This window comes from Dermochelys coriacea, chromosome 3 (assembly GCF_009764565.3).
Source record: "Dermochelys coriacea isolate rDerCor1 chromosome 3, rDerCor1.pri.v4, whole genome shotgun sequence".
In the NCBI taxonomy this organism is placed as follows: Eukaryota; Metazoa; Chordata; order Testudines; family Dermochelyidae; genus Dermochelys; species Dermochelys coriacea.
Window position 1 is genome coordinate 138,521,825 of NC_050070.1, and position 144,179 is coordinate 138,666,003.

The window sequence follows — 144,179 nt, forward strand, 5'->3', positions numbered from 1 at the left end:
TGGAAAATAACTTTCAGAACAATGATGAAGATGGGGACATGAGTGATGATTTGTTTGCTTTTCTGTGGACATCTCCTCTGAAACCACAAAAGTGTATTTACAAGATTTTGGGGAGCAGGGATAATCTCTACTTTTTTTTTCTTGTAGGATGTTGGAGGTGAGATCTGAATGTATGGGAGGAATAAAAAGGAAAAGTGTGTTTAAATATGTATAATGAGAGGATTCTGTGTCTATATAATGAACATAGTAAAACTAATTGGATTACACACTCGATGAGAATCATATCTTTGAAGTTATGCAAAACTTTGCAATACAATTTCTCACTAGTTTTGCACAGCTTATACATGCACAGAGTACTGGAATCATGATAATACTAGGATATTTGGTTTGTCAAGGCATTCAAATCCTTTCTGAGCAACTGCAAAAAAATAATGCAGTAATGCTAGTGAGAAGTTCAATACAATGTCCTGAATCATACAAAGCCTCAGGCAAATAACTAACTCTATTTTTCTCCTGACTTTAGAAATACAATGTTCAGCATTTCAGATTGTTTTTTTAAACTATTAATTTGGGGAGAGGGGGGAATTTTAACAATTCTGTAAAATAAAAATTAAAAGGTGTGGTATCATCTTAGTGCAAATTGGTATAGGTTTGATTAATTCACTCCAGAATTTAAAGAATGAATCCTGACTGTTCCAAACTTCATTTTCTCACATTTCACTGTCTCTTGTACCATTAACACTAGCTCTGATGTTTATATCAAACAACTCTGGCTGCTTTGATAGGCCTTTGAAATCACTTTGCGTCTGGTTGTTCAGGGGCCATAAGGATATCTAGAAAGAATGTAGAAACAAAAGTGAATGCACTGTGTTCTAAAGCAGGTATTTGAAATATGGACCTAAATCAGAAAGATGTGAAGGTTCATACTGTCTAATCATTTAGAATTCCATACATAAATTTCAAAAACTTCGCCTGTAGCGCAAAACACTTAAATTTTCAAATGCACATACAGTAAGTATAATGCAGTTCATTACACAGAAACCCTTCTTAGCTTCATTAAAATATGTGTTTCTTTTTCAGTGTGTGTAGGCTTCAGATCTTTTCCGGTATTGTAGCAGAAAGTCCTAGGAAATAGGATATGTTCATCCAAATCCAGGATTACAAATTTTTTTAAAAAAAGGAAGACAAACTAAGTACTGCAAGAAGATGATAGTCATTAAAATTAGGACTGTCAATTAATCGCAGTTAACTCATGCGATTAACTCAAAAAAAATCATGATTAATCACACTTATAACAATAGAATACCAATTGAAATTTATTAAATATTTTTAATATTTATTAAACTTTAGAGCCTACAAGTCCACTCAGTCCTTCTTCTTGTTCAGCCAATCGCTCAGACAAACAAGTTTTTTTACATTGACAGGAGATAATGCTGCCCGCTTCTTTTACAATGTCACCTGAAAGTGAGAACAGATGTTCGCTTGGCACTTTTGTAGCTGGCGTAGCAAAGTATTTAAATGCCAGATATGTTAAACATCCGTATGCCCCTTCATGCTTCGGCCACCATTCCAGAGGATATGCTTCCATGCTAATGATGCTCGTTAAAAAAATAATGCGTCAATTAAATTTGTGACTGTACTCCTTGGGGGGAGAATTGTATGTTTCCTGCTCTGTTTTACCCACATTATACATATATTTCATGTTATAGGAGTCTCAGATGATGTCCCAGCACATGTTTGTTTTAAGAACACTTTCACAGCAGATTTGACAAAACGCAACAAAGGTACCGATGTGAGATTTCTAAAAATAGCTACAGCACTCGACCCAAGGTTTAAGAATCTGAAGTGCCGTCCAAAATCTGAGAGGGACGAGGTGTGTTGAGGATGCTTTTAGAAGTCTTAAAAGAGCAGCACTCTGAAGCAGAACCCGAATCACCAAAAAAGAAAATCAACATTCTGCTGGTGGCATCTGACTCAGATGATGAAAACGAACATGCGTCAGCCCACACTGCTTTGGATCATTATCAAGTAGAATCCATCATCAGCATGGAAACATGTGCTCTGGAATTGTGGTTGAAGCATGAAGGGAGATATAAATCTTTAGCACCTCTGGCATGTAAATATCTTGCAATGCCAGCTACCTTTCAATGCCTGTTTTCACTTTCAGGTGACATTGTAAACAAGAAGCAGGCAGCATTATCTCCTGCAAATTGTAACCAACCTTGTTTGTCTGAGTGATTGGCTGACCAAGAAGTAGGACTGAGTGGACTTGTAGGCTCTAAAGTTTCACATTGTTTTGTTTTTGAATGCAGTGTTTTGTATATAATTCTACATTTGTAAGTTCAACGTTCATGATAAAGAGATTGCACTACAGTACTTGTATGAGGTGAATTGAATTTTTTTTTTGTTTTTACAGTGCAAATATTTGTAATCAAAAATAAATATAAAGTGAGCACTGTACACTTTGTGTTCTGTGTTGTAATTGAAATTAATATATTTGAAAATGTAGTAAACATCCAAAATATTTTAAATAAATTGTATTCTATTGTCGTTTAACAGCACGATTAATCATGATTAATTTTTTAATCGCTTGAGAGCCCTAATTAAAATCTTTTTATAATTTGAGAAGTCTGATGCTTCCACATGCAATATTGCTGTTAACTGTGTTATGGTTATTTTGCAATAAACAATACTATAGTAGATGTGCTTGAAGGTACTTAAAGAATTAGCATTACAGGTCTCCCTATATCAAAAAGTGCAATGCTAGAGTAGACTTTTCTTGGAAATTCACAAATCATCACTAATAATAAAGCCGATACCTCTCTTAATGCCTTGTAGAGCAGGCTGAAGCATAACTGTAGTGATCACAAAGGGCCACATTTTCACTCATCTTCTAAGGTGCACCTAATTTGTCCTAACACCTTGAATATCTTTACATGCCCCTCCTTTCAATTTTATGGGTATTATTTTTACTATTATGGAATTTCTGTTTCCTTCTCTAAGATAAATTCACTCTTCATTAACAAAAACATGGTGGATATCTGATCAACCTCTTACTTGAGTATATTGATAAATATCAGATGTGCTTCATTTGCAACTTCTTCTTAGTCCCATATCGACTATGGCTCTATTTCTTGGAAAACTTCTAACAAGGATTGAATGGTTGGAGTCTGATGACATTTGCATCTGGTTCCCATCCAGTCCTTCAAGTTGATGCTTTGGAAAGCAGCAGTATCTTCTGAACAGAGATTGAATTTATTCCCTTTTTTTGGAGGGCCATATTGTAAAGATGACTTTCTCGGTGACTAGCTGGCTTCCAAACATAATATCCTATTTATATCTCCTGGAATGTTTCTGGATTGCTGATCAGTTGTATTCATGTGATTTTTATGTGTATGTTTGACCATGGTGAAAGTGACAGGGGCTTGTGGCCTGATCTTCTTCACTCACACTAATCTGATACCACTTGTACCAGTGTAACACAATTGACTTCAATAAAGTTACTCCAAATGTTACATGATGTTAGGAGAGTCAGGTCTTTTGAGTGTGGGGATGAGAGAGATGGAAACAGCAAAACTTGCTAAATTGGGCAGGGTCTGATGTGGAATACCCTGGAGAAAAGAGGTAAATAGAATTCTGTAAGCTGGAGTTGGTGAAAGATAAACTGCTCAGGTGATCTTAATGCAGTTGAAACCTCCTTACCAGTAATGTGCTGAAGGAGGCTATGGGAAACTTGCAGGAGTGGAGCCCTTACTTAAAATCTGCCACCAACCTGAAGGGAGAATTGGGATAACTTTTCCATCCGTGATGGGCATTCACTTGTCCATACGTTGCTGAATTGTACTCATCAATGCTGACTTGCTGCTAAGGCCCAGAAGCACATTTATGTAGAATAAATTCATCACAGTTGTAATATAGCATCCAACAAACATGTATTCTTCAAGTGACCCAAATAGAATCTCATGCTTGATATATTTTTTCAAGAACAAACAAACATTTCCAGCATGTACACTTAACAGAAGATCGTCTAGTGGTGCTGCTGCCTCCCACTGTGGTTAAAGTTACAAGAAGGTATTATTGTTTAAACAAATTAATAGATTTCCCAATGCCTCCCCATCCCTTCAATCTGCTCTCCCCTCTTCCCCCCATAAACTTGCTTGCCACATGGGGCAAAACACATTCTTAAATAAGAATGTTTTTGTGACTGCCCCTTGGTAAAATACTGTTTGCACAGCAATGTGTTTTACATAATTGTGTGATCTGTGTAAGATTAATGGTTTACTGTAAGAATTCTTTTCAAACAAATGAGTGGACAGCAACAATGATCTGGCTTATGTAGCCATGCTAGGGTCTCCTAAAAGATGATACAGTGTTTTATGAACCTAGAGCTCCATAGATCCCTAGGAGGGATTCTGCCTCCTGAAAACAAGGGTTTTCCTGGGCCAGTGTGGCTCTACCCATGCTCTGTACTCATCACTGTACTTCAGGGGACATTTCATGAAAGAAAAGTAGCTTACATTCATAAAAGGAAATATTTAGGAGTGATGGGATGAAACTATGAAAGGGAAGGTCTGAGGCCAGATGACAGCCAATGCTGCTATGCCAGCTAAGAATATGGAGTGTGGCCTTTAAAAGTTTACCTAGCTCAGGAGATCTCAATGCATGTCACAAAGGTGGGAGGTCAGTATCATCCCCCTCCCTTTTTTTAAAGAGATGCGGAAACACAGACACAAAAGTGACTCTGCTAAGGTCACATAGCAGGCTAGCAGCAGAGTCAAGAATAGAAACCAGGTCACCCGAGTCTCAGTCCAGTGCTCTATTCACTAGGCCACACTACATTAGACTTTGTAATAGTCCCCTCCCCCCAAGAAATGCCAAAAGCCCCATTGCTTGGGCCATTTAAATGGACTGGAGAAGGCACTTGTGAATATACAAATACATTGGCATGGAGATGGCCATAATGACATGATGGTAGTTTCCATGTCTAGATAATTCCTGAGAGATCTGCAATTAGGCCACACCCATTTTTCCTGTGGTCAAGGTAAAGCTACAAAGTATTACATATGAATACAACATATTTCTTATAGAGGAAAAGCATGATTTACTGCTGCCTCAGGATATAGTAAGGTGCTACTGTCAGTGGACATTGAATTTCAAAGTATACTATCTCCAAATCAACAGTTTTGGGGTATTCGTGACATACACCTAGGTGCTCTGAAATGATTGACATATACTTGGACCTTTGCCCCTTCTCTATTTGTAGGCAAATATGAAGAAATGCAGTACTTTGTTTTATCCTAAATGCAGGACATGTGCAGTCTCAGCTGGGTTTTCTCAGCTAAGCCCCATATAGTTTTGCTGACCCAATGGCATGCAATGTTGCAATTACTTTGCCTACTTCTCCTACATTTTTTTGCATTTATGCCCCTTTCATGCTCCTGCTGCCTCCGCCCCCCCCCCCCAGCACACACTCTGCAAGAGAAGAACAACGTGGCCAGGTCAGGGTACAATAGAAACTTCTGCTTGGTGATGCAGGGCTTGTTGCCTATTTGAGTAAATGTTAATACAGGTATAATAGTATTGATGGCTGGAAATCACAAAGATATTTAAATATCTAACTTCTCCTGATTTCAATAGGAGTTAGACACCTAAATTTAAATATCCTAGGTGAATCCCGTCCAATGTGATCATTAAAAGGTCATCTGATTTATATTGACACTCAGGAAACTGAAAACAAAACACAGTAAGAAAAAAGCTGTTGGTATCCACGCTACCAAGATTGACTGCAGTTTTTCTGTATCACCTCCCCCTGCCCGCCATCCCACACTGGATTCACTTTAAAATAGATATGTAGACATATCTGTGCACATCCAACATCATACTACAAGAGTTGGAACTTGTAATTTACCGGAGCATATAGAAGTTGCTTTAGTAATTTTTATTAGAAGACAGCAATAGGTAGCCTAAATTGACAATGATCGTATAAAAATTGACACATTCACTAGGAGGTTCACTGCTGGAAACAGAATCAGGGTCCACAGATACCTCAGCAACTACTCACCAGCCTGCCCTGGGGATAGAGGAGAGGCAATAATAGCTCAAGTTAGCAGTCTTTTTTATATTGGATCCAAATGTCTTCCAGCAAAGTGATATGTTGTAATGAACTAAAAAAATGGAAATTAAAATGAAAAAAAATTATCCAAAAACATTCATCAATAGACATTCAGTTTAAGTAGGTTTCAAGGTGATTTCTTTTTACTGAGTTTTAGCAATTTGGATAAGTAAATATGCTTTGATTTATTCAATGTGCGTTACACGAGGCTTCTTTATAACTCTATTGGGAAGATTACTGGCTAGAATAATGCAATGGGAAATCCCACAAAAGGAATAGGAAATGCTAACACAAGGAAAGAAAGCCCTGGTAACCTTCCTTCCTTTAGAAAACATTTTTATTTTAAGTAAATGTTGTACTTGAACGTGCCAGAACATTGAATCTTCTGTTTAGTTAGAGAGATGTAAAAAAGTTGTGGTTTGGGTTTCATTCCTGATTACCGTGTTGTTGTTCACTGTTTCCTTAACTGGATCATCATTAGCTGAAAAACTGGGGAAGGATGGAGTGGGTTGTGTGTGTGTGTATCAAATGTGTCCCTTTTATGGTCAAAATCTCATCTAAATCTCTCTAAGAAATCAGTCCATTTTTCTATTAAAAAAAACCAGCAAAGGTTGAAAAGGTCAAAAAAAATCTCTTTCCATCCTTTTAAAATAAGATAGTGGCCAAGATTTACAAAATGAGGAGCGTAACATGAGAGTCCTAAATCAATATTTAGGCACTTAAATGAATTATCTGATTTTTTTTCCAGAAGTGCTTAACAGTTCACAATAGCTCTCATAAAGGTCCATAAGAACTGTGGGGTGCTCAGTACTCCTGAAAATAAGGCCACTTATAATACAATAGGTTTTTAAATCCATAGTTTTAACTTCAGGCTCTTATTTTTGGAAGATTTGGCCCATGTTTAGCAGATAGTATGAGTAAAGCTATACAAAAACAAAGCATGTGTCTTGATCTTCACTCTCTCTTTCCCCAGGAGGTTACAGAGTAACTAGCCCCTGAAGAGGTCAAACATCTAGCCTACCTCTGACAGTCTCTTCTAAAAAGAACAAGCCAACCCAGATCCAGGTGTGTGTAGTTAATTGCCTAGGTGGCTAGGCAGCAGTAAATCAACTAAGGAACACCTGGGCTTAATAAAGGATTCTGAGGGCTCAATCAGGAGGTTCTAGAAGGCAGGAAGCTCCTGAGCAGAACTCCTCAAGGGGCTGGCTGGGAAAAGAGGAAACCTAGGAAAGGTACTCTGGAGAGAGGCACCTCTGAAAGGAAAGAGCTAGGATTGCCAATCCCCTAGGGAGAACTGGCCTCACCAGAAGGACTTTACCAGACTCTGATACATGGTTGAGAGTGCAGAGAAACTACATGCCATTCTGGAGGAGAGCTGTAGGATTTTGATTTCTTCAGAAGCCTGGAGTCTTGAGAAGAATGCTTCTTCTGGAGGATGGTAAGAGGAGGAGGAGGAGATAAATGGATGTATGTGGGATAAACAGACTAAATTCACCCCTCAGGAAGGATACTGGTCAGCCTTGGGTTAAATAAGTTTGATTTTCTGAAGTGGCACTGTTCACTACATAAAAGCCTCGATGAATTCTCTGACAGACTATTAGGGGACACAGAGGCAGGGACATGCCCTCCATAACAAAGTCATGACAAAAGAAGGAAAACGTATTAAACTAAATATGAGTTGCAGCTAACTTCTTGTCTGTCTAGTTATTTCCTGATAACTGTAGTAATTAAAAATGTATCTTCTTTGAGTTCTGCCAGTTATTGGAGTTCTGGATTAGGAATAGGAAACTATTTCCTTATCTCTCCATTTTCTGTTTGTATTGAAAATTGGCCTAACAAATAAAATTATTCAACACTCAGGTTTATCCTGGGAATAGAAATAATAAGAGAATAAATCATTTCCCCTGATTGCTATTTTCAGTCTTAGTTGCCAGTCCACAGTTCAGAAATACAATATGACATCTCTTTAGATGTCACATTTTATTTTAAGTTCTGATTAAGGTTCTTCAAAGGGATTTGACTAAAACACATTAAAATGTTGTGAACGATAATTTCCATGTACAAATCACATTCTTATTGCTTCTTGAATTCTATTTCATGAGTCTTTCTAGCAATCAAGTTGTTAGAGCAAAAATGGCACCCTGTATTATCGACTTATTTAAGCACTTATTGCTGGAATGCTGCTTTATTGTCTGAATTCTCCTCAGCCTGGTAGTAACTATAAAAGTAATTAACACTGGAGGGATGTTCAAAAGCTTATGTGAAAAGTTGTGCTTGAAGCAGTGCTGGACTTGTCTGTACACATGGATGGAGGGGTTCACAGAACAGGGGCAGCCAGTATAAGGATGGATGGTGATTACCAGTACTGCCAATGCAAGTCCCCAGATGCAATAGAAAGTCCCACCTGCAGCTGTAGTCTAACAGGGTGTAATACCAGTGTTCTGCTGAACACTGACTGATATGTGTAGTCCTGTGATAATTCAGGTGGAATTCAGAGCTTTTTGGAGAGCCCTTCCCTTTTCTGTGCTGCCAGCCCCATATTTCCATAGGACAGGGTGTTGCAATGGTAAGACCAGAGGACTTTTTTTTTTTTTTTTTACCTTTTTGGTAAGTGATTTCCACCCCCACCCCCCTTTTCTGCATGTTTTTATGGGATGGAGAAATTTAGAGGTGATTCTCCATGTTCAGTGTTGGCATAAGTTGACTAGATATTGGAGCTGCATGTGCATAAAGAGAAGGGAACAGGTTGTTAGAGAACATGCATAAGTACAGCTGTATGTGGTGATATTAAGTTAGTTAGGTGCTATAGTAATGTGGTACATTTGCAGTTGACTAAATATTAATGTAGTAGTGTCTGTTCAGCTGCTCTCATAATGAAAATATCTTGATGACACCTATAGCTCCTCTCCCATTTACACTTCATTGTGCCTTTTTGCCTTGCTGTAGTGCTTGTGCTTTGCTCTGCCTTTCTTATGATAGCAAGAATATGATTTCCAGATGTCTGTATTCAGCATAGTTTGCTTCTAAAGCTATGTCTGTTTCATGCAATTCTTTTTCCCTGACAAGTTTAGTCCTTGTCACTTTGACTTCAATTAAAGAACTGTTTTCATGTCTAAAGCAAATGTGTGGTGGTAGAATAATAAAATGCAAGGTCCCTGGAAAGTGCTCTGCTGACGGATCTTGCTGCACATCAGCAGCAACAGGGCATCTGTGTCCTAGTGGAGAAGAGACATAGGTTCTCTTCCTGACTCCATTATTGACTCCCTGTGTAATATTGGGCAAGAGAATTAACTTCTGTTGTGTATCAGTTTGCCTCTCGTTAAATAGAGATAACGTGGGATGTGCTGGACAGCGGTGGAGGAAAAGCACTATATACACAGTATTGCTTTACAGAATGTTATTCTAGTTCCAAAGATATGACTGATTAGATTATTTCAGACCACCTAATGTGAAATAGCAATACAAGGCAGGTGTAGATGATTACAGCTTGAATTGGAGCTAACCTGCCAGAAAGCTGTATTTATTTATAGTCAAACTGGGACTTTTCCAGAAACTGCTAAAACTATGCTATGGGGAGCTTCAGGTCATGGCAGAGCAAATTCCAGACTGCCATTGGAGTGGCAGAGTATACTATGGTAAAGGGAGTACAGTCCATAACTCTAGTAAACCCTACATATCTCTGTGCTTTCCAGTAAATCAATCAAAGTCATGCTTCCATTGAGGAGAGTGTTAAATATGTCAAGCAGAGGAGCCAAATTCTCAAACTTCAGTGGTATGACACCACTCCGTACCAGGAGAGAGTTTGATCCAGGTTGCCTTTCAAAAGGCTTGCAGTGTTGTGAAAGTGGAAATACTGTTTGTCCAGCACCTTAGAACAATGAGGCCCTTGTCCATGACTAGGGCACCTAATGGTCTGTGGTAATAAAAATAACTAATAAATGCAAGCTAGCTCACTAACAAATAGTGTGCACCTAACCACACCAGATCAGGTACATGATGTACTGGACGTTACTGCCTTGTGTAGATAATTACAGTTCACCTCACTCTGTCTGTAAATTACTTTGCGATTGTTGACATTTCCACCTTCAGGAAGAGAGGCAAAAACTATTCAGGCTAGATAAACATCTTCTGGAAGAATTGACACCAATGAATCATTATTTGCAGTATTTTCAGTTTTTTCACGGTACTTAATGCTATCGTTGGTGACTTTTGTGTGAAGAAAACAGTTCCTGTCATTTGTTGGCTTAATATACAAGTGAGGCACACACAGTTGGGCTAAGCTGTTTAAAAGGGATTTGGGTGTTAAAGTTCCATAGGCTCCTTTGAAAATACCTGCCTCACTGAATACATGCAGATTTCTATGTAGGAAGAACTGTCTTACATATTTTTGACATGGACCGTTTTACTGCTTTAAGCCAGCTATGGTTTTATCACTTTGCAACAGACACTCTGACAGATCTTTTTTTTTTTTCTTCTTCTATAACAGAAGCTGTTCCCAAAGTTACAAAAATAAAAAAATAAAGCAGCCAGAACAGCATGACTCCTTAGACTAGGTGTCTCTAGTTGTCATTATGCAAACTGTGTGTGTGAACTCCCCCCTTCCCCTCCTGTGTGTTTGACAACATCCCTTACCACAGAGCAAAGCAGTGGCACTGAATGAGTTCATTGTTGAGATTTGCAGACTACATAGTACAAGGCACTATGTTTCTTTTTCCCCCAAAGTCAAGGGTTGGGTGGTTGTGTGTGTGTGTTTTTGTTTTGTTAAACCTTAAGGAGTAGCATCCCTAATGAGTGCTGCTTTCAAGAGTATAATGCCATTTACCTTAAAAGACTTATCTGAGATCCATTGTTGTGTGGGGCCCTATATAACAAAAATGGAAAACTTGAGAGCTGTGCTTGAATGAATGAATGAATAAATATAGATTCTCTGCTTCATAAGGCCAGTGTAACTCTAATGAAGTCACTGGAATTGTCAACATAAAACTGCTGTAAGAGTGGAGAACAGCACATTGAATCTTACCAAATGCCACTTAATTTTCATGTGGGGTTGATAGCTACAGGAGCAAAGGGGAGGTGCCGTGATCTCAAAGCACATGGACCGCATTGTAGGGGTCATTCTGGCATCCAAACCTGTAGGTATGGCTATTTTTTCCTATTTTATTTTATTTATTTTGCTGGGACTTCATGCTATGCCAAGTATATTTCAAGCTGTGTAACTTCTGCATGAGTCCCATGGCAGTTCTAGGGGAACTTGAGTTCTTTCTAGACAAATACTGTTTAATACAATTTAGGATCGGTTAAAAATTTTATTGCTGAAATCAGTTCTTTGCTTGTTCCTGCTTTACTTGCAATCATAAATGAACATACTTCTAACTGATCTTTACATCAAAGACACCTGAGATAAATTGAAAATATTGTATTCTAGGAAATGAATCCCTTGCCTGAATCTGCAACTGATTAAAATGGCACATCAACTTTTAGGGATATAGATATTTTAGAGGACTGATCTCAAACCACTGGTTTATGAAGGACTCTGGGATTACATAAAGGTCAGTCTACTTGCTGTCCTTTCCACATGAGGTGAGAAAATATTGCTGCAGGCTGCTGTCACTTACCTCTTACAAAAAGAACTTATCTACCTGGAAGATTATGCTGGAAAGACATTCTGCACTACAGAAAGTGTGAGATTTCCTAATTGGACAGTGATCAAAATATATAAATACATGGATGTTTGTCCTCCTCGTGTGTGTGTGTGTGTTCTATGTGATATGTTCTCATGTGTGGTGGAGGTGCTCTTTACACAACAAAATAATATGAAGAAACCACCTGGGCACAGTTGGCTCCCAAATAACCATGTTTCCTAAATAAACGCATGTGCAAGGCATATAACATAAGCACTGCTGCTCTAACTGGTTTAACAGAACACCAGAAACACAGAAAACAATGAGTACCACAAGCAGGCTCTCACCCTATTTAAGGGGATGCTACCCTATCCTTATTGTTACGAATTGGGTTAAACTTCCTTATGGCTTGAGTTAAAACTGTGAAATGGATAGGTGTGAATGTGTAATTGAAGTAAGATATTGGAAAAAGACCCTTTAATGGACCCCACCTAAAACAAGGCTTAACAGTGTGCCAGAAAGTTCCACTGGGTATTGTTCTGGGGTGGGGGGTATGAAAAGACAAGCTGGGGGAGGGGGGTTAGACAGGAGACTGAGGCCTGGCCTACACTACACTATTAGGTCAATGTAAGCTGCCTTGTGTCAACCTGGCTGTGGCAGTGTCTTTGCTCAGATCTAGCTCCTGCCAATGCAAGCACCTCTTTACTCTGATCTTTAGGAACACTACCTCCTCAGGCAGCATAGTTTTGGTTGATGTAATTAGGTTGAGAGTGTCAGTGTAAATGCTATAATGCTTAAGTTGACTGTTATGGGATGGCTCCTGTGGGCCACTAATGCCCCACATTGACAATACAATTGATATAAGAGCTCCTAGTGAGGCTGTGCACTGGCAGTGCAAAGAGTCGTGTGCAAGCACCATTATTAAATCACTTGTGTATGATGACTTAAATTAGGCCAACAAAATGTTAGTGTAGACATGGCCTGAAAGACTCAAGGAGAGCAAGAAAGTTGCACAAAATCCTGTAAGCATGATGTGGCATAGAAAATGCTTTTTGGGACTGATGCTGGCTAAAGAGGCTTGGGGCTATAAGCAAAGATAATACCACCAGTTTGTTTCCTCCTGAATTCAGAGAAGATGGACCTCTGTACAGGCTTTGTAAATAAGCAAGAGTATGTTCCTGCTGTTGCATTGAAGGAAATATCAGATTCTATTATCAACTTCACCCAACTGGAGCATACCCAGAGCCCTGAACTTTGACGAGCTGCTTGTGTCAAAAAGGAGCAACAATAGACATACGTTCTTCATCTTTTGACTCTAAACCTATAGTAGTTCCTATTAGGTGTTAACCTACATTCATTCACCTTGCAAAGGAAGCTGAGAGCTGTCTGAACAAAACAAGATTTAGAGATGACTACTGGTGTTAGTTACGGACTCAAAAGCGAGCATGATATAAAATCTCATTACTTGCTACAAACCTAATAAAACAGCTGTAACAAGCATTGCTCACTTGAACTCAATTTTGCTGGAGGAAAAAATTGCAATTGTTCAGTAGGACCTTTGGAAACTGTACCAGCCAATATACATTATTCTAATACTATAATTAATCATTTCATCAAATAATCAAAGATAGACTTTAATTCATAATTAAGTTCTTAAGAACAACTTTCAGTTAGGACATCTGAAAAAAATTAGCATTGAAAATGGACTTTAGAGATTTTTGAATTCTGCAACTGAAAACCAAAGAAATATAATGAACACATTTTTTCCATTTGTTCTTAAACCAATAGGGCAATAGAACATTTTTAACTGAGTTATGAAAAGCTGTTTAACTTGTGACACTGGCCACAATCCTGTCAAGACTCAGACATGTGAGTCATTCTGTGGAGTTCATTGGGATGACAGATGTAAGTATGCACAGACGTCTACAAACACATATGCAAACAAACATTCCAAATATTGTGCAGAATAATCTAGCATGCTATAAACCAGGCTACTCTTATAGAATTACTGCATGGAAGGAGAGCATGCAGATTATGTTAAATGTCTGTCAGTCACAATATTTTCTTTTAACAGTGCAAAGAAAGGAAGTCAATGCAGTGTGTAAAGTTAAGTATGTTCAAAACATTTGTAGAACGGGGATCTATGTTGAGGGATCTACTCAGACGGTGGCACAGGCTCTTCTACATATGCTCTCTCACGAGAAACATGGAATGTTATACAGCCTGCTGAGGTTTATCTGAAACGGAGGATGTATTTTCCTGATTCTCTTCTGGGCTGGACTAGGGCATTTCTTTAGATGAAGACTAAATGTTCTTCAGCAAAATGATCCCAAATTACCATAGAACTAGAATAGAAATATAACATGTATGGGCCTGAAGTTATGCGACAGTCATGTGAAGAACATTTTTCTTTCCCAGTTCAGTGGCCAAAAAGTAAAACTTAGATTTTTTTTTTCCTGATGAAACAAATGTCTACATTTCGTTCAACCTGAAAATAAATGCTTAGTTTAACATTTTCAATATTTTTTAAAATAAAAGTAAGTAACTTTCCAAAAATGAAGTCAAAATACCTAAATGAAACTTCTTGACATTTCCAAATTTTTATTTAACTAAAAATAATTCACTAATTTTGAGTTGATTTCAGTGAATTGTTTCAGTCAACCTGAATCTTCACTTTAGCTAAACGAGATTTGCAAAAAACCCTCTCCCAGCTCTAGAGTGCATGTAAACACACTTTGCTTCACTATGATTGTATTTTCTCTATTGTAGTATGCTTCAGTAAGACACCTTGATTCATTTGCACCTACCTATTTTTATGACAACTGTAAACAATCTGACAGTGGAGTTTGTTTTATTTCTGCTAATAAAACATATTACATAGGTGGGGAAACAGTGATTTGAGGTACCTTGGCAATGTACCAGATGGCGCTAGAGCATTCTTGTATGTGTGATTATATAATGAGAGATTTTGTTTGTTTTTTTTTCTAGAAAACTTTAAGCTCATAGGTGCAGGGACTGTCTTAGTATGTGTATGCAGTGCCTAATATAATAAGGTCCCAATCCTAGTTGAGGTCTTACCTCAACCACAGTATTGTCATAATAAGGGTTTCCTAGACACTAAACTCTCTAGCTGTTTTCTCAATTACAGTATACAAAGTGGCACCTTAGAGACTAACAAATTTATTAGAGCATAAGCTTTTGTGAATCCGATGAAGTGAGCTGTAGCTCACAAAAGCTTATGCTCAAATAAATTTGTTAGTCTCTAAGGTGCCACAAGTACTCATTTTTCTTTTTGCGAATACAGACTAACATGGCTGCTACTCTGAAACCTGAAAAGTATACAAAGTGTAACTTTGTGTTTCTGTCAACAGTCAAGTCTCCTTTCTATAATAATGGGGGTGGGGAGATGCCTGCTTCCTGTGTTCTGTCAGAAGTGTTTTTAAAAGGAAGAAAAGTTGTTGCTAAAACACAATCCAGATTGGTGGAGCTGTTCTAATACTGGCTATTCTGACAAACTTAATGTAGCTCTGGGTGCACAAAATATGTATTGTTCAATTTTGCTGATGACAAGAAATTCTTTCTTGGAAAAACTGGCAGCCTTCCTTGAAGCAGAGGATAAAGCAAGCAATCTAGTGGAGCAGAAGATTATAAAAAGCTACTGTTTTTTGCTAACTTTTGGATTTAACTTCAGTATTTCTTTCTCCTTAGCTTTCCTGCTTTAACTCTAACCATGGCTTAATAAGAACTGCAAAAATGCTTGTTTTTTAATTTGTTTTTAAATTTTAAAAACCAAATATGAAACACAAAGTTGCTAAGTAGATCTCTAGATTCTTGAGTCAAACTGCCAGATTTAAACTGCTCAGTACCCATTGTTGAGGCCTGACTTTACCTATTGTCAAAATGGGAGCAAATACTACTTAATCACCAAGGCTTTTTTTTTTTTTTTCAAAAAGGCTCAGCATATGATGAGATGTTTTGAAAAATGATCCACTTATTTAGGCACCTAAATGTAGATGAACTCAAACTTTATTCCCTGGTGACTATCTAAATGCCTACATAGGCAAAAGCAATATTGACCTTTTTTTTTTTTTTAAACACACACACACACACACACACACACACACACACACACACACACACACACACGAGACCAAACACAATGTCCTGTATGGTGCCCAACTTACTTTCTGGGAGGTCCCCAAATAGCTCGCGCCTCAGAACAAATCTGATCAAGTGAAGTGTGAGAGGTTATGACCTTATCTTAAAGAAGAAGAGCCTAACACTCAAATTTACTGGGTGAAATCCTGTCCCCATCTTAGACAATGGGAGTTCTACCAGTACATACTTTATAGACTGTGGATTTTGTTTGGTTTACATGTGAATCTCTTGCATGCCATTTTAAATGCCCATTCGAAATCATAGATGGGTGAGGTGGTTGGGATGGATTAAAATTAGTCCATCTAAACTTCAGCTGATTATTTTAGGTTTATAAAGAGAAGTTAATCAATTTGCTTTTACTTCTTGGGAACTGGGAATTATCAGAAACCTTGTTGGTGGTCCTTGGGAATTCAGCCCTAAGAACCCATGTCAGGTCATTCTCTGGAATTTTCTTTTTGAACGGACATCAGGACCCAATGTAGCAAGTGTCATTCCATTGTTTTAACACTTAGTTAATTGGTCCTGATTCAAGTTTTGGTCTGAGTGTGCTATACCTTTCTAGTTGATCCATCACTGATGCTAACAGTTGTAGCAGCAATAGTTTGTCTCAGTTTATCTACACCTGTATTTTAAATGTTTGTAACTGAAGCACCTTCTATCAATAGAAAAGTAATATACAAGTAAGAACATAATGGGAGATGGAGATCTTGGGGTTCTGTTGGTCAGGCAAAAATACTATTAAAAACTTAGAGCTGTTTGTTTCTCTAGTCCTGCCAACTGACTGAAATGATCTAGAGAGACAAACTAGAAAAATACAGCTTAGATTAACCTACTGTAAGGTTGAGTGCACAATTGGCTTTCATTTTCCAATCATACTGTGAGTAGATTGTGAACCATTGCTAACAAACTGGAAGGGTATATAAAGTGGGGTCCCACAGGGATCTATCCTGGGTTCAATTCTATTCAATTTCTGTGATTTGGATAATGGCAGAGTACTTCCACAGTTTGTTTACACTATAAGCTGGGAGGGGTTCCAATGCTTTGGAGGAACAGTTTGTCAAGATCACTTTGAATCTAATATTGAGAAATGGTCTGAAATAGGATGAAATTCAATAGGGACAAATGCAAAGTACTACACTAAGGAAGGAATATTCAATTGCACAAATACAAAATTGGAAAACTGCCTAGGAAGGAGTACTGGAGAAAACAATCTGGGGGTTATAGTGGATCACAACCTATATAAGAATCAGCAATAGAATACTGTTGCCAACCCCACTCCCCCATCACTCTGGGACTTATTGGCAAGAATGTCATAAGCAAGACGCGAGAAGTAATTTTTCCACTCTACTCAACATTGAAAAGGCCTCAACTGGAGTATTGTCCAATTCTGGACACCAGATATTTCCTAAAGTGTGGAGACAGTCCATAAGAGCACAAAAATGATTAAGGGTCTAGAAAATATGACCTCTGAGGGAAGATTGGGTGGCTTGGGGGAGGGCAGGGAAGTGGGTTTGTTTAGTCTGGAGAAGAGAAGATTGAAGGGGAGACATAAGTCTTCAAGTATGTAAAAAGTCGTCTCTATGATAGATTGTCCTTGGTGGATAAAGAGACCACTATAATAGGCTTAAATTGCAACAAGGAAGATTTAAGTTGCACATTAGGGGAAAACTTCCAGTGCTTAAGTACCCTGACAACTAGGAACATTGCCTAGGGAAGCTGTGGAATCTGTCACTACAGGTTTTTGAGATGAGGTTAGACAAACACCTGTCAGAGAAGGTCTAGATAATACTCCCCTGCACTGAGGTAGGAATGAGTTAGATAACCTATCAAGGTTCCTTCCAGCCCTGCATTTCTGATTCCTAGGCCTTCAGTTTAATAGTGCATTACTATTCCTGTGGAACTGGCTGTTCTCTATCATAAATTTTTAAATGGAACAGTGCAAAAATAACTGAGATGGAAAAATAGGTACCTCTATTGAATCACAAGTGGTCTCATTCAATGTCTCTTTACTAGTTTAGAACTACTTACCAATACTTTCTATCATAGAAACTTACTTTAGAAATGGGAAAGATCTAAAATTTTCCCTTTTCTTGCCAATACAGGATTACTCGCATCATCCACTATTATACATTTTACTAGAGCTTTCAATGGTCTTACTTTAAGTGTTCCAAGATGAGAGAGAGAGAGAGAGAGAGAGAGAGAGAGAGCGAGCCTTCCACCACCTCATCCTTTTCTCTCCCCACAGAAAAACTGTACATTTTAACAGCACTAGGGTAAAGGACACTTTCTCAGATATGTGGTGGTTTATGTTCCCTCTCACAACTCCACCCCAGCCCTCCTCCATGTGTGGTGTTGACATCTTAAATATAATTGTCCCTTCTGAGATATTAATAAATATTTATTTTTAATCCTTCCCCATGAATCAATCCCTCTGATCATTGCAGTGTTCTCTGAACTTCCGTTTTCCTTGCATCTTTCTGGTAACAAGTGACACATTCTAGGTGAGGCAGCAGCAGAGCTAGACAGAGAAGGGACTATTCTCTTCCCTACTTTGTACTAAGATGCCTCTACATATTATTATAGCTCAATTGCATTGACCTTTTTTAACTCCCTGTTCTAACATGATATTGTGTAGCTCTGTAATGCCATCTTAAACTGCTCATGATGTAAACAGATTCCTACGAGGCACCACTTAAATTAAATTAAAACTGGTGCTTGATTATCTTAGATTTCATCTCTGCCTATTTTTTGACTCAACCTCTCCAACTGTGTCCAGGGGGATTATTGTGGTGTGTGTTTTTTTTTTTTTTTTTTTTTTTTATTAAAAAGTCAATTCCTCTCAGATGTAAGGGCATCTCGGGTCTGTTTCCCATCAGTCCCCATTCACCTCACAGGATTTGACTTCCCTTTGCAAAAGGTACAAGATCATGTCACTAGGTTGCTACTGTGACAACTCTAATGTGCATTTGTTTCTTTTTGTGAACAACAAAAAATATAATGGGGGAGGGATGCTAAACACCCTGGCACTACTTACACGCCCCCCCATTGCCTTTTCTGAATCAGCCTAGAAGTACTATTGGCCTCATATGGGCAGGTAATTATCAACTGTTTACACATGGGATTGTGTGTTTGGCACGAACCAAGCCTAAAATGTGGGGCAGCACTCAGCTGCTCCTTCCCAGCAGAAGCTCTGGGGATGAAGGAAATGTGCCCTAGGGAGCCTCAGTTCCTCTCAACTTCCTTCTTGCTCCAGAAGGGGTGCAGTTCACTTCCCTCTCTCATGCTCAGATAGCTACAATGGTGGGTGAGTAAGAGGGAAACAGAGCTTCCAACTACTCACCCATTTTCTTGAAGCAGGGAGTACATGACAGGCAGTCACTGCTCTTCCCCTCACATCAAATGCTGCAATCTGAGTAACTGTCACTTAGCTGAGCAGAGGATGATGGATGGCCCAATGGTTAGGGTGAGCAGCCTTCAATTTCCTCCTCTGCCCTAGACTTCCTGAGTGACTTCGGAGAAGTAATTTTGTCTCTGCCTCGTTTTCCCACCTGTAAAATTAGGACAATGGCTCCTCCTATTGAGGATTAAAGATTGTGATGGGCTCAAATCCTACACCAATGGGGGCTATATGTAGACAGAGTAAGGGGACACCTTATTCCTTTGTATGGCCCACTAAGGACTAGGGTCTGGATCCGCAAAGTGACTTGAGTCTTGGGGTGCCTAGTAAAATCTCACTCCACCACAAAGTCTCATTTAGGAACATTAAGCTCCCTATAAAATAAATGGGGGGGGGAATTAGAATGTGATTCAGAAAGCCATGGGAGAGGTTTCTCATATCCCAGGAATGTGCTCTAACCACTAAGCCAAAAGTTAAGATCGTTGTCATCCTGCTCTTCTACAGACAGACTCTGAATGAGAGCTGATTTGGTAGGCAGTCCTTGAACACCTACTGAATCAGGCATGCAAACGCTTCTTTCCCTACCTGGTGGATTGCTCTAGGGCCTAGTTGTTTAGAAGGAGGCAGAAGAGCACATGCTCAAAAGCAAAAACTTCAGCATCTAGGGAACACTTACTGCAGAAACCCAAGTGAGTTTAGGTTATGCAGGGTTAGGAGACAGCCAAGCAGGAGTTTTGTAGATCACAGCAGAGCCAAAAACTGGAACTAGGTGCCTAAGTACCTTTGTGGATCTGGCTTTAGGCCTGTCATAAATATAAAGGGAATGGTAAACACCTTTTAAAATCCCTCCTGGCCAGAGGAAAACCCTTTTCACCAGTAAAGGGTTAAGAAGCTAGGATAACCTCATTGCACCTGACCAAAATGACCAATGAGGAGACAAGATACTTTCAAAGCAGGGGGGGGAGGGAGAAACAAGGGTTCTCTCTGACTGTGTGAGGCTTTTGCCAGGAACAGAACAGGAATGGAGTCTTAACTTAGTAAGTAAGCTAGCTAGATATGCATTAAATTTGGATTTGCTTAAATGGCTGATAAAATAAGCTGTGCTGAATGGAATGTAAATTTTTGTAACTTAAGGTGTTGCCTAGAGGGATTCTCTGTTTTGAATCTGATTACCCTGTAAGGTATTTACCATCCTCATTTTAGAGAGGTGATTCTTTTACTTCAATTTAAAATTCTTCTTTTAAGAACCTGATTGCTTTTTCATTGTTAAGATCCCAAGGGTTTGGTTCTGTGTTCACCTATGCAAATTGGCGAGGATTTTTATCTAGCCTTCCCCAGGTAAGGGGGTGTAAGGTTTGGGGAGGATTTTTGGAGGAAAGACGTTTCCAAGAGGGCTCTTTCCCTGATAGACGCTTGGTGGTGGCAGCAATAAAGTCCAAGGGCAAAAGGTAAAATAGCTTGTACTTCAGGGAAGTTTTAACTTAAGCTGGTAAAAATAAGCTTAGGGGGTTTTCATGCAGGTCCCCACATCTGTATCCTAGAGTTCAGAGGGGGGAAAGAACCTTGACAAGGTCCCTTGACCTCTGAAAGATTTAAAAAAAAAACTTTAATAAACAATATACCAACTGTTTCAAACAGTAGTAGGTCAAAGCATGCTATGGCCCTATCACACTGTAGGAGGGTCCACGCAGCCACTAAGTGTATGTCTACACTGCAGTTAAACACATGCAGTTGGCTTGCAGGGCTCAGATTATGGGGCTGTTTAATTGTAGTGCAGGTGCTCAGACTCCAGCTTGGGCTCTGGGACCCCTCCCCCACCATAGGGTCTTGGAGCCAGCCTTCGCCTGAACATCTATATCTACACCTCCATTAATAGCCCTGCTGCCTGAGCCCAAGTTAGCTGATATGGGCCAGGCCAGCTGTGGGAGTATAATTGCAGTGTAGACATAGCCTTAGGGTTTGGCATGCTAGCATACTGTAAATAGTGCATGTTAAGCCAGTGTGTGTAAGTATCTGTGTAGACAAGCCCACAGACAGATGAATTAGCCTGATTTCAAATGACTGTTTGGAGCCTCAACAAGATCATTCAATGCTATTTACTAGTTTCACAGCAGAAACATCTAGCTAGTCTCATGAATGTAAACAAAATCCTTGAAGGGATCAAATCTTTAACACTGATTTTACTAGTGCATTGGTACATGTTTAGATAATGTGTTTAATCTGAAACAATTTTGATTTGTATAAATGGAACTATAGGTTGGCCCTTCTAAGGGATTGCTTTTTTTCTTATCCTGGGGATGGGGGGGGGGGGGAAGGTAGACTAAGGGCTCATCTACATAAACATTTAATTTGGGTTAAACTGGGGTATGGCTCTACCAATGCTAGCCTGCTGAATGCTAACTGTATGGACTCTCACTAGGGTTGCCAACTCTGACTGAAGCTATTCCAGGAGATTCCCCTTCCCCCCCCATGATGTAATGTCATTTTCCTAAAATATCCTATTAAAATATTTTGGATTGCTTTCAATAGTCACCAGGGGATTGATTGCTGATTCCAGGAGACTCCAGGCCAGTCCTGGATGGTTGGCAACACTAGATCTCACAGGCAACCCACTAGTGTGTTTTGTGCCTACTCCATTTTGAAACATAGGTTTGACGCTAAGGAACTATTAGTGAGCATCACCGGGGTTCATGTGCACTTAGTATGTGTCAGGCTAATGTAGGGTAGATCCACAGCCCAGCTTGCTGCAAACTAAATGTATGTGTAGACAAGCCCACAGCTAGTTTAACTCGGTCATATTTCTGGTAACCCTTTCCTCAGGTGATGACAACAGGTAAACATAGTGTTCTGCATCCTTAGTCTTGGTTCTAGCCATGTTTCATGCAAGCTTTGTCTCTGTCATATACTAAGCAGCTCACCTCTTTGACTCCGGAAATGGCTAAATACTAAATGCCCCCACCCTGCAGCACAAAGACACAAGATTGAGAGCTGCTCTGACAGTGGAGAAGCAGGTGGCTATTGCAGTCTGGAAGCTGGCAATTTCAGACAGCTACCGATCAGTCGCTAACCAGTTTGGAATAGGGAAGTCAACCATTTGAATCGTATTGATGCAAGTTTGCAGGGCCATTAATTGCATCCTGTTCAGAAGAACCGTGACTCCAGGTAATGTGCATGACATTGTGGCTGGCTTTGCACAAATGGTTTTCCTAATTGTGGAGGGGCAATAGATGAGACACACATTCCAATTCTGGCACCAGCCCACCTACCCTCAGAGTATGTTAATTGGAAGGACTATTTCTCTATGGTTCTCCAGGCGTTTGTGGATCACGTTGGGCGTTTCATTGACATTAATGCAGGCTGGCCCAGAAAGGTGCATGACGCACGCATCTTTTGGAATGCTGGCCTGTTCAGGAAGCTGCAAGCTGGGACTTCTTTCCCCAGAGCAGAAGATCACTGTAGGGGAAGTTGAAATGTCCATTGTGATCCTTGGAGACCCTGCTTACCCTTTTATGCTGTGACTCATGAAACCCTACACAGGGAGCCTTGACAGCAGTAAGGAGTGGTTCAACAGGCTGAGCCAGTGCAGAATGACTCTGGAGTGTGCTTTTGGCTGTTTAAAGGGCCGCTGGCGCTCTCTGTATGGGAAGCTGGACCTGGCCAATGATGGCATCCACGCAGTTATATCTGCATTCTGTAATACATTTGTGAAGGGAAGGGTGAAAGATTCACTCAGGCATGGAACTCTGAGGCTCACCACTTGGAGGCTAAATTTGAACAGCCAGAGAGCAAGGCTATTGGAGGGGCCCAGTGAGGGCTGCAAGGATTAGGGATGCCTTGAGGGAGCAATCTGAGGCTGAAAGCCACCAGTAATGTCTGGTGCCCTGCATAGGAGCGAAGTGCAGTGGTTCCAATGTTGGTCAGAATCTGTGTTTGCTACATATGATATGCTGACTTACCTTAGCCCAGGAAAGCAACAGGCAGTGCATCTTTTATGTTGTGCAATAATAAAAAATGTTTTGGAAGCAAAATATCCATTTTAATGAAAAGAAAATTCATTATTTCAAAAGAAACCCAATTGTTTGGGAAACACAAAGGGCAAGGGGGTTGGGTGGGGAACAGTACAATCACAGGTTTGCCTGTTTCCTTATACTTGGACTTTCCATCTGGAGTGCTGTGCAATGAGTGCTATGCTTCTGGATGGCTGTACTGCATGGTGATGGGGGTAGAGTGCAGTGGGTAAGGTTTTCAGAGCTGGGTGGTGAAGCTGGATGTTGGAGGCAGCTGGTGGCGATAAGAACCCAGATGTTGGGGGAACTGGGTTGGAGGTGACATGGGGGCACAAGGGAAAAAATTTTTTGGGACAAGGGCTATGGGGGTGATGGGCGGGTGGGCGCAGTACTGCTCCACTTGCATGGCTACAAGCACCTGGATCAAATCTGCTTGGTGCTCCATGATGCTTATCAGCCACTCTGTGCTTTGGTGCTGGTGATCCACATTCTTCTGGCATACTCTCCCGCCACTCCTGTGCTTTTTGATTTTCATTAAGGGAGTGCTGCATGACTTCATGCAGCATGTCCTCTTTACTTCTACATGGCCTCTTCCTGGTTCTTTGCAGGCTCTCCATCAGTGATAACATGGACAGCAAAGATCTCAAGGTTGCATCTGTAAAGGCAAAATGCAGCACTTAACAGAGGCAGCATTGCTCACACCAGACAGAGCAATGATTTCCCCTGTACTTAAGGAGGGCAAGCACAATCTACACAGTTGGATAATTTCCCTGTCCCAAAGCAAGAGCACACAATCCCTAGGAGTCCCAAAATGGTGAGCAAGCACAGGGTCAAGGGGGACTGATTCTTCCATGGTTGTACTGTCCTCTGGGTTTCTCTGCCTTTGGGAGAGCCAACAGCTGCAGGGGGCCCTGAACACTGTCTCCATGTTTTCCACAGGAGTTTGTCCTGGAAGATATCTCACTGCTGAGGGTGACCTGGGAAGCCAGGGAGGGTCATCTACAATGCAGCCTCCACCCTGGCCCATATGCAGCTTGCCTGTGTGCAGCAATGGTACCCTCCATCCCTCACGGCACAGTAGCATGGACATGTTAGCCTGACTGGGACAAGGACCACAGTAGCGCTCTCACAAAACCTGTGCAGGTGCATTGCCCAAGTTCTGGATGAGACCTTTGAAGAGATCTCTAAGGCAGATTACCACGATGTGAGAGAGCACATAAACCCCCCAATTATGCCTCTAGGCATGCATGCAGGCCTAACCCTCCTCGCCCCAAGAGCCCCCACCGAATAACTTCCTTCCCAAAATAAAAACATCTTACTGGGAACCTCCTCTGATGTTTGTCCTTCCCTAAGCACTGGCCACAGCGACTGGTGACCTTCCTCCTGGCTGCATGCATCTAGGGATGCCCGGGTGTCTTGCTCCTCCTCAGCACCCTCACTTCCACTTTGCTGCTGTTGCTGCTGCTCCTCCTCCTGCCTTGTTGGACTGTGCTCTGAAGTGTCCATAGTTGTACTCAGAGTGGAGATGGGGTCACCCCCAAGTATCGCATCCAGGCCCAAGTATCGTGGCAGGTTGTGGGGGCAGCACCAGAGCGGCTGTTTGTCTTGCAAGCTTTGCGGTAGGCATTCCGCAGCTCCTTCACTTTAACCCTGCACTGCATCCCGGTCATGGCTCCTTTCCATCATGTTCCTTGATATCTGCCTGAAGGTATCATAATTCCTACAGCTGGAGCTCAGCTGGGACTAGACAGCTTCCTCCCCTGAAACACTGAGATCCAGCTCTCCCCCATTGCTCCATGCTGGGGAATCACCTGGCACATGAAGGCATGGTCACCTGGAAAGATTCACTGAGAGCACTCCATGCCACGCTGAGCAAACAGGAAGGGGATTTTTAAAATTCCTAGAGAATTTAAAGGTTGGTCATCACTTTGAACTCTCCTGCCCTGCCCTCAGGTGACCAGATGGCTAGAACAGGTCATGTGGGACACTTCTGGAGCTGATCAGAGCACATTAAAAGACCAGGGAGTCCACACTGGCAGCGCTCCAACGAGGCGCATCAAATATTATTCCACTCACCAAGGTGGAGTACCAGGAGCGCTCTAGCCACAGAGTCAGAGCGCTCTATGGGCTTTGACAGTGTGGACGCATCATGAGTTAGAGCACACTGGGCTGCTTTAATGCACTCTAACTCGCAAGTGTAGCCATGCCCTTAGTATCAGAGGTAGAAGGTGATGTTAGCTCCTTAGATACTGCCACTTACTTGCTTACAATGTTGTGAGGTCAATTTGATAAATTCTGTACTGTGGCTTTGCTAGCTATTTAAGCAACCCATGAGTCTGTGAGCTATCTCGTAATATGAAGAGTAAAACTGAGCACTGCTCAAATGAAAATGAATGTCATGAACAAAAATCAGAGGTCAAAGTTGGGGAATCAGATTTAATCATAGAGATACTGTAGCTATAATTGGATACACTCAGGAATAAACCAACTCATTAATCTACAAAAGCTGCATGTATCTTTCAAAAATGAAGAAACCTTTGGTACAAAGAATATAAAGTGTATGTGTGTGGTTTTTATGCAAGCGCAGAAGAGTTTTTTTTTTTTTAATTGTTATGCACTTGGACATTTGAGATGGATTTTTATTTTCTACCACACCACTTTGTTTTGTCAGACAGAGCATAGAAATTCCTGTTTTATCTTTGCAGTTAGTAATTCTTTAAACTTTTTTTTTAAGGTTTCTCTACATGGGGATACTCAGGAAAGTGATGTTGGGTTGTTTTTTTTTATTTTTATTTTTAATCTGAATTAACTAAAGGAGTGGATTTCAGGTGGATTAGTTTAAACTGCATTAAATGTCTGGGGGACACTCATTTAGAAATGAATTCAACTGAATTAAGGCCATTTTAATTCTGAGTGTCATCACAGATGTTTAATGCAGGTTATCCAATCCATCTTAAATAAACACCTTTTTAGTTAAATCAGACTGAAGTTTCCTGAGTGTCCCTTTGTAAATGCTATGTACCTTCAGAACTACAGGTCTGCAAAGATAATCTGAGCATTAAATTTTGTGACAGGAGCATCAGTAAGTCCTATCTACACTAATTTTTTTTATCCCTGTTGTACCCAGAGCCCGCAACTCAGGTCTTATCTGCATTATAGCCATAGCTTGATATTTTTTTTTAATTCCATATACTCTTCCATCACCTTGCTTCAACTTTGACTTGGTGTGACCAACTTTGTGAGGGGGGGGTAAACTAAGTTTCTCTCTGGCCCCCATTCAGTGTTAATCTGAGTGGCCAGGGAATGTCCTCCATAATGGAGGACTTGGTATATTCCTTTGGCCATTAGGAATTGGATGTATACCATTTCACTTTGCACAGGTCAGTAAATAGTAATCATACGGTGATGAAGTAAAATGATCATGTTGTCCAGATTTGAACTGGTGACCTACAGGTAAAACTTTCTATTTTTTTTTCTTCTCCATCCCCTGAGCTATTAAAGGCAGAGAACCAAAATGTCTGCCCCTTCTGGATCTTCCTCAGATGCCGAGACTAAGCATGCAAAGGATTCTGAGTAACAAATAGAAGCCAAATTTCAGTGCTCATGATCTATCCCTTTGTGTTTAGGTAGTATAGCAGACTGAGTAAGGTAGAAAGGGCAAGGAGCAGAGAAGAAATGGAAAAAGCAGCAATTTCCTAGCGGTGAGGAGAGGCAGAAACAATGTCAGGGTGTCTTTCCCCAACCAAGATAAGAAGGCAAGTATTTTGGACAACCCCTCATTTTATTCCCCTCTCCTCTCTTTCTCTCCCTCCCCCCAGCCCTCCAACTCCAGGTTTTTTTTCTTAAAATGAACACCTTGAAAAAACATTAAAAACAGCATTCAGTCCTTAAAACATTGCTACATAATATTTGCATTAATTAAGAATACAAAGCCAATGCTAGCTGCAGCACAAGGCTAAGAATCTGACAACCCTCCACTCCTGTTGATCTCAATGGGGGTCAAGGATGCAAAGCATCTTGCCTTATTTTAGCTATGCAGAATCCCAAATTGCAAAATATTTGTGTTTTTAACTATTTTAATGGTGGGACCTATATTCTGCACCCATTGACTTAGGTTGGAGCAGAGTTAGGCTAATGCAAAGCATTTGGGGAGAGGGGAATACCATGGGTTTTTTTTAATTTAACTTGATCAGCTATTTTAAAAAAAAACAACCAAGTGTGGGATACAATTTTTTTTCATTAAGAATAGTCTGGGTTAGATTCTGCCACCCTTACTCGTGCAGCATAAAGTACTATTTTAACAGTCCTATTGATTTTGAAAAGAGATGCGGTGGAGCCCTTAGTTATATGTGGGCAGACCCCAATCTGGATTACTCAAAGAGGAAGCTATTACTCAGCATGAATCCTAGAAAGAGATGGTTTAGGGCAGGGGTGGCCAACTTGAGCCTAAGGAAAGAGCCAGAATGTACCAATGTACATTGCCAAAGAGTCAGTAATATATCAGCAGCCCCCCATCAGTTTCCGCCACTCCCAGGGACTCCCAGCTACCGGCAGCCCTGCTGATCAGTGCTTCCCCCTCCTTCCCCACACCTCCTGATCAGCTGTTTTGTGGCATGCAGGAGGCTCTGGGTGGGAGGCGTGAGGGCACAGCAGGCTTGGGGAGTGGGTGGGGCCTGTGGCAGAGCCAGAGGTTGAGCATCTGGCACACTGGAAAGCTGGTGTCTGTAGCTCCAGCCCCAGAGTTGGTGCCTATACAAGGAACCATATATTAACTTCTGAAGAGCTACATGTGGCTCCGGAGCCACAGTTTGGCTACCCCTGGCTTAAGGAATGTTGAGAGGTCATGTGGTCCATCTATCTCCCCCCTGCTGAGACAGGACCAAATATTCCTAGACTTTCCCTGATGGGTGTCTGCCCCTCTGTTTTGTATCCTTCACCCCAGATATATAATTGATACATACTCTATTGTCACAATTTTTTTAAAAATAAAAACATGAAACTTGATTACAGTTGCTGTTCTTGAAGTTAGCTGGATAAGGCTGAGAAATGCCCAACTAGCTGCTTTTCTCTCTTCTCCCCCCCCCTTCTTTTGGATATTTGCCACATCTTCACTGTGACTTAATCTCTTCATGCAAAAGGAAGAAATGGTGTTCCTCCAAACTGCAGGTGACAATATACAGATGTCATCACTAAGCAGTTGAGCTGCTTAGGTTTTTAAAAGTATCTGATGCTGACCCAGAGTTAGACACACAGGCTAGCATACGCAATGAAATTTTACATGTGTGGTCACCCAGAAACAGCAAAGTGACAGTTCTGAAAGATATGTTGCATAGCATTCCATGTTTCTTAAACATTCTTGACAATGCAAAAAGCTGGTGCATAACTCCTTAAAGAAGTGCACAAATAGAAAACTTTCAAAAGTACTATTTTTATTAAAACTAGAGCTGGTTGAAATATTCAATGCAAATTCTGTTTACTGCAAATTCAGTGGGTTTTTTAATCTTCCTGTTTTTCATATGGTCTGAATACATTGAATTGGAAACTGTTGCTTGATTGAACACATTTTGAAATATGAATAGTTCATGAACTGCATCCATGTAGATGGACCATTGTGCCCTCACAGAATGGATGATTGATATTGCATTTCATTTTGGAAATTAATATTTGTGCATACCCTAATCATTTCTTTGTGGTCATTACTGTGCAGCTGCAGGTTGTGGGATGGGATGCAGTCTCTGCATGAGAATAGCCATTCACCAAATACTTGTGCAAATTAAAACGTCCAGGAAGATGTCTGGATTTTTTTTTAAAAAAAAAAAAGCAGCTTTGGGCAATGTTGGTTTTGCACCACAATCAAATTTAAAAAAAAAAAATGTAAATCTTCTACGAAGTGAAAGCTAGTCAGTGACTGCCACTGGTGACTATAATTTTTGTGGATAATGACCTTGCTATGCATTAGGCAGGGGGGACTTTAATCAAGCTTGGTGGAGAGTTGTGCTGCCCCTTTAAGGAAGGCTAGCAAACTGGTGAGTTACATACAATGCGGAGGCAGACCCATCCCAAGTTGGCATCAGGTCGCTGACCCATCTCTCTCTCCACCAGGTGACTAGAAGAGAGGGGGACTACATGTCCCCAGAGCTGAGCAGTGAAAGTCTTTTTTTTTTTTTTTTTTTTTTTTTTTTTCCCCCCCCCCTCAACAGACTGAGCAACAGCAACTCTCATAGCCACATAACAAAAAGAAAAGGAGTACCCGTGGCACCTTAGAGACTAACAAATTTATTAGAGCATAAGCTTTCGTGAGCTACAGCTCACTTCGTCGGATGCATTTGGTGGAAAAAGCAGAGGAGAGATTTACACACACACACACACACACACACACACACACACAGAGAGAACATGAAACAATGGGTTTATCATACACACTGTAAGGAGAGTGATCACTTAAGATGAGCCATCACCAGCAGCAGGGGGGGGGAAAGGAGGAAAACCTTTCATGGTTTCATTGTCACCATGAAAGGTTTTCCTCCTTCCCCCCCCTGCTGCTGGTGATGTCCTTTCCCCCCCCCCCCTGCTGCTGGTGATGGCTTATCTTAAGTGATCACTCTCCTTACAGTGTGTATGATAAACCCATTGTTTCATGTTCTCTGTGTGTGTGTGTATATAAATCTCTCCTCTGCTTTTTCCACCAAATGCATCTGATGAAGTGAGCTGTAGCTCACGAAAGCTTATGCTCTAACAAATTTGTTAGTCTCTAAGGTGCCACGGGTACTCCTTTTCTTTTTGTGAATACAGACTAACACGGCTGCTACTCTGAAACCAGCCACATAACAGGCTCGTGAGAAGTCTCTCACCTTTCCAGTCTGCAGTGGCAGAACCAGGTGTTTTGTAACAGAACAGGAGGGAATTCTGTACAACTGTATCTGCTGGGTGGTCCCATACATTTAGGAATAAAATTGAGGCCTAATTAAGCCACATCCAGCGTCCCCTGTCTGTCTTCTAGCATAGCCAGACTCTTACAGTGTCTGACTTCTTTTTTCAAGACATTAGTTTGCAAAGAGATTTACTCTGGCACTTGTTTAGAGTAATGATTCTGATTGACTACCCAGTTAACTCAGAATATAAAGCTAGGCAATGAATTGTAGTGAACCTCCCAAAACTCTCCAAGCATGGCCAATTTAGCAGCATAATAGAACATTATACTAGAGACTGAGCTGCACTTTTACCACCTTTTGAAGTTTCTGCTGGTGTTTTCCTTGGTTCACCAACTACTATCTTGGAATTGCTTCTGCATGTTCCCTGCTCCCCCTCCCCCATGGCCTACAAGCAATAACTTTTTATAGTATCTAATCCTGAAGACTGACACCCCATTGGCATAATATGTAGTTTGCAGTGCAGCCTTATGGTCTCTACACCATTGGCTTCTATGTACCTGCCGCAGATGCCAAGGGTTAGGAACTATGCTGACCAAATATCTAAAATTTTCAGTAGTCCTATATTACTAAAATGTTAAAGTGCAGTAGCTGTGTTAAACATTCAATTCAGGAACTAGGAATATTAATTTTGCATTCATGTCTTTAGCTTTGCCTCCAATAGTCTAATTACATGATCCAATTATTTCCCAAATAATGCAACATAATATACAGTATTTATCCTTCAAGCTGGATACACATGTAGAATCTTGCATGCCAAAAATGAGTCCATTAGAGTAATTTATATGAAAAGTGCTCAGTAAACTGCTTGCAGTCTGCTAAAGATAATAGGGGCAATTTCCAATGGGTTGTCATATGTCATTTTCTTCTGACTAGCCTTGTACATCTGCTAAATCTATTGCCAGACACACACTTATAAGGCAAATGCTGAAACTTAGCAGAATTCTCCACTCCTCCTGTGCCTTGAGATTTTGCACTTCAGGTGCAGTAACTCACTCAAGTCCATCAGGCTAACCTATAACAGTGGCTCTCTTAGGACAGAAAAAGTAGCCAAAATTGATCTGCCCTGTGAGTGACAACATCATTCAGAAATGGGGCAAGAATTAAAACAGCCAGATCTGAACTCACTAAGAACATGAATTTGTGCTTAAATGCTTTGCTGAATAAGGATCTAATTAACTTTTAAGCATCTGCTAAATAGTTTGAAAAACTGAATTCTCAGGAAGAAAGAACATAGAATGTTTTTGTTTCAGCTGAATGATGGCACACACATAAAAGGGAGGCACAGGATCTCTGCTTCTCAGAAGTAACAAAGGCCTCCTGGTGGCTTGGAGCCATTAAGAGCTATTTTTATTTTTAATAAAAAGAAAAGGAGTACTTGTGGCACCTTAGAGACTAACAAATTTATTAGAGCATAAGCTTCCGCATCCGATGAAGTGAGCTGTAGCTCACGAAAGCTTATGCTCTAATAAATTTGTTAGTCTCTAAGGTGCCACAAGTACTCCTTTTCTTCATGGGGAAATAGTTTTACTTTGTGTAATGACTCATCCATTCCCAGTCTCTATTCAAGCCTAAGTTAATTGTATCCAGTTTGCAAATTAATTCCAATTCAGCAGTCTCTCGTTGGAGTCTGTTTTTGAAGCTTTTTTGTTGAAGTATAGCCACTCTTAGGTCTGGGATCGAGTGACCAGAGAGATTGAAGTGCTCTCCAACTGGTTTTTGAATGTTATAATTCTTGACGTCTGATTTGTGTCCATTCATTCTTTTACGTAGAGACTGTCCAGTTTGGCCAATGTACATGGCAGAGGGGCATTGCTGGCACATGATGGCATATATCACATTGGTAGATGCGCAGGTGAACGAGCCTCTGATAGTGTGGCTGATGTGATTAGGCCCTATGATGGTGTCCCCTGAATAGATATGTGGACAGAGTTGGCAAAGGGCTTTGTTGCAAGGATAGGTTCCTGGGTTAGTGGTTCTGTTGTGTGGTGTGTGGTTGCTGGTGAGTATTTGCTTCAAATTGGGGGGCTGCCTGTAAGCAAGGACTGGTCTGTCTCCCAAGATCTGTGAGAGTGATGGCTCATCCTTCAGGATAGGTTGTAGATCCTTGATGCGTTGGAGAGGTTTTAGTTGGGGGCTGAAGGTGATGGCTAGTGGCATTCTGTTGTTTCCTTCGTTGGGCCTGTCCTGTAGTAGGTGACTTCTGGGTACTCTTCTGGCTCTGTCAATCTGTTTCTTCACTTCAGCAGGTGGGTATTGTAGTTGTAGGAATGCATGATAGAGATCTTGCAGGTGTTTGTCTCTGTCTGAGGGGTTGGAGCAAATGTGGTTATATCGTAGCGCTTGGCTGTAGACAATGGATCGAGTATTGTATGATCTGGATGAAAGCTAGAGGCATGTAGGTAGGAATAGCGGTCAGTAGGTTTCCGATATAGGGTGGTGTTTATGTGACCATCGCTTATTAGCACCGTAGTGTCCAGGAATTGGATCTCTTGTGTGGACTGGTCCAGGCTGAGGTTGATGGTGGGATGGAAATTGTTGAAATCATGGTGGAATTCCTCAAGAGCTTCTTTTCCATGGGTCCAGATGATGAAGATGTCATCCATGTAGCGCAAATAGAGTAGGGGCATTAGGGGACGAGAGCTGAGGAAGCGTTGTTCTAAGTCAGCCATAAAAATGGTGTCATACTGTGGGGCCATGTGGGTACCCATCGCGGTGCCACTGATTTGGAGGTATACATTGTCACCAAATGTGAAATAGTTATGGGTCAGGACAAAGTCACAAAGTTCTGCCACCAGGTTAGCCGTGACAGTATCGGGGATACTGTTCCTGACGGCTTGTAGTCCATCTTTGTGTGGAATGTTGGTGTAGAGGGCTTCTACATCCATAGTGGCTAGGATGGTGTTTTTAGGAAGATCACCAATGGATTGTAGTTTCCTCAGGAAGTCAGTGGTGTCTCGAAGATAGCTGGGAGTGCTGGTAACGAAGGGCCTGAGGAGGGAGTCTACATAGCCAGACAATCCTGCTGTCAGGGTACCAATGCCTGAGATGATGGGGCGTCCAGGATTTCCAGGTTTATGGATCTTGGGTATCAGATAGAATACCCCAGGTCGGGGCTCCAGGGGTGTGTGTGTGCGGATTTGTTCTTGTGCTTTTTCAGGGAGTTTCTTGAGCAAATGCTGTAGTTTCTTTTGGTAACTCTCAGTGGGATCAGAGGGTAATGGCTTGTAGAAAGTGGTGTTGGAGAGCTGCCTAGTAGCCTCTTGTTCATACTCCGACCTATTCATGATGACGACAGCACCTCCTTTGTCAGCCTTTTTGATTATGATGTCAGAGTTGTTTCTGAGGCTGTAGATGGCACTGTGTTCTGCATGGCTGAGGTTATGGGGTAAGCGATGCTGCTTTTTCACAATTTCAGCTCGTGCACGTCGGCGGAAGCAGTCTATGTAGAAATCCAGGCTGCTGTTTCGACCTTCAGGAGTCCACCCAGAATCCTTCCTTTTGTAGTGTTGGCAGGAAGGCCTCTGTGGGTTAATATGTTGGTCAGAGGTGTGTTGGAAATATTCCTTGAGTCTGAGACGTCGAAAATAGGATTCTAGGTCACCACAGAACTGTATCATGTTCGTGGGGGTGGAGGGGCAAAAGGAGAGGCCCCGAGATAGCCCAGCAGAAGAATCTGTCCTAAGAGTATAGTTGGCTAGATTAACGGTACCCGCATAGCCCCATAGTATGCCAACATTTTTATGGCTGACTTAGAACAACGCTTCCTCAACTCTCGTCCCCTAATGCCCCTACTCTATTTGCGCTACATTGATGACATCTTCATCATCTGGACCCATGGAAAAGAAGCTCTTGAGGAATTCCACCATCAACCTCAGCCTGGACCAGTCCACACAAGAGATCCACTTCCTGGACACTACGGTGCTAATAAGCGATGGTCACATAAACACCACCCTAGATCGGAAACCTACTGACCGCTATTCCTACCTACATGCCTCTAGCTTTCATCCAGATCATACCACTCGATCCATTGTCTACAGCCAAGCGCTACGATATAACCACATTTGCTCCAACCCCTCAGACAGAGACAAACACCTACAAGATCTCTATCATGCATTCCTACAACTACAATACCCACCTGCTGAAGTGAAGACACAGATTGACAGAGCCAGAAGAGTACCCAGAAGTCACCTACTACAGGACAGGCCCAACAAAGAAAACAACAGAATGCCACTAGCCATCACCTTCAGCCCCCAACTAAAACCTCTCCAACGCATCATCAAGGATCTACAACCTATCCTGAAGGACGAGCCATCACTCTCACAGATCTTGGGAGACAGGCCGGTCCTTGCTTACAGACAGCCCCCCAATCTGAAGCAAATACTCACCAGCAACCACACACCACACAACAGAACCACTAACCCAGGAACCTATCCTTGCAACAAAGCCCGTTGCCAACTCTGTCCACATATCTATTCAGGGGATACCATCATAGGACCTAATCACATCAGCCACACTATCAGAGGCTCGTTCACCTGCGCATCTACCAATGTGATATATGCCATCATGTGCCAGCAATGCCCCTCTGCCATATACATTGGCCAAACTGGACAGTCTCTACGTAAAAGAATGAATGGACACAAATCAGACGTCAAGAATTATAACATTCAAAAACCAGTTGGAGAACACTTCAATCTCTCTGGTCACTCGATCACAGACCTAAGAGTGGCTATACTTCAACAAAAAAGCTTCAAAACAGACTCCAACGAGAGACTGCTGAATTGGAATTAATTTGCAAACTGGATACAATTAACTTAGGCTTGAATAGAGACTGGGAATGGATGAGTCATTACACAAAGTAAAACTATTTCCCCATGGTATTTCTCCCTCCCACCCCACCCCCCACTGTTCCTCTGATATTCTTGTTAACTGCTGGAATTAGCCTACCTGCTTGTCACCATGGAAGGTTTTCCTCCTTTCCCCCCCCCCTGCTGTGGGTGATGGCTTATCTTAAGTGATCACTCTCCTTACAGTGTGTATGATAAACCCATTGTTTCATGTTCTCTGTGTGTGTGTATATAAATCTCTCCTCTGTTTTTTCCACCAAATGCATCCGATGAAGTGAGCTGTAGCTCAGGAAAGCTTATGCTCTAATAAATTTGTTAGTCTCTAAGGTGCCACAAGTACTCTTCTTTTTGCGAATACAGACTAACAGGGCTGCTACTCTGAAATCTGATCCCTCTCTTTCATTAGTTGTCCCCTTCAATCAGTTGGTCCCTGGGTCCAGTGGTCCCTCCTGCTAGGCTGGGGGAGGGCCTTTAGAAGTGGGCAGGCTTGTGCCCACCCACCTCCTGGGTTTTCCAATAAGACCCCGCTACATGAACTCAACAATGACCCATCCTCATGAGTTACTGTCTGTAACAAGAAAGTAAACAGGAAAAAAAAAATCTTCCCAAATTAAAGTTCAACACAGTCCTGTGATCTTGAGTACACTGGCCAATATTGCCAAAGATCATTCTCTCCTTCTGTCTTTCAAACAGCCACTCTTATCTGTGGAAAGGAGAGCTAAGCTTGAGTTATTTCTTTGTTAAAACTTATGGAGACAACTCTGAGTAAAAGCAAGAAGGATGTGTATGAAATTACATAATGAATAAATACTTCAAAGGGGGGGGGAAAACCCAAAAGTAGGTGAGTGATGGCTAATGCAGTTCCACACTCATGGGCTAACTCTTTCTTTGCCACCTCCTCTAGAGTGAAAAGAAAGGGTAAGGGTCTGGTATGGGATTAGAAGGCCTGGCTTCAACTATCTCATCCACCCCTTCACTTCCTATGTGACCTTGGGCAAGTCCTTTAACCTTCAATCCCCATCCATAAAATAGGGATAATAGTAATCTGCCTCATGGAGTGTTTTCAAGATAAATACATTAAAGATTGTGAGGCTCTTGGATACAGCGGTAATGAAGGTCATTAGTGCGACATCTCCCATTCTAAATGATCTGAATACCACTAGTGCATCTGACTCACTCTTTCCAAAAAAATAACTGTGTGTGTATTTGTTTTCAGTAAATACAAGTGAGGTTTTGTTTGTGTTAAGAATAATGGGCGTATCCTCAGCTAGTTTAAATAGGTGGCACTTCATTGCCATCAGTGGAGCTATGCTGGTTTATACCACTTTGATTAACATAACAGCCCAAAATTCATGGTAATTCATAAATATGACAAATCAATACTAAGCTCTTTGAAAATCATTTTCTCATTAGCTGCTGATACTCTATATTTATCTTTTTCTGCCAACTCAAGTAGGAAAGCTAGCAAGAAAAAAGTATAATTTTATTAAAAAAATGTGCAATCCTGTACATTAACTAAAAGGTAATCATCTTTTTTTGTACTTGTCCATGATTGTGTCCTATCTAAAATGGACTTGATCCACAACTGGCTTATACCTGGTGTAGTTGAGTGCAAAGTGGGTGTAAAATACTAACAAGTCAGACTGATAGTTTCTTATGCCCACTTTGCAGAGATGTAAATGACTACACAAGGTGCAAGCCAGCAGAGAATCAAGCCCAATATAATCATCAGAATCAAGTTTAAAAACTCTCTTTCCCCCATGTCTTCAGTACCCTTCCCAGCTCCACTACTGCTGAGATCTTCGGCTTGATTCTCCATTACTTCAGTGGAGAAACAGTAGCAGAAAACTGGACTAAAGTAGCAAATCAGGGTCTTTATCTCTTATCAGGACACTGCCCACTTGGACAGGGAAACTAGCTTCTCTGCCCTATTCTTTTCAGTCCTGGGATGATTTGCAGTATGTAATGTGAAGCATGTGTGTAAATTTCTGCAGGACTAGGCCTTCTTTCGTATGACTTCTGGTTCAGGAAAAATAAAAAAGGAGGACTTGTGGCACCTTAGACTAACAACTTTATTTAAGCATAAGCGTTCGTGAGCTACAGCTCACTTCATCGGATGCTGTAGCTCATAAAAGCTTATGCTCAAATTTGTTAGTCTCTAAGATGCCACAAGTACTCCTTTTTTTTTGCGAATACAGACTAACATGACTGCTACTCTGAAACCTTTGGTTCAGGGGTTGTCTTTATTTTATTGTGCCTTGTCCAGGGCCGAGCCCTTTTTAAAAAAAAAAAAAAAATCTGAATACATAAGTAAAAACTTCTCGTTTTCTGAATGTACAATCTCGTGTTATATAAATTCTCATCAGAAATAGTTCTAATCAAATAAGGCTAGAGCTAATAAATTGCAACAGACGCTGAAAGTGACGTTTAGACCTCTTAATCTTGGCTGATGTAGCTGGCAGCGTGTTAAGTTTATACACTTCTGTGCAGAAGTATATGAACAGAAGAATTAAAACTGAGTAATCTGGGAGTGGGAGATTTTTTTTTTCCATAAACAAAACTGTTAAGCAGATTGGGAGGAAAGAACATCGTCCCTTACCTTCAAAGACTGCCACTCAGTCAGTTGGCAGTGATTAAATCTTCGTTGATTTAAAAATAACTCTGAGCTTCCTGTATAAGCATATCTATCAAACCTCTAGTTTCCAGATTCATAGATATCGTCCAACTAAAAGTGGTTGAAGATTATAATTACATTAATGGTGGCAGAAGTTTTATGTAAATTGTCACTGGAATGATTTTTTATAATGGAAAAAGTTAAATTCAACAAACTTTGTAGATGCATATTTCTTTGCACACAGTTATGATTGATGTAATGTACTTTCATGGGACAGTTATTTAGGCAAACTATTGATCACATCAGGATATTCCACTCTAAGGTTGTAATTCCATTGTGTTGAAAACTAGCTCAGAATAAACCTTCTCCATTTAAAATTTGCCATTTTGTTCTTACTAAAGCCGCTTTGGGAGGGGATAGCAATTTCCTCTCACTTGCTGAATCCAATGCTTATGGTTCCCATTACCTGCTTGTCATTACTGGCTACCTAAAAGCCTTCTTCCTCCCCCTCAGCATCTTTGTGCCTAAACCTTGGTAACTTCAATAAAAAGATTGGTGCAATCCAATGTGACCTTCTAACACCCTTCTTCCTTCCCTTTTTCTCCTGTCACTGACTGAAATCTCCTGCTTACTGCTCATTTCCACACACCTCTTTGATCCCTTCTTCTGACTAGTAACTATATTTGTACTTACTCTGTCCCTCCATTAACCTCACTGTCTGTCTGCCAAGTTACTACCCCCAGTCTTCCCTCTTAAAATCCTTTCCACAGAACAAGTAGTACTTGTGGCACCTTAGACTAATAAATTTATTTGAGCATAAGCTTTTGTGAGCTACTGTAGCTCACAAAAGCTTATGCTCAAATAAATTTTAGTCTAAGGTGCCCCAAGTACTCCTTTTTCTTTTTGTGAATACAGACTAACATGGCTGCTACTCTGAAACCTCCCACAGAACAGTATTTGTTCTCTTTTGCCTATACGTAGTGAGAATTGACCTTTTTTCCCTCTCCCCCTGAAGTCTGATAAAAGCTGCGATAGTGAAAAGAGCCGGGGGGGGGGCACCCATCTCACACTGAAATTCAATGGGAGTTGGCTTCTTAGTTTCCAGAGCTGTTGTGAAACTCTAAGAATAGGTTTCATGACTTTAATGCTCAAGGACTAAGAAGAAACTGAATAACTTCAGGATTTGGCCTGTTTTTATTGGAAAGCTGATGTACGCTACTAGGAACAGAACAAATTCTCAGAAGCTCTTTAAGTATAAATGGCTCTTAAAGTTAACCACCCACATGCCTCAAAATACTCTTTGAACTGTTACGGTCAGACTGAATAAACAAAATAAAATTGAAATTTCTAGACCATATCAGACTGAAATGAGATGTTCCAAAAGGGAAGAACATTTTTTCCAAGAATGGGGGGGAAAAATTACCAAAATGCCGTTTCACTAATCTGAAATCACTTTGCCAGAGGAATTTTTTTAAAAAAAATACATAAAGATCTCAGGCAGAAATGTATTTTATGAGGCTGTGTGTGTGACAGAAGAATTACTGTAATAAGGCTTCCATTATAATAACTATGGTGACACTAATTTGTCTTCAATTGAACACTTCTTTTATACAAGTTAATGTCATATTAGCCTTTTCTGCTGCTAGACCAAAAATCTAAATGTTAGATCTACCAAACACAAAGAAAATTTAACCATTTTACTTCACTAGATTATATACATCCCACCATTACTTCTTAAGATCAGAGAAGAGAAATCCAATGATTCAGCCCCTCTTAAGCCTTTGAATATTAACAAAAATTAGTAATTATTTTTAAAAAAATCATTGCTCTCCATAGACCATTCTCATCCTTTCCCAATTATCTACTTGACTGTACGCTACAGAACCATTTTAATTGCATTCAAAACATATGTTCTCCACAATTAAAAGAACCTAAAAATATATTTCATAATTACTTCACAAAAATCCATACAACACATTCTAATAAAAGCCATAGAAAAGATGAGATTCCAAACTCTAAAATGACTATCTACTGTGAGAATATGGAATTTTCTAATCCTCCAGGGAGACAGAGTAGCAGAATGAAAGAGGCAAAATGTACTAAATCATCTTAATATGAATTAATAAATTGATGTAAATATTTGCCCATGGCCAAAAAATCAAAACTTTTGAGAAAAACAAAAACAAACATCTGGGCTTCTAACCCTTTCCCTGCCCCCTGAAAAATCCCCAGCCACCACTACTTCCTAGCAGCCATGGACTTTGGCTATTGATTTTAAGGAAGGGGGGTCGAGATTTTGCTTATACAAACAGTTTCTGATCATTTGCATTATAGGAGCATATTTAAGTCCTCCTTCTGGTCATCTTAAAACATTTGAGGACCCTTAATTAAAGGTCTAAATGTACCCAGATTGTTTCCACATCATCATACATTATAGGATACTAAAACGATCAGTATCTCTAGGTTGGGGACATCACTTTTTATATTTAAGGCATTAAAGTACACAATTTCAACCAATAATTGCATACATGTATTGGCACCTGTAGGCTCACTTTTATGAGGCCCATAGTCAAAAGCTCTGTGAGCAGAGGGCAGGTTGAAAATTAGATCTAATTTTTTAGGATTTTTAAAATGTATGAATTAAAGATCTACTTTAATGTATACTTCAGCTGTGTGTGTGTGTGTGTCTGTCTTCTTATAGCTCCATTCTCAAACTTCTAGAATTTAATAAGACCGTTTTAAGCTTTTATAGGTTTCTCTGTCTGCTAAGAGGAGGTAAATTTATTCTACCATAAAGGGAGATCAAATTGATCTGGGCCCATTAGTGTGTTTTAGAGAGGGAGGTGAAAAATTATACAGATCCAACTTGGGAAGGGAGCAGGAATACTATTGGAGGGTCATGTGGGGGTAAAGGGGAGGAAGAGGAAAGGAGCCTCAAGCTTTTGGATACTTTTAAGACTTATCTACACTTGAAAAAATAATTTGGATTAAGGTAGGCATGACTTTAAAGTAGATGACGCTAAATAGAACAAGACACTCTCTTGCTCTAGAATTAGTGTCTACAGATGGAGTTGTTCTGGAATAGTTATGCCAGAATAATTCTGGGTGTAGATGAGCCCTTACTTGAGCACACCTAGCAATTTAAGACTCATGTAGCCAATGCATTATTGCTTCTCAAGCTCTTGACTTAGCCAGTACTCAACCAGGACCAAGAGATTTGACTCTAATATTATTTTTTTAACACATTCTCTATTCAGGGCCATTTTTACCAATACAAAAAGCACGCAGCTGCGTAGGGCACCAGGAAATTTTGGGGCACCAAATTTCCTGGTGCCCTGCACAGCTACATGCAGCTCCAGCCCCTCCTCTGGCTCTTCCCCACTCCCCTGAAGATTGCAGCCAGGCTGAACCCTGCACACACCACATGGTCAGAGTGACCTAGCCCCAGCCTGCTCTGCTTCCCTGACTCTCAGCCAGGCTGCTGGTGAGTGCTGGGGGGCTGTTCCCTGCTTTCCCCAAGCCTGGGAGGCCTGGGTCCAGCCCCCTCCCGCCCCTGCCCGTGGAGGCCTGGGGCGCCACACAGCCCCCTGTGTAAGATACCAAAATAGCTAGGGGCAGCCCTGTCTCTGTTCATGTACATTCATTTTATGTTGGTGTGATTTCATTGACTTCTTTGGAGTTGCTTCTAAATTACAGCAGTGCAAATGAGGAGGATCATGCCCAAAATTTCTTAATTTTCATATTCAAAGTAAGAAAGCAGCAGTCAATATTGTTTTGAAAAATATACTTTTTTAAAAATTTAGGAAGTTTCACAAGTTTTGAAATCCTTATATCAATATCAGACAAAACTAACAGCCTTGATTATGCTGTATATAGATTCATAAATTCTATGAATCTATATAATCCGATCTCTGTCAGGGTGTTACCATATTACAGAATTAGAATCTTTACGCTACCCATGATGTCATGAGAAATGTTATTAACTTTATCATTTCAATTTCTCTAGTAACATACTGTTAGATGATAAACAAAAGCAGTTATTGGACTGGACTAGATCACTTCTCAAGGTCCCTTCCAGTCCTAGGATTCTATGAATTAATGGTTTTAGAGTAGTGTGGAAAGAGATAATTCTGTTTTTGCAGAGGATTTTGAAATTTAGTTTTCTTCGGACTTGGAACAAAACTCAAAAAAAAATCCAAGTCTCTTGCCACAGGAAGTAGAACTCCAATTTTGGGGCAGTCCATCTGGAGGGCAGCTACAGATCTCGGAAGCCCTGGAGTTGCCATTTCAAGGGAAGTCCTCTGGTAGACTTCTACATAGTTGTGGACCCTGCAAGCCATGCAACATAAATTGTTTTCCAATCTATAAAATCAGGACAACACTTAGGTTACTAACTATCTCACTGGAATGTTTTGAGAATGTTAATGACTGCATAGTGTTTAGAGACATGTATTGTGTTTTACAAGAACCAAATATTATTTTACTTTAATTTATGCAGAAGTCATACCATTATTAAGGAACAGATTTTATATCTTCTGCACTTTTTACCCCTATTTCTAGGTAACCATTTTTATTACCATACTCACATTGTACACTTACCTTTATTTGCAATTCTGTATCACTGTATGTATCATTGCCCCATCTTATAAGCACTTATAAACTACAGTAAAAAAAATGGTAATGAAATGGGTATCTTAGATTGGATTTTTATGGTGATCATCTGGTCGTACAGATCATTAAATTGCAATGCAGCATGAAAACAATGTGCAGTTTAATATCCGATAATGCTAACAGCTACAAAGCCAGCATATACTTAATCTCTTTTCAACAATGTCATGTCACAGTGCTTTGTAAACCATATAGTCCATCATGAACTAATAAACAGATAAATACAGATATGAGAATCTAGTAGAACAACTTGTTCATGAGCATATTTTCAGACCAGGGCCCGGTCCAGCAAAACATTCAAGTATGTGCTTATCTCTTATCTTTACTAATAATTTCACTTTCTTAGTTCCTTCTTCATCCAAGAAAATGAATTGTGAATTTCTAATTGACTATACGTGGAATGAGCGAAACAGGCAGCATGGTAGTCTTGCATTTTTGGAGGGATTAAAGGGCCAGTAGAATAATATGTGAAGTACGCAGTGGCATACATTCAAATGATGTGCAAGCAAAAAGGATGGCTTGTGGCTGATTTTTTTTTTGGAGGGGGGGGCGGAAGGGGTGAGAGAATTTAATTGCCAATACTGACAATGCTTCCTTAGGTTTAAAAATGGTAAACTTAAGACCCCACCCCCCAGATAACTTGGCCAAAGATTAACTGCAATTCACTTACATTTTAGGGACAAATATTATAATGCCGGCAAACTGTCATGAAAATATTTTAAAACCTGTTGTGACAAGATTCAGCTGAGTGCTTATGTCCTTCTGCTACGTGGAGAACAACTTTTTCAGCATTAACAAGGAATTGCACAAGTATGTTAATTGCAAACTGTCAGACATGCATTTTGAGACTTGTTTATGACAATAGTTGTAGCTGATAGCAGGATCAACTTTCAACTACGTGGCTCTGGGAAGAAGGATAAAGGAGTTTGAGGTGCAAGTGGTCTTCTCGTCCATCCTCCCTGTGGAAGGAAAAGGCCTGGGTTGAGACAGTCGAATCGTGGAAGTCAACGAATGGCTATGCAGGTGGTGTCGGAGAGAAGGCTTTGAATTCTTTGACCATGGGATGGTGTTCCAAGAAGGAGGAGTGCTAGGCAGAGATCAGCTCCACCTAACGAAGAGAGGGAAGAGCATCTTCACAAGCTGGCTGGCTAACCTAATGAGGAGGGCTTTAAACTAGGTTCACCGGGGGAAGGAGACCAAAGCCCTGAGGTAAGTGGGGTACCGGGAGGAAGCACAAGCAGGAGCACGAGAGGGCAGGGCTCCTGCCTCATACTGAAAAAGAGGGACAATCAGCAAGTTATCTCAAGTGCCTATACACAAATGCAAGGAGCCTGGGAAACAAGTAGGGAGAACTGGAAATCCTGGCACTGTCAAGGAATTATGATGTGTTTGGAACAGAGACTTGGTGGGAGAACTCGCATGACTGGAGTACTGTCATGGTTGGATATAAACTGTTCAGGAAGGACAGGCAGGGCAGAAAAGGTGGGGGAGTTGCACTGTATGTAAGGGAGCAGTATGACTGCTTAGCGCTCAGGTATGAAACTGAAGAAAAAGCTGAGTGTCTCTGGATTAAGTTTAGAAGTGTGAGCAACAAGGGTGATGTCGTGGTGGGAGTCTGCTATAGACCACCGGACCAGGGGGATGAGGCTTTCTTCCTGCAACTCATGGAAGTTACTAGATCACAGGCCCTGGTTCTCATGGGAGACTTCAGTCACCCTAATATCTGATGGGAGAGCAATACAGTGGTGCACAGACAATCCAGGAAGTTTTTGGAAAGTGTAAGGGTCAATTTCCTGGTGCAAGTGCTGGAGGAACCAACTGGGGCAGAGCTCTTCTTGACCTGCTGCTCACAAACTGGGAAGAATTAGTAGGGGAAGCAAAAAAGTGGATGGGAACTTGGGAGGCAGTGACCATGAGATGGTCAAGTTCAGGATCCTGACACAGGGAAGAAAGGAAAGCAGCAGAATACGGACCCTGGACTTCAGAAAAGCAGACTTTGACAACCTCAGGGAACTGATGGGCAGGATCCCCCAGGAGAATAACATGAGGGGGAAAGGAGTCCAGAAGAGTTGGCTGTATTTTAAAGAATCCTTATTGAGGTTACAGGGACAAAACCATCCCGATGTGTAGAAAGAATAGCAAATATGGCAGGCGACCAGCTTTGCTTCACAGTGAAATCCTTGCTGATCTTAAACACAAAAAAGAAGCTTACAAGAAGTGGAAGATTGGACAAATGGCCAGGGAAGAGTATAAAAATATTGCTCGGGCATGCAGGAGTGAAATCAGGAAGGCCAAATCACACCTGGAGTTGCAGCTAGCAAGAGATGTTAAGAGCAACAAGAAGGGTTTCTTCAGGTATGTTAGCAACAAGAAGAAAGTCAAGGGAAGTGTGGGCCCCTTACTGAATGAGGGAGGCACCATAGTGACAGAGGATGTGGAAAAAACTAATGTACTCAATGCTTTTTTTTGCCTCTGCCTTCACGAACAAGGTCAGCTCCCAGACTACTGCACTGGGCAGCACAGCATGGGGAGGAGGTGACTAGCCCTCTGTGGAGAAAGAAGTGGCTCAGGATTATTTAGAAAAGCTGGACGAGCACAAGTCCATGGGGCTGGATGTGCTGCATCCGAGAGTGCTAAAAGAGAGTTGGCGGATGTGATTGCAGAGCCATTGGCCATTATCTTTGAAAACTCATGGCGATCGGGAGAAGTCCCGGACAACTGGAAAAAGGTTAATGTAGTGCCCATCTTTTTTTAAAAAAAAAAAAAAAAAAAAAAAAAGAGAAGGAGGAGGGTCCTGGGAACTAGGCCAGTTGGCCTCACCTCAGTCCCTGGAAAAATCATGGAGCAGGTCCTCAAGGAATCAATTCTGAAGCACTTAGAGGAGAGGAAAGTGATCAGGAACAGTCAGCATGGATTCATCAAGGGCAAGTCATGCCTGACTAATCTAATTGCCTTTTATGATGAGATAACTGGCTCTGTGGATGAGGGGAAAGCAGTGAACGTGCTGTTCCTTGACTTTAGCAAAGTTTTTGACACTGTCTCCCACAGTATTCTTGCCAGCAAGTTAAAGAAGTATGGGCTGGATGAATGGACTACAAGGTGGATAGAAAGTTCGCTAGATTGTCAGGCTCAATGGCTAGTTGTGTGATCAATGGCTCCATGTCTAGTTGTCAGCCGGTATCAAGTGGAGTGCCCCGAGGGTCGGTCCTCAGGCTGGTTTTGTTCAATATCTTCATTAATGATCTGGAGGATGCTGTGGATTGCACCCTCAGGAAGTTTGCAGATGACACTAAACTGGGAGGAGAGGTAGATATGCTGGAGGGTAGGGATAGGATACAGAGGGCCCTATACAAATTAGAGGATTGGGCCAAAAGAAATCTGATGAGGTTCGACAAGGACAAGTGCAGAGTCCTGCACTTAAAACGGAATAATCCCATGCACCGCTACAGACTATGGACTGAATGTCTCGGCAGCAGTTCTGCAGAAAAGTGCCTAGGGGTTACAGGGGACGAGAAGCTGGATATGAGTCTACAGTGTGCCCTTGTTGCCAAGAAGGCCAATGGCATTTTGGGATGTATAAGTAGGGGCATTGCCAGCAGATCGAGGGACGTGATCGTTCCCCTCTATTCGACATTGTGGAGTACTGTGTCCAGTTTTGGGCCCCAAGAAGGACATGGAAAAATTGAGAAGAGTCCAGTGGAGGGCAACAAAAATGATTAGGGGACTGGAACACATGACTTGTGAGGAGAGACTGAGAGAACTAGGATTGTTTAGTCTATGGAAGAGAAGAATGAGGGGGGATTTGATAGCTGCTTTCAATTACCTGAAAGGGGGTTCCAAAGAGGATGGATCTACACAGTTCTCAGTGGTAGCAGATGACAGAACAAGGAGTAATGGTCTCAAGTTGCAGTGGGGGAGGTTTGGGTTGGATATTAGGAAAAACTTTTTCACTAGGAGTGAGGTGAAACACTGGAATGCGTTACCAAGGGAGGTCGTGGAACCTCCTTCCTTAGAAGTTTTTAAGGTCAGGCTTGACAAAGCCCTGGCTGGGATGATTTAGTTGGGGATTGTTCCTGGTTTGAGCAGGGGGTTGGACTAGATGACCTCCCGAGGTCCCTTCCAACCCTGATATTCTCTGATTCTATGAATGTTTGTTTGAGATTCTCCGAAAGATGTCCGGAGGTGATTCAGGTATGCTTTATATCTTGAAAGTTGTTCAGTTTTTTCTTACTGAGGGATAGACTGGGCCAGGATTTAAGGATCATAAGTGACGAGCAATTCAACACAAGTTCCTAGTGCAGTGCCATGGCACAATGTGATTATACATCTAATGTGATCCTTGGATGTATAAACAGGGGAGTAGGGATGTGATTTTACTTCTTATACATCATTTGTGAAATGGATACTGGAATAAAGCTTACAGTTCTGGTGTCTACATTTAAAATTGACAAAAATTTGGAGAGGGTGTAAAAGAGGCTGACTCAAGGGCTGATTACCTAAAGAGCTCAATCTGTTTAGCTTATCAACAGACTGAGAGGTGACTTGATTACAGTGTACAAATACCTTCACAGGGAGAAAATGCCAAGTACTAAAGGGTTCTCTAAACTAGGAGAGAAAAACGTAATGAGAACCAATGGCTGGAAGCTGAAACCAGAGAGTGTCAAATTGTAAATAAGACATTTAAGTAAATAAACAATGAGGCTGATTAACCACTGCAACAAACTACAAAGAAAGGTGGTGCATTCTCCATCTCTTGATGCCTTCAAAGGGAGACTGGATGCCTTTCTGAAAGATATCTGCTTTAGCCCAACATAAGTTATTGGGCTCAGTACAGAGATAAGTGGGTGAAATATAATAGCCTATGATATGTAGGAGGTCCTGCTAAATGATCTAATTCAAAAGGTCCCTATTCTGGCCTGAAACTCTGAAGGTAATCTATTTTAACAATAATTTAGGAAGTCCACAATTAGGAGCAGTTTGTTCCTGCATGTGCCTACAGGGGCCATCTGTTTTGGGGAGCATAATGCTTCCTGGAATTCCTTGGTACGCAGAAACTGTACAAACATTTCATCTACAAACATCCCGCAAAGCTGATTAGCTTTGTTAGCAAGTTCATAAGCCCCCATCCATCCACTCCTCATTGTTCTCTTTGGGGGCACCCTATGTTCTTGGGAGATAGGGAAGGAACAGCCCCCTGTTCTCTAAGCACAAGCAGAGCAGTTCTTAAGCAGGACGGCCAAGTGGAGGGGTGGGGGGAGAGATTCTGTGTGTTCTCTCACTCATTTAACAACCAGGAGGAATCCAGTCCTACATTAATAGTGCAGTCGAGAGGATAATTCCATTTTGCAGCAACTTCCAAGATTTTGAAATCTGAATGAAGAAAAAACCCAATTTTTTTTCATGAAAATGGAATTGTCAAACTATCTATTTTTCAGTCTGAGTCCCTTTCAAATCTGAAAGGGGCATTAAAATATCTAGGAGGGGTACGTGAGAGAACTGGGCACAATAGGGACTTGAATCTGGTTGTTCAGCTGTAAGGACCATGTCCTCACCATTAAGCTACTGAATGTCTGTCTCAATCTTCCATAACTAACATTTTTTGATTAAACAAAAATTTGACTAGATCTAACTAGTTCTATTCATTAATATGCATAAGTGTTTGATCTAGACTTAGAGTCCATCTGACAACTTGGGGAATCCCTCCATACAAATTCTAGTTGATACTGTGAAGTTGTTCTTTTGAAAATTTACTGTAGCATGGAATACCACTCTCTATGCATCCACCATGGGCTAATGTAACCCACACACCTCCTAGGTGGGGTGTTCTGTCACCTCTAGTGGCACCAAGACCACTTAGAGATAATGAGTCTGCTACAGTCTTAGCTAAGAGCCACATGGCTTTTAGCTCATACGGTAGAGGTGCATGCATTTAGCTTCAGAGGTCCTAGATTAGATTCTGCCCACCGATGATTGCGGTCTCTCGGTGTTGCACTAACAATCTATAGTAAGTACACACCAGACTAGGGACAATGGAGAATAGTTGACCATACTTAAGCTATGTCTACCCGGGCAATTGAATGACAAAACTTTTGTCTTTTAGAGGTGTTAACCCCCACTCCCCTGAAAGACAAGTTTTGCTGCAACAAGTGCCAGTGTGAACAGCACGTTTGTTGCCAGGAGCATGCTCCTGCAAACAGCGCTCATTCGGGGTAGAAGTTTTTTTTGTCAGCAGGAGAGCTGACAAACAGCAGCTACACTGTGTGACTTTTAGCAGCACAGCTGTGGTGACACAGCCATGTTGCTAAAAGCTGTGTAGTGTAGACATAACCTAAGACTGGTCAATATGTGAAGGAGGTCTGCAATAGATGTGCTAAGGAATTGGCAGGAGCTACTTCCTCCTCCTTGTGTGTAGGGAACTGCATTTGGAGAGTAAAAAATTCCCAAATAAGACAGACTGAGAGTCAAAGAAGGAGCTTAAAAAGAACTTGAAAGGGAAGATGTGAGAGAGCCACACAGAAAATGAAAGGCAGGAGGGGAAGAGACAGGTATGTTTTCATAGTGGTGAGGGTGGGGGGGGGAGTAGTTCAGCTACAGGACGAAGCAAGTTGGTCTAGTAGAGAGGAGTGACCCCATGGTGGTTCAGAAGTCCAACCATTAGCTGCAACAGAAGGTTTCTGTGCACTCCCAGAGGATCTGAACTCTAGCCCAAAGAATACAGAGTGGTGAAGAATCTGAGGCAGGGAAATGTGCAGGGTCTTATTTTTGCATAGATGTGTATTTCTTGTGCTGTTAAAGAAGGAGCAATGGTGTCTTACAATCAAGTACAAAGTCTGTGTCTTTGTTACATCTACCACATACCCTTCATGAGAGAAACTGTGGGCCCAGGATGCCCATATGGCTAGAGTTGTGGGGGAGTGTGTGTTTTAAGCTTATGTGAGGAGTCAACAATGTTAACAGGTTAGGCAGATGGAGTGTACTGTCCCAGATCTCAGAAGGGGTGAGGGGGGGGGGAAATATACACCTAGGATATGCCTAGGGGACCCCAAGCCAGGACTCTGCTCAGACTATGGAGGCTTAAAGCACATGGAGCAAGAAGTCTGATCCCCCTCACACCAGTCTAGTGAGTGGCCAAGAGGGGTCACTCCACTGGATCTGTGACCAAAGTACACAAGCGACTATGGTAACTAGAAATGATAACACATGATGTCATTCCCATGTTACCATGTCATCTTAAATCCAGAACTTCAGTTGGAGCTTCTTAACATTCCCTCCTCTGTGTCCCGAGTTCTGTGTGTGTTAGCCAGAAACCCCATAGCTCCCACAGATTTCTACTGACCTAGTAGGGCCTCTCAAACCAGACCTAAAACAGAAAAACATTAGAAGCCCTTCATTGGACACTCTCCACATTTTTGGGATGGGCGTCATTCTAATATCTTTTCCCCTCTGACATTCTACCTGCCTATTCCCTGTTTACACACAAGGGATTGCACATCCAGCCCAGAAATTGTCCCCCTAGCATTGTCTTGATTATTAAAAGGTAATTTCATTTTTTATTTCAATCTTTTATTCCCAAGTATAAATTATGAGTACCTTACTAATTAATATTACTTTTAATTATATATATTTGGATAATGAGCAGAGGAAAGCTTAAATTCTGCAAAATTCCTCAGTGGTATAGTAGCTTTTAGATATGAAATGAAACAAAATCTGCTATAGTTCGTTTTGGGGAAGATTCTAAACAATGAAAGCCAGGTGAGGTATATCTACACTACAATTACAACTGCATCCGAGTCAGGCTCACAGCGCTTGGCTAAAGGGGCTGTTTAATTGCATTGTAAATGTTCGGGGTCTCTGAGCTTAGTCTGCAGCCCAACCCCAACATCTACACTGTGTTCTCCCATCAACCTAGTGGTGTCTATACCGGGGGCGGGGGGGAGCCGGGGTAGGTCAGATTAATTGAATTGCTCAGGGGTGTGGATTTTGTCACACCCCAGAGTGACATTGGTATACCGACCTAATTTCTGAATGTAGACCAGCCATTCATGCATTTTTCCAGACCAAAGGAAGAGCTCTGTGTAAGCTTGCCTTTCACCAATAGAAGTTGGTCCAATAAAAATTGCCTCACGCACCTTCTCTCTCTCTAAACTGGGAATAGGCTGATAGGATGCTAGTGGAAAAGAGATTAGAATGACACCCCAAAGGTCTGAATAGTGTTCAGTGAAAGGCGTTAATGTGTTTGTATTTGTAGGTCTGGCTTGAGAGGCCCTACCAGCTCAGCAGAAAACTAAATATCTACAGCACAATTAAATAGCTCCTGAGCCTGTGAGCCCAAGTCAGCTGTCACAGGCCAGCTGCAGGCTTTTAATTCCAGTGTAGACTTACCCCTGGAGACACAGGTCTTACACCCTGTGTATAGAAATGTAATGAGAGGAATTTGTGGTTATGTAGGTTCTCACTACTGCAATTTTAGAGTGGCGGTTATGGTGCTTTTTAATGTGACTGAGTTAAAGTTGCACTTTCCCAAGAAGCCAGAATTTTCTTTAAATTTTATTTAAAACTTTTAACATTCTTAAAAGGTAATATGTACCTCAAACAGGTGTGTGCCTACAACTTTAACTCTGATATAATCAATGTTTTGTTTTTCCCTGTAGGGATTTTCTTAATTTTTTAAATAGCTGCTACAATCAGATGGAAAGGACTCTAGTGGTATGTCTACATAGCCTGCTGAAGTGAGCCTTCCAGGCTGGGTCGACATCTCACCCCACTCTTGGGGGGATGGGAAAGGGGAGAAAAGGTTGTTCAGGGGACAACCTGTGGATGTAGGGCTTGAGGAGGTACTGTGGCTAGGGGCCAGATTTTTAAAGGTACTTGGATGCTAGTGAGATTTTCAGAAGTGCTTATCTGCATGTTTAGGGGTCCATCTGTGTCTTTAGGCACCTAAACATGGCCTAAGGTCACTGGATTGGGAGCCAAAAGACCTGGGCTCTATTCCTGGCTCTGACAAGTCACTCTCTGCCTCTGTTTAGAATGTAAGCTCTGTGGGGCAGGGACGGTCTCATTCTCTCTGTATAGAGCCTAGCACAATGTGGCCCCCAATTTCAGTTTGGGCCTTGAGGTAATAAGGTAATGTTGTTAGCACATACCAAGCTTTATGAAGTGCAAGTCAAAACACACACTGTGGTTCACTCAAGCAAATTTATTCCTTGAACATAATGGCATGCACATTGAATTACAAAACCTTGTAATTCAGTAACTAAAAGACAAGAGGCCTAATTTTCATTTACATCTAGGGACCTTTACACTAGTGCTGAAAGAACCCCTAATGTACATGTCCCCCATGCCCTGTAGTCTCAGAGGTAGGGAGGCTTTGCTTGGGCCAGCCGGTGAAAGAAAGCCCTTGTTTTGAGCAGGGAACTATTTGTATTTTTTATGAATGTGTTTCATGTGGGTCTGTGTGTTCTGAGGGGTTACTTGCTATGGAGTGAGATCAAAAGGGGTTGTAAAAAGGAACCAACAGGAAAGGTAAATGGCCTAGATAAGGAGCATCCAAACTGGCTGGTCTTCACTACGGCACTAAATTGTTGCCACTGCCGTTGATGCAGTGGCATGGATTTAGCTGGTCTGGTGAAGATGCGGTAAATCAACGGGAGAGCTTCTCCCACCAACATAGTGTGGTGTAGACACTGCTCAAGTCAAAATAAATTACGTTGCTCAGAGGAGTGGGGTTTTTTTACACCCCTGAGCAACATAACTTACATTGACTTAAGCAGTAGTGTAGACAGGGCCTCAGACACCATAGCCATGAAGAGGAGATTCCTCAGCCCCCAACTCTGGTGACAAGGCTGAGAAAAGACTGTTCAAAGGATCTAGGCCTAGAAAAAAAGAGAAGCTGCCCAGGGAGTGTCCATGGAAGCTGATCAGACTAAAGGGGATACAGAGAGAGCCTGCTGTGAGAATTGCCATCTATTTCTCCCAGGCAGTGATGTGGTAGGTTAGCTGGGATGACGGGAATTCACAAAACCTGGCAAAGAAGATTAAAGTACAAGACCTATGCAGATAGACTTTCTATTGATTTTGTTGTCGTCCTTTGCATCTTTGGGGGAAGAACTAAATGGTGCTTTGTTTTTGAATATGCTGTTCTGGAGTCTCCTTAATCAACTTGCTGGTCACAAGTACCCGACATTAAAAGGGGTTATGGGTGCCAAACTCATTTGGGTCTGTTGCATTAACACTTAGTTCCTGTCAAGTGTACTCCCTCAAAGGGCACAAACGTGCAGTATATCCTATAACCATGACAGCCCTGTGATCCCTTCTTGTAAGTTTGAGAAGAGGGGCTCTATGGCTGACAAGCTGGGCAGAAGGGTGTAACATAAGCCTACTTGGCATCCCACCTGTCACCCTGCCTGGGCATGTTATTTTATGCTGCCAGGGAGTGGGGGAAAAGCTTCCTCCTCCCCTTGAGACTATCTTAGGACATGTGTTTTGGGCTATGCTGCTGGCATCACATTACTTTCAGGGCTAGGAAGGAATTTTTCCCTCCTTGCCAGTTTTTGCCTCTCTCTTAACAGCCTAGGGAACTGGTGAGTAGGTAAGGTTGTAAAATTCATTTTGTTGCAACTTGGCAGGTGCAATAGGGGGACTGGTTCCCAGATAAACAAGAATGGGAAGCAGATTAGGAGAAAACCTCACCTAAAGGTGGGGAATGAGGTTGGGGCTCCTAATCTTTGACAAAATCCAAAAAAACCCCATTTTCCCACTCCCTTCATATGAGGAGAGGGCTATTGGGTCCCAGAAAAGGGAGTGGAAAATGGATGAGGGAAGGGGGTTGATGACAGATGAATGGATTACAGAAGGAATGTTAACCTGCATAGGATGAGTTGTTGCCAGATTGTTCAAGTGTGTTACTAAATAAAGTTGCAGCTTAAACCAACCATATTGCCGGTGTCTTGCTTTTCCTTCTGTGGTGTCCAGTACAAAATGAACCAGATCTGAGTACAAATAATGGAGTCCCCAGCTACTTAGGCCTATTACACTCTTTCCTGCACTTAGCTACTGATATTCTGACATAACTTTGATTTAACTGTACACCTTGCTTATACAGAGTTTCAACCAAACCAATGTGTGTTGTTAACACATTTAACTGATTAAGGTTTGCTGGAAAGGCATATGCAAGTTTTTTTAGAAATTAACAAAATACTCAGTTCACCTGTCCTGTTTTCAGTAACTTTACTCCCAGAATTTCCATCATTTTGATACAAACTCTGATACAACCTGCTTCTCAATATAGATATGGTGAAGATGTAGGGATTTTCAATTTTATAGGCTAGACTAGGAAGAAGGTACTCAAATTACATCTGTTCCATCTTCCACATATCAGTTTCATTTACTGTGCTGGGCTCATTAGTATCTTTCTGTATTTTGGATTAGTCATGTTGGCCAAGATATACAATGGTTTCATAGCTTCTCTAAAATGATTGTCATTAATTAGAGGAAGCCAGATTTCTGTTGACTGTTATCTCTAAATTAGGATAAAAGGTGTCATTTTTTTCCTAAATGTAATGGCTTCCAGTTTTACTAGGGTTTTAAAACATACAAGTGTAAACACCCTACAGTTCATCTTGACCAGCTAAACCACATTAAAAAAAACAAATTATCCTGGGAACACTAGGGTTTTTAAAATGTTTTATTAAAGCATGCTGGCTAACAAATTTGGTGGGGGAAGGGAATGAGGACTTTTATCCTATTCTAGGCAAAAAATGAAGGCTTGTCTTCACAAGACATTCTTACCTTGTGTGAGGCTGATAGATCTATATATGAAAAATGAACCCCCGTACTGTACTGTGATTTATTTAAGGAGAGGACTTTTTTTTTACTGTGAATTGAAGTCTAACTATTCATCCCAATCCTGAGGATCAGTAATGTTCAAAGTTGCGTTTGAGTACCAAACTATAAAAGGCGTCAACTGTTGTGTGCAGTTTTGCTTTTTGTGGCACAACTTTCACCAAACTGGTTCTCCTCCATTCAGCTCAAATTAGCCCAGTCCATAAAATTTATCAATCAGCCCTTAAGATCCAGGACTTGCAGTCTTTCTACCTCCCTATTGAGTCCATGGAGGTAGTTGGGCATGGAGCTGTTTCCCCTCCATCATCCCAGGGACTTTTGCCTCAATGTGCTAACTGTTCTCCTTCCTTTATAGCTGGGCTTGTATTCCTTATTGGTCACAGCTGTTGGTGCTGTCTCCATGATTGACAATTGTTCTGGGATGTGGTCAGCCTAGTTTCCTGTAAGTGGGTAAAGCTCTCCTCTGTCTTCTGTCTATGTTCTCTAAGGGTATGTCTACACTACCCACCGGATTGACTGGCAGCAATCAATCCAGTGGGGGTTGATTATCGTGTCTAGTTTAGACACAATAAATCAACCCCCCCTCCCCCGAGCGCTCTCCCGTTGACTCCTGTACTCCACCGCCGCAAGAGGTGCAGGAGGAGTTGATGGGGGGCGTGGCAGTAATCAACTCACCGTAACGAAGACACTTAATGAGTAGATAAGTAAATCAACTTCAGCTACGTTATTCACATAGCTGAAGTTGCATAACTTAGATCCATTTCTCCCCCCCCCCCCCCGCCCCAGTGTAGACCAGGGCTAAGGGGGTTTGTAAACCCCCTCACAGGGATGCTATAAGCATGTGTCAGTAGAACAGGAACAGTTGAAGAATAAAGAATTCTGTTCATGGCTGAAGGAGTATATGATCAGTGTTTCCTATGACTTCAGTTCCAACTCATTGTTAGCTTTGTATTTTTAAGATTATTTTTGAGCTGGGAATGTTGTAGAAATATTGAGGCAATGTCTGTTGACTGACCCATGACCTCAAATTTCTCAAAATACCTACGGGCCCGATGACTGAATTGGGTATCTTTTTGGATCTATGTACTTTTGAAGTCTAAAATTAACAGAATGGGGAGGTTTTTCGTTTGCACAAAGATGACCCAGTCAAACCTCATTAGTCAATGCCAGTGACCTTAGAAGTTGAGTGTTCCATTGTGATTGTCCAAGAAGGGCGGGGGGGGGGGGGAACCTCTTTGAGTTCCAAGGAGAAGGAACAAACTGGGCTACTTTTTTTTTTAAAGGGGAAGGGCTTAAGAAAATAGAGAGATGCCACCTTAGGATTTTGTTTTTTTAACTCAAGCAGGTGGCTTCACATACGCATGCACGCTCAGAGTTTATCTGAAACTATTGCTTATACAAAAGTTTTCTCAAACAAACAATCATCACAGCCTGAGGTTCAATAACTCAAAAAAAAAAAAAAAAACCCCACACAACTCATGCAAATATCTAATGAGTTAAGAGCTGCATGTTTAATCCTGAGAAGTCATACTATTGTCTCCTAAATTCTTGTTTGAATTTTAACTGTAACAGGGTTATATGAATCCTTCCAACATGACAACTTATCAGTGGTCTGCGGAAGATTGTCTATTACCTAATCACCCGTAGCTTTTGAAGGAAACTTAACTTCTATATTTATCAATTCTTTCAATGAGCACTATGGGTTCCAAAAACTTTAACTGGGAGTGGATGCCAGTTGGTCAACTTAAATGCTGATCCATTCCTTGTAATGAGTCTATACTCCTGACACTTGAGATAATTGATTGCCTATAAAATCCCCCTGAAATCTCAATGTGATTTTGTTTTGTTTTTTTGTTTGAAATCTGCCGACTTGAGCAGAAAGACTGCAACAGGCAGGAAGTTGCAATTCTAGAAAGACCTGTGCACCCTGCTGTTCCAATTTGCACTTGTTGGATAAGCTGGGAGATAGTTACAATCATCTCATCTAAATAGAAAACTCCCTTGTTATAAGAGCATGGCTCATTACAAAGAGCTATGTGTTTCAAGTTGTATTGTACTCCTTGCTATTATAAGGTTCAGTCTGTTTTAAGTTTAGCTTGATGTTAGAACGCCAAAAGACAGACAAGTCTTTTATACAGACACAGCTGCTCTTTTCTTTCCTGTCCAACAAGATGAAGTGTTCAATAATAGCAGATTTTTAGTGTAATAGTCATTGCTTCTACCTGTCTGCTGCCCCCATTCTGAGGGCCAAGATGTCCTTTATGGAAGCAACACTTGCAAAGATGGAGAGATCATGGATAGAGTGCACGATTAGCCGATAAAAGGAAACAGCAAGAAGATTTTAAAATGATAGGAAACTGGTACAATGCTGTATTTCCACTTTACCTGGTGAGCAATTAATGAAAGGCACTCTTTTTTGTGCAATGCCTTTTAACAGGCTTTTCTAGCTATGCAATAAAATCTAAGACTACAAAGAAATTTCAGGTGAAAAAGGGAAACTCCGGCTAAAAAAAGTTTGAATGAACTGGTCTCCAGAGAGGTTTATTTCATACCCCGATTGGCCTTCATGTTGTGCTTGACCTAGATCAATGTACTATTAGTTCTAAAGCCCCAAAGGTAATACAAAGCAATAGAGTTATCACTCAAACTTTGATTGTGTTTCTCGAGTATGTTTCTTATCTATAGGAATCATTAAAAGCCCAGGATATCATGAGTTAAGCCAAGAATCGCATCCACAGCCTCTTTTTTTTTACTTTAGAAACCATCCATACTCATTCACACACTCCTCAGCTCCACAGCAAATCCCCTTTTAATTCTCACCTATCACCAACCACAATACACCTGTCCAGTGCATCATAATCACATCCAAACACACACACTAGCTGAAATGTGAGTTAAAATTAAGATATGCTTCCTATAGTCACATATGCAGTGGCAGTCTGTGAAGTGTTTGCAGTATTTATATGTGAGAATGTCAGAAGTCAGACTTTAGGTTGTGCATTGAGTGTGATTATGAGGCATTGAGTGTATGGTGTAGTTGGTTATATGCTGGCTGAACACCTGGCTAATCAGTGTGGCTAGGTGCAACTGTGCAGAAGGTAGAGGCAGGGAGTCTGCAACAAAGCAGCTTCCTCACATCCTCCAAAAGAGGTAGCCAAAGACACACTACCATGAGAAAGGAGTGGTCTGGCTCCACTGAAGTTATGTGGAGGTAAGAGAGATCCTGAGGCTTGCTGGAGGAAAAGTTTGATTAGGGACTAGAGAAGGGTCCCTATTGTGGTGTCAAGCAGCTATGAACTAGGACCATCTCTGTGCAGCTCCTCCTAGAACTTCAAATGTATTTAATCATATTTCCAAGTGCAGCAATAAGGGCGACTTGGTTCGAATCCTTTTGAAACAAACTTTGGGGTTCAGTTGTTAAATCCCTTACTAAAGTGAAAGTTCTGCATTCACAAAGCCCAAGTGTCAACAGCAGGATAGACACAGTAGGGGCAAATTCTTCACCCTACACAAGCAGAGCTCGGCACAGCGGAGGGAGAGCATGGGAGATGGGTTGTGCTTCCCAGATCCTCAGTCATCCAGCTCTGTTAAATGTATATGTTAAAGCACCAGGGAGGTTCCATTAGCAGAGAATCGAACACAGCAGAATACTCCACTATACCCCTTCTGTGGCCTGCTCTGCCCTTGCCTCAGCCCCAGAATGCCCCCTCCCTGTCCTTACCCTACAGATGCAATGGGAGAAGGAGGTGGCAGAGCTAGCTCTTTTGGCCTTTTACCAGCAAAGAGTCCCCGGCAGAGGGAAGGGAATCTTTGCTATCTGCATTTACTAATTATGATGAAGTATAAATTAGAATTGACGTTAGACACTGACGTGTCCCGTGGTAAAATAGGATTCAATTATACATGTGTCGGCTCAGACACAGTATTTTCTTGGCATAGGTGTACTAGACAGGCTGCTATGGAAACCTAGCTATCTTCCCTTGGGTGCTTTATTATTCAATAATGAGTTTGCTGCACTTTTCTATATTGGCCCCTAGTCTCAAATCGACATTGCCAGATATCGGCTCTCCCAAACATATATCCTGGAATTTCCCAGGTGGGTCAAATAGTCTGAAACACAGGCGCAAAGAAGACATGGTAGTTTGTCTTTTTTTGGCATTTGCTAAACTAGTTAGTCACAAGTTTGAGTAGTAGCCGTGTTAGTCTGTATTCGCAAAAAGAAAGGAGTACTTGTGGCACCTTAGAGACTAACAAATTTATTTGAGCATAAGCTTTCGTGAGCTACAGCTCACTTCATCAGCTGCAGCCGATGAAGTGAGCTGTAGCTCACGAAAGCTTATGCTCAAATAAATTTGTTAGTCTCTAAGGTGCCACAAGTACTCCTTTTCTTTTAGTCAAAGTTGTCCCCTAGTAAGAGGAAAAAGTGAATTCAGGAAAAAGTCAGGGAGCCCTTTCAAAGAAGACTGGATTTGTTTTTAGATTGGCTATGCTAAAGATTTACAGCATGCTTTCATATGTAGTTTATGGGGAGACCAGTTTATGGCATGTTTTTAACTGTGGTTTGATTACCATGAAGTTGTCACAAGTGACAGTACACCATGAAAGCTGGTTCTATTGATGCTTGTGTTTTCATATCTCATTCCCTTAAGAATCTTTAATGCTTGGGGTGAAATTGTGTGGTTCAGGTCGGAAGCAGGCTGGCTTTAACTATTGTATTGCTTGTCATAACCACAATGCCAAGAACTGATTTTTGCACTAGGTGTCAAATGCTTCCTTCACCAGCTGCTGAGAATACTGATGTAAAGTCATATGCTCCCTTGACTGGGGTGTGTGTGTGTGGGTGGGTGGGTAGGTCCTGGTGCTTTTTCCCTCCTATGCTCCTTCTGAAAGTGGAACTGGGGTACATGTGATCCGACTACTTCTGTGCTCACTCTGCTTGTATTAAGGTTGCCTGTTACTTCCCATTAGATACTATTTTGAGTTGCTTATCACTTTGCCAAACTTCAACCATGTGGGCTGAAATATTCCATGTCACATGTCTGCCTTAGGCTGAATGTTTTTGGAAAATTTCAGCCAAAACAGTTCTGCTATTTCTGAGTTTGAGACTAGGAAATAAAACATTGGTTTTCCCCATGTTAAATTTATGACCTTTCCTTTGAAAATGCCTACTGAAATCTGGCAGAGAAGTAGTTTTTTGTCAGGAATGGACTTTTTTCCTGTTCCTGTGAAAACCTGTCCAAGTTATAAGCCTTTGAAAAATCAGTTCACAAAATGCTCAGTAGAGATTTCAATTTTAACAGATAAATTCCCCAAATGTTCCATGCCCACTGAACACGACTCTTCTACAATTACAGTTATGGGCTGTTGCAGGCTGGGCATGAGACCTGAGAGCCAGGAGACCATCTTTCTTGTGCTTTGAATGACTCCTGCTCCCCATTACTGAGCCCAGGCAGTCTGGAGAAGGAAGCTGCCTGATTCAAATGCAGAGATGACAAATGCTGGACCTACTAGGGCACAGGGGAGGTTGAGACAAGGAGCCCGGTGGGGGATACTGGAACTGGAGGTTGGTGAGGTGGCAGAGGGGAAAATGGGAGGTGTGTGGGGCTGGGAATGGCTAGGTAAGGAGATGGGGACTAAAATCCAGGAGGGAAAAGGGGAAGAGATCTGAAGAAGAACCAAGGTGTGGCAAACAGCAATTGGCTAGGCAGAGAGTGAATAAGGAGCCCAGGGAATGAGATTAGGAGTGCGAGCCAGTGGGTATGGAGAAGGTGGGCATGAAGTTATTGCAGGTCAGTGTAGTGAAGAGAGATCTATCAGATGTGGGAATAGCTGGGAAAGTTAACTGCAACTGAACATAATGGCCATATTGGGTCAGACCCAAGGTCCATCTAACTCGGTATACTGTCTTCTGACAGTGGCCAATGCCAGATCCTTCAGGGGGAATGAACAGAACAGATAATCAAGTGATCCATCCCCTGTCATCCATTCCCAGTTTCTGGCAAACAGAGGCTAGAGACTGGGATTAGAAGATTGAGGTGTGGAGACTGGAACAGATTAGGTGAGTAGAATGTGACTGGGTGGAAGAGGCCGGAATGGGACAGGCACAGGCTGGAGCAGAATGAGGCAGAAGAGTCTAGGTCTGGTACAACACATTCCCCTTTAGAACCTGGATTAGAATCCAGGGGCCCCAAATCTCACCATTCCTCTGCTGTCAGCAAATATCCTGGGACATGTTCTAGCAAAGTGTCCCACCCCACTCATGTCCTTGTCCACATAGAAGATGACAACATACTACTGTTGTCAGTTACTGCATTAGCTCCAATAGTAGAAGTCAATGTGCTGGATCTAAAGGCTTCAACCCTGATGACCCATGTGAGTGTTAGTATGGGGCCGCATGATTGAATTTGTTTTACAGACCTTTTAAAAAAAATTTTTTTATTAAGGTTGCAAGGTCAAACTCAGAAGTGAGGGGAAAAAAAAGAATTAAAGTTGTCTGTGTGACCCTAATTCAGCCCTCTTGAGCAGATGCATTATACTACAGTTTTTATTTTCATGATCACACTTTTTTTTGTAGTACTTTGCCTTATTTAGTGTACAGAATGGACCTTACCCCGGGATGAATTAAGGTTGTATAGTGAAGAAAACTGGTTGTAGGACCCTGGCTTCATTTGTTTTAGAAGTTGAAGTGTGGTGAACGAGAGAAACTGTCGGAAGAGAGGTTTCAGAGTAGCAGCCATGTTGGTCTGTATTCGCAAAAAGAAAAGGAGCACTTGTGGCACCTTAGAGACTAACATTTATTTGAGCTTTCATGAACTACAGCTCACTTCATCGGATGCATTCAGTGGCCAAATATTTATGCTCAAATAAATTTGTTAGTCTAAGGTGCCACAAGTAATCCTTTTCTTTTTGTAGAAAGAGGGGATGGTGCCATGGTTAAGGCAGTTGAATGCTACGCTGGAGAACTGGATTCTAACCCTGTCTCTGCCACAGAGAGTCCCTATGTGATATTGGGTAAATCACATTTCAAAGATGGTTACTAATTGTTCCTCTTTGTGGGTGTCTGAATTCAGACTCCAGGGTCTGCTTTTGCATTCACATCTGCAAGTGAAGCCAATAGGAGCTGTGCATTGAACATTTAAAGTTCTATATATTGCTAAGTACTCTGAAAAAAATCAGGTTGTGTGTGTCTCAAAGTAAGCATCCAGAATTAGTGGATGCTTTTGACCTTAATCTCTTTTCGCTTCAATTCCAATCTGTAAAATAGCATAGGGTGTTTTGAAAAATAGATTCATTAATATTTGTGAAGCATTCATGCTATACTGATCACCATAGAAAAGCCCATGGAGATATTTAATAAGTCTCTCTTAAAAGCAGAGTGCTTGACTTTGTAACCTTAATGAAGGTGTTATTTCTAGAACATATAGTCTTCTATATAATATATAAATAACAAATGTCTGTATGACTGGTACTTTTATCCCTTTATATCTTCTCTAAATCAGTCAAAATTGCTAAAGATGGTTCCTAGATTAATTTTCAATTGGCCAAACTGCTAGAAGAAAAGTTTGCAAGTTGATCTCCCCCCAAAAAAGTAGTTTTGGGGGCTGTTAAAATTTCATTAAAACAAAACAAGGAGTCTAAAATGTTGAGTTAAGTAGCAGCAACATTGCTTGGAAATATTGGCATCTGTTTCAACCAAACCCAGTTAATCTTATTGAGTTGAAAGGAAAAGTTCATACCTTGACACATCATTTCAATCTGTTTTTCTGTACACCACAAAGACAGTGTTACAATGGTTCTCCTTGAGAAGATAAAGTAGTTTGAACTTTAAGTATTAAAGATTATTTCCACAATTTTCTGAAGAATATAATCTATGGATAAAACCTAAATCCATTCTGTAAGATTTCAATCGTGTGTATTTCCAGTAGACCAGCAATTAAGAAGCCCAACTCCCCTGCTCAAATATGAGATCTAAGGAAAAAAAAAAAAAGAGTAAATTGAGTCCTGTTACTTTTGACAGTAAAATTAGAGCTACTCCAGAACCAGGTACAACAGAATTCAGGTTCGATTCAATGTCTGTTTGGGAACCCTGACACACAGGAGTGACACTCCTATTGAGAGCAAAGCAAAGCTTTAAATATTATTAGCACAATTAGTAAAAATACAAATATTCCAGACCAAATGAGAGAGCAGTGTAATGTAAAAATCAGGTAGCATCCTGCACCTTACACATACTCGCACTTTTCTCATGGAGGTCTAGTGGTGGAAGACATGCAGTGTTCCACAAGGGTCCTACCCTGCCTCTGGCATGCCAAACAAGTCTGATGGTCAAGATCTCAAAACTTACATGGGGGTTTCTGCTATTAGAGAGTCTGGTGGCGGTTATGAATATTCATATAAGTGTCCAGCCTCCTTTGTCTATAATTCACTTCCTTACCCTAATACTGTTGGGATGTCCTTATTCTATAGGTTAGTATATTGAGGATCTCCTCAACTTATCTCTTGTCAATTTGTTGCCAAGGCAAGTTTGTGGTTGTACACTTGCAGATGTTCCTATCCTAAAATAGTCAGCTTGTATTGGTTTGACTTCCTGCTGGTATCTTTTTATATAAAAATCCCTTAAGCAAACAATTCAGTTTCCCCAATAGCTCATGGTCACCATCCAGCAACTCACTTATGCTAAGGGCCACAGGCCTCAAAGCTTTATGGTAACTACTTAAGCAAAATATCTTAGAGTATAGGTTTGTAGGCTTGCTTCTTTACTGCTAAATAAAATACTTTTAAGCCAGCTCTATCATCTACAACAGTAGTATGGAGAAGTGGAAAGCATTCTCTCCACATTTAGGGCATGGGTTCCTAAAGTCCAGGGCTTCTCTTGCCTAGCTGTATTCCCATGCAACCAGCTTTTTTAATTCCAGAGCTGTGGTCCAAAGTGGGGAAATCCCCAGGTGGTGAAAATCCTATTAATTCTTACTCTTTGTGCTGTGTTATGGCTCCGAGACACTTTTTCATTAAGTAGCAATACTCTAAAGAAATCTTCAATTAATATGTTGCATTTAGGTTCACAAAAGGCTTCAACAGCCAAAGTATTCATAGGAAGTTGACAATGCGGTGGTTATTGTGGTGCTTATGTTCTTGTGGGTAGGTGGAGAGTTAAATATGTGCTTTAGGATGAAGACTGTTGAAGTCTGACTTCTCTGCAGCTGACTGCTTTGCAAGTGCTGTAAATGTAATCTTCCCTTTTTAAAAAGAGGAAGAGTACTTGTGACACTTTAGAGACTAACATTTATTTGAGCATAAGCTTTTGTGAGCTACAGCTCACTTCATCGGATGCATTCAGTGGAAAATACAGTTGGGAGATTTGTATACACAGAGAACATGAAAAAATGGATGTTACCATACACGCTGTAACCAGAGTGATCACTTAAGGTGAGCTATTACCAGCAGGAGAGCGGGGGGGGGGGGGGAAGAGAAGAGAAGAAAACCTTTTGTGGTGATAATCAAGGTGGGCCATGTCCAGCAGTTAACAAGAATGTCTGAGGAACAGTGGTGGGAGGGGGAGGAAAGAAATAACATGGGGAAATAGTTTTATTTTGTGCTATGACCCATCCACTCCCAATCTCTATTCAAGCCTAAGTTAATTGTATCCAGTTTGCAAATTAATTCCAATTCAGCCGTCTCTCCTTGGAGTCTGTTTTTGAAGTTTTTTTGTGGAAGGATAGCCACTCAGGTCTGTAATCGAGTGACATGAGAGATTGAAGTGTTCTCTGACTGGTTTTTGAATGTTATGTTACTTCCTGGACACTACGGTGCTAATAAGCGATAGGCACAAACACCACCCTATACCGGAAACTACTGACCGCTATTTCTACCTGCATGCCTCCAGCTTTCACCCAGATCATACTACAGAATCCATTGTCTACAGCCAAGCTCTACGATATAACCGTATTTGCTCCAACCCCTCACACAGAGACAAACACCCACAAGATCTCTATCATGCATTTTTAGAACTACAAGACCCACCTGCTGAAGTGAAGAAACAGATTGACAGAGCCAGAAGAGTACCCACAAGTCACCTACTACAGGACAGGCCCAACAAAGAAAACAACAGAACGCCACTAGCCATCACCTTCAGCCCCCAACTAAAACCTCTCCAACGCATCATCAAGGATCTACAACCTATCCTGAAGGACGACCCATCACTCTCACAGATCTTGGGAGACAGGCCGGTCCTTGCTTACAGACAGCCCCCCAACCTGAAGCAAATACTCACCAGCAACCACACAACAAAACCACTAACCCAGGAACCTATCCTTGCAACAAAGCCCATTCCCAACTCTGTCCACATATCTATTCAGGGGACACCATCAAAGGGCCTAATCACATCAGCCACACTATCAGAGGCTCGTTCACCTGCGCATCTACCAATGTGATATATGCCATCATGTGCCATCAATGCCCCTCTGCCATGTACATTGGTCAAACCAGACAGTCTCTACGTAAAAGTATAAATGGATGCAAATCAGACTTCAAGAATTATAACATTCAAAAACCAGTCAGAGAACACTTCAATCTCTCCGGTCACTCGATTACAGACCTGAGTGGCTATCCTTCCACAAAAAAAACTTCAAAAACAGACTCCAATGAGAGACTGCTGAATTGGAATTAATTTGCAAACTGGATACAATTAACTTAGGCTTGAATAGAGATTGGGAGTGGATGGTCATTACACAAAATAAAACTATTTCCCCATGTTATTTCTCCCCCTCCCCCCACTGTTCCTCTCACATTCTTGTCAACTGCTGGAAATGGCCCACCTTGATCATCAACACAAAAGGTTTCCTTCCTCCCCCCCCCTACTTCCTGCTGGTAATAGCTCATCTTAAGTAATCACTCTCCTTACAGTGTGTATGGTAAAACACACTATTTCATGTTCTCTGTGTGTGCGTGTGCATAAAAATCTCCCCACTGTATTTTCCACTGTATGCATCCGATGAAGTGAGCTGTAGCTCACAAAAGCTTATGCTCAAATAAATTTGTTAGTCTCTAAGGTGCCACAAGTATTCCTTTTCTTTTTGCGAATACAGGCTAACACGGCTGCTACTCTGAAACTTTTAAAAAGGTAGAAGTTGCCATTAAGGCCATGTATACACTACAAAGTTTTGTCAGCAAAAGCTGCCTTTTGCCAACAAAAAGGGGCAGTATATAAAATACAAAGCTACCTTTGGTGGCAAAACTGCTTTGTAGACATAATTGGCTTCCACCAGTATCCCACAGTACTTGCAGTGACCGCTTTGCTCACTGTTTTAATCTCACTGCTGGCCTGCAGGCATGTGCTCCTCCCCTGTCAAAGCTCTTGGAAGTATCTGACAGCTGAACCTGCTATTCCCTTTGGGGGAACAAAGAGCAAATTATTAATGTGGAATGCTCTTGTTCTTCCCTGCACTAGGAACATAGCAGCAGGCAGACTGCTGCTCTGTGTGTGTGTGTGTGTGTGACTTCCATTGCTGCTTTGTCACGCCTTCTTGTCATCTCTCTAAAGGGGCCATCTTGATTATCACTACAGAAGTTTTTTTTCTCCTGCTGATAATAGCTTATCTTAATTAGCCTCTTACAGTTGGTATGGCTACTTCCACCTTTTCATGTTCTTTCTAGGTAGGTGTGTGTCTGTGTATATAAAAAAAAAAATCTTACTACATGTTCCATTCTATGCATCCGATGAAGTGGGCTGTAGCCCACAAAAAGCTTATGCTCAAATAAGTTTGTTGGTCTCTAAGGTGCCACAAGTACTCCTGTTCTTACTGCTGCTTTGAAATCCCTCAGTGGGGAGAGCTCTCGGAGCTGCTCAGGATGCTGCTCCTGGATGAAGGAGGCTGTGGGAGAACTTGGAGGGAATCACAGAGCCACAGGCAGGCAGAGTGGGCTGCTTCTGGAGAGACTGCTGTTCTGAGCAGAGCCGAAGCTGATATGGGGGGAAAGAGGGTTCCCCCTCCCTCTGCCTCAGGATAAGTCAGCCAGCTTGCTATCTCCCCCTCCCCAGACGCACCACTCTCTCCTCCCTCCTGCCACTGTCCTTGAAAAAGCATCTGATAATCTACTGGAACAATAGGATCGACAAACCTGCATCATATGATGCTGTACCTGCCCCATGAGGCATTGCAAAAAAATCCTTCCTAAAGCACCCAGAGGCCAGTTGCACAGTGGGATAAATACCACAGTGCACTACTGTGTGTCAATGCAAGAGCTGTAAGTGTGGATGCACTCTGCTGACACAAGGAGCATAGTGTGGACATGCAACAGTGGTTGTAATTAAAGTACTTTAATTACAAGTGCATAACTTTTGCCAACAAAACTTTGTAGTGTAGACAAGGCCTAAGTTGGTGTCTTGTATCACGTCTCTTAAAGCTGCTGCATAGCTATTAATCAGAAAGTCAGAGCAAAGAATCTTATCTCTTATGGGCCAGTATCAACAGGGTTGATTCAAATAGTTTTTTCAGCTTCTTAGATATGCAAAAACTGTACTGGAAATGTCATGGCAGCAAACTGTTTTATTACATTTCTAGGGCTTCATGGTTCTAGTCAGGTCAGTAGCATAGCCTCTCTTGATATTCTGATCCTCCCAATAGAAGTGCCTTGGGAGACCAAGTTGGAACAATAGAAATAATGGGACTTTAAAAGTTAATTTGAACAGAGCAATAATTATAATGCAGTTTAAGTTACTGTACCTAAAAAAGGTTAGGTTCCAGTTCAGTTGAAGTGCTAGGGCATGATTTATTTAGTCTCCTCTTGTACATGAGCCTACTCATCCATTTCTAGCAATTCTGCAGTTCAGCTATTGAAAAGGCAAAGAAAAATATTTATCTGTCACTAATGGGATGGAGTCATGGCTCCATGATATGTTACCAAATAAGGCTACTGAAACAAAGGATACAGTAAATGGGTGTAAGAGGCAAGTCAATATCTTTAGGGAGAAAGATAATAGAAGAATATGGTGACAAAACAAGGAAGCAGCATTGAGATAAAGTTAAGGAGGCTAGATGTGATGTGCTAAGTGGCTTTTGCCAGCAATTTATTATGTCCTTTTGTGACCCTAACACACTGAAATTAACACAGAAATGCAATTTTCTTCTGCCATTTCTTGGTTTGCCAACTTGTAATATTATTTTTGACTCTTAATGAAAAAGCAATTGAAGCGTACTGTGGAAAGCATTTCACAGTGACATTGTTTAACCCTAACGACAGAAAAGCAAAAGTATCTCGTTTAAGCAGTCCAGAGCTGAAATCACTCACCTCTAAATGACTGATGTTCACTGGAATGAGATTCAGAAACAAGATGCTCTCTGGCCTTGAAAGTCTTCTGAGCAGTAAAGCCAAAAATTACACTACTACAAATCAGATGGTTTTTTGTTTGTTTTTTTTCCTGTGGATGAAAGCCACTTTCTTGTTGCAATAAGCAATAAAGAAAATTCTAGCACTTTGGCCTTTTAACAAGGTTAATGAGGCTACTGTGAAAGAACTAGCTATACTCTGGTAATTGATACAAGGTAGTAGTACTCTTGCTCTTACTAATAGAAGGGGAATCTCATCCCTGTATGCAAGAGAGATTTCCTAATTTCATTTCTTTCTCATCCTCAGATAAATGAGGGGGTGGGGGATACCGGTTGAAATGGTGCGAACCATAATTTAGTACCCTGAAGACTGGGAGCCAGACCTAATTGCAATTAATGTCATTGGGAAGATTCCCATTTGTTTTAATGGGAGTTTTATCAGGAAAAGCAGATAGGACTTTTACCCTAAGGGTAAAGCACAAGTATATACAAAGATGGGTCAGAATCAAACCCTCAGCTCTAAACATAACTCTAGAAAGTTTGAATCTAAAGGGGTTGTACTTCAGTGGTCAATAGGTGAAGTGATTCTGTTTCAGAGTGAACACTACACTTCTACATTCTATTGTATGTGTATATAAGTGTATATACACTTTACAAAGTTTTATGGGCATATTCTCTATGCACGCATACTGAAAGATCAAAACTCAACAGTAAAGTCTTCTATAGAAATGAATGTCTTTTCCACAGAAGTATTTAGCTTTCTGACCCTTTGCTTAGTATTTCATTGTTCGCCCAAGTGGTTACTAAATAATTGTCTAGACAGAACCAAAGCAATTTTCTGTGTACAAAATATTTGCTAAACTGGAGAAAATGCAGAAGAATTGATTAAAAAACACAGAACCCCTTCATAGTGAATCCATGGCAGATGCATACAGAAATGATAGTAGTTATTTACACTGCACACGGATATGGCATTAGAGGAGAAGCGGAACTTTTGGCTGTGGAACCACTAGCCTTACACTTACTTTACTTCAGTTTGGTAGGCCTGTATCCTCCATATAGAAAGATAATAATTAGTATGTTTCTATAAATATTTATATGGCCGTGTAGAGAGGTCGAGACTCACCGGCATGGTGCCTCCTGTCGTCTCAGGAATTAGCTCTCCAGTGTACAGAGCGCATCCTACTGGCCAGTGTCTTTCCTGCCGTTGGCACCCATGTCTCTCCCACACCCTGGTGCCCTTTAACTTGGGGTGCTTCCCCTCCAGTACCCCCTTACTCTGGGTGTCCTCTCCCAGGGGAACCCCCAACCCTCTAAACCCACCTTGCCTCAGCGGCTACTGCCAGTCATCCTCTAGCCCCCCACTCACTGGGGCAGACTACAGTCTGTCATGGCCACACATCACTGGCAAAGGCAGCAGGTTGTATCCCTATCCCCGGGCTGCACCTCTGCAGTCCCCATACCTTTTTGTAGGCTTTCACCAAGGTCTGCAGCCGGGGCTTTTGCCAGGCTAGAGCTCCCCAGCTCCTCTCATCCTTCCCCAGCACTGCTCCACTTCAGATACCTCACTCCCAGGCAGCTAGCCCTTCCCACTCTAGGGCTAGAGTGAGATTTCTCCAGCTTCTGGCCCACAACCCTCTTATCAGGGCCATCTGGGCCCTAATTGAGCTGGCCACAGCTGTGGCTGCTTCCCCAATAGCCTAGCTTGGCTGCTTTTAACTCCTGTTTATCGGAGTGGGGCAGCCTCCCCAGTACAGGCCCCAGTCAGATACTGTAGTATCTGAACATCTCTCTTGCTAAAATATATAGCTTTATTAGATCAGAGGTAGAGAAGTATTTTCACCTCGTTTTACAGATGGGGAACTTACTCAGGTCACCCAGGAAGTCTGGGGGAAAGCATGAAATTTAGTGTGTCTCAGGCCAGCACCCCAGCCACTGGAACATCCTTCCTCTACAGGTTCACATAATAGATTGAAAAAAGAAAAGGAGAACTTGTGGCACCTTAGAGACTAGCAAATTTATTTAAGCATAAGCTTTTGTGAGCTATAGCTCACTTCATCGGATGCATTCAGTGGAAAATAGAGTGGGGAGATTTATATGCACACACAGAACATGAAACAATGGGTTTTATCATACATACTGTAAGGAGAGTGATCACTTAAGATTAGCTATTAACAGCAAGGGGGGGAGAGGAATACCCTTTGTGGTGTTAATCAAGGTGGACCATTTCCAGCAGTTGACAAGAACGTCTGAAGAACAGTGGGGGGTGGGTGGAGGGAGAAATACCATGGGGAAATAGTTTTACTTTGTGTAATGACCCATCCACTCCCAGTCTCTATTCAAGCCTAAATTAATTGTATCTAGTTTGCAAATTAATTCCAATTCAGCAGTCTCTCCTTGGAGTCCGTTTTTGAAGTTTTTTTGTTGAAGGATAGCCATCCTCAGGTCTGTAATCGAGTGACTGGAGAGATTGAAGTGTTCTCTGACTGGTTTTTGAATGTTATAATTCTTGATGTCTGATTTGTGTCCATTTATACTTTTACGTAGAGACTGTCCAGTTTGACCAATGTACATGGCAGAAGGGCATTGCTGGCACATGATGGCATATATCACATTGGTAGATGCGCAGGTCAGTGAGCCTCTGATAGCGTGGCTGATGTGATTAGGCCCTATGATGATGTCCCCTGAATAGATATGTGGACAGAGTTGGCAAAGGGCTTAGTTGCAAGGATAGGTTCCTGGGTTAGTGTGGTGTGTGGTTGCTGGTGAGTATTTGCTTCAGGTTGGGGGGCTGTCTGTAAGCAAGGACTGGCCTGTATCCCAAGATCTGTGAGAGTGATCGGTCATCCTTCAGGATAGACTGTAGATCCTTGATGCATTGGAGAGGTTTTAGTTGGGGGCTGAAGGTGATGGCTAGTGGTGTTCTGTTATTTTCTTTGTTGGACCTGTCCTGTAGTAGGTGACTTGTGGGTACTCTTCTGGCTCTGTCAATCTGTTTCTTCACTTCAGCAGGTGGGTATTGTAGTTGTGAGAATGCAGGATAGAGATCTTGTAGGTCTCTGTCTCTGTCTGAGGGGTTGGAGCAAATGCAGTCATATCATAGAACTTGGCTGTAGACAATGGATCGTGTGGTGTGATATGGATGAAAGCTAGAGGCATGTAGGTAGGAATAGCAGTCAGTAGGTTTCCGATATAGGGTGGTGTTTATGTGACCATCGCTTATTAGCACCGTAGTGTCCAGGAAGTGGACTCTTGTATGGACTGGTCCAGGCTGAGGTTGATGGTGGGATGGAAATTGTTGAAATCCTGGTGGAATTCCTCAAGGGCTTCTTTTCCATGGGTCCAGATGATGAAGATGTCATCAGTGTAGTGCAAGTAGAGTAGGGGCATTAGGGGACTAGAGCTGAGGAAGCGTTGTTCTAAGTCAGCCATAAAAATGTTGGCATACTGTGGGGCCGGCCAACGCAGTGCCGCTGATTTGAAAGTATACATTGTCCCCATATGTGAAATAGTTATGGGTGAGGACAAAGTCACAAAGTTCAGCCACCAGGTTTGCCGTGACATTATTGGGGATACTGTTCCTGATGGCTTGTAGTTCATCTTTGTGTGGAATGTTGGTATAGCGGGCTTCTTCATCCATAGTGGCCAGGATGGTGTTTTTAGGAAGATCACCAATGGATTGTAGTTTCCTCAGGAAGTCATTGGTGTCTTGAAGATAATTGGGAGTGCTGGTAGCGTAGGCCCTGAGGAGGGAGTCTACACAGCCAGATTTCAGAGTAGCAGCCGTGATAGTCTATTCGCAAAAAAGAAAAGGAGTACTTGTGGCACCTTAGAGACTATCAGCTTATGTTCAAATAAATGTGTTAGTCTCTAAGGTGCCACAAGTACTCCTTTTCTTTTTTACATAGCCAGACAATCCTGCTGTCAGGGTGCCAATGCCTGAGATGATGGAGTGTCCAGGATTTCCAGGTTTATGGATCTTGGGTAGCAGATAGAATACCCCAGGTTGGTGTTCCAGGGATGTGTCTGTGCAGATTTGAGATTGACTTTGCCTTTGAAATAAGTCCGTGAGAAACAGAAAAATGTAAGGCCAGGTTTGTTAGGGGTTTGGTTTTTTTTTTTTTAAATTTGTCTTTGTGGACTTTTTATGTGATCTCCGACTAGCCTGTCACTTTTGATACTACTTTTGTTTCCATGATTTATGCTACTTATTAACTCTATAGGACCTGATCAGAAAGTATAACAATATAGATTTACACCAGAGCTGAAACTGGCATTATGACTGGGCAGGTCTGTGACAAGCAAGGGGTTAGTTTTTAAGGCTGTGCAAACTCTCCAGTAAAACCAGAAACAAACTGAACCTTCTCCCTAAACTCAGAAAATGAGCATGGCAGAACTGTCTGACTTCAGTGGTGTCAGGATTTCATCCAAAAGGTTCACATCTAAATGAACCAAACCCCAGATCACTTTGCAGATAGCAGTAGAAACTGAAGTTTTGTACATCTGTAGAGATGCAAAGGTAAAAGCCCCTTTTAACATCTTTTCATTCGATATGAGAAGCTATTTCTAGGCAAAAGAAACATGAGTCCATAGTTAGAGCCAATGTAACAAGGTATATATAGATGAAGGGAAAGGAGATGAATCCATGACACTAGGTCAGAATCTGGAGTATTCTTCCAGAAGTTTTTTTTTCTCAACTTCCAAAATAATTCTTAAATACTTCCTAAAAAATGCTATATTGCAATATGATGGTCCGCTCTAAAATATTTCTAAGATACAGATTTTTTTTTCAAATCTGCCATATGTGTAGTTTTTTATAGTTTGTATGTGGTGTTTCTCCATTGTCTTGTACTTAATATTCATCAGAACAAGTTACAATTAAAAAATTTTTGAATTCCTTTCTTATAGCAGAAAATGATCTGCTTGAGCCTTCATAATATTGTGGAAAATCAGTAACAATATTTTGCAAGTAACTGGCATCTCCTAAAAATAGCAAAAGTCTAACAAAATATCTTGTGTTTTCAATGGCATTTTGGAGCATCTGGTTCCATAAGTTATAATGGTATTGTGTTTGTTTGGAGTTTTTGACTCACATAGAAAAGGTTAATGCTCACTATGCAGAACTCTATTCCAAAAAGCAATTTAAGGATAAGATTACCAGTTCAGTTGTGAATTCTAATAGTCACACTCACTGTGACTCTTGGGTTTCCCTATTAGTAGGGCTACATTCTTTTTGAGTTCAGTCATGGTTACTATGCCCACTGCAAGAATTACTGGGTGAAGTTCTATGGCCTTTATTAGGCAGGAGTTCAGACTAGATGATCATAAGAACTCTTAAATCTATGAAACAGTTTTAACTAACCAACGAGTAACTTATTGTTTTAGCACTTGTCTGAGGGCTTTAGCTTTCCAGTGAGAAACCAAATAAATTTGATTTAAAACTATCATGTTCATAAAGTGGCTTAGCCTTCAGTTGTAGTTTTTGAATATTGAAATCTACATTCATTAGGTATTACACCTTTTAGCTACTGGAAAAGTTGCCATTGCCAAATGAGACATGGTAGTCTAGTGGCTAAAGTGAGAGAGAATGGCCAAAAATAGTTTTGTCTTCTGTGATGGAATAATGTTACTAATGCTATATCAATGATATGCTTGTGACCAAAATGGAAACATTTAAGTACTGCAATCTTTAAAGCTCTCTTTACAGAAGTGCCTTTCTCCCCTAGAGGTGGCTATAGGAAGCATAATCCAAACACTGTCAATTTCCATTCCCTTATGTTGCTTTGTAAGTGGTGGTCATTATTTTTAGCCCTTCTCTAGCCTTTGGTACCTGAAACACAGCTAGTGGGAAGGGACTAGTCACTGTCAAATATATAATGATTTACAATAAATATCCAGTGGAGAGTCATGTTCTTCCATTTATATTCTGTTCCCAGAAAATGCAGTACAGTAGTATATGCAAAGAAGTGAATATTTACTTAATCAGAAGAGCATGCTTTTGCTATGAGATTTCCTCAGATAAATTGTGCTGAGATAATGGTATATTTTTCCTTTGATTTAAAAAAAATATGCTTGTTTTCTACTATTATTCCAAATCCAATGGATATGCAAAATCATTTCTAAAGTTGAGTATTTTTCCTTGTTCATTATTCTATATCTTGCTGTAATGAATACAAAAAAACCCCACCAACCTATTTTAAATATATTATTGTAAGATGTATATTTGTTTCAGAAGATTTAAAATGTTCATATTTTATTTCTCCTAACAGGAGGTCTAAATTCTGGTTCATTCTGAATGTGTGGTTGCATATTGAGAAAGTGAAGGGAGCTCCTTATTGGCCTGGGGCACTTATGTAGGACTCTGGGAAAATGCTGATACTAGCACTCTGGGTGCTTGGGCAACTATTACACAGAGCTGATTGAAATTTTTAATTTCAAACTTTTTTTTCAGTCTTTTTTTATCAAAATGGAAACTTCCACAGAAGAAGTGTAACTTTGACTAAATTTTCCAGGTCTGGGGTTTTGGCTTTTCAGCAAAAACCTGAAAACTTTTGACAAAAATGATTTTTTAAAATTTTTTTTATTTATTTATTTTTGCTGAAACATCTCCTGAGAGCTCCACTAGCAAGTGTGGCAAGTAGTAATTCACAATCCCAAGAGAGAATAAAGACAGTTGGATGGGGATGTGGAAAGGTTCCTGCCCCTCTTATAGAAATTCTACTCTCTAGTAGCCAGTGCCGGGTGGGAGAATACATATGGCACTTTATACCAGGAGATGAAAGTTAGAGCTATACCATGTACTTCCTCTAAACCTCTCTTAGGAATTCCCTACATAAACAGAAGTCTCCAAGCAACTCTGCTCTGTTTCTACATCACTGCATTACCCTGCTAGATTTCCTCCTAGGAGCAAGGTCACAATTTTGGCCCCTACAGTACATATTCAACTTGTAGCAATTCATTGTTTTGAAGTGATAATTATGTTTAAACTCAACCTGAACATGGCCTCATCTTTCTGGATTTTCTTAATTTCTATACCAGAACTGTGTTTGCATGTTGGCTCCTTTTTCATTAACTGAAAGACTTTGAAACTGGAATAGGAATGTCAGTAACGACTAGATATAATCAAGAAGCAAAGTGGTAATAATCCATAGCAAAATAGATAGACTTTAATAGTGTATTCAGAGTGTGTTCACCACCAGTTACTAACTGTGCCCACTGAAAATCAAATTTCAGACTGGATTTTGATTGTGAAATTATAGGGAAAAAAATATTTCTGAACATAAAAGTAGAAATTCTCTCCATTAATATTTCTAATTCTCTATGCACGTGTGTGACTCATGAAGCAATCTTGTCATGAGTCAGTTATTCCTGAGAACTGGCTTTTTTTTCTCTTTGCAATGCAGTAAATAGAGAACCTGTCAAGAAATGTTCCACGAACTTCAAGACTTTGCACCAATGAGATTCTAAAAGGATGATATCTGAAACATTTACAGGACAGTTTCATAAGTGAATATAAATGTTGGGCCAAACTGATGGCTTCTGACTATATTATTGACCCATCCAGCATAATACTACAACCTCATTTATCAGCCCTGATCCTGCAGTCTTTGTGTATGAGTATGTGACAGCTATGTATTCCATTCCTGAATGGTTTGCTAATGCATACTAGAAAAAAAAAATCCTGAATTAAGTTTAATGGGATTATAGACATTAATAGAGTAACATATTATTGCCTTAAAATTACAAGTGGCACAGACTTCTCCTGTTCCACTACTCCTGGGGGATTTCTGCACCACTGCACAATACAGAATTTTGCAGAAATTAGCATTGTGCGTTCAGAATTTCCTTGCCGCACTAGGGGCCAGGGGGTCCAGCAGAGCCCAGTTTGCACATAGAAGACACTGCTGGGGGGAGTAGGGAGGAAACTAGAGGGTTCCTGGCCCCTGCAGTTCCCAGCATGCCCTGAGGGAAGGAAAGGGCATTGCACAGGAAACTCCTTGTAAGCCTGAGCCTGAGCATCGGGCTGTTTCTCCCTCTGGATCCCTGGGCTTGGGGATGGGGCAGGTGTCTGGGCAAGGTGGGGGGGCCTGCAGCTGGGCTCTGGGAGGGAGGGGTGTGGGTGTCTGGCTCCCCAGCTGGGCTCTGGGGGAGAAGGAGGTGGATAAACAGGAACTGGGTTGTCATAGGGGTTTCTTTAACTGTCTATTCATGGGGGGGAATTTTGTTTTCTCTGTATTGTTTCAGACATACTTGCTAACAGGCATTTTGAAATAAATTACCAAAATAATTGAAACTGCCTGATTATGTTTTGTTGTTTTGACAAATAAAATTTGCAGAATTTTAAAATATTGTACACAATTTTTTTTAAAAAAATATGCAGAATGCCCCCAGGAGTAGTCCATGTGATTTTGCTATGTTACTTATGTTTACTCAGAATTCAAGCATTTTAGCCCAGAGTCAGCAAGGGGTTAGATCCTGTCCTCATTTGAATTAAATGGCAAAATTCCCATTGATTTCAATGGGACTACGCAGTCTCTTAAATATTTGTACTTGAAATAGTTCCATTTCAGTAGGACTGCTCACATCCTTAAAGTTAGAAATCTGTTTGAGTAGTTGTATTAAAGTCAATAGAACATTCATGCTGAAAGATAGGTATGTCCTTAAGTACATTACTGAACTTTTAACAGGCTAGGTGGGGAAGGCTATATTGCTATTACCATCTGTATGTGTATTTCCAATTATAAAAATTAGTTGATTGGGTTTTGTCAGAATCCGTACAGGACTTCAGTTTTCAGGGATGTGCGTTCACAGGCAGTTAATTCAACAGCACTTGAATGAGAAAATGTATGAATGGTTCTAATAATATAATTCAAACATCAGAATAATTTAAAAGGTAAGTCTGTTGTGAAATATTTTTTTTAAGTGTAGCTCCTACCCCATGTAAAGTAAACAGAGTTGAACTAGTGATAAGTGATCTGCCCTGTATGAAGATCAATGTCCTTTATTTGGTACCTAAGATCCTGTGGCCTGAATGCAATAAGGTGCTATTGAGAATCATCTGATCAGACATAAGGCATTTTCAAACAATCATGCAAAAGATCATACAAATATTTAACTCATGGTACAGAATTACTCCTTAGAATCATAGAAATGTAGGGCTGGAAAGGACATCGGAGGCCATCTAGCCCATCCCCAACCTGTGCTGAGGCAGGATTAAGTATACTAAGACCTTCCCTGACCAGTGTTGGTCAAATCAATTCCTAAACCTCCAAGGACAGGAGTTCCACAGCCTCTCTAGGTAATGTGTTCCAGAGCTCAACTATCCTTGTAGCTGGAAAACTTTTTTTTCTGAGTATCCAACCTAAATTTCCCCTGCTGCAAACTAATTGCTTATTCTTCTACCACTGGTGGACATGAAGAGTTTATCGCTATCCTCTGACAACCTTTTACATATTTGAAAACTTATGTCTTCCTTCAGCCTCCTCTTAACTAGACTAAAAATGCCCAGTTCTGTCAGCCTTTCCTTATAAGTCATGCTTTTTAAACTTCTTATTTTTGTTGCTCTCATTTGGATGCTCTCCAATTTGTTCACATCTTTGAATGCAGGACTCCAGCTGAGGTTTCACCAGGGCCGAGCAGAGCAGAACAATTGCTTCCCATGTCTTAAATACAGTGCTCTTGTTACTATATCCCAGAGTGACATTAGCCTTTTTTGCTGCAACCTTGTAATATACTGTCCCTTATAAAAAGCTTTGTTTATCTTACAGTTGTCCTTAAAATGTAGGCTCTTGCTTAAGCAGAATTCTACCTTTCTCTTGGAATTCTTTCAACAGTATTATCCTAGAAACTGCAATGATGGGTGCCATAGAAAACCCCAAAATAGCTGTGTTTTTTATTTGCTTTCGCTGTATAATGAATGGTAATCATTGAACTTCTATTCCATTTTCAACTAATATAACAATGAGCATGAGATATTGTGTTGCTAAAGATTTGTTGATACTGGGGGGGGGCAGCAAGAGAGCTGGCTAATCTCATGCTGTTAGTGCAGCAAAATGTCTTGTAGTAAAATACATGCATGTACAACTATTTAAGTAGGAAGAGAAGATGCATTCATAGAATGTTTGTTATATTCAGATTAGGTGGTAATAGCTGCCAAAGCAGTAGCAAGTAACCAAAAGAGATTGTTTTAGTACAATAATAATGATGATTCTTATATAACATCTTCAGATGGACTTCACAGATCCTCTAGCCTCTATATTTATGAGTGGAGAATGATGCATGTTCGGCTGTAGATGCTTCTACAGATTGTAGTAGCAACTGCACACTGGCTATTGACCTGTGATCTGCCTCTGAGCTGGAGAAAGATTCCATCCCCACCTCTAATCTCCCCTTACTTTGAGCACACCACCATTTACTCTGGCTATGCACAGGGTGCTGGGATTTCACTTTTAATAAATAGCCCAGGTTAAGTTCTAGCAACATGATTTTCATTAATAAAAATGAACATGACGTACCATGAAATGATGGCAAAGTCAATGTATAAATTGGAATACTCAAATTTTGCCTTAATGTTTCAAAAGAGCAGAAGTTGCATAGGGTTGCTCACGTATTTATAGATTGGTTTTATCAGAATATTACTAAGTCATAACAGATAGGCATTGTCCTCTTTCTTCCCTTTTATTTCATCTATCCATCCATCCCAGGTTACTCTTTCCTGTCATGGACTGTGAGAACTGCTTTATCATGTAACGTGCCGTGCCAAGACAATAGATCTTTAACGAGTAAAGCAAAGGACAGATGCACTGATGAAACTTGGGCTGTGCCATTTTTTATTAACATTTTGCTATTCTAGGGAGAATGATTACTCAGTTGGGGAATTGTGAATGACTTTTACCAGGGATTTACATCCATTTAAAATTCCTAGGAGGAGAAGAGATATCAGTCAGTCTCTGTCAAATCCCCCTTTCCTTCCCTCCCATTCTTCCAGTTCAATAGTAGATTACTTTATAAGAGGAAAGGACATTTCTGAATCTATGTAAGCCGTGTGGTTGAAGATGCATGCAGATAAATGAGATGCAAAGAGGATAAAGTACATCATCAAATCCTGTCATTCTGTTGAAGACTAGAGAACTACAGTGATGTCTCACAGCTCAATTCACTATTTATTCATCTAATTTAAATGCCATTGTAAATATATTTAGCAGATAGCGGTAGCTTGTATGCAAATTAAATGTCAATAGGTAGTTAAGATCCATTAAAAGAATTGGTAAATACACATTAAATAAATCTACTTATAAAGATACTGACAGTAACTTAAAAATATGTTTTTAAAAATACCCAAGCCACCTACTTTAATACAAATTACTTATGAGTTTCTTAAAAAGAAAAGGAGTACTTGTGGCACCTTAGAGACTAACAAATTTATTAGAGCATAAGCTTTCGTGAGCTAAAGCTCACTTCATCAGATGCATTTGGTGGAAAAAACAGAAGGGAGATTGATATACACACACAGAGAACATGAAACAATGGGTTTATCATACACACTGTAAGGAGAGTGATCACTTAAGATAAGCCATCACAAGCAGCAGGGTGGGGAAAGGAGGAAAACCTTTCATGGTGACAAGCAAGGTAGGCTATTTCCAGCAGTTAACAAGAATATCTGAGGAACAGTGGGGGGTGGTGTGGGGGGAAAAGCAGCATCGCTTGCCCCATAACCTCAGCCATGCAGAACACAATGCCATCCATAGCCTCAGAAACAACTCTGACATCATAATCAAAAAGGCTGACAAAGGAGGTGCTGTCGTCATCATGAATAGGTCGGAGTATGAACAAGAGGCTACTAGGCAGCTCTCCAACACCACTTTCTACAAGCCATTACCCTCTGATCCCACTGAGAGTTACCAAAAGAAACTACAGCATTTGCTCAAGAAACTCCCTGAAAAAGCTCAAGAACAAATCCGCACAGACACACCCCTAGAACTCCGACCTGGGGTATTCTATCTGCTACCCAAGATCCATAAAACCTGGAAATCCTGGGTGCCCCATCATCTCAGGCATTGGCACCCTGACAGCAGGATTGTCTGGCTATGTAGAATCCCTCCTCAGGCTCTACGTTACCAGCACTCCCAGCTATCTTCGAGACACCTCTGACTTCCTGAGGAAACTACAGTCCATTGGTGATCTTCCTAAAAACACCATCCTAGCCACTATGGATGTAGAAGCCCTCTATACCAAAATTCCACACAAAGATGGGCTACAAGCTATCAGGAACAGTATCCCCGATAATGTCACGGCTAACCTGGTGGCTGAACTTTGTGACTTTGTCCTCACCCATAACTATTGCACATTTGGGGACAATGTATACCTTCAAGTCAGCGGCACTGCGATGGGTACCTGCATGGCCCCACAATATGCCAACATTTTTGTGGCTGACTTAGAACAACACTTCCTAGCTCTCGTCGCCTAATGCTCCTGCTCTACTTGCGCTACATTGATGACATCTTCATCATCTGGACCCATGGAAAAGAAGCCCTTGAGGAATTCCACCAGGATTTCAACAATTTCCATCCCACCATCAACCTCAGCCTGGACCAGTCCACACAAGAGATCCACTTGCTGGACACTACGGTACTAATAAGCGATGGTCACATAAACACCACCCTATATCGGAAACCTACTGACCGCTATTCCTACCTACATGCCTCTAGCTTTCATCCAGATCATACCACATGATCCATTGTCTACAGCCAAGCTGTACGATATAACCGCATTTGCTCCAACCCCTCAGACAGAGACAAACACCTACAAGATCTCTAGCATTCCTACAACTACAATACCCACCTGCTGAAGTGAAGAAACAGATTGACAGAGCCAGAAGAGTACCCACAAGTCACCTACTACAGGACAGACCCAACAAAGAAAATAACAGAACGCCACTAGCCATCACCTTCAGCCCCCAACTAAAACCTCTCCAACGCATCATCAAGGATCTACAACCTATCCTGAAGGACGAGCCATCACTCTCACAGATCTTGGGAGACAGGCCAGTCCTTGTTTACAGACAGCCCCCCAACCTGAAGCAAATACTCACCAGCAACCACACACCACACAACAGAACCACCAACCCAGGAACCTATCCTTGCAACAAAGCCCGTTGCCAACTCTGTCCACATATCTATTCAGGGGACACCATCATAGGGCCTAATCACAACAGCCACACTATCAGAGGCTCGTTCACCTGCGCATCTACCAATGTGATATATGCCATCATGTGCCAGCAATGCCCCTCTGCCATGTACTTTGGTCAAACTGGACAGTCTCTACGTAAAAGAATGGACACAAATCAGACGTCAAGAATTATAACATTCAAAAACCAGTTGGAGAACACTTCAATCTCTCTGGTCACTCGATTACAGACCTAAGAGTGGCTATCCTTCAGCAAAAAAGCTTCAAAAACAGACTCCAAGGAGAGACTGCTGAATTGGAATTAATTTGCAAACTGGATACAATTAACTTAGGCTTGAATAGAGACTGGGAATGGATGAGTCATTACACAAAGTAAAACTATTTCCCCATGGTATTTCTCCCACCCACCCCACCCCACCCCCCACTGTTCCTCAGATATTCTTGTTAACTGCTGGAAATAGCCTACCTTGCTTGTCACCATGAAAGGTTTTCCTCCTCCCCCCCCCCCCGCTGCTGGTGATGGCTTATCTTAAATGATCACTCTCCTTACAGTGTGTATGATAAACCCATTGTTTCATGTTCTCTGTGTGTGTATATAAATCTCCCCTGTTTTTTCCACAAAATGCATCCGATGAAGTGAGCTGTAGCTCACGAAAGCTTATGCTCTAATAAATTTGTTAGTCTCTAAGGTGCCACAAGTATTCCTTTTCTTTTTGCGAATACAGACTAACACGGCTGCTACTCTGAATTCTGTATTTCTGTAAATCTTTGTAACAAAGGAATTTTCATAAAATAATGTACTATGTGCACATTCTAACATTCACTAAATTATGATCACAATTAACTCTCAAAATTGTTACTGTCACTTTAGGATGTAAGATGCAAAACTCTGAGTTTGCACTGCAATGACTTTAATAATAAAAAGTCTGGCTATCAGATTAGTCTCTCTGGAAGTCTGTAACATTCCAGAGCATTTGTCTTAGCTGAGCTTCTTAATTTTCTGCTTCTGCAGCTCACTTATAGCTATCTCTATTTAAGAAGCAGTCTTCTATCTTTCCTCCTCACTCTAAACCCTCTTGAACAAAATGGTAGGCAAGACAAAAAGCACATTTGTTTCTTTCAAAAATTATTTAAGGATTCTGAATAATCAGATATGGACTCATCATAGACTTACGTCCATGGGAAGGTAAGACTCCATAGATATGCAAGTAAGATCAGAGATATAAATTTGACCCTTTCAAATTTGATCTATGATCCTGAATGTTTGAAACTGAAATGCTCCTATATGCTTTAGGAGATGAAGGGCCTCCCGTATGTCATCAGACAGATAATTTTCCGTAGATTTTCAGCCTCAGACTTAATGTATGGTTTCAATGTCATGGTATAGAAAGAGGTGATGTTGAATTAGGTATCTCATGCCTTGCAAGTTTTTGTTGCATTTAATTAATCAATCTTTATTAAAATTTGGCCCATTTAATTTATATGCCAATTGATGCTGGGAACAGGGGTTGAATGGATGAGTTACTCCAAATTTATGCAGAGTTAGGGCCAAGTTCTATCAACTATGTGATTAAACTATACTCAGATGCTTCAGTTTTGTAGGTTTTATACAATTTTAAAGAAATCATAAGGATTTCCATACTAGCAACTCTCCAGGTACTGCGAGGACTGACTGGAGCATTTCACTGCCACCTACTCTAGCTTCCTGGACAGAAAAGGTTACCAACAAGTCCTGTTGTACTCGCTGCCAGTGACTGGGTGGGGCTAGATCATGAGTGCAGTTCCTGCAAGTGGTAGTTAAATAATATGAAGGCAACTGGTCTCAACTCATTGTTGAGGTTGAATTCCAATATAGGTCTAAAATGGGACATATGCTCCTGCTTCTGTCTAAACAGATGTGGCCAATCATTGTGATATTTCACATTGTATATTAGTTTTGATGCCATTTGGATATTTTTGATTTCTTTTCATAAAATGTTAATGGTAAGTGTTCTGAAATTTATCCGTGGCGATCAGACTCTTTATCAAATGACCTTTTTTAAAAATGTGTCTACCCAGCAATTGGAAGAAAAATGAAATCAGAATGGTTTTGTGTAGTTTGGTTCATTTTTAACCGTTCATCATAAATGAAAGCTCATCAAATAGCTGACAGAAAATCTTTATCTGATTAAAATCTCTGTACACCCTCAGAATATTCTATCCTGACACCAAGTATGGAAATACAGGGAAAAGGGAATGTAGGGGAGGTATGAGACCTTAGATCAGGGGTGGGCAAATGTTTTGGCCCGAGAGCCACATCAGGGTTGCAAAACTGTATGGAGGGCCGGGTAGGGAAGGCTGTGCCTTCCCAAACAGCCTGGCCCCTGCCCCCTGACTGCCCCCCCCTCAGGACCCCCGATGCATCCAATGCCCTCCTTTGCCCTGTCCCCTGACTACCCCGCCCCTTATCCAACCCCTCGCCCCCTGACAGGCCCCCCGGGACTCCCATGCCTATCCAACCTGACCTGTTCCCTGTCCCCTGACCACCCCCCCCCGAATATCTGACCCATCCAACCCTGCCCTGCTCCTTGTCCCCTGACTGCCCTCTGAGACCCCCTGCTCCTTATCCAACCTCCCCACCCCTTTACCATGTCGCTCAGAGCAACAGAGCTTGCAGCCCTGCCACCCAGAAGGAGCAGCGGGCCAGAGTGCTGGTTGCGCGGCACAGCAAGCTGAGGCTGCAGGGGAAGGAGGGATGTGGGGGAGAGGCTGGGCAGGACAGTCCCGTGGACTGGCTGTGGGCCGTAGTTTGCCCACCTCTGCCTTAGATTGTGTGGGGAAACGTAGACAAAATGCATCTAGGCAGAAGATTGGATGAGGGACGGAGGAAAGGAAGGAAATGAGGGGGTAGATGGATGAGAATGGAAGTAGGAGAGTGTGAGGAAGAGGATGGAAACAGACACAAGGGTCATTCCCTTTCCACAGAGATTGAATGAATAAGTGGACTATCCTCTGGGTAGCTAGGGAAGATCCCACATTTGTGTGTATTTAAAAGTTGAATTTTGAACCAAGATGTTCACATGAGAAATGGGAATAGTACCTTCCCCCTAAAGAGTCAAACATCAGAAGGCACACAAACACACAATAATTTTCAATCACATGGTACTTTTAAGCCAGCTTCATTGTTTTAGGGTGTGGGAGTAACTCCTGATTCTTGAACACTTGAAGTTCAAATTCATTGTATCTTTTATCGATGCACAAAATCAGTACTGAGGCAAAGTGAAGCTTGAAAAATCAAGCAGTCTACAGTGAGGAAATGAGAGTAAAGACAAAAAGCTAAGCCTTAGCTCTGCCCCCTTGCACGTATGCCGTAAACTTAATCTCTAAATTGTTTATCAAATTTCTTATTTCATTAAAATGGAATTTCCTATGAAACTCTTTTCACTCATAACAAAGTATCATACCTGCTCTCAGCACTCAGCAATGGGGAAATATATTCATAGCCTCCAAATCTTTTGACACTGTCCAATCCACATGTGAAATATAAAAGCTCAACCCTCAGACTTCCCCAAAAGAGATGATTAAACCAGAATGTTCTGAGCACTTCTCACAGAACTGTTGGGAGACCCCCCAGGGAAAGGATCCAGCCTGAAGTCATTTACAAGATCACATGCTGATTTTTCCTATCAAAGGGGAATTTCTTTGGTTTCTCTGACTCTCTTCCCTTTCAGTCCTCTTCAAATTACTGTATTGTACCTGCTTACGGCTATAAGTTAATAGCAAACACTGGTCAAATCCACTAGCTTGCATTATTTTTGTTCTACTTAATTGATTTCTAAAAAAGTGTTCCAATTTTTATAAAGTACTATCCACATTAGATTAGGTCAGTTTAAGTAGCATCATAGATGTTGTTAAAGGGAATAATTTTCAGTGCAGCATGCTGGGAATTAGTTTTTCCACTCCTGTTAAACTGGAATAGGAAACTGTACCTATCTTGAGATGCATAATGTTAGTGGTTATTTTTAAAACTTTACATAGAATCTTAAGCTTACCTTGCAGCAATTTTAGGAGGGCATAAAAAAATAAATTGGCAATGTTCCAGCCTCAGGTGAGGTGTTAACAAATAACTGTTGTCAGATGGGTGGAGGACTCCCTCCTATTTCTCTTGAAAGAAGGAAGAGAATCACTTGAACTCACCATAAAATAGACCTCCCTCAAGATTTTCTGTAGTGCAGTTATTAATCTCTCCTTTTTATTTACTTGCTGCATTCAAATACATGTTACATTAAAAAAATCTACTTTAAAAATGCAGCTCCCATTCCTTTATGCTAAACAGCTCTATGTCTAGAGCTGATTTTTTTTAAAAAAAAATGTATTTAGGTGTCTATAGATGCAGTAGGATTTTCAAAAGTGCTCAAGCACTTAGCTTGTATTGGAATAAATGAGAGCTAGGCACCTAGACACCTATCTGCATCTGTAGGTGCCTAAATACCTTTAAAAATCTGGCTCTTAAAACTTTGCTGTTCCATAAACAGTATGTGTGGTTATAAAGTGTAATGAGATCTCTTGCTGACCTCTATTACTGTATAGGTTAATAGATTACAATAGAAAATAGATAATGCAATTGTGTTTTCGAGTATATCCCTAGATAAATTATATTTTAGAAAAAGTTTATGGCCATATTCTATGCCCTGGGCTTCATCTTTAGCTGGTGTAAATCAGCATAACTCCTGACTTGTGCCTGCTGAAGGTATGTCCCTCTGTCTTTGCACAAAACTCCTAATGATGTCAATCAGAATTCCACATACATGGAACAAGAGTTAATTAAATCCATTGTGGGTAATTTTTATCGCAAAGATGCTAACTACAACCCAGTCCTGCAATTGCCTTCTGCAGCTTTGGTGGATCTAACATGTGGATGTGAATTTTGCAGCACAGTCATATCTCTGGATTATATTATTTTAGTAAGCAGGCAGAGCCTTTCTTTATATTTAAAATTATACTACTTTGTGCATCGGTTTCGTCGATGAGCACTTTTTGCATGGGTAAGTGCTCATCAATCTGAATAAGGATTAGATGACCTAGTCCTCACACACTCCTTGTGTTTCACCATGCAGCTTCCCCCTCCTGCACAATGTTGTAAAGATGAGCATAGAGTTTGTCCTGATGCTGTTAATCAAAAGGATTTGGCATCCAACCCTCCAGCCGCAAATTGAAGTATGTTTGTTATTTTTTACATTCAGGGTATAGCGCATGCCATCTGCCAGTTGCTTTTTTTAGGCCAGTAACTTTACTTCTGTCAGTTGCTTTACTGAGTTAGGTGGCTTGGGGGAGAGAGAGAAAATACATAATGCTTTTTTTTCTTCTTCTGACAGCTCTCTTTTCAACTCCAGGATCCTGATGAATACCAGGATCCTAATACAACAGAACCTCAAAATTACAAACACCTCAGGAATGGAGGTTGTTCGTAACTCTGAACAAAACATTATGGTGGTTCTTTCAAAAGCTTACAGCCAAACAGTGACTTAATACAGATTTGAAACTTTACTATGCGGGGAAAAAAATGCTGCTTTTAACCATCTTAATTTAAATGAAACAAGCAAAGAAATCGTTTCTTTACCTTGTCAAATCGTTTTTAAACTTTCCCTTTATTCTTTTAGTAGTTCACGTTTAACACAGGACTGTACTGTATTTGCTTTTTTTGTCTCTGCTGCCTGATTGGGTACTTCTGGTTCCAAATTAGGGGTGTGGTTGACTGGTCAGTTCGTAACTCTGTTGTTTATAACGCTGATGTTCTACCATATATAGTAGTTTTTCCTTTAAGGATCTCAAACCACTGTTACAAACATTTCTTTTCTTTTTATATTTAATAATTTTTCATTGGAAATATTTTATATCAGTATGTGTGATATAAAACACCTGTGTCAAGGTGTTTGGATTTGATGTATTGAGTGAGGAAGATCATCAAACCTGGAGTGGAGGATTCAGAATTAGGGCCTATCTTAGGTCCAAATTCTTACTTGGGTTAAAACAAATTCAAACGCTTCCAAACTTTTCATAGAGCTTAAGGCTATAAGGGACCATTCATCTAGTCTGACCTCCCGTATATCATTACTCATTAAATTTCACCCAGTTATCTCTGTATTGACCCCCAATATTTTGATTGATTAAAGTCTGACTTTGACTTTGAGGATGTTTCAAATCTGGACCTAACCACACATCTATATTTCACAGAGCAGGCCAAGTTCATTCTATCTATCTATCTATCTATACACACACACACACACTTCAATTAAGACACATTAGAAATGCAGCATTATTCTGTGACACTAAGCACCCTGTATTCACACCGTACACACTATTGTAATAATCTTTGTACAAAATATGCCTTGAGGTACCATTTCATAACTAATAACTCATTGATCATTAATATTTTTGTGTGGTGTCTGTATGCAGTGGGTATTAAAGTTTATGGCTATATACTAGAATTATGACTGTGTTTGAACCAGGTATGTCGGGGATTTGGGATGTATATTTTATTCCCTAACTAGCCTGATCTTCAGGGAAAGACAATGAAGATCCATGTTTATATATTCGGTAAACAAAGCTGTTATTTCTTCCACCATTTGTTAGCATAATATACAGCTTCCTTCACCGCAAGACTCCATCTTACCTTCCTCACACCTTCAATCAATTTTACTTTTGAGGGGTAACTCTCAGAAGAATCTGTTTTGTTTCAAAGGTTTACTGGTCTATAAAGATGGGGGGAGGAGGGCCTGAAACTCAAGTGTTAAGAAATTGAATAACCTGATTTGAGTATGATATTACTGTATTATAAGAGTGTATAGAGTCAAGTCTCGATGAGGAATATCATTGTGAAATGTATGTGTTAATACTGTGCATGTGGAAATATGGATACCTAATGACATATGCTTAAGGTTCCTTCCAAGACAGGAGTGAAGGCAGCTATTTACCTGACTCCAATGTAAATTTAAGCATGGTGGAATGAGAAACAGTGGAAGCCCCATTTACATACAGGGTATAAGAAGCCCACAGGAAGGGAAAAACCACATGAGGTCATCTGGACTCTTGAAATAGTTTTTGAATTTTGAAAGATATAAGCAAAGACAGAAGCCATCACTGGCATCCATCACTAGACAGACACAAGGAAACAATGCTCTTCCAAGTTGAGAAAGATGCCAGAACCCCTGTGCAGGGCCACCCCATGTCCTTCCTGCCGGTGCAGGGCCAACCTGAGATCCCCTTCCCCACTGGCATCTGGGGCTGGCCCAAAGCCTGCCCACATGCAGGGCTGGTGATTTCAACCCCCCTACCCACATGTGGGACTGATGGTCTGAGGATATAATTTGGCTTTGGTTTTTCAAAAGCAAAATCCAGATCTGCACTCCATTTTATCCAATCCACTGAAGTTCTGGAGATAAATGTCTATAGATCTGAACAAATTATGGGTAATACATGGTTGTTTGGGTTTTGTCTCATCTTATCACCTATATTAAGCATGAGTTTGGCTGTTTGGTTTCATTTTATCTAAACTACTGAATTTTGGGATGGTTCTTCTCTGTAAGACTTATAAAATGTGCTACCTTGCAAATAATGAATGTAAATTCCACAGTTTGGAGCTGTCTCTAGATTCCACCAGAATATTGCTGCAGCTTCATCTTTTAGAGGTCTAGGTTAACCTTTTCTCTATGGTTTTGGAGCTGCCTTCAGTAGCTGTGGAGCTGTTAAGATGCATCAGGTTAAAACTGCCTCCAGCTAACTTTGTAAAACATGCAGGACTCCTTCCTCAACCACTTGCTACCTTGCAGTGTGTTCAAAAATTAAAATCTTGAGCCACACGCTGCAAAGCATAGTCTATATACTGGTTTTCCTCTCAAACCATAAAGATGGGTACCAAGCAACCACCAGAAAAGGAGGGCTTCATGTGCAGTGTTTCATTGTGTTTCAAATTTCCCATACTGTCACACTGTCTTCAGAGTAGACTGTCAAAAACAGGTCAGACACCCTAAAATATTATGTTCTATAATTAGGTTTCACCAGTAACAAATGTGAAGTCCTGGATCACTGTAACAGTCCTACCATGGAGACAGAGACAGTAGCCCTGGGCTCTTCAGTCTATCTTACCATTCAGGCAAAGTGGACGTAGTGATAAATGGTCATTTAAACCAAAAATGACAATATTCAGGTTACCCCCAGTCCCAAGAGACCAGTCACTTACTACAGGTCAATTTGTACCTTAGATTTCATTTAAAAGACAATGCCTGTAGCCGATCCTATAGGAAACTAAGGATTTATTAACTAGGAAAAAGATTTACAAGTTAAAGCAGGCAACATATATGCACAAATGACTTCAATTTATACATCTCTGTCACTTTTTGGAACCAATAATCTGTCAGCATTGAATGTCTTTGTAGGGCTGACCCTGGGAATCTCTGCTTTTTGTTTCTTAGCTTCAGCCCTTGTAAGAGTCCAAACAGCAAAGAAATGGAAAAATCAATCTTTAATTCCATCTTCCAGCATTTCAATCAATGGGACAAGGCTTTCTGCACATACTTCTCCATGGGTGGATGGGGGCAATCAACAAAGCTTTTTGTCCAACATGGTCCCACTTAATTTGATAGACCTCCTGGATGGGCAGGGAAACCACTCTTTCCATCTGAGTTCACAAGGTCAGACCAGGCATTTTTACAATTAAAAACAAATTTATATTTTTTACTTTGTAGCATGGAATGCAGACATTACACATAAGACTGATCATGCACTATTTACAAGCATTTTATAGAGTTGAAGCACTAAACACCTATCTTGAACAATATTAACATATAGATGCAAAAAGAAAAGGAGTACTTGTGGCACCTTAGAGACTAACAAATTTATTAGAGCATAAGCTTTCGTGAGCTACAGCTCACTTCATCGGATGCATTTGGTGGAAAAAACAGAGGAGAGATTTATATACACACACACAGAGAACATGAAACAATGGGTTTATCATACACACTGTAAGGAGAGTGATCACTTAAGATAAGCCATCACCCACAGCAGGGGGGGGAAAGGAGGAAAACCTTCCATGGTGACAAGCAGGTAGGCTAATTCCAGCAGTTAACAAGAATATCAGAGGAACAGTGGGGGGTGGGGTGGGGGGGAGAAATACCATGGGGAAATAGTTTTACATATAGATGAACTGGTCTGGTTTCCAGCTATGGATTTTAGTGCTCAGCTGATGCCTACAGACTTGACGAGAGCTGGCACCCAGTTTGCCAGAATCACACTATTATAAAACAATCAACATATTTATTTGCAGCAGTGGCGTAACCATGTTGGTCTCAGAATATTAGAAAAGAAGATGGGTGAGGTAATATCTTTTAGTGGATCAACTTCCGCTGGTAAAATAGACAAGCTTTTAAACTGCATAGAGCTCTTCTTCAGGCCTGAAAAGGGAGAGTGTGTCAGCTAAATACAATGCGGAAGAGATTGTTTAGCATAAGCAGTTAACAAAATTGTAAGAGCCCATTCAAGGTGATGTGGTCAGTTAACACCTCTTCAGTCACAGGACAAAAAAGAGAGTTAGTGTGTTACAGATTGTTGCAATAAGCCATGACTGCAATGTCTTTATTAAAATCATGATTTTTAGAATCTAGCAAAGTTATGAATTTAAGCTCCCAGGCTCATCTTTTGAAGGTGTTGTGCAGATTTCCTTTGAGGATGAGGACTGAGAGCTCTGATATGGATGATAATTTTGTGAAAAATGTTTTGCATATGGGTGATAGTTATTTTTTATCTCTTAAAAGATATTACTTCACCCACCTTTTCTCTTTAATCAACATATTGAAAGTTCTTTTTTTAAAAAGGGAAACCTTTGATTTTCATCCTTTCTTTGTTCATCATCATGGAACAATATATCACACACCATGAAAACTCTACTGCTAAAAGCCTTTCTGAAGGTGATGTCCTTGTGCTAGCCATCTAAGCCTTAGCCCAAGTGTTGCATGGAAGCTTGCAAGTGATATTTGATGACTAAGGAATGTTCAAGTTTCTCAGATGTGACCCCAGTCCCTTTGTCTAACTTGTCTAACCTTGTACAGTGAGAACACCGTCTTGTCCTATAGCAGAAACTAGAGTAGCATTTTCAGATGGATAATAGCAAAAGGCAACATAGAGGAGATTCTGTATTCAGTTCCCCTCTATTTGTTTACAGTATTTAATATTCTTGTCTAAATATTGATATTTGAGCTGAGGTATGTTGCATTTGTAGGATTCCAGTATCCTTGCTGAGGGAGTGAGCTGATGTCCATTGATGCATATAAGTATTAGGAAGACAGTTACTATGCATATATTCAGTATTAGTTGGGACAACTAATTCCTATGTAACTGGTGCTTTGTACTCTAAATACAGGGGAACCCTGTTTATCTGATCTAATTGGGACCATTTATTATCTAATTTGGATAATAAGGAGAATGGGCAAGCTGAGCCCCCCAACCCTGGTTCAGTTAATACAGAGAGCCAGATAATGCAGGCTCAGCGAAATGGGTTTTTCCTGTAATGTTTGTGGCTGAGAGGGTCACAATATGAATCCTGGTTCCCTCCAAGGGGGTAGTAATCTGTGCCTACCTTGCACAAGTTCTCCCTTCGGTGCAGCAGTGCTTGCCATCATGTGACGGAAGAGGAGCCAAGAACTACCTACTCACTGCTCACCTGTGCAAAAGGGGGAATGCAGCCCTGAGGAGACTGTTCTCCCCTGCCCCACACACTGCTACCTTGGGTGAAGATAGTAGCCCAATGACAAGGGTAAGGGAGCTTTTGCACCCTGTGTGTGGCAGAGTTTCAATCTATCACTAAGAATTTTATATCACAATCATCCTGGCCCCATTAATAACAATTACAAACAAAATGGGCACTAGAAAGATCAGTCCCTAGCATTACTAATACCCACTTCCTGATTAAAAGCAATGCCCTTCCAGACACTATATCACCACATCTCCAATGTGTCCAGCTCTGGTGGACTGCAAGAGGCTGTCACTCCAGCATCAGGGCTCCTCTGGTGAGAATGCTGACTCTTGTTCAAGAAGTTCAGCTGAAGAGTAGTTTAGATGAGAACTAGCACACCAAGATATATAGTGAGATATGCTCTGAAAGATAAAAAGAAAAGGAGTACTTGTGGCACTTTAGAGACTAACAAATTTATTTGAGCATAAGCTTTCGTGAGCTACAGCTCACTTCATCAGATGCATTCACTGGAAAATACAGAGATTTATATACATAGAAAACATAAAACAATGGGTGTTACCATACACACTGTAACCAGAGTGATCACTTAAGGTGAGCTATTACCAGCAGGAGGGTGGGGGGGGGCCTTTTGTAGTGATAATCAAAATCAAGGAAGGCCACTTTCAGCAAATACTCACCAGTAACCACACACCACACAACAGAACCACTAACCCAGGAACATATCCTTGCAACAAAGCCCGTTGCCAACTCTGTCCACATATCTATTCAGGGGACACCATCTTACGGCTTAATCACATCAGCCACACTATCAGAGGCTCATTCACCTGCGCATCTACCAATGTGATGTATTCCATCATGTGCCAGCAATGCCCCTCTGCATTGTACATTGGTCAAACTGGACTGTCTCTATGTAAAAGAATAAATGGACACAAATCAGACATCAAGAATTATAACATTCAAAATCCAGTTGGAGAACACTTCAATCTCTCTGGTCACTCGATTACAGACCTAAAAGGGGCAATACTTTAACAAAAAAACTTCAAAAACAGACTCCAATGAGAGACTGCTGAATTGGAATTAATTTGCAAACTTGATACAATTAACTTAGGCTTGAATAAAGACTGGGAGTGGATGGGTCATTACACAAAGTAAAACTATTTCCCCATGTTTACCCCCCCCCCACTCCCCACTGTTCCTCAGATGTACTTGTCAACTGCTGGAAATGGCCCATCTTGATTATCACTACAAAAGGTTCCCCCCCCGCCACCCCGCTCTCCTGCTGATAATAGCTCACCTTAAGTGATCACTCTGGTTACAGTTTGTATGGTAACACCCATTGTTTCATATTCTCTATGTATCAGAGTAGCAGCGGTGTTAGTCTGTATTCGCAAAAAGAAAAGGAGTACTTGTGGCACCTGAGAGACTAACAAATTTATTAGAGCATAAGCTTTCGTGAGCTACAGCTCACTTCATCGGATGCATTTGGTGGAAAAATCAGAGGAGAGATTTATATATACACACACAAGCCATTACCCTCTGATCCCACTGAGAGTTACCAAAAGAAACTACAGCATTTGCTCAAGAAACTCCCTGAAAAAGCACAAGAACAAATCCGCACAGACACACCCCTGGAGCCCCGACCTGGGGTATTCTATCTGCTACCCAAGATCCATAAACCTGGAAATCCTGGACGCCCCATCATCTCAGGCATTGGCACTCTGACAGCAGGATTGTCTGGCTATGTAGACTCCCTCCTCAGGCCCTTCATTACCAGCACTCCCAGCTATCTTCGAGACGCCACCGATTTCCTGAGGAAACTACAGTCCATTGGTGATCTTCCTAAAAACACCATCCTAGCCACTATGGATGTAGAAGCCCTCTACACCAACATTCCACACAAAGATGGACTACAAGCCGTCAGGAACAGTATCCCCGATACTGTCACGGCTAACCTGGTGGCAGAACTTTGTGACTTTGTCCTGACCCATAACTATTTCACATTTGGTGACAATGTATACCTTCAAATCAGCGGCACTGCGATGGGTACCCGCATGGCCCCACAGTATGCCAACATTTTTATGGCTGACTTAGAACAACGCTTCCTCAGCTCTCGTCCCCTAATGCCCCTACTCTACTTGCGCTACATTGATGATATCTTGATCATCTGGACCCATGGAAAAGAAGCTCTTGAGGAATTCCACCATGATTTCAACAATTTCCATCCCACCATCAACCTCAGCCTGGACCAGTCCACACAAGAGATCTACTTCCTGGACACTACGGTGCTAATAAGCAATGGTCACATAAACACCACCCTATATCGGAAACCTACTGACCGCTATTCCTACCTACATGCCTCTAGCTTTCATCCAGATCATACCACTTGATCTATTCTCTACAGCCAAGCACTACGATATAACCGCATTTGCTCCAACCCCTCAGACAGAGACAAACACCTACAAGATCTCTATCATGCATTCCTACAACTACAATACCCACCTGCTGAAGTGAAGAAACAGATTTGACAGAGCCAGAAGAGTACCCAGAAGTCACCTACTACAGGACAGGCCCAACAAAGAAAACAACAGAACGCCACTAGCCATCACCTTCAGCCCCCAACTAAAACCTCTCCAACGCATCATCAAGGATCTACAACCTATCCTGAAGGACGAGCCATCACTCTCACAGATCTTGGGAGACAGACCAGTCCTTGCTTACAGACAGCCCCCCAATCTGAAGCAAATACTCACCAGCAACCACACACCACACAACAGAACCACTAACCCAGGAACCTATCCTTGCAACAAAGCCCGTTGCCAACTCTGTCCACATATCTATTCAGGGGATACCATCATAGGGCCTAATCACATCAGCCACACTATCAGAAGCTCGTTCACCTGCGCATCTACCAATGTGATATATGCCATCATGTGCCAGCAATGCCCCTCTGCCATGTACATTGGCCAAACTGGACAGTCTCTACGTAAAAGAATGAATGGACACAAATCAGACGTCAAGAATTATAACATTCAAAAACCAGTTGGAGAACACTTCAATCTCTCTGGTCGCTCGATCACAGACCTAAGAGTGGCTATACTTCAACAAAAAAGCTTCAAAAACAGACTCCAACGAGAGACTGCTGAATTGGAATTAATTTGCAAACTGGATACAATTAACTTAGGCTTGAATAGAGACTGGGAATGGATGAGTCATTACACAAAGTAAAACTATTTCCCCATGCATCCGATGAAGTGAGCTGTAGCTCACGAAAGCTTATGCTCTAATAAATTTGTTAGTCTCTAAGGTGCCACAAGTACTCCTTTTCTTTTTGCGAATACAGACTAACACGGCTGCTACTCTGAAACTTATTTCCCCATGATATTTCTCCCTCCCACCCCACCCCCCACTGTTCCTCTGATATTCTTGTTAACTGCTGGAATTAGCCTACCTTGCTTGTCACCATGAAAGGTTTTCCTCCTTTCCCCCCCCTGCTGCTGGTGATGGCTTATCTTAAGTGATCACTCTCCTTACAGTGTGTATGATAAACCCATTGTTTCATGTTCTCTGTGTGTGTGTATATAAATCTCTCCTCTGTTTTTTCCACCAAATGCATCTGATGAAGTGAGCTGTAGCTCACGAAAGCTTATGCTCTAATAAATTTGTTAGTCTCTAAGCTGCCACAAGAACTCCTTTTCTTTTTGTGAATACAGACTAACACGGCTGCTACTCTGAAATCTGAAAGATAAGTTCTCTCTCTCTTGTAATGAGAGATACTGCCCAAACCTTTGAGCTTTTAGAAGTGATGAGCTTGGACTGGAAATTTAAGATTCTGAAAGTTTTTCAGTTTTGTTTGTTTTTGTTTTTTGTCACTTTCAGAAGCCTTTTCACTTCCACATTTTGGTCAAAATGAAATTTGAGAGAAATGCTCAAAAAAGCATTTCCAACCATGATCAGAAACTGTAGTGCCATAAATCTCCTAAGAACGAGTATCCCTCTGAGATTTCTAGTCCAAATATTTAGCCTGAAGAGTTACTTGCATATAAACTGTTGGAAGATTTGCTGCTTCTGGACTCAGCGCTCTCCCTTTTTAAAACTAATCAGAATGTTTCCATTGAATTCAGTGGGAGAATGGAGCAGACTCTCTCTGTATGTGTCAAAGTGAAAACTGGCTAGACTAAATCCTACCATCAGTTTTATGCGAGGCTGCAGTAGAGGCTCCATACACAGAACAACTACAATTGTCATCTAGATGCACTGCCTGTTCTGTTTTTGGCAAATTAATGTAACCTGGGCATCTCCACTCTTCATGCACAGTTGTTCCTGGCAGGAGTCTAGCATGGTTTCTCTGACAAAGAGAACAAGGCTTTTGTTTCCTTTATAACAGTGTTATAATTAGTTATAGCTAGCATGATGTGGACAGCTGTGCTTGAAGACAATTATTCAAATTGATTTTTCTAACCAATGTCATAGGAAGGCCAAAATTGGACCTGCAAGTTTGCTTCCTTTATATTTAAGTTAGGGTGATTGCTTGGAAAATAATAAAATTGAGACCTGCAAAGCCCATGCTCCTCTCCTTTTATTTATTCAGGGTGAGAGGATAGGAAGCTTTTCCATAAGTGTGTGTGCTTTTCTGCTTCGTCATGGGCTTTACTTTTGGTTTTGACATATCTCTGGGAGAGAGAGTACAAGGAGATCCAGGAGTTAGTTTCCATATATATATATATATATATATGACACTGACAGGAGTAAAGACATAATCTGGACTGTTCAGCTCTTGCACGGAAAGCACAAATTGGTAAATTAAACATTATACCAATGTGCAAACATTTAACATTAACACCTAACATCTCTAAAAATCCATTTCTTTGAATCCAACCTGTAACAGAGCTGAAAAACTAAGCTCTTCCCCACCCACAGCACCACTAACCAATAGAATCCCATGCCCAAAGGGATTTGTTCATAGGTGAATATGATGCACAGTTCTAAAGCTAATGGATTATTAATTGGGTGCACCTTATAATGTATTTTCCCCTCTTTATGCTGGATCTTCACAAGGTCTCATATTTTTTGTTTTTCGTCTGTGCATGTATGACCCTATAGAGCAAAGACCATAAAATCAAGGGAAATCTGTGCTTTCTTGAAAATGACTGCATCAATAAAATTAAAGCTTTGACCATGATGCTCTCATTTACTGCTACTTCATTCAAAATAAATTGGGTTAACTTCCAAAATGAAGTGTTCGAGCATCTGACCATGAAGCAGCTCAGGGTACAATAAAGAAGCTACAACCATCTCTCCATAGAAATATTTTTACAGTCATTTCTTGCACTGAAAGGCAACATCTTATTCTAGAATGCAGAATCTACAAGCAAATTTGGGATTTTTGGAATAATTTGTTTTAAAAGTACATGGGGGTAGGATGGAGCTTGACATCCAAGCACAGCCACAGTGTAACTTCCATGTCCTGCAACTGAATGAGGGCAGTAATAAGTGATAAACCAGTGAAGCAAGAATTTTCAAAGGGACAATCTGGGAGGTAGATTTTTTTCAAAAGTACAAGTGGCATTTAAGCTCCTAACTCCCATTGATATTCAATGAGAGACAAGTGCCATTTGACACTTTAAAATATATCCTAGGTGCCTAACTCCCTTAATCCCCATTGCAAAGATTTACATTATTAGCAACTTTTGGGATACACTGCATTTCCAGTTATGTACCATGCTCTGCACAATTGCATACAGCTTGGAGCAGCTAGTATAATTCAGAAATGGATTATCTATTTCAGTGGATTACTGTCATTACGTTACATTATGTGCATATAAAAGCTAAAATTTAAAGCTTAAATGGCAGACATCTTAAACTATGGAAAGGATCCTAGACAAAAGTTAAGCAAATGTACGCTTATAATTCTGTAGAAGATAGTAAAGAACACTTTTTGTTGTAAGTACATTTTAAGCATACTTTCTAAAATAGATTCTATGATCTTATTAGACATATAAAAGTGTTATACCTTTGATGTACACACTCAACTCCCACTGATGCTACAAGAATTGTGTATACTTCAACAGAATAAATCCCTTAATATAGAGGAAAAACTTCAAAGAAAACTGCTGTGATAAATATTCTGTCAAAAGTTACCATATGATTAAAGTAAATCTAAACTGCAATCAAAATTAGTAGCCACTTTAATTTTTATAAATTGCTTATTTGAAGTCTAATGCAATCAGTGCCAAGAAATGCATTTATGCAAAACACACACATAATCCTATGTCAAAAATGTCTGTCAGACCATGTTAATGGGAGAATTACAAAATAGATGTTGCTGTAAAATTTTCAGACCTGTATTTCAGTGTGCCCGTGGTTGTACCATGCTTGAGGTTTTACTTTTTCTTCCTGAATCAAAAATAGAGTAATTTGCAAATATGCCAGTGTTCTCTAAACATATTTGCCATTATATAAACATTTTGCATTGATTTAAAAAATGCAAATAGATGAGTTAACTTTTTGACTACTTTTAGATGATATAGAATTTCACTTAGTTCATCTGCAAATATGAGTTAATAAAGAGAAAGAAGTATGAGGTTTGGATTTGACTTTCTCTTTCAATATGAACCTAAAATAGACCAAACAAGTAATGGAGAGACTAATATTTAGGCCCCCAGTGTATTTTTAAGCCTCCTATTATACTTACTACTTTCTTTTATTGTACACATCATATGCAGGAATTCAGTGGCCAAAAGCACTGAAAATAGTATCTAACTGTTCAATAAGACAAAAGATGTAGAACCTAAAGGCTGTGGGATGATACTCCTCAATTCTTCCCATGCCAATGTGTGCTAGGTACATGGCCAGAGAGACTAATAGTTGACCTATACCCAGCAGTAGCTGAATATGATCCAGTTTTGTAGGCATTATTAGTGGTTTGAAGGAAAAGATGCCATCACCCAAGATGGATTATAATTTCCATGAGCAAACCCTTTTCATATGGAGTTTACTTGTTGGCTAAGAGTGGCCTTTGTGAGAATGTTTCACTGCATTTGAATTCACTAACCCTTCCCTTTGTATTGTCTTTGCATGCTTGCCCACATTATTATTTATAATGTGTAGTGCAGTAGCAGTTCACTTCACAAATACGTTTAACGATACTAACAAAAGGTCCGTGCCCCAGACAGTTTATAATCTCAGCACTTAAATGCTTCCAAAGATTGTAGTGAAAAATAGTAAGAGAGACTACAATTGTACAAATGAATCTCAGGATGGATGGTGGCTGCTGTGACAGTGGGATAGATCTGTATAAAACTAGGGAGTCTGTAGTATAATATGTGCTGTTCCAGTGTTAAAGGGTTAGTACTGAGGCTGTCTAATTTGAATGCAGGAGAGGATGGTGCTGCTGGCTTCCAGACAGCTGCCCTGACCAGGAAGGGTATTCAACATCCCATTAAAGGGCCATCACTAAGAGTAACCAAGCAGCAGTCTGAGGCTGTTCACTTTCAGAGATTCTTAAAGGTGGTCCATTTCCATAGATCAGAGGTAGGGAACCTTTTTTCTATCGGGGCCACTGATCCACTGTCATAAATATAAAGGGAAGGGTAACCACCTTTCTGTATACAGTGCTATAAAATCCCTCCTGGACAGAGGCAAAATCCTTTCACCTGTAAAGGGTTAAGAAACTAAGGTAACCTTGCTGGCTCCTGACCCAAAATGACCAATGAGGGGACAAGATTCTTTCAAATGTGGAGGGGGGCAGGGGACAAAGGGTTTGGTCTGTCTGTGTGATGTTTTTGCTAGGAACAAAATGCAAGGAATGCAAACCTTACAACTCCTGTAAAGTTAGTAAGTAATCTAGCTAGAAAATGCGTTAGATTTTTTTGTTTAATGGCTTGTAAAATAAGCTGTGCTGGAGGAATAAGCTGTGCTGGAGGGAATGTATATTCCTGTTTTTGTGTCTTTTTGTAATTTAAGGTTTTGCCTAGAAGGATTCTCTATGTTTTGAATCTGATTACCCTGTAAAGTATTTACCATCCTGATTTTACAGAGGTGATTCTCTTACCTTTTCTTTAAATAAAATTCTTCTTTTAAGAACCTGATTGCTTTTTCATTGTTCTTAAGATCCAAGGATTTGGGTCTGTGTTCACCTGTACCAATTGGTGAGGATTTTTATCAAGCCTTCCCCAAGAAAGGGGTGTAGGGCTTGGGGGGGGAATATTTTGGGGGAAGACATCTCCAAGTGGTCTCTTTCCCTGTTCTTTGTTTAAAATGCTTGGTGGTGGCAGCATATTGTTCAAGGACAAGGCAAAGTTTGTACCTTGGGAAAGTTTTTAACCTAAGCTGGTAAGAATAAGCTTAGGGGGTCTTTCATGCAGGTCCCCACATCTGTACCCTAGAGTTCAGAGTGTGGAAGGAACCTTGACACCCACAGAAAAAAATCAGTCGCGGGCCACACACAACCCCTCAGGGGTAGAGGGAGGAGGCTAGGAGCTTCCCCTAGGCTCTTGGGGCAGAAATTAGGGGTTCAGGGTGTGGGAGGGGGCTCTGGCCTGGGGCAGGGGGTTGGGGTGTTGGAGGGGGCTCTGAGCCATGTCAAAGGGTTTGGAGTGTGGGGGCAGGCTCAGGACTGGAGGTGAGGGATGGGCTCTTGGAGAGAGTTAGGGTGCAGGAGGGGGTTCAGGGCTGGGATAGAGGGTTGTGGTGTGGGAGAGAGTGCAGGGTGTGGGCTCTGGGATGGAGTTAGGGTGCAGGAGGGGGTTCTGACCTGAGGCAGGGGTTTGGGGTGCAGATTCTGGCCAGGCAGTGCTTACTTTAGGCGGCTCCTGGTCAGCAGGGCTAAGGCAGGCTCCCTGCCCACCCTGGCTCTGTGCTGTTCCCCAGAAGTGGCCGCCATATCTGGCTCATAGGCAGAGGGGCCAGGAGGCTCTGCATGGTGCACACTGCCCGTGCCCATACGCCAACCCCAGCAGCTCCCATTGGCTGTGGTTCCTGGCCAATGGGAGCTGTGGAGCCAGCACTGGGAGCAGTATGGAGAACTTTGCTCCTAGGGTCTGCAGGACATGCCAGTCACTTCCGGGAGCTATGCGGAGGTAACTGGACTCATGGCTCCAGCCCCACAGGGGAGCGCCAAGGTTTGAGGCTTACAGCCCACAGCACAGAGACTTGCCATGGGCTGGATGAAATTAAGCAGTGGGCTGGATCCAGCCCGCTGGCCAGAGGTTCCCCACCCATGCCATAGACCACTAGACTTTCTCCATAGGTGTCCAGAAAAAGTGTCAGGTTTGGGTGAGGAGCAAGAATGACTGTTTGATATGGAACTTCATTGTTTGGACTTGGAGTACATGGCACAAAGCTGGGGCCTTAGTTAAGAGTGGGATCCTACTCTGGACAGAGGGGTGACCATTGCTACATGAAAGAAAATCTTGAGAGATAGAGGGAGAGAGAGAGTAAATCAGGACTCTGCCTGGGCTGTAATACAGATGAATCATTGAATCATGAAGTGGTGAGCTTATTCTAACAGGGAGGAGGAAGGGAAAGGAGGGTGCTGTACATCTGAGGACTTTTATTTCCACAGACCTGTAACTCTCAGGTCCTTTCAGAATAAAGTCAATGCTCTTAAGGAATTCCTTTGCTAAGCCTATGTTCCTTTCTTTCCTGGCGTTCTGTCACCCAAGGGTTAAACAAGTTCGCCCAGAATGCCCATGGCTGTGATTAGAGCTCTGAGGGAGCATGTGTAAATGACATGGGCTGGGAGAAGATTGACATGGGATCCAAGATGGTTTGGGGGTTTACGGCAACTGGACAGTCTATGGAAGGATCTCAGACAAAGGTGTTAGCTCAGGAGCATTCCCTAACATCTCAGAACTAGAAACAGGTTTCAGAGTAGCAGCCGTGTTAGTCTGTATTTGCAAAAAGAAAAGGAGTACTTGTGCCACTTTAGAGACTAACAATGACGATGAATTTGGACGATGAAGTGAGCTGTAGCTCACGAAAACTTATGCTCAAATAAATTTGTTAGTCTCCAAGGTGCCACAAGTACTCCTTTTCTTTTTTTGAGAATTAGAAACAGTGGCTAAATTCTAGCCAGATCCAGTTATCTCGGAAGCACATGGGACCCAGCAACCTATATCAAGCCTGTGATTGTACAAGGGGTACTGAGCTGGTTTGTAACAGTCATTTAGGAAGTCAGAATTCACAATACCCAACAATAACCACACAGTGGCCTCTGTTAACTCTGAATAACCACAGTTATTCTTGGCATGTACAGAGAAATATTGTAGTATCTCCAATATCCATGTTAAGCATAGGTGAGTATTAACTCTTTCATGTTATTCACTGGATCTTAGGTACAGATGAGAGCTATATGAAATGTTTTGAATTTAAAAATTAAATTATTTTAATGCAACTTTCCTCCCTCAGTTTTGACCAGCTCTAGTACAGACTTTTTTGGTCACATTTCCATTGTTCTTTTACTTAGATTCAGTCAGCTTGACTATTTTGGGTGTTTTTGCATATAAATCTACAAATATTTAAGTATGTGAGCACCTTAGAATCATAGAATCATAGAATATCAGGGTTGGAAGGGACCCCAGAAGGTCATCTAGTCCAACCCCCTGCTCAAAGCAGGACCAAGTCCCAGTTAAATCATCCCAGCCAGGGCTTTGTCAAGCCTGACCTTAAAAACCTCTAAGGAAGGAGATTCTACCACCTCCCTAGGTAACGCATTCCAGTGTTTCACCACCCTCTTAGTGAAAAAGTTTTTCCTAATATCCAATCTAAACCTCCCCCATTGCAACTTGAGACCATTACTCCTCGTTCTGTCACCTGCTACCATTGAGAACAGTCTAGAGCCATCCTCTTTGAAACCCCCTTTCAGGTAGTACCCTTACCCTCTTAAAAATAATAAAATAGGTCAAGAACTTTGTGGGATTCAGAGGTGGTGTTAGAAGCGAACCAAGTTTTGCCCTCCAGGTGTTAAAGAAATAAAGTCACATAATTAGAGTCAGTGTTCATGCCTATGCCTTACTTTGACTCTGTCCCTCAGTAAGGGCTTGTCTACACTACTGCATGGGGTCGATCTAAGATACGCAACTTCAGCTACGTGAATAGTATAGCTGAAGTCGACGTACTTAGATCTACTTACCGTAGTGTCTTCACTGTGGTAAGTCGACAGCTGATGCTCTCCTGTCAACTCCACTTGCGCTTCTCATTCTGGTGGAGTACTGGAGTTGACAGGAGAGCGCTCAGCGGTCTTTTTATTTTATCTATACTAGACGCAATAAATTGACCCCTGCTGGATCGATTGCTACCTGCTGATCCTGCGGGTAGTATAGACAAGCCCTAAGACTTCAGCCCAACATAGTACTTTAACACCTGTTAACTTGAAAGCATGTGCTCAATTGCTTTTTGGATCAGGGCCTGATTTACTCAAACATATAAACAGACCTTAAATAAAGTGAACAAGTGTGCTCTGTGGCTCACTTTTAAGTTATTCCATTTGCAGCAAAAGGTTCCAATTAATTCCAAGAGAGCTGTTTTACCGATATTAAATTTGCAGATATTACAGATTTACAGATATTAAATTAATAAATATAAAGATAATAAATATAAAGATAATTTACAGATATTAAATTAATAAATATTGAGTATAATATAAAGATGAATGTGGTTAATCCAGAGGGATTTTGTTTTATATATCTGGATGCAAAACTATTTTTGACATAGGAAGTTATCAAATAGGAAACTAACATTTCATTATTTTTATCTAGTTTTTTATTTTCATAAGTAAATGTATTTTGCTTAATGTGCTGCACTGAAGAGAGCATATTCAGAGCCAGGCTTTTCAAATATAGGTAATAAAATAAGTTAGTATAAACAAATAGAAATGTTTGGCCACTGGAAATTTTAAGGACTGAGTTTCCTTGGAACTAATTTTCAGCACACTTGAGATGTATCTTGTTAAGATGAAGTTTGGTTCTGATTTATAGGATCAATATAGAGTGCCTTATTAAACCGTCACTCAGAGAGTACAAGAGTCGAAAACCCATTAATGATTTAATTAGATCTATGCTACTTTCAGCCTATAGTGAGTTACTAGCATGTGACCTACCATATATATATATATATATATATATATATATATATATATATATATAATCAGTATGATAACACTAGCAGTGTTGGACTGCCAGGCTGTACATAGATATGACATAGAGAAGAGAACATTAACCTTGCCCTGAGCCTTACAGCTGTATTTCAAAATATAAGAAAAGTTTTGAGGATTAGATTGTTTTAAAAAAAATGGAATTAAAGAGAGAAGACAGGATAGAGTGCAAGTTAATTCTGTTCTTTTTATTAACTTCACTTCTCTTCTCTTGCCCACCAGTTAAGCATTAGCCAATGGGTAGTAACAGGAAGGAAGGGAAATGACCTTAATCAAATGCTACACTCTACTGTTATCTAGAAGGATGTCACTGTCTTATTTTAATATTGTGCAACCAAATAAATAACACCTTGATACTTGGGTATGACAACACTGCACCACATACTCATGGATTTTCTTGTACATAAACAAATTCTACAGAATATATTCATAGAATTTAAGATTATGATCATCTAGTCTGACATCCTGCATAACATGGACCATAGAATTTCACTCAGTAATTCCTCCCTCAGCCCGTGCCGCTTCCAGCAGCTCCCATTGGCTTGGAGCAGTGAACCGCAGCACCGGGAGCCGCGATCCGCTGAACCTGTGGATGTGGCAGGTAAACGTACTGGCCCAGCCCGCCAGGGGCTTTCCCTGCACAAGTGGCGGAACAAGTTTGAGAACCACTGCTCTAGGCACCTAGACTCACTCATTTTTTTCCAAAAGAGACCCAAGGTGCCTAAGTTTCTTGCTCAGGGCATTCACTCTGGGCGCCTGGATGTTTTTTTCTTTCTTAAGCCTCAGAATGATCTGCAGAGCAGGAGATGATAGTCTGGAAGATGCCAGTCTTGGGTGAGTGGCCCAATCTGGCTCATAGGCCACCTGCTGGCTCAGGTCCCATTCAAAATCTGGTTGTCGGAAGAGGTAGTGGTGCCCATCATAACTTTTAGCCCAGTAGTTAGAGCATCCACTCAGAATGTGGGAGACCCAAATTCAGTTCCTAAGCGGGAAAGAAAGGATTTGAACAGCAGTTTCCCACCCCTCTCAGGAGCATGGCATAACCACTGAGCTATGGGTTAGTCTGATATGGGGCTCCCTCAGTCTCTCCAGGTGAAATTGTTCCCCTGTGGATAAATAAAGAATCTTCAGAGCAGGGGGCCTGGGCCTCCCTCTTCCAAGGTGTGTCCCTTAAACCCTGGACCACAGTCATTCTTGCGCTCTCTCTGACCCTATACATAGTTATCCACAGTGGAACAGCTTCAACTGGAGAGATTGAGGGAGCTCCACATCAGAATATCTCATTGTCCAGTGGTTAGATCTTGCTCTTGAGAGGTGTGGGAGGTGTTCCTATCCCCTCTCTGTCAGGCAGAGGGGGAAACTGAATCTGGGTCTCCCACATCCTGGGTGAGTGATTTAGACACTGGGTTAAAAGTTTATAAGGGAGGTGCTACCACCCATGCTGGCTTTAGAATGGAGCCCAAAGGGAAGATGGTGGACAACTATTTTCCCCTGCTTTGTGGATCTCTCAGGAGCTTAGCTGAGAGGCCCAAGTGGTTAGAATGAGGTGCTATCGTGCATGCCCAGAGGCAGAAATTCAGGTGTTTAGGGGACTTTTGTGGTAAAATATTAGGTGTTGAGTGAGGTTAGGTGGCAGCCAAGTGGGGGTTTGTTAATTAGTGGCACCTAAAAATGGGGCATAGGCCCCTAGGCCCATATCTACAAAGGCACTTAAGTCATTTTTGAAAAAGTGACCTAGGCTTCTAAGTCAGAGACACTTTTGAAAAATGTTACCCAGAACTAGACACAGTATTCCCTTAATTGTCTTAGAAAAAGAGAGGAAAAAATATTACTTCCCTACTCCTTGTCAATACCTCCTCCTTGTGTGTCCAAAAATTCCTCCTTGGGAGCTTTTGTTTGACCAGAAGAATGTAAGATGCTCAGACATCTAGAAATGTGTTTGGTATGAAAACCTAGATAGCAAGAGAGGCAATTATTTCTGGAACTATGCACGTGTGTGGATAGCAAAAGTTCCCTAAATATCTGTGACTTTAATATAAAACAGAACTTGCTCTTAGAGTGAGGCAGAAGTGTCCATGTCCAGAGGCAGAAACTTAGGTGCCAAGGTAACTTTAACACTTAAAACTTAAATGCTGAGTGAGTTTAGACATATACTGGATTCAGGAGCAGTTTTGTGGATTGCAGTGGAGCCAAAATTGGGATTTAGGCACGTAAATATATTTTTGGATCTTGGCATAGGGGTCTAATTCTGTGATTATTTACACCCATGCACTGCAAGTGATAATGCTTATTGAGCCAAATTCTCAACTGGTGTATATCAGCATAATTCCATGGAAGTCAATGGAGCTATGGCAAGTTACACTAAAGTAGGTTCTGACACACTGAGCTTATACTAAGGAAGGGGAAATGTAAAACTAATGAGAATATTTATTACAGAAGGGCTAACTTCAGAATTTGCAGCATTGATACCAGCTTTGAAAGATCTGTGAGTGAAATTAAAGAGCAATCTAGCTCACACTGAAGTTATTGGATTCTTCCCATTGAGAATTCAGTGGGAACTGGATCAGGCCATTAAGGAAAAAAAGTATAAATAAATATGATCCAAAAAGTTTTGAAATTTGTTTATAAATATGACTTAGATCAAAGCTACTTGAGAAATGCATCCAATATTTTAGCGCAATTCCAAATGAACACAGAGGAAACAGATAACCCTTACTGAACAATAATTAGCTGAGTTTTAGAAGCCATCTAAAACTATTTCATTAAGGACTGTTTAATTACATCCCCTTCTCCCACCTCTTTGCTTGTTTGCCATAAGCAGATGACCATAAGTGCCCCCATTCCACCAAGGAATGAAAAGTGTAAGTGCTGGAGTTTTATTCATTCTCTTCTGATGAATATTTTTGTGCTGATTTTTGTCCTAGTGAGGGAGATTTTTCACTTATATTTTCCATCTGTTGACACAATTACTGGAATAATTCAAATCTAAAAATAAGGGTCAGATTCTCCGCTGCCATGAATCTGCACAGCTGAGCTGAAGTCAGTAGAGCTATGCTCATTTTACACCAGCTGAAGATCTGGCCCAATAAGACTAAATACATTTAAATTAATAATACTGAGGTTCAGCCTCTACTCCAAAAGTCATCTGACACTGACATTTTATTCGATCACCATCTGGTCTGCAGCCTCCCTTTTATAGGGAAAATAACCAAGAAGGTAGGTGACTAGACAATCATGATGGTCCCTTCTGACTTTAAAGTCTACGAGGTGCAAAACAACTACTGAGTGGGCAGAGAATATTTTTACTGTATCTTTGAGTCTGGTTTTTTGTCTGCCATAGTGCACAAATGAGCTAACCTCTGTTATCCTATGAGGGGATAAATGGTCTTTCTTGAATATTGAAAGATACAACTTAGTGTATTCATGTTGGGACTGTTAGCTGTTTTAGAAACTACTGATCACCATCCTGTGTGGATGGCATTCCACTGAAGTGGTACTGTTAATTCTTTCACATAAGCACTAGTTGCTGATGACAGGTATTACCTTACAACACTGTATTAAGTCACAGGATGGTTGGTTTTGTTGCCGCTTGTGTTGATTAAAGCTCAACCTGGAGAAGAAATATGTTGCCAAATATGGGAAATCTGGAGGATACTGATTGATCTGTGAATTACTTTTCTATTCATGGGCTGCTGCAGGATGCACCCTAGGAGACATTTTTGACTGGGAGTTTAGCCTGGTGGCTCTGGATTTGGCAGTGTACATTAATGGCAGTTATCTATTGGACTCAGATCTCATCATGGCAATCTATGCCTTTGGGACCAGGATTAATGTAATGCTTCTGATTTAGGCCTACCCTTGAGAACTACAAAAGGCTGCAGAGAAGGTAGCAGAATGCAACAGCATGACAGATCAAGAGTTTGTTCCCATATCAGTGGATGATTCCTGCATTCAATGAGTTCCACTGGCTGTCCATTGTTAGGTATGTGCCTCTTAAGATTTAACTTTTCATATAGGATGTTTCAAATAACATAAGACCTGTCTCACTGAAGGACCATCCATTGCCCTATCAGGACATGTGAAGTTAGCAAGATTTCAGTGGCTGACTTTCCAGGTGATGCAATCTAGAAAGGACAGTAATTTAAAAAAATTGTACTGATTACTGTATATCCCCTTTGTTGATCCAAACCATCAAGAAAAAAATTGTCATGTTGAATGTTTGTTCAAAATCAAACTCAGGTGAAGCAAGCCTATATAAATGATATGAGAGACTATACTACCCAGTTGGGTCCCATGAGCCCCTGGCCAGGTGGCTGCAGTTGCCCAGGTACAGGCAAGACCCACGCCTCAATGTTTCTTGTCAGGCATGTAAATCTAGAAAGTGAAGGGCTAAGGCCCAGATCCTCCATGAGGGTTGGGTACCTGAAGAGCAGATAGGTCTGAGACTTTTTACCCTCCCAGACCCAGCTGCCATAGGCAAAAGAAATAAGCAAGTGATAGACAGTCAAAGAAAAGGCAAAGGCTTTTAACTTTTGCTCATGCCCTGAGAAGGAGAGAACATAGAGCTTTGTTGTTTCCTTTTGGAGTAGAGCTGGCCACAAGCACTGAGGGAGAGCTCCCTCTGTGGTAAGGGAATTGGAAAATATTGTGCATTAACTCTTGTGAACAGAAACCACCAAGTTTTATTCATCACAAATCTGATCTATGATCATTTCTAGCTCATTTCAACCAGAAATGAATTTGTTCACCCATATTGTTAATCCCTGAAAATAAAAATATGGAAAGGAAATATTATGTGACTTCTCACCTGAGCAACAAGAGTTAGCCCTGGTCTACACTACAGGGCTAGGTCGAATTTAGTCGCATTAGGTCAATTTTAAAATGAATGCATCTACACAACCAACCCCGTTCCGTCAACCTAAAGGGCTCTTATAATCAACTTCTGTACTCCTCCCCGGCGAGGGGAGTAGCACTAAAATTGACCTTGCTGGGTCGAATTTGGGGTACTGCAGGCACAATTTGACTATATTGGCCTCCGGGAGCTATCCCAGAGTGCTCCAATGTGACTGCTGTGGACAGCACTTTTAACTCCAATGCACTAGCCAGGTACACAGTAAAACCCCCCGGAAATTTTGAATTTCATTTCCTGTTTGGTCATCGTGGTGAGCTCAGCAGCACAGGTGACCATGCAGTCCCCCCAGAATCGCAAATGAGCTCCAGCATGGACCAAAAGAGAGACACTGGATCTGATTGCTGTATGGGAAGAAGAATCTGTGCAGGCCGAACTCTGATCAAAAAGAAGAAATGCTAATATATTTGCCAAAATCACGCAGGGTATGGTAGAGAGAGGCTACAACAGGGACACACAGCAGTGCCTCTTGAAAGTTAAGGAGCTCAGGCAAGCCTACCAGAAGACAAAGGAGGCAAACGGTCGCTCCTGGTCAGAACCCCATACATGCCACTTCTATGATCAGCTGTATGGTATTCTGGGGGGACCCTACCACTACCCCACCACTGTCTGTGGACACCTGCAAGCGGGGAGTCTCACACAACAGGGAGGAGGATTTTGTGGAGGAGGAGGAGGAGGAGAATGGGCAACAGGCAAGGCATGAATCCGTTCTCCTTGGCAACCAGGAACTTTTCATCACTCTGGAGCCAATACCCTGCCAAGGCAGTATCCCCGACCCTGAAGCCGGAGAAGGCAGCTCTGGTGAGTGCACATTTGTAACTACGGTACAGGTTTTAAAAGCAATAGTGTTTAATGTTTGATTTGCCCTGAAGAATGGGGATGCATTCACGCCAGTACAGGTACTGGAAAAGTCTGTTAATGTGTCTGGGGATGGAGCAGGAATCTTCCAGGGGCAGCTCCATGAAGCTCTCCTGTAGGTACTCTGAAAGTCTTTGCAGAAGGTTTCTGGGGAGGGCTGCCTTATTTCGTCCTCCATGGCAGGACACTTTACCATGCCAAGCTAGTAGCAAGTAGTCTGGAATCACTGCAGCACAAAGCATGACAATGAATGGTCCTGGGTTTTGGTCTCATTCAAGCAACATTCAGACTTTATCCTTCTGTGTTAGCCTCAGGAAAGTGGTGATATTCATGGTCACCTGATTGAAATAGGGGAAATTTTGTAAGGGAACAATAAAAGGACCCTGTTCATGCTGGGTTGTTTGCGCTTGGCTAAAAGGGATCATCCCAAAGAATAGCCACGCGGTGGGGAGAGGGGTGAAGGGATCATCCCAGAGAATAGCCATGTGGTGGGGTGGGGAGAGATGTGTGCTGCACATCCATCCAAAAACTGCAGCCCCTCCTTTTAAATGTGAAACCCAACCAGCATTGCTTGCTATGGGAAAGAAATGGCGCTACAGTTTGAAACCATTCCCACATGTTATGAAGGCAGAAGAAGCCAACCCCGTGTATCAAAAGGCTTACCATGGCTGCCTGGAAACCAAATTCTGTTGCCCAGCTATGTGTGATGTGTTACCATACCGGCGGGCACTCTATAAAAAAGACAAAATGCGGCCTTGTACCTAAAGGACATGTGCTGTCTGCTGTGAATTGCTTGATTCACTGTGAAAGAGTCTCCCTTTTGTTCTCAGAAATGTATCATCTTAAATTTTACTCTCCCTTTCTATCTCCCCCCAGGTGCAGATGTTTCTATGCTCTGCTTATCATCTCTGTCCCTGAGGTTATCGCAGATTAGAAGGCAAAAAAAAAACGCATCACATGACACACGATGACATGTTTTCTGAGCTCATTCAGTCCTCCTGCACTGATAGGGCACAGCTTAATGCATGGAGGCATTCAGTGGCAGAGGCCAGGAAAGCATTAAGTGAGCACGAAGAGCAGAGGCAGGAGGCAATGCTGAGGCTAATGGGGGAGCAAATGGACATGATGAAGCATCTGTTGGAGCTGCAGGAAAGCCAACAAGAGCACATTCTCCTGCTGCATCCATTGTATAACCACCTCCTCTCCTCCCCAAGTTCCATATCCTCCTCACCCAGATGTCCAAGAATGCGGTGAGAGGAAGGCTCCAGGCACTTAGCCACTCCACTCCAGAGGATGGCCCAAGCAACAGAAGGCTGTCATTCAAACAGTTTTGATTTGTAGTGTGGCTACAATAAGCAATGTGGCCTTGTCCTTCCTTTCTCCCACACCGCACCCCACCTGGGCTACCTTGTCAGTTATCTCACTTTTTTTAACATTTTAAAGAAAGAATGCATGGTTTCAAAATAAATAGTTACTTTATTTCTTTTGCCAGCTGTGATCAAAGGGGGGAGGGTGGTTGGATTACAGGGAATTAAAATCAACAAAAGGGGCAGGTTTGCAGCAAGGAGAAACACACAGCTGTCACAACGTAGCTTGGCCGGTCATGAAATTTGTTTTCAAAGCCTCTCTGATGCGCAGTGCGCCTAGCTGTGCTCTTCTAATTGCCCTGGTGTCTGGCTGCTCAAAATCAGCTGCTAGGCGATTTGCCTCAACCTCCCACCCCGCCATAAACATCTCCCACTTACTCTCTCAGATATTATGGAGCACACAGCAAGCAGCAATAACAATCGGAATGTTGGTTGTGCTGATGTCCAACCTGGTCAGCAAACAGCACCAATGAGCTTTTAAATGTCCAAAGGCACATTCTACCACCATTCTGCACTTGCTCAGCCTATAGTTGAACTGTTCGTTACTACTGTCCAGGCTGCCTGTGTACGGCTTCATGAGCCATGGAAACAAGGGGTAGGCTGGGTCCCCAAGGATAACTATTGGCATTTCAACATCCCCAACAGTAATTTCCTGGTCTGGGAAGTAAGTACCTTCTTGCAACTGCTTGAACAGCTCTGAGTTCCTAAGGATGCGAGCATCATGCACCTTTCCTGGCCATCCCACATTGATGTCGGTGAAACCTCCCTTATGATCCACCAGTGCTTGCAGCACTACTGAGAAGTACCCCTTGCAGTTTATATACTGGTTGGCAAGATGGTCCTGTGCCAAGATAGGGATATGTGTTCCGTCTATCACCCCACCACAGTTAGGGAACCCCATTGCAGCAAAGCCATCCAGTATGTCCTGCACATTTTCCAGAGTCACTACCCTTGATAGCAGAACATCAGTGATTGCATTGGCTACTCGGATCACAGCAGTCCCCACAGTAGACTTGTCCACTCCAAATTGATTCCCGACTGACCAGTAGCAGTTGGGCGTTGCAAGCTTCCACAGGGCTATCGCCACTCGCTTCTCAAGCAGCTCTCATCTTCGTATTCCTGCGCTTCAGGGCAGGGGAAAGCAACTCACAAAGTTCAAGGAAAGTGGCCTTACACATGCAAAAGTTTCGCAGCCACTGTGAATCATCCCATTCCTGCAACACTATTCCGTCCCACCAGTCTTTGCTTGTTTGCCAGGCCCAGAATTGGCATTCCACTGTATCAACAAGCCCCACTGCCACCATGATGTCCCAATTGCCACAGCCCGTGCTTTCAGGAACATCTGTGTCCATGTCCTCATCACAATCGTCCTCTTAGCCCAGTTCTGCACATATTCCAGGATAATGCGTGAGGTGTTTACAATGCTCACAACAGCAGCGGTGAGCTGAGTGGGCTCCATGCTTGCCATGGTATGGCGTCTGCATGAGTAACCCAGAAAAAAAGGTATGAAAGGATTGTCTGCCTTTGCTTTCAAGGAGGGAGGGAGAGAGGGAAGGGCGACTGATGACGTACCCAAAACCACCCTCGACAATGTTTTTGCCCCATCAGGCATTAGGAGCTTAACCCAGAATTTCAATGGGCAGCGGAGACTGCGGGGACTGTGGGATAGCTACCCACAGTGCACCGCTCCGTAAGTCGATGCTAGCCACAGTATCTAGGACACACTCCACCAACTTAATGCACTTAATGGGGACATACACAATTGGCTGTATAAAATCAATTTTTAACAATCGACTTCTATAACATTGACCTAATTTCGTAGTGTAGACATACCCTTTGTTCTCAGCAGCTGATGGAGTCAAATTACATCGTTGGCAGCCAATCAGAGCCCCAAAAGGGACTGTTAAGATGCCTCTAGTGTTCATTTTCCCAGGGTTTTTTTTTTCAAGTGACATCTCATTTTAGACTATTGCAAATTGTAGAAAAAGCACCTTTTGGTACAAAGTGATGTTTCTTTGTGCATATCTCCAGTTTATGGATGATCTAAACCCTCCTTTGAAGTTCCACCCAAGAACTACCTTCTGTAAGTAGTAAAGAATTCCTGGGACATGAACTACCCATTTTTCATTAGTTCACCATATGTTCCTATCTGTTAATTCAAATACCCAGGCTCTCCTTGTCACTCAGACTAGCAAGAATCTGATGTGACAGATTGGGATATAGTAACATTGAAAGTGCAAGGAAAGATTATTCTTAATTTTTTTTTTAATTCTAGCATGTCAGAAATACAAAGCAAAACTGCAATGACCTACTCCAAAACAATGAGGCAGATACACCACTTGGGTTCTATGAGTTTGTGCTAATGGCACTAAGGCTACCAGCTTCCAGCACAGAAAGGCTGAGGCCAGTGGACTGCATGCCACCCACATTCTCTCTTCTGCCAGAGGCACTGGAGTAGCTGACAGAGCCATATAGTGGGCACAGAAAGCCAGAAAGAAGATGGGGTGGACTGGCTGGAGATGTATTGATTCAAGCCATCTCCTGGAGAGCTTCTAATGGCAATGCTCTTAGACACTCCAAGCTGCATTTAAAAATTGCTCTCCCCTAGACCATGAAGGAGGGTAGCAGCAGTCGTACCTCCACCACCACACACTTCCAGAGGGCAGTTCCCTTTTCAGCACTATGCCTGCAGGGGGTGTCAACTGAATGTGTGTGTACCCTCTCCCCTATAACCATGGGGTGAATCTTTGACCATTATCTATTTTAGAGCATTACCAAGTAGTAGTTCTCCAACCAAGTTAGTGCCACTTCCCTCATTTTGCAGTCCCTAAATTCTACTATAAGAGTGCCACTAATTGTTCATCTTCATTATATGGTGGAATGATATTCTTCATAATCCCTCACCCAAATGAAGTGAAATTATCCCCTCCATTCAAAAACAAAACAAACCTATGTGCTACTAGCCGACCAGGCTGTTCTATTTCAGTGAGGACTGAGTCTTGTTGGAAGATAACATATTTAACTAAGAAGAAGAAATAAAATAAAGGGCATGCATCACTGTCTGAAACTTTATAGCCAGATTGGCATTGTAGCTGCCTCTGAATCAGAAGCATAATTCCAGTTCTTGGGTGTGGGTCTGGGTGATATGTATCACAAGCTATGCCACTTCACCCTATCCTAGAGCACATGTGGCAAATGTAAAATTTTCTAGTGAGTTTAATGCTCTCACTTGATGTCTCTAGCAAGAGATTAATCGTCCTCATCCAATAATACAAAAGGTCCCTTTGTAAACCCATATTCCTGAATTTAAACAATCACAAAGCAATGACCTTTACAAGTATTTGTCTGAGTATTTTACTAAATTACATTTCCCAATAGACCATTGGCCTAAGATCAAAGTTCACACTACGCTCCCAAGTATGAGAAGCTCCAGCTTCCCGCCAGATTTCTTTTCTGGGGAGCTGCAGGTTTTGAGAAGGACACTTTTATAAAGTAGCAGATTGCTGTCTGTCACTAGCTATCCTTTTGCATGATCAAACCCACATTTTACAGTATACTTAGTCCTTTAATAGGACTTGAATCACTATTATAGATCAGTCCTGTCTGGGTTGTATAGCATAAGATTAATTTTGTAATCAGTCTCTTATTTACTTTACCCCAGAAAGAACAATTATTTCGTAAATCAGAAGTCCCTCTTGAAGGTACAGAGTCTTTAACATTTTTGTTTCCCTTTCTTACCCCAAAGTAAGACTTGCATACTTTAAGCTTGCATTCAGACACACCAGCACCACCACAACAAATCTGCTGGGCAAAAAACATAAACAAGGACAATCATTCAACATCCATTCATTTGCATGTCCCACATTTGTACTGAAAGCAAATACATTTTCCGTCACATGCAATTTTACCCCTTTAGCCAGTGGGTTGTCAGACACACAATTTAAAGGAAATATTTACATCACAAGTAAATGATGTCTATCTAGTTACTTAGAGGTTCCCAGGCTCAGACTCTTATCCCCTTATTTCTGGGGGTGGGACGGAAGCAGAACAAGGAAAAATGTGTAGTGCAATCAGGATATAAAAATCCCCTTGGAAATAGCCCACCATCGCTAGTTTACACTCAGGAATAGGTCAAGTCTCCTTATAGGACTCATAACTGAAAAAGAACTTGAGAATATTGTTAGGATATAGATATTCAGGCTTGTCTGTAAAGGCCTATACTCTAAAAATTTAGGTGTATTCTTATCACTTAGCTAGTTATAGAGGTATAAAACAAAGAATCAAAATCACTGTCTGTCAGTGTAAGGGCCTTCTCTTACTGTGACAGTCTGAGGACCTGTTCTTAGGCTAAGGCCTTTGGCTAAGCAGCAGAGGCAGCCATAAGCTGAATGGTCACAGCCTCACATTCTAAACTAGTCACATTGAAATAAGGTGCTATTGGGCTATTAGGAATACAACCCTGTCCTGATAATGCCTATCGCCTCCAGAGAAAGGGACGTGCCTAGAAGATGTAAAAGGAAACTTAGTTTGATAGCATCCTGTCTGGCAAGATGTGAAATCCTCATTTCTGTGTTTGTTCTATCACTGTAGTCTCCATTTCCCTATTGTTTGTCTGTATAATCTCTGTCTGGTTCTGTGATAGTTCCTGTCTGCGTTATAATTAATTTTGCTGGGTGTAAACTAATTAAGGTGGTGGGATATAATTGGTTATATAAACATGTTACAATATGTTAGGATTGGTTAGTTAAATTTCAGTGAAATGATTGGTTACGGTATAGCTAAGCAGTCAATCAGGAAGTGGGGGGGGAGAGGTCCGGGGGGAAATGGGAACAGGGAATGGGGGTGGGGAAACTAGAATCATGTTTGGCTAAGGGCGGGGAATAGGAACACAGACATACGAGTAAGGCTCTGTGGTGTCAGAGCTGGGAAAGGGGACACTAAGGAAGGAAACTGGAATCATGCTTGCTAGAAGTTCACCCCAATAAACATTGAATTGTTTGCACCTTTGGACTTCAGGTATTGTTGCTCTCTGTTCATGCGAGAAGGACCAAGGAAGTAAGTGGGTGAAGGAATAAGCCCCCTAACAAATATTGACATGGTTGCTGCAACAGGAGTGGCAAACACATTTCAAGTCAGAAATCATTCCAGAAACAAATCACCTACGGTGAACAGGGTGTGTAGACTCTTTTCGGAGACTGGAAGTGAAGACGTTAACCTTCTTCCCTTGGCTACAGGTATGACTACATCTGCCTTCCAAACAGCTCAAGTTCTGGAGGGCAAAATAGCAGCCTGCTGTCCTATACACATGGCCAAATTTTACCCCTGGTTACATCATACCCTTGAGGATATATGTTTTGCACATACATTTCAGCCAATCAGATCACCAGCAGTAAGCTGAAGCAGCTTCTCTCCTCTTTATCTTCTCTACTAGTCTTTGTGGTGGGCAGCAACAACTTTATGTAAACATGTTTCATAGCTTGTAAGAAGGGTCTCAGGGTGAGACAGAATATTTCTTCCTACAGACTATAATTTGAGATCATAAATGATTGCAATACAATAAGACTTTATTCCTCTGCTTACCCTGGCAATTCTGACTAGTAGATCTAGTTATATAAAGATACGGAAAATAAAAATGTAAAGTATTTACAAAGATGCAGAGGAGAAACATTTTCCTCTATAAAATTGTCTTGTGAAAAGTCAAAAGGATACATTTTATGAACAGGTACAGCAAGTATTGGATAATATGCCTAACTATGACATCAAGTTGGTGATAGGTGACTTCAATGCACAAATTGGCAACAACTCTACTGGCTGGTATGGAGTCATGGGCAAGGCAGCAGAAGGCATCCAAACTGATGGTGGATGGCTCTTGAATCTCTGGCACAAAACACCCTAAAGATAGGACACAGATGCTTCTAGCCCAAAAGGATTCACAAGGTCACATGGAGATCACCAGACAGTGCAATCATCAAACAAATAGTAGACCATGTGATTATATCTAAGAGATGGACACCTTCTTTACTAAATGTCAGACACAGCGCAGGAGCAGATGTTGCCTCAGATCGTTATCTTTTAGTGGCCACAAAGAGGGACCAAAAGAAGTGTTATAGCAGTAGAGAAGTTCAAGGATAAAGAAACACCAATCAGATTGCATTTAGTAACTATTCCAGAGTTTTACAGGACCAGTGTGATGAAATTGTGGAAGACAGATGATAGAAGATAGTTGGAACATCAGAAGAAGTAGTGGGCCAATGAAGAGGGTAGAAGAAAGATGTATGGATTGCATGTGGAACATGGTCAGCAACTGATGAGTGGAAAGTTCTGAAGGCAAAAAAGGAACAGCACAAGACAGTGTGACAGAGTACTGGGCAACAGCAGCTGAGCCAGTACTCTGATCACTGCAACTCCAGTTAATTGTCCCAGAGCCCAGATGACTATGTCAATTGTGCTGAAGTGAGAGATTGAGATGGGCTGAAGAGAGTTTTAAAAACTAATTAACTCCATTAGCCAAAAAGTGTACAAAAGGGATACGAAGGTTGTGAGAAAGAAGGTAAGGGAGAAAGAGGAACAGGTGGGCAGGCAACCACAGCAACTTCTCCCTTCTTTGGATCAGGAGCTGAGGGCTCTAAGGTACTGTTGATATGATCATGCATAGTCTGTAAAGATGGTAGGAAAGAATACTGTAAATAAGCTGCATAAGTCATTTTTACCAGAAGGTCTCAGATGTTTGTGGGCTAGAAAGTAGGCAGGAACAAGTGTGCCCTGCCACATATAGGTTGAACTCTTACAAACAAGTGCAAGATATAGAGAAAGGCACACACACAAAAATAAAGAGGAGATACAGGCAAGATAGAAATGCCTGGGTTGGGGACAAGACTGCAAAGGCAGAAGAAACTGCACTGAGGGGAGACTTCAAGTAGCTCTATAGAACAGTGAAAGATGACTCTGGAAGAACCAGACCGTCATAGGTGATACCCATCAGGGACTGTCATGGACAGTTATTAAAAATGCATGGAGAACAAACTATATGATGGAAGGGATATTTCCATTCCATATCAAGTTGTCCAGAGCCTACAATCATGCACCGGTTCAAAAGAAATGTCTGTGCTAAAGTAAGAAATGGAGGGACTTATAACAAATTAATTAAATCAGGTATGAAAGACCTCAAACAGGGACTGGGACTGACAAAATTATAGCAGAGGTACTGAAGTTGGGAGGAGAAATTCAGATTGAAGAGCTTAAAAACATTAAATATAGGTGATAGAACAAGTGCCACAATACTGGAAAGATGGTAACATTGTGGCATTGCTAAGAAAGAGTGATCTCACTCATGCATGAAAGAGAGGTATTGTACTGCTATCAATCCCAAGCAAAGTATTGGCTACCATTATGCTGAATAGAATGAAGGCAGTAGTGGATGAAATATTACAAGAACAAGAAGCTGGGTTCTGTTCAAGTAGATTATGTTGTGATGTTCACTCTTTGACAAAACTTTTTTTTTAATAGAAAAAGCTACTGCTTGGCAAAAACCCATCTTAATCAACTTTATTGAATGCCTTCTTACAGTCCACAGAGAGACCCTGTAGAATATTGCTGGAAGCTATGGGATACCAGACAAGCTGATCAACCTGCTAATGAGTTTATCTGATGGACGTTGATGTGCCAAGTACAAGTCTTGGTGAGTGATTCACTATTGAGACTGTGTTACACCAGTTATTCTTTGCACTAGCAATAGAGTGGGTGAGGAAATGGGCAACGAAAGGTCGCATGGATAGTGTAAAATAGGTTAGCAGAGATGAGTTACACAATTTTGACTTTGCTGATTATATTGATTTACACTAAGCATGATGTGGAATGGAATGATTGCCTTTACATCAGAGGAAGAAAGGGACGCTTGAAAAATTGGATTTAAAATAAATGCAGAGAAAACCAAGATTATGAAGGTAGGAAACTGGACAATAGATGCAAAGTTATAAGTGGATGGAAAAGAAATTGAACAGGTAAAAAAATCTGTCGTCTGGGGAGTGTAATGACATTTGATGGTTGCTGCAATGAAGAATATCACCTAGTCAAACAGAGGACTTCACACCAAACTAGAGATCACATTATACCATGTACTGAGCACGCTACTTTATAGAGCAGAGACTTGGATCTTAACATACATATTTTATTTGGACATGAGTCTGAACCAAAACCGTGATCTTCTACACCAATTCAGATAGGAGTTTGCAAATCAAACGTCTCTGTATAGTGCATTAAATTCCAAGCCTCCAAATTTGTGAAAACTGGGATTAGAACCTAGATTTCGACCTCCAAAATTCAGATCTGATTTGAACCATTACAGAAATCAAAGTTCAGATCGAGACTTTGTGTCTGACATTTTGGCTTCAGCCTCTATTTTTACTGATAACCTGGCATTGATGGTCCTTTGCATATTCAAGGAAAGAAAAGAAACTGTGGTTGGTGAGATGTGCATGTAGCTCATAGATAGAGAAGTAACCAAAAATAACATTGAATCCCAAAGTGTTCTGCTTAATTTATTGGTTTGAAAAGTCATATTTCTGAATATTTCCTGATTAGTAACCTTGTAGTGCATTTTATAGGATGACTAAAATCAAAGCTGAATCGCTGACTTTAGATTTACAGACAAATAACTTACCAAAAAAAAGTGTACAGAAAACTCATTCCTCTTATAAAAACAGAGCAGCTATTCAATATTTAACTATGGAGATAAACATACTCCAGTTTTTCCATGTGGAGGGAGAAAAAGTTGCCTAGCTAAACTATCATTCACTGAATGACTATGTCTGGGAGCAGAGATCTGCATTGTAAAATTACCTATTTGATGCCCAATATCAGGTGTATATTTACACTTACCAGCATTATGTTGTGGAAAGGAAGTAGATAGTCACAACGTATGAAGTATTACAGGACTTTAATATTTATCATTTTTTTCTTCTTGTATAAAATTGTGAAAATCCTGCTTATGCCTGTCAATAACACTTCTGATGATGCCAGAGAGGATAATTCACTGCCTGTTAAATAGCTGGCCTGCAGAGAATTCTCACTGGCAAATCAGGCTGCATTAATTTCTCAAATGTGTTTTCTATTTAAGTGCTCAGTGGTGTATTTTTGTTAATGTAGTTTCTTTGAAGGAGTAATCTTTTTTGTCCTTATATTCGTGTGGGCTTAAACCTGCTAGAAAACCAGAGCATTCAGTTCTGCTGCCATATCAAAACATTATAGAAAGTACCATAGGAGCAGAGAAGTTTACTTTCTAAGCTTTAAAAGGCTAATCAAATTTCTCAGGCAAAGTCCTGTCACAAGGTCCTAACACCAATTTATCTTTGTATTTCTTAGTTTAAAATCTTTCAAGCACAGACTTTTCTTTAAAAAAATTGATGTTCGTGGGTATGATTTTCTGACATTTGCAGGATGGGGGTGGGAGTGTGTAATCACAAATTTGTTTTGGCTAGCAAATCCTGTGTGTGTGTATGTGAGTGAGAGAGAGAGGGAGAGAATATTCTGAACTGCAGTGCGTGTTTGAAAGTATAGTGCCTTGTGCAGTTATATTCTATTTGCTATAGAGCTGAACAGATTCCATATCTGATGTTAGTAACAACTCATTCCTCATTATATGTCTGACCTATGGCAACATCTTAAACCCATTTGGAAGCTGAAACTAGTGCAGAATGCTGTGGTCTGCTTGTTAAGTGGAATATGTTACCAGAACACAACACTGGTCCTTCATGGCCTGCACTTACTGCCTTTTGGATTCTGGATGGTGTTGTTTGTCCTACTGTAAGAAGTCCCAATACACAACACAACACCTGCCTCCTTGCAAGACTGTCTCTCCATGTGCTATACTGCCACAGGTACAATCAGAGGCGGCAAACTAATGGCAGATACTTCAGTTTGTAATACAGGAAGCCGCTGGCAGGCAATCTCCTGGTGAGTCCCTTGTCTTTGGAATTTATTCTCTCCAAATGAGAGGGGCATCTATCCATAACCTCGAGTTGCTTTGGATGATTTAGATAATGGCATAGAAAGTACACTTATAAAGTTTGCGGATGATACCAAGCTGGGCGGGGTTGCAAGTGCTTTGGAGGATAGGATTAAAAATCAAAACATCTGGACAAAGTGGAGAAATGGTCTGAAGTAAATAGGATGAAATTCAATAAGGGCAAATGCAATGTGTTCCATTTAGGAAGGAGCAATCAGTTACACACATACAAAATGGGAAATGACTGCCTAGGAAGAAGTATTGCAGAAAGGGATCTGGGAGTCAAAGTGGACGACGAGCTAAATATGAGTCAACAGTGTAACGTTGCAAAAACAGCAAACATCCATCCTTGCTTCTTGTGGTAAGCAAGACACGAGAAGTAATTCTTCCGCTCTATCCACTCTGATTAGGCCTCAACTGGGGTACTGTGTCCAGTTCTGGGTGCCACATTTCAGGAAGGATGTGGACAAATTGGGGAGAGTCCAGAGAAGAGCAACAAAAATGATTAAAGGTCTAGAAAATGACCTATCAGGGAAGATTGAAAAAACTGTGTTTGTTTAGTCTGGAAAAGAGACGACGGGACATAACAGTTTTGTATGTAAAAAGTTGTTACAAGGAAGAGGAAGAAAAAATGTTTTTCTTAATCTTTGAGGATAGGACAAGAAGCAATGGGCTTAAACTGCAGCAAGGGAGGTTTTGGTTGGACATCAGGAAAAACTTCCTAACTGTCATGGTAGTTAAGCACTAGAATAAATTACCTAGGGAGGTTGTGGAATCTCCATCATTGGAGGTTTTTAAGAGCAGGTTAGACAAATACCTGTCAGGAATGGTCTAGATAATTAGTCCTGCCACAAGTGCAGGGGACTGGACTAGATGACCTCTCAAGTCACATCCAAATAAAATTCCAACATAAAAGTGCAGCAATACACAAAAAGAGCATAGTAGGAAAAACAGCTAATAGAAAGTGGTAACACAAAGTAGCCCCATATATTTTGTCAAGGTATCAAGCGTTAGGACTCTGCACACAGATACAGATCTATGGTGCTTACTCAGAGCAAGTCAATTCTATCAACTGAGAAATAGCCAAAAAATTATAGGTTTGAAGCAGGAATTGGATAAAGTTTTATGGGGCTATGGTGATTATGATGGTCTCTTCTGGCCTTAAGATCTATGAATTTATGAATATCAGGGTAATTACAGTAAACCATCCTCCTACTCTAACAATTACCTCCATCCAAGTTCAATTTCAAATACCCGGGGAAAAAAAATTGCTGTTATCATTAACAGTCAGACTCTTTCGGACTAAGGTGGGGATTGAATTCCTAAACCCTGGCTTTCTCATAGATAGAGGGGTGTTAGAACTAAGGGTACTGGGGGTGCAGCAGCACCCTGTGGCTTGAAGTGGTTTCCATATATAGAGTTTATAGTTTTGTTCAATGACTTTCAGCACCCCCACTATAAAGTTGTTCCAACGCCACTGCAAAGAAACCACACTGCCAGCCTCTCACTCTCCATATTACCAGCAGTGCTTCAGCTCAGCAACCTCAGCTGTGATAGGATGGCATGGGAGGAAAAGGTATACTTTCAGGGGATCTTGAACTGTTTGATAAGCTGTAATGAGCAATAGAAGTAAAATGTCAGCAAAGCAAGCCATGAGTAAAGTTTGATTTCATGACCCTGTTGTATTTGCTTTCTGCTTTTGCTTAAATTTTAGTGGTGTGATTATGCAAGGAAAGAAAAAAATTAAGCTGAATGAGGAAATATTCACCAAAAGTAAATTCCAAAGTTTATGTTTGATTGCATTTTTGCCAACCAACTGAAAAAGACACAAGCCCCACATCAAAAAACATTTGCTTATAAGCCATGATATTTTAATAAATATAATAGTAAATACATTTTGGGTTCTTTGTATTAATCTTATTGTTTTAGAACCTTTAGGGTTCCTGCTTCCAAGTTTTCTCTGCAAACATGATGGATAGGAATTTCCTTTTTTGTTTATTTATTGATGAAGGCTTAAATTCTCATATGACTTTAGAAGCTTGGGGCTTTAAGCGGGGGCAAATTTTGTGAGACTTACTATCAAATTGCAAGAGTTGGCAACACTGAGATTGTAAGATTTTGGCTGCTTACCCCCGTGTGCCAGGGTCTAAAGTCCAGATAGGCTGCATAGAATATAATAATAATACCTCGCTCTTACATTCACAAAGTGTTTTACAATGGAGGTCAGTATCATGCAAGGAATACCTACCTTCTTCTAATTATGTGCACACAACCCAAGTCAATATCTAGCTTAAAGAGAAGTCTTTAGTATGCAGAGCAATCAGCCTGACAACTTTTGCAAACCCTTAATTCATTTAATTTATTTTTGTTCTCTGCTTATATTTTATGGACTCACTTACTATGGAACTGAATTGGGAACAATATACACGCTGCAAAATGCACAGCATGAATTTGTTAGTCTCTAAGGTGCCACAAGTACTCCTTTTCTTTTTGCAGATGCAGACTAACACGCCTGCTACTCTGAAACAGCATGGCGCTGGCTCCTGAATATGTATGCAAAAATACCCCTTGATATTAGTGAAAATCAAAGGAACTCTTAAGGGAAAAATGTCTTATTACAAATTTGAAACAATATAAAATAAAGCTGGTAAACTGCAGAGATTCAGACCTCTGTGGAAAATGTTTTAGGCCCTCTAACCAGCTTTTATGAAGTTGGTAGCCACTGAAGATCAGTAATTTTTAACTACAGCTCATTACCTTCCTTTACCCTCTTATTTCTCTCTCCCTCTCCCCTGCCCCTTGCTGGCTTTGTAGCTCCTTTTAGTAAAACTACATAGAAAAGTTTGGTATCACTGAAATCCTAGTTATTAAACGTTCACTGGATACATTGATGTCAATCTAGAAGAAAAATAAATTACTCCCAAATCTGATTTAGTGTATGTGTGTGTTTAGAAAAGTAGTAAAAATACCCCAAAGCACAGCACTTCTATGGTCAAAAAGTGGTAGAAAACTTCTTGGAGAATTCAGTTAAATAGTTCAGAAAAACCAGATGGTGGTTTTTGAGGGGAAAATAATTTTATGGTATAATGGTTGCTCTGAATTGTAAAAGTAGTTTTATTATTTCATCCTGTTTGCTCTGGTACAGAAAAGGGACATTTACTGTTTCTCTTCTAACCTATTTATTTCAGGAAGTTACAATTTTGCAAGTTTTATAAGTTTTTGGATAAATCTTGGCATAAAGTAATAGCACAATGATCTATCCAGGTTCACTTTTACATCTTTAGTAAAAAGTCTTTTTTGTATATCTTAGAGTAGTCAGTATTTTAAATGGCTTATTATTGAAGAGATTTATTTTCATGATCTGTAAGTAAAACATTTTACTTCAAAGGCTCAGACTGAAACTAATAGGAGCCTGTTTCTCCCTCCCCCCAACCCGCCCCCTGACTCATCTGTACAGGAACCAATAAAAGGCCAATAGCTATATCTGACATTTAATGTGTGAATGAGTTCCTTGTTCTGATTCTCTGACCATTTTTATAGGAAAGAGCCACTGCAATGGAATTTATTTCAAAGTATGAATCATTATGTACTCAATAGCTTCATAAGGATTCAAAGGCATTTCACAAAAAGAAAAGGAGTACTTGTGGCACCTTAGAGACTAAAAATTTATTAGAGCATAAGCTTTCGTGAGCTACAGCTCACTGATGAAGTGAGCTGTAGCTCACGAAAGCTTATGCTCTAATAAATTTGTTAGTCTCTAAGGTGCCACAAGTACTCCTTTTCTTTCTGCGAATACAGACTAACACGGCTGCTACTCTGAAAGGCATTTCAGACACTGATGTCAAGGAAACATTTCTACAATGTTTTGTTTGAAAAACAACATCAGCACAATTGAACTAGCATTTCACTGGCTCTGAAAGATTAACAGTCTGATGCTGACATATCCCATATATACAATTATATAAAGAAACCCATGGATCACCATACTTGCCTCCACCCCAAACACCAAGAAACCTTATCTACAGCCAGACTCTCAGGTGCCACAAAATATGCTCTGAGGAGATAGTCCAGGACACACATTTTAACACACTTAAAACCACTTTTGCCAAACAAGGACATTCTGCTAGATAAGTGGATCATGTCATGAAATGAGCCACCCAATACCTGAAGAGAACCTGCTTCAATATGGAAAAAACAGAAAATCACCAACCACCCACCCCTAGTTGTCACCTACCATCCCCCACATTGGGACCCATACAGAGTATCAACAAACAATTATAACCCTACTTAATGGGGACAACATCCTGACTTTCCTGACCCTCTTTTGGCCTTCAAACAACTCCCCAGCCTTACCAAACAAATCATCATAAGCAAGCTCCCCACAGACCGGGACACACCAACTCAAGGTGGCACCAGACTGCCATAACAACAGATGCAAAACCTGCAGATATATAACTGCTGCTGTAACGATTAACATGCCCCACAACCCACCTTTCAAAATTCATGGATCCCACACATACCTGTCACAACATGTGGTAAACCTCATGTAGTGCATCAAATACCCCAGCAGCTACTATCTGGGTGAAACCAGACAATCTCCTTTTGAATGTGGCACCTTAGAGACTAACAAATTTATTAGAGCATAAGCTTTCGTGAGCTACAGCTCACTTCATCGGATGCATTTGGTGGAAAAAACAGAGGAGAGATTTATATACACACACACAGAGAACATGAAACAATGGGGTTTATCATACACACTGTAAGGAGAGTGATCACTTAAGATAAGCCATCACCAACAGCAGGGGGGGGAAGGAGGAAAACCTTTCATGGTGACAAGCAGGTAGGCTAATTCCAGCAGTTAACAAGAATATCAGAGGAACAGTGGGGGGTGGGGTGGGAGGGAGAAATACCATGGGGAAATAGTTTTACTTTGTGTAATGACTCATCCATTCCCAGTCTCTATTCAAGCCTAAGTTAATTGTATCCAGTTTGCAAATTAATTCCAATTCAGCAGTCTCTCGTTGGAGTCTGTTTTTGAAGCTTTTTTGTTGAAGTATAGCCACTCTTAGGTCTGTGATCGAGTGACCAGAGAGATTGAAGTGTTCTCCAACTGGTTTTTGAATGTTATAATTCTTGACGTCTGATTTGTGTCCATTCATTCTTTTACGTAGAGACTGTCCAGTTTGGCCAATGTACATGGCAGAGGGGCATTGCTGGCACATGATGGCATATATCACATTGGTAGATGTGCAGGTGAACGAGCCTCTGATAGTGTGGCTGATGTGATTAGGCCCTATGATGGTATCCCCTGAATAGATATGTGGACAGAGTTGGCAACGGGCTTTGTTGCAAGGATAGGTTCCTGGGTTAGTGGTTCTGTTGTGTGGTGTGTGGTTGCTGGTGAGTATTTGCTTCAGATTGGGGGGCTGTCTGTAAGCAAGGACTGGTCTGTCTCCCAAGATCTGAGAGAGCGATGGCTCGTCCTTCAGGATAGGTTGTAGATCCTTGATGATGGGTTGGAGAGGTTTTAGTTGGGGGCTGAAGGTGATGGCTAGTGGCGTTCTGTTGTTTTCTTTGTTGGGCCTGTCCTGTAGTAGGTGACTTCTGGGTACTCTTCTGGCTCTGTCAATCTGTTTCTTCACTTCAGCAGGTGGGTATTGTAGTTGTAGGAATGCATGATAGAGATCTTGTAGGTGTTTGTCTCTGTCTGAGGGGTTGGAGCAAATGTGGTTATATCGTAGCGCCTGGCTGTAGACAATAGATCGAGTGGTATGATCTGGATGAAAGCTAGAGGCATGTAGGTAGGAATAGCGGTCAGTAGGTTTCCGATATAGGGTGGTGTTTATGTGATCATCGCTTATTAGCACCGTAGTGTCCAGGAATTGGATCTCTTGTGTGGACTGGTCCAGGCTGAGGTTGATGGTGGGATGGAAATTGTTGAAATCATGGTGGAATTCCTCAAGAGCTTCTTTTCCATGGGTCCAGATGATGAAGATGTCATCAATGTAGCGCAAGTAGAGTTGGGGCATTAGGGGACGAGAGCTGAGGAAGCGTTGTTCTAAGTCAGCCATAAAAATGTTGGCATACTGTGGGGCCATGCGGGTACCCATCGCAGTGCCGCTGATTTGAAGGTATACATTGTCACCAAATGTGAAATAGTTATGGGTCAGGACAAAGTCACAAAGTTCTGCCACCAGGTTAGCCGTGACAGTATCGGGGATACTGTTCCTGACGGCTTGTAGTCCATCTTTGTGTGGAATGTTGGTGTAGAGGGCTTCTACATCCATAGTGGCTAGGATGGTGTTTTTAGGAAGATCACCAATGGACTGTAGTTTCCTCAGGAAATCGGTGGTGTCTCGAAGATAGCTGGGAGTGCTGGTAACGAAGGGCCTGAGGAGGGAGTCTACATAGCCAGATTTCAGAGTAGCAGCCATGTTAGTCTGTATTCGCAAAAAGAAAAGGAGTACTTGTGGCAGCTTAGAGACGAACAAATAAAGCTTATGCTCTAATAAATTTGTTAGTCTCTAAGGTGCCACAAGTACTCCTTTTCTTTTTACATAGCCAGACAATCCTGCTGTCAGGGTGCCAATGCCTGAGATGATGGGGCGTCCAGGATTTCCAAGTTTATGGATCTTGGGTAGCAGATAGAATACCCCAGGTCGGGGCACCAAGGGTGTGTCTGGGCGGATTTGTTCTTGCTTTTTCAGGGAGTTTCTTGAGCAAATGCTGTAGTTTCTTTTGGTAACTCTCAGTGGGATCAGAGGGTAATGGCTTTCCCCCCCCTGCTGTTGGTGATGGCTTATCTTAAGTGATCACTCTCCTTACAGTGTGTATGATAAACCCATTGTTTCATGTTCTCTGTGTGTGTGTATATAAATCTCTCCTGTGTTTTTTCCACCAAATGCATCCGATGAAGTGAGCTGTAGCTCACGAAAGCTTATGCTCTAATAAATTTGTTAGTCTCTAAGGTGCCACAAGTACTCCTTTTCTTTTTGCGAATACAGACTAACACGGCTGCTACTCTGAAACCTTTTGAATGAACTCACAAGAAAAATGATAAAAGACAAAAACTACCTATCACCTGTAGGTGAACACATCACAAAGCTACCACTCCATATTGGATCTCTCAATGCTAGTGCTCAAAGGAATCTTGCACAAAAACTTTCAAGAGACGAGCCTGGGAACTTTAGTAACTCTGCTAGACACCAAGAATCATGGGCTCAGTAGAGACACTGCTTTTATGGCTCATTACAACAATTTGTAACCTACTAATCCTCCTTCATTCTGTAACTGCAGAGGTATTAATTGCCCACTTCACTTTAAATGGTCTCCTGCAATGTGTTAACTCCTTATGCATAATCGGTCCCACCTTGTATTTAGCTGTGACACTTGGATTACTTTTTCCAGACCTGAAGAAGAGCTCTGTGTAGCTCAAAAGTTTCTTTTCCACCTACAGAAGTCGGTCCATTAAAAGATATTACCTCACTCACCTTTTGTCTCTCACATCCTATATACTTACACAGTTGATGGGTTTGGAGCTTTTACAATGTCAGTGCAGGTAGATGACATTTTATTACATATTTAAAGGAAGCTTTTTTTTATAAATATAATAATTATATAATAAAGCCTATGTTATATTATACGTCTAAGCTTAATGAGGGAAACGGTAAAATCATCATCACTTGTATTTCTTAAATCAAGAATGGCTGTCTTTCTAAAAGATGTATCATTTAACTGGTTCTTGGGCTTGATTTATCTTATCTGAGATACTTACATGTACCCCTTTATTGTAGTGTCTGAGTGCCTAACATTCTTTAATGTATTTATCCTCACAATATCCCTATAATGTTAATATCCCTAAAACATTAATATCCACATTTTGCAGACAGGAAACTGAGGCACAGATAAAGTAAAGTGACTTGCCTGAAGTCACCTAGGAAATTTTTGGTGGTGAAGAGCTTTGAACCTGTCACATAAGTGCCAAGCTCACACCCTAACTACATCCATGTAGTAGAGAATATACAGTAAATTCTGAATTAGAGTTGGAACTCTATAGCCCGTCCTGTTTATCGAGATAATATCACAGTTTGGTGAAACATTCTAAAGTCTTAGTGGTATTTTAGTCCACTTTCTTGTGTCTGAGAAGAAAGTACATTGTAACCTCAAACTATTACAAATCCTGGCCTTCAATAGAGCTACCCTAGCCTTAGTCGTGGGTTTTTTTTTAAAAGGTTGCATTGGACCCAGCACACTCTGAATTCTTTTGCTTTTGACTCAGTTTAAGTTAAACCTATTTCTATATGACATCTTTCTAAAGTAGCCATTTCTATAATTAATGATGTATCTGGGCACCCATGTCCAAATGTTGTTGCTTCCTCATCTTCTGTATGAACCAGCATTTTCTCTTTGGCCATACAGTGGAAACTCTTGTCCTGTAGGCTTTGGTTATTGCAACCTCTGGTCTTTGTGTCACCCAACTTGCCTCACTCAGGTCAATCAAAAGACCACTTTTAATATCTTCATGCCCTGCTTTTCTGGCCATGTCACTATGACCAAAAGCACCCTTGTATTCAGACCCCACACACTATTGTAATAATCTTTGTACAAAATATGCCTTATGAGGTATTTGAAAATGAATAACTCACAGGTCAATATCATGGTGAAATGTACATGTCAAAATTATATGTGAAGTTATGAACACAAGCTTAAGTAACAACTGAAATGTGTTTACCAGACAAGTCTGGGGAGGGAGTAAGCCAGTTTCTCAGAGACAAATGGCAAGTTGACACCTGTTGCAAGGTGTCAAAGTTGATTGGCAAGCAACAGTCAAGTGGCCATTCTTTTGGCAGTGAAGTCGGGCAGGAACAGATCAATCTGCATTTTAATAAAAAAACACATGGAAACTCTTTCACCACAAGTCCCCACGTCTCCCTCTTCACAGCTGGAAGAAAATTTATCTATGGGTAACCCTCAAGAAAATGCATTTCAAAGGTTAACTGGACTACAATGGGGAGGGGCAAAAACACTCTAGGTATTCTCTCTCTCTCTCACCCCGAGAAGACAAAGGAACCATCCTTTAGGAGGGATTCTGACCTGAAAATTTGGTCAGCCCTGCTGCTGCGAATATGTGGTAAGGGATTTTACCTTGAACTAAGTCTAGCTTATTAAGTTTTAGTTACTAGAAAGCATTTAATCTTTTTCTCTGGTAATCATTTTTACATTAATGCCTGATACTTGTATTCACTTAAAATCTCTCTCTTTGCAGTTAAATAAACTTGTTCTATTCTTTAATCAGAACTGATCCAGTGTTGTGTTTAAACTAAATTGTTTAACTCCAGTTAAAGTAGCAAACTGTTAGACATATGTTGCCAGCGTATGAAGTTAGTGCACAATATATGAACTGTCAAGTAGAGGACTGGAGAGTGTATAGCATATGTTTTTTAGGGAAAATCCAGGACTGAGTGTGTGTTGGGGTCACCCTGCAAGTGGTAACTAAGGCTTATGCAAGCTGGTAGGCTGCAGCTATAAAGGAATACTCAGTGTGACTTGCAAGCTGTTTGTGAAGGTCTCAGGTTTGAAGCTACTGAAGCAAAGCTTTGTGAGGCACCCACAGTTGCAGAGGATGATGCCTCACTAGCCTGGACTGCAGCCCAGAATGTGGTAGTGTCATAAATATCAAGGGAAGGGTAAACATCTTTAAAATCCCTCCTGGCCAGAGGAAAAACTCTTTCACCTGTAAAGAGTTAAGAAGCTAGGATAACCTCACTGCCACCTAACCACAATTACCAATGAGGAGACAAGATACTTTCAAAGCTGGAGGGAGGGAGAAACTAAGGGTCTGGGTCTGTCTGGATGAGGCTTTTGCTGGGGACAGGGCAGGAATGAAGTCTTAGAACTTAGTAAGTAATCTAGCTAGATATGCATTAGATTATGATTTCTTTAAATGCTGAGGAAATAGGCTGTGCTGAATAGAATGGATATTCCTGTCTTTGTGTCTTTTTTGTAACTTAAGGTTTTGCCTAGAGGGATTCTCTATGTTTTGAATCTAATTACCCTGTAAGGTATTTACCATCCTGATTTTACAGAAGTGATTCTTTTTACCTTTTCTTACATTAAAATTCTTCTTGTAAGAAATTGAATGCTTTTTTCATTGTTCTTAAGATCCAAGCGTTTGGGTCTGTGGTCACCTATGCAAATTGGTGAGGATTTTTATCAAGCCTTCCCCAGGCAGGGGGGTGCAAGGTTTTGGTGAGGATTTTGGGGAGAAAGACATTTGCAAACAATGCTTTCCCTGTAAACCCAGTCAAACATTTGGTGGTGGCAGTGGAAGTCCAAGGGCAAAGGGTAAAATAGTTTGTACCTTGGGGAAGTTTTAAATTAAGCTGGAAAAAGTAAGTTTAGGAGATTTTCATGCAGGTCCCCACATCTGTACCCTAGAGTTCAGAGTGGGGAAGGAACCTTGACATGGTGGCAGTGGTGGGATCAACTTGAAATCATTTTGAGATTTTTTGAACCGGAAACACAGATTTTAAAAAGGAATTTTTTTTCCTTTGGGCTGCTGAAAAGCAGGTTAAAATGAAAACAGTTTTTTTTTCTCTGCTTTGGGGCCAGAGCAGAGACAAAAGGGAATTGTCTTTTGTGAGGGGAAGTTTTCTCTACCTAAAGGCAGGGTAGTTAACCTCTGGCAGGGAAATTCACCAGTCTTCAGAGACCTGAAGTTTTTTTTTTTTTCCCTAAGAGCAACTAGAGGGATTTTCTGCCTATTTGCCTGGAGCCAAAGGTGTTAGATTTTTCTGTAGGCTGACAATCACTATCAGAGAATAAATATCCTATTACAGCACAGCAATATTGTACAAGCCAAGTTTTATTTGTTTTATTTCTAACCCTCGGGTGTAAAGTTAGTAAAAAAACAGAGAGGTAAAGACGACAGAAACCATGACACTACACAAATTGGAGTTAGCCAGAATGGAGGCAGCAAGAGAGGCAGAACAACACCGAGAGGCTGATCACAGGAGAGAAATGGAGGCAGCGAAAGAGGCAGAACAACATCAAGCGGCTGCCCACAGGAGAGCAATGGAGGCAAGGGCCAAAGAACTAGATGGGAAGCCCAAAACTGTAATCAAGGCGAGGGAGATTGGAGCCAAATGGGTGGAGGTGGCAGAAAAGAAAAAAACTTGTTGCAGTTGGAGCAGATACCAGAAGGGACAACCTCAGACCACCCCTACTACCGGGGGCCACCCAAGGCCCCACCTACCCCCCAAGGAACCCTCCAGCCACCTTATCATCTCGCCACACCATTCTCCAGCAACCCACCTCGCCCCAGTGACCCGTCAGCTGGACAATGCTTTAAATGTAACGAGCTGGGGCATGTAAAGGCCAGCTGCCCCAAGAACCCCAACAGATTACAGTTCATTGCACCGGAATCACCCCAGCAGTCATCAGGCCCAGATATCTCCCAGATACCACGGACTGCAGCCCCTATTCCGGCTCCTCACCAATATCTTATTACGTTTTTGGTTGCACTTCTCCCCTCACCTTCTCATTTATGCACTCCCTATCCGTGGCCCCACAAAGTCCCGGGATCTCCTGGTCAACCTCCTCCTGGCCCTAGCTAAAATGGCCATCTACAAAACCAGAGTGAGGAGGTTGGCCGATGGAGTCTCCTGTGACTGTAGGGCCTATTTCCGATCCTCGGTCCGTTCACGTATCCGGGCAGAGTTCCTCTGGGCGGCATCCTCTGACTCCCTTGATGCCTTTGAGGAGCAGTGGGCTCCCTCAGGCGTATGCAGCGACAGCAGATCCAGGAGCTGTGCACTAGCTATGCACCAATGTTCTCAGCCACCCCAAAACTGACTGAACGGACATACCACTCCATTGACACAGGTAATACTCACCCAATTAAAGTCCAACCTTACCGGTGTCTCCCCAAGCTAAAACTGTTATAGAACGGGAGATCCAGGATATGTTACAGATGGGTGTAATCTGCCCCTCTAGCAGTGCATGGGCATCTCAAGTGGTTCTAGTTCCCAAACCAGATGGGGAGATACGTTTTTGCGTGGACTACCATAAGCTAAATGCTGTAACTTGCCCAGACAACTATCCAATGCCATGCACAGATGAACTATTAGAGAAACTGGGATGGGCTCAGTTCATCTCTACCCTGGACTTAACCAAGGGGTACTGGCAGGTACTGCTAGATGAATCCGCCAAGGAAAGGTCAGCCTTCACCACACATGTCGGGCTGTATGAATTTGATGTACTCCCTTTCAGACTGAAGAATGCACCCGCCACCTTCCAAAGACTTGTAGATGGTCTCCTAGTGGGATTAGGGGAATATGCAGTTGCCTATCTTGATGATGTGGTCATATTTTCGGATTCCTGGGCAGAACTCCTGGAACATCTACAAAAAGTCTTTGAGCACATAAGGGTGGCAAGACTAACTGTTAAGGCTAAGAAGTGTCAAATAGGCCTAAACAGAGTGACTTACCTTCGACACCAGGTGGGTCAAGGAAGTATCAACCCCCTACAGGCCAAAGTGGATGCTATCCAAAAGTGGCCTGTCCCAAAGTCAAAGAAACAGGTTCAATCCTTCTTAGGCTTGGCCAGTTATTACAGACGATTTGTAGCGCAATACAGCCAAATCGCCACCCCACTGACAGACCTAACCAAAAAGAAACAGCCAAATGCCGTTCAGTGGACCGAAGAGTGTCAGAAGGCCTTTAACCAACTTAAAGCAACACTCATGTCTGACCCTGTACTAAGGGCCCCAGTCTTTGACAAACTGTTCCTAGTAACCACAGATGCATCCGAGCGTGGTGTGGGAGCAGTTTTAATGCAGGAAGGACCGGATCAAGAATTCCACCCTGTGGTGTTTCTCAGCAAAAAACTGTCCTGAGAGGGAAAGCAACTGGTCAGTCAGTGAAAAAGAATGTTACGCCATTGTCTACGCTCTGGAAAAGCTACGCCCATATGTTTGGGGACGGCGTTTCCACCTGCAAACCGACCATGCTGAGCTACGGTGGCTTCATACCGCCACAGGAAATAATAAAAAACTTATTCGGTGGAGTTTAGCTCTCCAAGATTTTGATTTCAACATCCAACACATCTCAGGAGCTTCTAACAAAGTGGCTGATGCACTCTCCTGTGAAAGTTTCCCAGAATCAACTGATTAAAATCATCCTTGAGATGTGGAAAATATTGTTAGTCTTTATATACTTGACAGGTTTCAGAGTAGCAGCCGTGTTAGTCTGTATTCGCAAAAAAAAAGGAGTACTTGTGGCACCTTAGAGACTAACCAATTTATTTGAGCATAAGCTTTCGTGAGCTACAGCTCACTTCATCGGATGCATTTACCAAATATTAAGAAGTTAAGAAGCTAGGATAACCTCACTGGCACCTAACCACAATGACCAATGAGGAGACAAGATACTTTCAAAGCTGGAGGGAGGAAGAAACAAAGGGTCTCTGTGTGTGTGATGCTTTTGCTGGGTACAGAACAGGAATGGAGTCTTAGAACTTAGTAAGTAAACTAGCTAGATCTGCCTTAGATTCTGATTTCTTTAAATGGCTGAGGAAATAGGCTGCGCTGAATAGAATGGATATTCCTGTCTTTGTGTCTTTTTTGTAACTTAAGGTTTTGCCTAGAGGGATTCTCTATGTTTTGAATCTAATTACCCTGTAAGGTATTTACCATCCTGATTTTACAGAGGTGATTCTTTTTACCTTTTCTTATATTAAAATTCTTCTTGTAAGAAAGTGAATGCTTTTTTCATTGTTCTTAAGATCCAAGGGTTTGGGTCTGTGGTCACCTATGCAAATTGGTGAGGATTTTTATCAAGCCTTCCCCCACGTTTCCAAACAATGCTTTCCCAGTAAACCCAGTCAAATATTTGGTGGTGGCAGTGGAAGTCCAAGGGCAAAGGGTAAAATAGTTTTTACCTTGGGGAAGTTTTAACCTAAACTGGTAAAAGTAAGCTTAGGAGATTTTCATGCAGGTCCCCACATCTGTACCCTAGAGTTCAGAGTGAGGAAGGAACCTTGACAGATAGTCACACTTGTCTTGAATTCCTTCACTGGCTACCATTTCATCACCTAAAATAGTTAAATGGCTATGCAACATGTCCCCTTTCTGCTCATATGCTCTCATATCTTATCAAGCCACTCCCCCACCACCCTCACCTGTGCTCTACCAATACTGGCAAGCTTGGTCATCCATTTGTCCATTTTCCTCACAAACATCTCATCAAGGCTGATTCTCCACTCTGGCACTGCAAGGTTTCTAAAAATTAATACTGACCACTCCAGGCTTGTATTAAACTCCCAAGGTTACAGCTTCTCTCTGACCTTGGATGGGTAGATGCTGCCACCACCCAAGTGCAAAAAAAACTCCCTTTGGACCCAGGAAGGCACACCTGGGAATTCCTCCCTATGGGGTACTCTCAAGCCCTTTCACATACCCCCTCTCCGGAGAAGAGCTGAAAAACAAAACAAAGGAAATCAGCTGTTGCCACCACTATTTAAACAACATATGCAGAAACCTCTTAGGACACAAAAATCCAATCCTGTTCTTAAAAAAAGGTAAATTTTATTAAAAAACAAAAAGAAGAAAATACATTTGGAATTTAGGCTTTTTGCTAGATTTAAAAAAACAATTACAAGAATTAAGCATCAAGATAGCTCTCTTGAGGTCCAGTTTAATGGTTACAAGAAAGCAAAAGCATCTGGGGTTAGCACAGAGGAGTCCACAAGCCTTATAAAAATAAAAGAGACATTTATAAATAAATAAATAAGACATTCAAAAATAAAAGACATTTCCTGATCTACTTACATATTTGGGGTTTCAAATACGTAATTTCTAGGTATGACTTGATTATTTTTCATACCTGGCGCAGGCTTCTTACAGCATTGCTGCTCTGTGCCTCCTCTCCAGAGAGAGCAACAGACAGACAGACAAAGGGGAAGTTTTTTTCCCAATTTTTAAAAGTTCTAGCCCTCACATTGCTCTTTTGGTCAGCTGCCCACTCCCTTCCTTTTACCTATGGGCTTTTTTAACCCTTTACTGGTAAAGCATGTAGAGAATAGCTACTAACAGGGATTTTGTAGCTAGCTGGCTGGCTGGGTGTCCATAAAAGGGACACCTTACCCCTCCCCTTCATTTATCACATAGCTTGCTTTTGTTCTATATGTAGAGAGCACCCTCCCCAAACTGATCTGAAAGTAGTAAACCTGTTCTTCAGTTTCTCCTTAAGATTAACTTCCATCATGCTACCTATCAGAAAATGCCAACTGAAAGTCTAGGTAGGTGGCCAGTAAGTATTTCCAATATTTATTTCATTAATATCTTATATTTCTACTTAAAAATGATTTGACTTCGTTTAGTTGTGTGTATAGCTAGTCAATGTATCCATGTTTCTTATCACTATGACTCTTGTCCTCTCTCTGTTTGTCACAACTAGTTGTTGTGTCTTGTCTTCAAATAGATTGTAAACTCCTTAAGGCAGGCACTGTTTACTATTATATGTTACACATCCTGATTGGGAGCACAGGGCACTGCTGTAGTACAAATTGTAACTACTTACATCCAGTACCTCTAGAAGAAAGATCTATACTCCTCCCTCCTTTAAAGACAATTTGAGATAGTGATCCAGGATCGTGGCAGCTGACAAGAGAGTTAAAAGACTTTCAGCACTTGTTTTAGCAGACATCAGCCTAAACTGGTGAAGCCTTATTCTATTATATACTTATTTTTGCTGGTAGTCTGCTAGGTTATATTGAGGTCACACCTCTCAAATCTACCACCATTGCCTTTCTATATTGTTTATTGGGGGGGGGGGGGAATAATTGGGCACTTACACTCAAATACGTTCTCAAAAATACACAGTGGGTTATAGCTATTATACATTACTTTAAGTATTTTGAGACTTTAGTCATTGTATTAGTGAAGCCTGAGATTAAAATGTGATCCTAAAAATGCAGAATTAAAAAACAAAACCCACACAACACTCTTGCCAAAAGAAAATGGGAGGTTGTCTTGATAGCACATTTCTTCCTTATTCCTTATGACACAGCAAAACAGCAGCGAAATTATTGTAATTCACCTGGACAGCCAGTAATTCTGCTCTATGATATCTTATATTGATTTGTCCAGAAGCTGGCAGGCCAAAATAATGGAGGCATTCAACAGACAGCCTACATGCCAAGCAATTCATTACCACCACCAGATGATTTAATTAGTATACATGCAGAAAATAATTGCACATAGATTCTTTGTTACCTGTGTACTTTTAATTTTAATATTTAGAAACAAATTTAGCAAGCTTTCACATATTAGGGTTGTTTTTTTATTGTTGTTGTAACAGTGCAGGATGGTAGCTGAAGTCAAATCCAGAGCAGATAGCATTACAAAGACAGGAAGCTATGATCCCATGCAACTTGTTTGCAATCACTCATGCTAAGAATTAAACAGGAAGTTTAAATGTTGTTACCCCTTTTTGACCAAGTGGCTAGCCAAAGTTTGAGGCCCTGCAGGTTGTTTCCATTACAAGGAAATAAGGATATCAGGAATATGTATCTTTGATGGAAGCTTGTTTATTTACAACAAATGTTCAAAGTCCTGTTCTTCTGAACAAAGGAGGAATCAAACAGATAGGGAGACATTCTTTGCTCACATTTCCAAGACCCTTCCAGCCAATACTCAGCCCAAAATCCCTCCTGAGGCTTTTCTGAGGGCCACACTAAGCCTGAACAAGCATTCTGCTGTCTCTGGTGTTTCTCCTCCTTTCTGTCTCTCACACACTTCTCCACTCCAAAGAATACCCAGCTAAATCCTTCTCTCAGAGTTCAAATTTCAGTGATCTCACATGTCCCTTTGTTTTGGGTTGTGACATGTTCCAGTGCTTGGAGTGAAGGCTACTACTTAGGCGTTTCTTACAGATCTCTTAAATGAAGGGTGATGGTAAAAACGACCATCTTCAGTGATTATTTTGCCCAACCCACAACAGTACTATAATCACACTCCCACAGACTGATAATGAACAGAACTTTTGTTTCTAACTGAACAAATAGTAGGTTAACTCCTTTAATTCTGTAAGTATCTGAGGTTTTGTTTATTCCTAAATACTTTTAATTTGAATACTATATAGAAAGGAGACAAGTACAAACCAACAGCAACAAAGGACAATAATTTTTATCAAGATCACTGAGATTCTTGTAAGATGTGTATAGAATGACCTCTAACTCACAAAGGTATGGAACAGATTGTATTGATTTAGGGGGTTAGAGTCTACTTTGACTCACCAAGAAATGACTTTATACTCTGTTTACTCTATGCTCAGTGAACTTGGTTCATTGAGATTAAGACAGAGAAGTCCTCTAAGTTACTCAAACTCATACTCTGTTTGATAAGTGAGTTAATTTTAGTACCTATCTAATTTAGAGCCTCATTCAGAGATGACTGAACTCAAGGACAGCCATTTAATTGGGGTCATTGGGCTTCAGATCAGGCCCTTAGTGACCATCAATGGGACTTCTTGTGAGCAAAATTTGTAGGGTAGAAAGGAGAAATTTTAAATTGTTGGATGCCAAGTAATTTTATTTTAAACGTTACTAAAATATGTAGTTTGGAGACACAAGAAGTGGTACGCCACGTCTCACTAATTGTTTGTCTTAGTACCAAGTTCAGGGGTATAACTACTACTATTTTAACCACAGACATTACTTTACATAATGTAAGGGACACCAAAATTCAAACAAAGCAGAATAATGTTATTGACCATAGTTATTTTATTACTGAAGAAAGGAAAACATTAAAAACCCCACCATAAATGATAATCTTTGTTTCTCTTCTCTACATCTCTCTCTGTAGAGAGCTTTTAGCAGAGATTACTTTTGACACTGGAGTCCCTGGGTTGGGGGCATTGCTCACTTGGTAAATCAAGACCAAAGTATATTGTTCCCCAAATTTGTGAGCCCTGCTTAATATCTGCTAGATCCGTAAACTTCTTATAATAGAACAAAAGAATAAGTTTAAGGGTAGAGAGGTCTTATTTGGTATATCATCGATAGCTTAAACAGTTTATTATTTGCTTACTTTGCCCAATCTTAACTAAATCCTATGAAACTGAAGGAAAAAGATACTTAAATCAGTTACTCACAAGAAGCAATTTAAGGAGCTGTCATGAGACAGGCCAATACAAATATTAAAAATCTTAAATTCTATTCCATTCACACTATTTCAAGGTTTACCAGTGTTTAGCCAATCTCCTATCCAGAAATATATGATCTAACAATTCAGTGATTATCAGGAGAAACTGTTAATCTTTTAAAATTACAACAGTGTGACATTTTGGAGGGCAATCTAAACAAGTAATCGGTTGTCACCACCTGCCCTGTAGCCATGGGTACCTTAAATGATCTGCTGCTGTAGCTCACAGACTAGACACCAACAGCCAGCAGACAAGCCCCTGACTTATGCTATGAAGCCCTGCTTCAGCACTCTGACCCAGTAGGCTACCAATGACACATCGGCTCTCCCTGGTCTCCACCAATTCTGATTACTACTTGCAGGGTGACTCCAACTCATTCCAAATCTTGAATTTTTCCCAAACCATCTGTCCTGAAGTGTCCAGCCCTATCTTGGAATCCTCGGAAGTAATAAGCTTTGTTGCTCCTTTAAAGAGACAAAATCACATCTTATTACTGCAATTGGAGCTAAAAATCACTTCAGTTCAAACACAGCACTGGTTTGGATTAGATTAAAAGTAAAAACAAGTTTATTTAATCAAAAGGAGGCTCAAAAAGATAGGTTTTATGTGAATTGAAGTATGGGGATAAAAGACAAAATTGATTGGAAGTAAAGTAAAAATATGCTTTTTAATGGCTAAGACCTAAGTATTTTGTTTAAGTTAGAGTTTGTACCAATATTTATTCTTTCCATCCATGACTGACTTTTTCTCAGTTACGACCTTCCACAGAAGTACAAGACTCTGGTTTCCCTTGTCTTCCTATCTGCAAAGATGTCAAAATGGCTCTGTTTTCCGCTATCTCTCTCAAAGCAAATTGACCCTGCTCTAAGAAGCAGGATGACCTTAGGGTTTTCTTCCCTTCCTGTGAATTTCCCCTCCCCATGGGGATTTGTTTGTTAAATGGGGTTTATATTGTTTTAATTCCACAATTCTACTATCCTTTTGGCCTGGGGGAAAAAACCTGTTTCTCCCTCTGACTTTAAAGCATAATAGCAGTGAGTATTCCTAGTTCCTCATATAGGGTTAATGCATACATTTTATAATGCGTGTTTAGGTATAGTATGTCAGATCTGACAAGAGTTTCTAATAGAGCAACAAACCACCAGTGGGCCTTTGTCACAAACAACATTTCCATATCCCAGTAAAATCCCAGTTACAAGATTTTTTTAAAATCTAATCACTTGGCAGTGTCTTACTTAACTTCCTCTTACTCATACATGCTGAAGTCTTGGTGATGTTTTCCTTGCATTGGTTTCTTCTTGAGTCTTTATTTTGCTTAGCTGTCTTGGGTATCTTGCTTGTAGATATGGACAGGATAAGTTTTTGTGTGTTTGAGCCTGGTAGCTTTGAGCAACCATGTGAGGGGTGCTCACTTCAGTTTTATACACTCTTTCTATTTGCATGAATTACAAAAAAATAGATTTTTTTCAGGCTTGTTTAGATTGAAAGTTGGTTGCAGTCACTTTTTTATTGGCTCCATATATTTGTGGGTTGTCCTTAGGAGCTTCTTCATTTTATGAATATGAAGTTTGTTTAATGCATATATGAATTGTGTTGTAGTTCTTTCTTGACAGTTACATTTCCTTGTCATTGTGATGGGAGTTTCTCAGAACATCTTTAAAATTGGAATTTTAAACCTGTCTTTTTATTCAGTCTATTTAAGATTTATTAACTTGTATTACAGTTGAACAAGAAATGAAGTTCTATTTTCAGAAATCCCAAACACTCTTGCTTTTTCTGCAGTTTTTAGTTCTCAAAACACTCTTTTTTTAAAAAAACTCAGCAATTCTTAGAGAGTCTTTAGATTAAATAGTTAAGAAGTTGAGTCTTTATAGCAATTTTTGGAGGAATGATTCTTCTTATCCTCCTGATCTGGGTGAGGAAGTTGCTTGAATTTCCTGTAATTAATTAATTCCCTATTAATATAAATATTCTATATTTAAATGGCTTCTTTTATTTGTAATTAGTTAAGCAATATCATTGGATTTCATATTATACATAGAACATTTTACCATTTACATAGCAATGATATTAGAAAGTTACATTCAAAACTTTGTATTTAGTTAATATACTCCCAAATATGCCATTCAAAATGATCTGATAGTTCAACATTTAAGACATAAACAAAGGTTTACAGCATTTCCAACTACCTGTGTTTTTTTTTATGAGGCTTTTCGGAATGAAGTTTTTAGAGTAAATTAGAAATATCCTTGTTGAAATATATTGTATAGGCTTTGCATGGGCTTTATTTACTTAGTTTTTCTTGGGAGGGTGAAAAGCCCACTTTACATTTAAATTTATTGCTTTGACAACACATCCCTACATTTCTTTTCACAATCAAGTAAAAAGAAAACATGAATGTTTTACGTATGTTTTCTTGAGATAAGGATTACACTTGTACCAAACAGGTATTTTATACAAGAGGGGGGTATCTTAGCACTTAGGGTTACTAAACGTGGTTTTGTGAGTAAGGATATCTATATTCCTGATATTTAACTTATCTTTGGGTGACAGAAAGCAGAAACCTCCTGTGGTTTCTTTAGCTAGCCTGAACATTTTATACCATATAGTTATAACTAACTGAAACATGCACAAGTTATTATGCTTTCAAACATCCTGGCTATAAAACTTTTGCTCTATCTTCATATTTAAAAAAGGCTCAAAGAAGTTGGTTACTACGTAATATTAAAAAGTTGTGATAATTTTATTAATATTTATAAGTATTGAGGTCTGTCCACTATGAGCTACTTGCATAAGTATTTGCAAGATTTCATCATAAGTATGTCTAAAGGCATCTAAAAGTGAGTATAAATTGGTGTAATGTGCATGTTAATAAAGAAAGGGATGAAGTGGGCAGATGAGGGTATGACATAAGCCAAGACAGAAAACCTCTAGACTTCTTTATACTTCTGTAAGTTCACATCTGAATTTTGTCTTCTGACTTCCACTCCCTTATTCTAGCCAATTGATTTGTTGTCTTCTACTTGGGTCTTCCACTTGACATTTTTCTCACCCTAAAGATAAGTGTATTGAAAACAAAGTTGTTAGTGTCTAGTTCATATGTTTACAAGAGCTTTTATTTATTCATAAGTTGTGGTTTGCTAATGACAAATACTAAAACCTCTTTATTAGGTATTTTGTTCTGTTTTTTGTCGCTCTAATTTACACCATGAAATAGACATATCTTGCAAATACTACTTGATTCTAAAGTCTTATACGTGAAATATAGTATGATAGAAGCATTCCCAGCTCTCATAACCACTTTATATTTGTAAATAAAGTAAGAACATTCTGACAATAGGCATATGTATCAAACTATCCCTTCCCAGGGCAACAGTAATAAATACTTTGTTAACCCTTTAAAATATATTGCTTTACATTTGGCTCTTATCTACAGATAATTTTTCTGCTTTGAAAATGTGGAGACGTTTTACAACCACTTTTCCACTCATTTTGTGTAGGGGTAAATGAATAAACAAAGCATGGGACAAACAAGAATCAGGTCTAGGGTGATGCTAAGGGTGCTCAGCACTTAATAGATCAGTCCCTATGTTATATACAAAATTATTGCACATATGAAGAACCAAAGATTTTTAAACACTTATGACTGAATTTTCTTCATTTCTTCCCCATTCCCCTCACAAATAGCAGAAGGACATATTCCTTAGTGATTACTGGCCAACATTACCATTTCTAATTGTAAAGTTACCCTGTGTGGAAGACTTGCTTATGTTTATCTGGGTGTCAGCTCCCTGACTCCACAGGCCTGTTAGCCACCCACCCAATCTCCTATGAGCTTTGCTATCCCTTACTTTTGCTTTGCAGATTAACAATAGTGCACCCCAGTCCCCAAGCCCCTTTGAAGCATTCCCCTGCGATAGCCATCCCCTGTCACTGGTTACTCAGAGAAATACTAGGTTTTTTCTCCCCAAAGGTATAGTACATACATCAGTTTGAATGAAATATCTCAGGATCAGCCCCTTGTATAATGCTAAAGCAATAAGTTATATTTGTAATGAAAACAATCATGAATGTACTACCAAAGATCAAAATTTTAAGAAACGGTGAGTAAGGGAAAAGGAAACAGAAGGGTTACATATAAAACAAAATCCAAACCTTCATTCTGGAGTTTAAGTTTAACTATCAATCTGTCTAAAGCATTCTTATCTCACCCAAATGTCCTTGGTACCATTCCCAACCAAAGCTGGTTGAGATCCCATTTTGATGAATGCAGACATGCTGTCCATTTATCCTGTCCTCCTCAGGTGCAGGATAAAGGGGTGGCCTTTTTCCTTCTCCTTATATCCCCCCCAAAGTTAATTGTCTATCCCCAGAGTAAGGGTGACCCCCCATGGTTTATTTTTTGGCATACCGACCATGTTGAGTTTGTATGTAAGTGTGGCTACCATTGTGTTGGCTTACAATACTTAATTTACATGTCAATTGAGGCAGACAGGTGAATATATATACATCCTTTGTCTGGCAGGAACCTGTTTGTCAATGCTGCCTTGATTCAGACTTTTAGAAAAAAATTATCTGAATACACATATACGGACACACACAAGCAGGCATGCACGGGCACACACGCATTTTTATATGGCATTTGTACTTACGTTTCACGGCATTATAACCCAGCTTTTATTGAAGATCTCACATGACATTCTTTATGGATAAATACTATGAAAGCAGTGTGCTGGGTGTAATGAGTTTGTCAGAGCCATTAGGAGTGGCTGTTACAGACCAGTGAACCCTTTGCCAATTGGCATTGAGAGGTTTGTAGAATCATGCACCTGATTGGATTGTGGTCAGCCTGCCAGATACTCCAGTGCTTAGACTCCATACTAAGGAGTAAGGAAGACATGCTGCCTCCTTTACTAATCAGGAGACAGAATAGGAAAGGGAATCAGGGCCTTGTGAGAGGAGGATTTGTTTAGAGAATTATTTGTCATGGGGCTTGATTGGAGCCTCAGAGGTTCAAATACACATCCAAATGTTCAGAAGCTTTTCCAAATCACTGTCAAATATTTGAAACTCTCCTTTCACTAACTATGCCCAGCAGAGGTGAACTGGAATCACCCAGAGATGTACTGTCTGGGGAGCAGAGCTTAAATTGCAATAAAGGTTTTTAAATGCTATTTACATAAAATATGATACAGTAAATCATACAATAGTGCTGCTTAATCCAACTGCTAGCAGTATGCCGACAGCAGGCATTAGCT

The 144,179-nt window shown here is 41.0% G+C and overlaps 1 long non-coding RNA gene across 1 annotated transcript; it reads left to right on the forward strand.

Moving 5' to 3' along the window:
* Positions 1-7,267: 7,267 nt before the first annotated feature.
* LOC119853642 lies at positions 7,268-119,873 on the forward strand. The gene is made up of 3 exons (XR_005292157.1): positions 7,268-7,550; positions 107,432-107,563; positions 118,282-119,873. It is a non-coding gene; the product is annotated as an uncharacterized LOC119853642 (long non-coding RNA).
* The last annotated feature ends 24,306 nt before the right edge of the window (positions 119,874-144,179 follow it).